General features: G+C 42.6%; 1 protein-coding gene and 1 long non-coding RNA gene across 2 annotated transcripts; one reads left to right on the top strand and one right to left on the bottom strand.

Annotated features, from left to right (window-relative positions):
• Positions 1-4836: 4836 nt before the first annotated feature.
• Positions 4837-74161, bottom strand: CASQ2 (calsequestrin 2). Its single transcript, XM_081307449.1, has 11 exons — positions 73778-74161; positions 52047-52131; positions 48990-49090; positions 46877-46988; positions 42094-42167; positions 35868-35998; positions 34429-34474; positions 21444-21498; positions 10018-10118; positions 7805-7879; positions 4837-6156 (listed from the first exon to the last, which is right to left on the bottom strand). Exons 1-11 carry the CDS (start codon positions 74009-74011, stop codon positions 5923-5925), a joined length of 1248 nt encoding a protein of 415 aa, XP_081163575.1. The 5' UTR covers positions 74012-74161; the 3' UTR covers positions 4837-5922.
• LOC308656405 lies at positions 58321-98773 on the top strand. Its single transcript, XR_014023719.1, has 3 exons — positions 58321-58614; positions 98155-98320; positions 98622-98773. It is a non-coding gene; the product is annotated as an uncharacterized lncRNA (long non-coding RNA).
• Positions 98774-113113: the final 14340 nt, after the last annotated feature.

Here is a 113113-nt window from a genome sequence, read left to right as displayed (position 1 = left end):
TTGACTTTTGGGTATGCACTCTGTGTTCACATCTGCATGTGCTTCTGTGATCCGAGACTTTACAATGTCTTGGGCAAAATGAAAATGCATCTGCAGAGCAGACACAGGTGCCTCAAACATTTTTTTCCCTTTCTAGCTTTCTGATCAATTCTTCCATTCACCCCCACATTTTTGCCTTCAGTCACCTGCACATGGTTAGATTTAAGGATCCAACCTTTTATTTTATTTTTTCTCTTTTTTGAATTTGTTCTTTTTAGATATACACGACAATAGAGAATATTCTGACCTATTATACATACATGGAGTATATCTTATTCTAATATCTGTCGAATTTTTCAATGAGCAAATGTTTATTCAAATGAGAACATAATAGTATGCTCAATGCCAAAACTACCAGCTACAATCTAACTGTATATGATTTGGGGGGAATTATTAGAGTTTTATGAGGTCCCAAGATTATCATTAAGAATTCTAGTCATCATTGCTCCAAAGAGTTCAGATTGTTAAATTGTCATATTAATCCCCAAAGAAACTGTTAATTCACCTTGCAAACATTTGGGTCTGTGGATGCAGTAAGTAGATGGCTGCAGCCAACCCATTCCCGGAGTGTGGGGCTTGGCGCTTCTCTCCCCAGCCACCCCAGTCTACTTTACTTCTCATGATGTCTGTTTTGAAAGACTTTACTCACTTCAGAAAAATAGACTATCCCACACTAGAAATCGTCTCACTAACTAAACCAAGGAGATTCTCTGTTCCCACTTACGTAGCAAAATTTATGTAGCAATTAGCTATCCTAAGAAAATCTAAATAGATGATGGTGTGTGGCCAAAAATCTTTTTCTGATAAGATTTACCTTCAATAATCACTAGATTTGTTTTTTTTTGCATATTCTTATTAGAGATAATCATTATAAAATTCACTTCGAATTGTGATTAGAGAGTATTTAGACAGATAAGATTTGTTAAGTACCTATCAAAACGTAGGCACTGAAGATGTAACCAAATCAGCCTGTCTTTTCCCTAAGGTTAATTTCAAACTAACAAGTGAGAAACTCATGCTGGGGAATGAATGGTCAATCCGTTGTAGATTCCATAAGAGAAGGCTATGTAGGGTGAAGTGAGGATTCAGTGGAGGAAATGGCCATCTTGTCTGAGGCATGACTGAAAAAGGGTCATGGTATTAAGACAGCCAGGAATTTGTTGGGGCAGGACAGGCATTCCAACAGACAAAAGGGCATGAACCACAAGGCTTGGAGGTTTTAAGCAACCAGGCGGCTTCCACCAACTTCAGGTTCTAAGATTAGAGGGTTAGGGAGTGGGAGATGGCATGAGAATGTGATGGGAAGCAGCTCATATTGATCTTAGAAGTCCTACAGAGGAAATTGACTTTTGCCCATGACAAAGCTAGACCTATCCCCCTATCTTTTGCCAGTGGTGCTAACTTGAACTTCTGCTAAACTAACAAGTGGGTGCCATAATCCTGAACTAGGTAGTTGGATGCCATAATCCCAAGATGAACACGCCATGTATGATCCATGTATGTGGTAGAGGTCACCCCAGCTAGTCCAGTGCTTCTCTAACCTGTGAGCCTGGTATCACTAGACTCAGTGCCACTCAGACTTGGCTCTTCTCATAGGGAGGAAAGACACTCGGAGGACTTTGGGTTTTTACAAGACATACTTGTATCTCCTCCCCAACCTCAGACCCCATATCCTAGACTCCACATTTGGCAGTCAAAATGTTTCCATTCAGAGTTTACTGTTTGGCCTCTTAGGCTAAAAAAATAATGTTTAAACATCTATCGGGATGGCCTAGCATATCAGGAATAGAGTGCCATTAAAAAATGTCAAGCATGAGCATGGCGTGATCAATTTTCTGCTGTGGAATGATCACTTGATTTCAGTACCCAGTCTGGACTGGAGCAGAGAGGCCAGTTGGAACCTTGAAGGAATCCAGATGAGAGAAAAAAAGTCCTCTCCATATAGTAATGGTGGTGGAAGAGAGGAGGGCAGAGCTTGCTCTCCATGAGACACAGGAGTGAGAGGCACTGAAGGGCCCTAGGGCTTCTGGCTTGAACACTGTCAGACGGGGATGCCCCTTCCCACCACCCTGCTTTACGAAGATGGACCTTTTCCAAAATGCTGCCGGGCTTTTTTTCTAGTCCTAATTATTGTCCTGGTTAGTAGGTAACTACCTCTTGTCCAAGTTTCTAAGGGTGAAGTTCCCAGGTGGGGGTCTAGCCTTTCGATCCTCCTTAGGCACGCTCACTTGGGGGCAGTAAACTGGGAAGCACATTTTCTTAAACCCTAGTCTCCTAAGTTCTATTTTTCCATAATAATGGTGATATTTCAGAATGTGCTGACTTTTTGACCTAATTTTTTCAATTGGTAAATATCTTAGAAAGAGAGCTACCTTTTAAGGAAATCGCTTTAGAGTCCCAAAGCTGTGTTGATCCCAGATGCCCATGGGACACACAGAAGAAGCTTGCCAGGGGCAGTGGACTCAGGGCTTAAACTCAGAGAGGCCAGGCCACAGAGAGAGGAAGTGGGAAACCCACAGGTGGGATAAGATGATCCAGTCGAGTGGGAAGTCAGGTGGTCTCCAACCTTGGCTTGTGTCAGTCGTGCCCCGTGACTATGCAGATGTTCAGCACCCAGCTTTGGGGATGGCATGGACATAGCTCTGGGCTGGTGAGAGGTGTCCGTGTTTTCTAAGAAAAACAACTTGAGTGTGATCCTGATGCTCACTTCACAGGGCTGCAAAACCCTGGAACTTAACCTGGGAATGTTAAGTTTTCAGACAGAGCCTCAGGAACCGCACTTAAGAGGAATCTGGGTTGTCAGGGTCTGTGGATCAAAAACCATTTGATAATGACTTATAATGAATAATATTAACATGATGGGATTCCCAAGGACCTGAATAGCACACAAGCTTGTTACAGAAGAGACAAGTTCATTTCAAGTTCTGGGATTTTTTTTTAAACAGTAATACATTAAAAATGTTCATTCTGTATAACATAATGAATCTGATCTCTTTTTTTTTTTTTCTTTTTCCAATAGCATGGCCAGTTCTTGTGTTTCTAATTAGTCCACATTTCAAATGTTATTTAAGTTGATTATGGTCTCAGAATGAAAGAAAAAGGGGCATTTGGTTCTAGCAATAAAAAATATTATGGGAAATTCACTGAGTCCATCTTTGCATAGTATCTAAGAAAAATAAGCAATCCTTTGATCTTTAAGGAATCGATTTAATTTAAATCCTTGTAAACAAAAAAAAAATGGGGTTGCATTTACATTCCTTCAAAGTGTTTGTGTAATCCTGGGAAAACTACTTGAGTCCTTTGTCTTAGTTTCCTCATCTATAAAATAAGGACAATAGCAAGATGTGTCTCATAAACCTCTGAGGATGAAATGAGAATGAGATAACACATGTGAAGCACTTAACATAGTACTCTAGGTACATAACAAATGTTCCATGACTGCCAACCTAAAACGTTAAGACTAAGAGGCCCTAGGACTTACAGACAGGACTGGCTTAACCTCTCGTGATTCTAATGTAGGAGCACCATAACAAGATTTTAACTTAATGCACATTTCTCAGGCCTCTGAGAACAAGAAAATTTTCTCTGTGAAATAGAGACCACATTTGTTATGGACCACACTCCTTGGCTGCATGAACGATTAGCATCATGGACTGCTGTGTAAAGTTCCTTCTCTAAGAGCTTATTTAGGGTGACTGGGCCTGGGTGGATAGCAACACAGTACAGCTTAAAGAGCATCTCCCTGATTTTGTGTGAGAGGAGAAATACATACATAATGAGGCCCTGTGTTGTAGACCAAAGTGTGCTCCCCCAATTTATGTTCAAGCCTTAATCCCCAATGTGACTATATTGGGCTTTAAGGAGGAAATCAAAGGTAAATAAAGTCATAGGGATGGGGCCCAATCTGATAGGACAGGTATCCTCATAAGAGGAGAAAGAGACATCAGAACTTGCCTGTGCACCCTCTCTCTGTCTCTGTCTCTGCTGAGGAAAGGCCTTACCAGGACATAGATACCAGGAAGAGAGCTTTTACCAGGAACCAACCCTGTTGGCAACTTCATCTTGGACTTCTGACCTCTGGAACTGTGAGAAAATTTTCTGTTGTTTACGCCACTGGATCTGTGGTCTTCTGTTATAGCATCCCAAGCTGCCTAATACACTCTATAAGCTCCATTATCCAGTAGTGCTGGGGAATTTTAGCTCTACAATTATTAGCTCCATAGAGGAGCACCTGCTTTGTGATGAGCAAAGTACTAAGTACTGGAGAGTCAAAGATAAGTAAATTTCTTGCTTCTAGGGAGCCTGCAATTTAGTGAAAGGACAGATGTTCAAGAATAGGTGATAAATTAAAATGATAAATGCCATGACCGAGAGCATGCACAAAATGCCATGGAAGCAGAAGAGAACAGGGTGCACAGACAATGGTAGAGATGGCCAAACTGGGACTCCATGAGGAGGAGGAGAAGTTGTTTCAAGTGGACGGTAATAACTACATGTTGTGTTGTGTTGAGTTTGAAGTGTGTGAAGTGCATTAGAACCAAGATGACCAGAGGCAGTTGAGCAAGTGGATCTAAAACTAAGGCAAGAAAGAAGTCAAGGTTAGAGAGCTATATTAGAAAGGAGTAGCACATAGGTGGTAGTTGATGTGCAAGGGTGAAATTGCTATGGAAGAGTGGACAGAGTGCAGAGACAGTGAAAAAACACCAACAAAACAGAGAAGAAATAGAAAGGAAGGACTGGACCAAAGGAGAATGAATGGAATCCGAAGAGCCAAGACAGGATTTTCAAGATAGTCTCAACATTTTCAAAATACGAGTTTAATGACCATTAGTTAACTACTATTCCACAAAAAGATTGCCCTAATTTCAAAAAATTTGCATACTATCTTATATTTGTTAACAGATTGAGAAAATAAATTAGAAATTGTACTGCACACTTAATACTAAACCTATCAAGCATAACATAACTTTTAGACAGTTCAGAAGGCACTTTGGGTCTTGTTTTCTTTCCCCTTTCCCCATGGCCTCAGGGCATCATGATGAACTCCAATTATTTTATTGCCCTGGTCAACTGTAGGAGTGCTGATAAACTGACCACTGGATAAATCCACCTTTACATGGGGAGGCTCACTAGTAGCACAGAGAAGGGGTATTCAATGCCCTGCTCAGACTAAGGGGCCAACTGATCCACGCAAAGACATGAGCCCAATCCCAGGAGAAAACTAAAGAGCCTCTGAGCCTTCAGTCTCTTCCCTTCTTCCCCACTGCTGGTGAATACGTGAGACTTGTCACCTGGTAGGAAGTTCAGCAAATCAACCTCCCGCCCCAGCATCAGAATAGCCTAGAAATGACAGTGACACCCACACAGAAGTCCTGAGGCCTCTCAATAGCCATCCAAGGGCTCCAGTCAGAGTCCACTGATGTTCTAGGTCTGAGAGCTGAATTGATAAATGGTGTGCCCTCCCTGGGCTCTGATGACAAGGTCACACCGTGCCTGTGAATTAGCAAACGGTCATCTCTGTTACTGGCACAGTCAAAGGTGACAAGTAAACTTAAGTAGAGGTGTTAGGAGATGGTTCTGCCCAGACTGCCAGATTCAGGCCTGGCTGGGACCCTGGATGGTCTAGGAAAGAAGCAGAACTGTTGTGTGACCGTCAGGACAGGTCAACATGGAACATGCCTCTCCTGTCCCTGCTGAGTTGGACTGCTGGATTTGAAAAGGCATCTGCTGAACTGTACTGCTCCTGATGGTGTGGGAGACACTGTTGGGAAAAGGAACAGAGTCGGCTAGGTGTGAGGCGGGGCTGCTCTCTGCCACCCTGGCCATCGTGTGGTTGGAGGTGGCTGGGATTTTGTCTTCATCCAGAATCACTTGGAGTCGGAGCTATTCATCATCATCATCATCATCACTGTCGTCATTCTCGTCTTCATCAGAATCATCATCGTCATCCTCCTCGTCCTCCTCGTCATTGTTGTTATCATCGTCATCATCTTCGTCTTCGTTGTCATCATCTTCAGTGTTGATCTTTCCAGAAAGCACATCCTCAATCCAGTCTTCCAGCTCCTCCGCTGTGGGCAGGTCATCATCGTCTGGAATCTCCATCCAGACACTGTCCGCCTGCAGCAAGGGACACAATGAACCAGGGAGCAGGTGCATGAGGGCAGGGCCAGACCAGAAGGTTCCAAGCAGCTATGTTGACGTGGCCCCCATATGTCTTACACCTATCAGGAGTATGTACACATTGTTAAATGCCAAGGTGCAGAATGGTATGTGCAGTGCCCTGTTCGTGTAACATAAATTGAAATGTGCATCCCACTGCCCAATGGCTGTACATGTATGTGAAATTTCTGATAGGATACTCATGCAGCAACCAGCAGGCATGGTAGTGCATGCCTATAGTCCTAGCTCCTGGCAGGGTGAAGGTGGGGGCTGAGGCAGAAGGATTGCAAGTTCAAAGCCAGCCTCAGCAACTTAGCTCAGATCTAAGCAACTTAGCAAGACCCTATCTTAAAATTAAAAATCAAAAGGACTGAATATATGGCTCAGTGGTAAAGTGCCCCTGGGTTCAATCCCCCGTACTGCAGAAACAAAACAGAACAGAACAAAATAACAACAAACCCAATGTAACAAGAACCAATGATTTGTCAAGGAATGGGACTAGGGATGAAGTTAAGGCAGTGAGAGGGGAAAAAAACCCCACTTTTCCTTTTCATTTATTATCCTACTATTTCATTTTTTATCATTTATATCACCTATTTCATTTATACCCCCCTATTTTATTTAAATTGTTTTAACTTGAACATATATTCATTTATTTATATTTAGGTACTGGGGATTGAACCACTGAGTTACATCCCCAGCCTTTTTTATTTTTTACGATAAGACAGGGTCTCACTAAGTTGCTGAAGCTGGCATCCAACTTGCAATCTTCCTGCACCAGCCTCTCAAGTCTCTGGGATTACAGACATGCACCACCAAGCCCAGAAAGCATATTTTTCAAATTATTTTTTATTATTACTAATTCTAAAAGTAGTTTACAAAGTAAATGAATGTAGAGCTCCCTGGGTTATTGAACAACTAACAACAGGGCGAGAGGACATTGCTAATGGACCCTGTTCACAAGATTGTCGACTTCAATTACTATGGCTCTAAGGCGGGCTCTGGTGATCATCATTTCTGTCTGCTGTTTGCCTGGTTGAATCTGTCCTCACTTGTTATGGGGGAATTGCATCAGAGTCTGGGCTGAGGTCTGAAATTCCTCACACTCTGCCAGTCCAGCTCACTGGTTCTTCTCACCTTAGTTCACCAGCACCTGAACTGTGAGAAGAATCCCCTTAACTGTGTAGGATTTTCTTCCTTCTCTTCATGGCCTGCTCTCCAGCTGTGGGGTAGTTGCAGGCATGAGCTTCTGCACCACAACTACCCCTCGCTGAGGATACAATGACCTCTCCAGGTGTGGGCTCCCTTATGTGAACAGACCTTGTTGTCTGGCGTTGGGAAGGAGAATTTTCTTGGAAGGGATTGATGAGTTGGACCAGGCTGGTCTCAAGCAAGGGAATGTACCCAGGGAGCAAAGCCATGGAACTGTAGCTTAAGACTAGCTTCAGAGACCAGGTTTGGCCACAGTGGCAAGTTTCCTGAGCTCAGGCAGGGCCAAGGGTTCTGCCCGTCTCTAAAGCAGCTGATGATCTCACAGTCTGGGCCACAGAGCAGCAAACCATGCCTGCTGAGGGTGCCTGAGCAAACCTTCATGAAGGATACTCACGTCTGTCACATTCACCACCCCAATCTGTGGCTTGAATAGATCAATCTTGAAAGTCTTCTCCCAGTAAGCAACAAGCTGCAACAACAACAACAAAAAATCAGATTAGACAGCAAGCAGAGGGTGATCCCTGTTAAAGCCACTCTTTGTGGCTGGACTCACCTGCCATTCTACCATAGTAACTGGGTCACCATGGGTTCAAGGTCTTCTGCACACTTGTGGGTACTTAGGAAATTGAAGACTTGGCCCCAGCCCTCAGGCACTTTAAATAAGCACTTAATAAAAGATGTCATAGCCCAAACTACGAAAACATATAATATAAAAGCTTCTACAGCTGTAAGGAAGAAAATTACAGAGATGGTCCAACATTGATTCCCAAATTACTTGTGGCTCTTTTATAGTTCAAGGGTGATGAAAGAGCTGTTTCGCTCCATCTCTCTCTCAGTGTTCCATTCGAAAAAATCCCTTATCTTGTGCCACTTTGCTATAAGAAATGGCCAAAAAAAAAAAAAAAAGCAGTGATCTACCATAAGTTGGCATAAAAAATAAATAAGAGGAAGATTTCTTCATTCAGCCAGGCTTGGGCTCCAAGTGGACAAATATCTGGAACAGGACTGCAGGAGCCAGAGGCCATCAGGCTGAGAAAATAGAGACACCCATTGGTAAAAAGTGTCCCAGGGAAATATAGGGACTGATGAGCACTGGGATTTTCAGGAATCTGGAAATCACAATAGTGTGAAGCTTACTCCTTTGCAAAAACCAAGGCAAACACACAGAAGTGACCAAGAGCATTGCAGATTAACTACAAGCTTACATAACAAAATAGTAAGACAAACAAGAAATACAACCAGGCAGAAGCAAATTAAAAAAAAAAAAAAAAGCTGTGCTCTGTTCAGTCATATATGGCCAGGACTTTCTAGAGTTACTCAGAATTATAACATTGGCTTCAAGTGTCATAGAAGTCCCTGTCTTTGATTCACAGGATTGGGTATCACGACACTTGAGATCATTATATCCCTCAATTTTCTGTATTTAATCATAGTAATCACGATTTTCTGGATTTAATCATCATTTATAACCTACACAACTAATATTAATTCCTGGGAGATAAAGTTGTCATTTAGTGAGTGATAACTTCTACTCATTACGTGCAGTTAGCTCTACTGGAAATGATCACCATAGACCTAGGTTGGCAGATCTCTTCAGCTGTCATTCTTTTCATCTGTCTGATAGAGATCATGATAGCACCTGTGTCACAGGGTTGTCGAGGGGAGGACTTGTGATGGTGCATGGACAGAACTCCCTGTAGTTGCAGATACCCAGTAGAGGGCATTATCTAAATTCATAATCATTACTACCGGATTCACGTACCATACAAATTCTCTTCATTCTTTTTAAAGCCAAGCATAATGAAAGCTTCCTTGATCATTGACACTGGTTAGAGTTCGGACTCTAAGGTTCTTGCACCTTTAATACATGTTAGATACTCCCCAGCTCCTGGGGGACGCACCGTGGATGAGGTAGGCATGATCTCTGCCCTCAAAGAGGTCTCTCCACCAAGTTCTTAACTCTTCAAAAAAATATTAATCTCTGGATTTTATTATGTAGTCATTCAAGTTGCTTCAAAATGATGGTTCCTGCTGGCCAGAGCAGTGCACGCCTGTAATCCCAGCAGCTCAGGAGGCGGAGGCAAGAGGATCACAAGTTCAAAGCCAGCCTCAGCAATGGTGAGTCGCTAAGTAACTCAGTAAGACCCTGACTCTAAATAAAATACAAAATAGGGCTGGGGATGTGGCTCAGTGATTGAGTGCCCCTCAGTTCAATCCCCGGTACCCCCTTCCCACAAAAATGATGGTCCTCACCCAGAAAATGAAAGGCATTACAGGGAGGGACAGTGGTGGGATGAGTTGCATCGATGGAGAATGGCAGAAGGAATCCACCCTGCTCACTTGGGTGGGTCTCTCTGAGAGTCTCCAACTCCTGTGTCTGGGTTATGAGAACAGTAGTAAGTCTGGCCATTTCAGTGACCGCACCAGGCCCCAAGTTCAATGCTCTCCCATGAGCCAGGATCTCCCACACCACAAGGGGGTGGCCCCTGGGCTTCTTTAAGTACCCTTACTTATTTTATCTCCTCCTTCATGCTTGAGAGCCTCATGCTACACACAAACATGAGACTGAAGGTGACCAGAAATGGGGCCCTGGCCTGAGCCACTTACCAAAGGAAAGTCATCTGGGTCGATCCACACGATGCTCAGGTCAGGGTTGTCAGTGTTGTCCCGGGCAACCTGTTTCAGGATCTCCAGGAACTCATAGCCATCTGAAGTAGGATTCAAGAAGGTTGAGTAACCCCTGCACACACATGGATTCCCACACGGAGAGCGGAGAGCTCATCTTTCCATGAGGGTGTCTTAGGCCATTTGGTGTGGGTACCCTCAATTATAGGATTAGTCTATAAAATGAGTCATATGAGGTTTCCAGCCACAAAGCATCTTATGTGAAGGAAACTATAAAAGTTTTCAATAAAGAAATTAAAAGCTCACACAGAACTGACCAGTTTCTAACCTAAAGCCAAGTCCCATTTTTTTCACTTGCATAGCCTTAGTGAAAAAGCTTAGTGCCCAAGCAGATGACCCTTGCCTGTCCCCAGTGACCCTGAGCCATCTCTTAGAGCATGTGCTATCCGTCAGAGTTTCCCCACATCTGCTCTATGGGGCAAGGGCATCTAAGTCTTCCCTTGGTTCTGTACAACCTGGAATTCCTAAAATCTTCCAACATAGTGTGCTCCTGATCCACAGTCAAATGGGGCTTCCCACTCCCTCCTTCACCAGTTCTGTTTATACTCTGCCCTCCCTCTGTTCAGTCAGCAGTATCCACTGCCCTCAGGGAGGGATGATTCATATAGGAAAAGCAGAGACAAGGCTTCTAACCTTCAAGAAACAAACTTTCAAAAGCCTAAACCTTAAAGAGCTGGTGCATAAAATCTTCACTATAAGCAAAAATCCTAGAAGAACTCTTTGGTAAGAGATGGCATACTATAAACCCTCAGTGCCACTATTCTATCCCTAGCTAGAACAGATAAGAGTTTAGATTCTGGCAGGTCCCTGAGAATAAACAGTGTGTGTGTAAGTGTGTGTGTGTAAATGTGTGTGTGTAAGTGTGTGCAGGAACCCAAGCTGTGTGTGCACATGTGTCCACCTGTAGAATCTCCATAAGGGTCAGGGAATCCAAAAGTAGAGAGGACTCACACTTTGCTTCAGAATAAAACTCAGGCAAATGGAAGTCCCCAGAGTGTTTTAGAGAAGCCCTTAGCACGAGGGCAGAAGGAGTCCGGAGGCGTCACGGAGCTGTCTGGGCATCTGAGGAACATGACTAGAGTCAAGATGGAGACAGACCTGATGATTTACTACAGTTAAGTAGTAAGGGACTGGGCCAGTGGTGACCTGCTTAGAACAAGGGCCGCAGGGCAGACAGAATGACAGACTTCTCTGAAGAAGCCCATGTGGACAGATAATGATGACCCCACCAGCTATGCCTGGGAACCAGCAAGACCCGAGTCCTTAGGATGGTTGGGTGGGGTTGAGGGACAATTAATTCGGTGGTACACAACTCCAAGTAGACATTTAGGTTCAGCTCTAAACGATTCAGTTACTTTCTCGCCTAGCTGAATTTATGGCCTGAAGTTTAGATGTTTGTATATAAACAGCTCACCAACTGCTTGAGAATTCAGTCCAGCAACTTCCCTTTCTTTGAAAAGCATCTTCCTTCCTCCCAACTTCCCACCTATGACCCATGGCCTCAGTTTAACAAAACTCCCTCTCCAGCAACTGGCCTCTGTTTGGCTATTTCAGCCCTTTGGCCAAAGTGTTGCTTACAATTCTTCTTCTCTAATATATTCCAGATATAACGCATACTATTAGCAGCTCTGCTTTGGGTGGGTGTAGTCTCTTTAAATATTACTAACTCATACTGAGGAGTCCCACTGGTGCCCTTAGGCATATATTACCTGGAAATCAAAGTGACAGCTAATGGAGAAGAGGGTCTTTATGGCCTGCAGTCTCTTCCTGCAGAGATGACTATGTTGGCCTAAGTGGTTTGTCAATCTCTGCTCATCCTTATATTGCAAATGAGATTATATGGCAGTCACCTGAGATTGACAGGGCCTGTGCTTTAGAGTTCATGCATCTATCACCTCAGGGATGAGATCAGGGATAGAGGAGGCAGGGGTGGGGTTCTGCTCCTCCTTCCTATAGGTGTGGCTGAGAAGGTCAAGCCCCTCCAGAATGTCACCAGCTGTTCTATGTGGTGATTGTGGCTCTCCTCCAGGCACGTGCCCATGTCATAGGAGAAGGAAATAAGGAAATGCACAGAGCATCTGTGGATTTATGGATCATAATGCACAGACAGCTAGGAGGAAGCCCCCCCCCCCCCAAAAAAAATCTACAGTTACTGCTTTCAGCAGCAGAGAAGAAAAGGAAGAATAATTGAGGTGACATTGCCTATTTTCTGGAAGATGAGATTCTAATGTTAAAGTGACCTTGACGGATCTACAACACAAAGAGGATGAAACCCAACAACACAGACCCAAAGGCAAGTAGAGAGTAAACCCGAGGTGCAACCTGAGACTGATTTACATAAAGAACAGGAGAGAACTGAGGCCACAGAGAGGAGCTCAAGTTCTCCAGAAGCCATGCTTAGAGACGCAGAGGGCACTGTCTGTAGTCAGAACTACAGGCTGCATGGACAACAGAGCACTGGAGTTTTCTGATGGAAAAAATTCACATAATGTTAGGGTTCATAAAAAGGAATGTTCCATGCAAGAACCATCAGCACATTTCTGTTCTACATTTTATAGCAGGTTCAGAGATAAAAACAATAGAAGAATAAAAATTGAGTTGTAGAAGAAAAAATAAAATGGATTAGAATTTTGACATAAATAAAATGATTCAAAAGTGGGGATTTAAAGCCTGTTTTTAAGAATATGAATGGTGTTTGTGAAGAGAACATTCTTCATGTCTACAAAGGAGCAAGGAACGCTCAAAAGCCATTCAAGGAAAAAATAAATAAGATTGGTATTAAAACAGAGAAGTTTCATTGAGATCCAAGGGCAGCCCTTTTTGGGAGGTGGGGGTGGTACCAGGTATTTTACTCAGGAGCCCTCAGCCACTGAGCCACATCCCCAGCCCTATTTTGTATTTTATTTAGAGAAGAGATCTCACTGAGTTGCTTCGAGCCTTGCTTTTGCTGAGGCTGGCTTTGGATTCACGATCCTCCTGCCTTAGCCTCTCAAGCCGCTGGGAATACAGGCGTGCACCAATGCGTCCAGCAAGGGCAGCCCATTCACTCGTGGGGTGAGGGATTCTATAATGGGCAGTCATCCATGGCCCCGGATATTTTCAATAACAGAATAGCCCATTCTTCAAGGAGGTAGCCATCACAACACTGAAACACATGGGTTCTGGGGCCAAATGACCTGGTCTAAATCAGTGTGTGATTCAGGCCACATTATTTAATGTCTTGTTTCCTTGTGAGTAAAATGGGGCAATGATGATACTACCTACTTCATGGGGTGATAGTTTGTTAAATGAGTATCTCTGAGGCACTTAAGACAGTGCCTGGCATGCATTATTTTTCTTCAATGATCCAACATTTTTCTGAATGCAAGGAAGCCGAAGAGCCCCCATAAGCCCAGCCATTCATCTGTGTATTCTATACATATGTATTAAGAGCAATGACCTGGGTGCCAGGAGAAGGTTAGGAACAGTCTTGGACCCATAAGACAGTATGTCCAGGGGTGGTTCTTTGTGGCTCCTGTTGCTGATTCTGTGAATGAAGAGTTTTGGGACATCTGTATCAGCTGGTTGACGGAGAACCTTGCCTTCATAATTGAATTAGAGCCAGTTTAACTGCTTTGTTTGTAAGGCATTAGCTCACTTGAATCTTCCTGATTCAAGGGGTGCAAGCCTCCAAGGCTGTCCCCTCTTCAGTTCCCAGCCTGGAGTAGAGCTGTTTGAATGGCTTCTCACCAGGCTGGGAAACCTAAATTAGGGCATCTCACCTGGTGTCATATGTATTCCATTGCTAAAATCCTAAGTTTTAAGTTCATTTTTCTGCTCTGGAGAGCTTCAGTTTCTTGGTAAAACTTGCAGGTACCCTGGACAAGGAAAATAGTCACTGGGGAGCCCCCTCAGGCCAGGATGTCGGCTGCAGAAAGCCTATTTCGCTTTTGTAATTAGACATTAAGCACAGGAGTAGAGCACAGCTGGAATTGCGAGAGTGGACCAGTGCGTTTGAAGCAAATAAATGTTTCCTTTATCAGTGATGGGCCTGACTTCAAGGTCTTTTACCACCCTAAGATACCATCTCACTCCAGTAAGATTGGCAGCCACTATGAAGTCAAACAACAAATGCTGGTGAGGATGTGGAGAAAAGGGTACACTTGTACATTGCTGGTGGGACTGCAAATTGGTGCGGCCAATTTGGAAAGCAGTTTGGAGATTCCTGGGAAAGCTGGGAATAGAACCACCATTTGACCCTGCTATTGCCCTTCTCAGACTATTCCCTGAAGACCTTAAAAGAGCATGCTACAGGGATACTGCCACATCGATGTTCATAGCAGCACAATTCACAATAGCTAGACTGTGGAACCAACCCAGATGCCCTTCAATAGATGAATGGATAAAAAAATGTGGCATTTATACACCATGGAATATTATGCAGCACTAAAAAATGACAAAATCATGGAATTTGCAGGGAAATGGATGGCACTAGAGCAGATTATGCTTAGTGAAGCTAGCCAATCCCTAAAAAACAAATACCAAATGTCTTTTTTGATATAATGAGAGCAACTATGAACAGAGTAGGGAGGAAGAGCAGGAAGAAAAGATTAACTTTAAACAGAGACAAGTGGTGGGAGGGAAAGGGAGAGAAAAGGGAAATTGCATGGAAATGAAGGGAGACCCTCATTGCTATACAAAATTACATATAAGAGGTTGTGAGGGGAATGGGAAAATAAACAAGGAGAGAAATGAATTACAGTAGATGTGGTAGAGAGAGAAGATGGGAGGGGAGGGGAGGGGGGATAGTAGGGGATAGGAAAGGCAGCAGAATACAACAATTACTAATAGGGCATTATGTAAAATTGTGGATATGTAACCGACGTGATTCTGCAATCTGCATTTGGGGTAAAATTGGGAGTTCATAACCCACTTCAATCTAATGTATGAAATATGATATGTCAAGAGCTTTGTAATGTTGTGAACAACCAATTAAAAAAAAGAATTGTAATGCAAAAAATAATAATAAATAAATAAAACATTTTAAAAAATAAAAAAAAAAAGATTGTGACCAGCTAGCTTGAAGGAATAGCCCATAATTCAAAAACTACGTGTAGAGAAAAGGGGGGAGGGGATGCTATTCAGGCTGAAAGCCCCCTAGATTTGGCAGCTAGAGGACTATTCCCTGAGGCTATTAGAGAAGCACCAATTTCCAGAGCCACAGAAAATCCCCAACATCCTGAACACCAGGCAGGTGCACAGCCCCCTGTCTTTTGCTTTGAATATTTGCAGGGTTAAAATCCTTTGACCCCCCTAAAGGCCAAAAATGAGATTGATAATCCTTAACAGTCAAGAATGTCTTCTTTGCACCCAACTCCTTGTGAAATCTCCTTCTTTACAAGAAGTTAATTTCCACATTTCTTCCTTTATAGACACAGGACTTTGTTCTTTGTATGCAGAAAGTCCATCATCATGCTGCCCCGACATTTACTTATTGAGCACTTACTGAGTACAGAGTACTTTTGCATTTAGTCTTCACGTCTGGTCTTGATGGTCTTATCTTCATTTCACAAAGAAAAGGAAGCAAGATACAGGGAGAGGAAGTGACTTGTTCAGACACATATGAGCAAGTGGAAGATCCAGGAGTCTAACTCAGATCTTTAGTCTGTTTGTCTGGAGCTGTTTCCACCATTCATCTTCCCTCTAAGGTCTCAGCCCTCTTCACAGTAATGCTGCCATCTTCCTTCCTTCCTCAAATTTGTGCCCCCGAGAACCTCAAACCTTGAGTAACAGCTTCAACATCAGGGAGGCAGGGGCCGGGTCACAGAGGGACCAGTCCGTGTTGTAGCCGTGGCACTGGTGGGCTGCGCCTGCCTTTCCCATGTTGCAGGGTAGTCCCTCCCTACCTCTGATCACACTCCTGAGCCCTGTCCTCCCCACAGCCACAGTGAGATGGGTGGGTTAGCCTGGCGATGATGCTGAATACCACGACTAGAATCTCAGATATGGACCAAAGTAAAGAGGAAGGCCCTGCGAACTCCAATTCCTCTCCAGCCTCTTGGGCTTTGGTCCCCAGAGTCCAGGACCCAGGACTGAGGGATGCATGCTGAGCCAGAAGGTTTCCCACGGCAAGCCAGTGGCCTCTGGGAATCATATCTTTGTGGGAAGAGAAACCAACCGGTGATTATCCTTTCCTGATTCCCTGGCAGAGGCTGGTGGGAATGAGCCTGTACCAAGCCCTTGGGGACTAGCTCCAGGCTGGGAGCAGCCATGATGGGAGCCAAGGCCCCATCTGGCAGAGGCACATGTCTTAGTCAAAGCCATGGCCCAGGAGCAGACAGACCTGCCGTGTGCTGCCCCCCCCCCCCGCCCCTACCTCTGTCCTGTAAGCTAATCCTGGGGAACTGGCTGTGCTTAACCTACTAGGCACTGGAAGGATCCCTCCCCCGACGCCACATCCTGGAGAGTTGTGAGCCTGAGGGTCTCTGCCCAGGCATAGAGGCTGAGGGTTGGAACAGCCATGTGACAGGTACACAAATAAGTAGGCCAGGGGCCAGCCCGTCCTGCAGCTTAGAGGTTATGTCTGGAGAGGACATTAGGTCTGAAGTTGGGGGACCTCACACAGGTTCCTTAATCCCTCTGGGTCCTCCGTTTCTCCCTCTGAAAATGGAGCAAATAGTTGCCTTGTTACTCCACAGGCTTGCTGATAATTAGGAGACGCTATTGTCATCATGTAAAGATGGTGTGGTATTCGTCCTGGGCCTTCTTCCTTTCCCTCCTATACCCATATCAACCTTTTATTCATTTGAAGTTTTTTCTCACTACTTTCATTTTTCATTGATGGGAAGGTTGTTTTTTTTTTTTTTTTCTTTTGCCTTAGGAAGGTATATTTTGAGTCTTCACAATGTTCCAGGCCCAGGGCCAGGTGCTGGGACACACAGGCAGATAACCACCCCCGCAGGTCTTCTCTCAGAAAGGCTCAGGGGGTCCTCAGGCCAAAGCCTACTTAGTAGGTATGGAATTCTCCAACAGCAGAATTCTGTGAGCCTGTGCCTTAGAGGGAGCCTCAGAAGGACAGACAAGGCTGGCAGTTCTCCCTGACAAAACACAGTCACCCAGAAGCCACATGTGAGAGCAAGATGTCTACTTAGAACGGGGGACATTGTGTGGGCCTTGTATTTTTGAGATGGTGCCTGAGACATAGGACCCTGCCGTTCCTTACTTAGACTTATTTCTATGTTCTGCCTTCTCCTAATCCTTGAACCCCAGAATTGGAGAGAAGCATAAGGTGGTGGTTACAGAGCCCAGACTTGGGGCTGGATTGCTGGGTTGGAATCCCATTTCTACCTGTTACTTGACATATGACTGTGGGATACTATTTAACTTCTCTGTACCTGTGCATCTTCCTCTGTACCCTGGGGAAGATGAAGTAACAGCCCTTACCCAGAGAATTAGTGTGAAGATTACGTGCACTAATGTTTGGAATGATGTTTAGCACCTAAGCTAGTAAGAATCAAATATCAAACTTGCTAAACCAACTTTAAATTTAAAAAAAAAAAAAACTCAAAGAAGCATTTAGTGTTCCTGTTTGAGACAATTGGTCTCAAAAATCATTTTTACAAGAACCTGAGGCAGTGGAAGCTCAGGTGCAACAGGGCTTGGAGACTTGCTTCTAGGGCCTGTCACTAATCCTGTTCCACTCCTCAAGACAGCAGCCTGTCCTTGCCTTTCCAGCTTGTTAGTGCTAATATTCCTGGTGCCCTTGGAGGATATCCATCCAGCACGCGCTCATGTAGAAACGCTGCTTTGCAAACCTTTCATCAAGTGTTATAAAGAAGATGTCAGCCTGATGCAGACACATCTGGGGGAGGCAGGAAAGAAAGTCCTTCATTTTCAAACCTGTCAAACAAGCAGCTCTGGGCCAGCACTTGAGTGCTGCTGTGGGAGAGAAGGTTTGGGTGGAGGTACTTGGGCTGCTGTGGGTCCCCAGCAAGACAACAGAACCCGGGCAATGTCCTTCCCAGCCAGGGAGCTGCCAGCACTGGGATGGGATCTTACTGCAAGGAGAAACCTGACGGTTACGCTCCAGGGTCAGGACAGAGGGCACTGCCTTCTCCCAGGAGGCCTGCCTATCCTCAGCTTTCTGTGGAGGGCCACCATAGCCCTGCGAAGGTCAGAACTGCAACAAAAGTCCTTGTGGATCCAGGCCACAGGGAAAGATATGAGTGGTGGATGCTGCTTTATAATCTCAGATTCCAAATCCTAGAACATCAGTGAGCAGCAAAGAAAGTGGGATTCGCCTTCATTAACTGGGCGCTCAAGCTCCCAGATGGCTCTGCTCTCTTCTTGCTCTCCTGCCCTCCTCCTGCTCACACAGCCCTTGCCCTTTCTCCCTACACTGCAGCAGCACTGAGCATGCTCAGAGCCCGAGGCCTGCCGGTTGGCAGGGGCACTGTTGGAGAGGTGGTGTGGTAGGGTGGACTTTTTCCCAGAAGAAGCCCTCAGGAAGTCTAAGCTCACATTTCTGTGGTCCCATAGCCCTGTGATCTTGAGCATGCTTCTGAGCTTGTTGGGTTTCCATTTTCTTGTCCTTCAAATACTGGAGGTGGAGGGGGTGGTGAAAGACAGCGGAGAAAGGAGAAGGTGCACTGAATGGTAGGACTCAGAATGGCATATACATAAATGTCTGCAGCATGTCTCCCCATAAGGGTGTGGGTGGGGAGCCAAACAGCCCTCAGCTTAATGCCACTGCTTCCCAGCAAGTTAACCTCTCTCAGCCTCAGCTTCTTCCACTCCTAAAATGGGTATAAAAATAGAACCTCCCTTGTGGGATTATGTCATATAAGCACACAGTGAATGACCATTATCACCACCCTCATCATAATCACGATACCTAATCCTGATGCTCTAGAGAGCCTACTAGAATGTGAACTTTAGTTTAGGTGCTGTGGGTGCTACAGGCAAGTTACTTAATCTCTTAGACTCCCTTTCCTCATATGTCACTGGAATAATAATTAAATCACCATCTACACATCACCGAATGACTTTAGGACTAAATGAAATCATCTACAGAAAACTCCCAGCTCAGTTCTTCAATACTGTTAGCTCTTTAAGAAGAATTGTGCTGCTTTCCTGGATGTATATATACCCTTCCTCCTTTGGCAGGGCAGGTAGCAGCAGTCTGGTTAGGCAATAGGTCCTGCGCGACTTGTTAGCAAGAGCAAAGTTATCCAAGGAACTGTCCTGGGCAGAATTGAAATTCTTAATCCTGTAGCCAGGCTTCTGGGCCCAGGTTACACATGGATGCCCCTGCAGGTAAATCACTGACTAACCACAAAGTCAAAGTCAGGGACCGAGAATGGAAAAGCCCTTCATTTTTCCAGTCTGATTGGCAAGGTCCTCCCTCTGCTGAAAGATGATGCTTCCAGAGCTCCTCCCCCTCCCCTCAGTGCAGTGCTTCAGCTCCTGAGAAACAAGCCCCAGCTTGGTCTCCTTGGGAGAAAGGCAGAGCTTTCAGGCCCAGGGATATTTGTGTAGGGAGGAGGTAGAAGAAGTTTCAGGAGCTTGATTCATTACAGCAGCAATCTCGGTCAAACAGGTTTCTGCAATTCAGGGAGGGCTCTTTGTTCCATTGTTGCAGAGAGCCAGACAGGCCTCCCCACCATGCTGGAAGGGGGCAGTGGGGGGGGGGGGAGGAAGTTCCCTGGAGTCTTGCCAGCAGGCAGCTGCCAGTAGCAACTTCATCTCAGTTCACACAACACCAGGGATCCGATTCTGTTTGATGATTGCTTGTAAACCTTAGGCAACTGGCTTCCTTTGGTATTTTTCTCCCCCAGGGATAGAGGATGGTCAGAAACTGTGAAAAGAAGTTGAAACTATTCTGGCTTTTATTTATTTACTCACTTATTTATGGACAAGGCCACGATCTCCTGGAAGAGGTTTTCCAACTGTGAAAATTTTATAATAAGAAATCTGGCACATTAATAGATATTCAAAAAAAAAATGAACAGGAGAGGTAGAAGAAGCTCTCAGGTGATTTGGAGTATAAATTTGGTTTTGATATAATGGAATATTATTTGATCCCAAAAATGAATGAAATGCTGGTATACACTGTATCACGGGTACACCCTGAAAACATCATGCAGGATGAAAGCGTTATAGAATTAAGCAGTATCACAAAGTTGCGCAACTTGGTGATATCCAAAACCCCACTGAACTGTGCATTTTAAAAGGGTAATGATTATGTGGATGATATTTTCATTTTTTTTTTAATTGTAAAAAAATTCGGGTTGCAGTCAATCTGACCATCTGTCCCACAAATATTTTTTGGGCACCTGCCATGTGTCAAGGCATTTTGAAGAATTAGGTATACTGAAAGACATCTGACTCTCCTTCATGATGTTCCACTAAGTGTGTTTCTTGGATAGCTAGTAAAAGTTCTCTGAGCCTGTTGGAGGTCACCTCTCGATGTCTCCCTCTGAGAGTAGCTAAGGTCCTGACAAACACCTTTCGAGTCTACATTTCCTAGAGCAGTGCTTCCTAAGTCTAATGGTGCATACAACTTGGCTAAGGTCTGTCTCAGGTAGCTCAAGGGATCTTTGGTACTTTGCAGTCTGGACACTGTCAGGTTTTGGAATCCTGCCCAGGCACCTCATGGCCCAAGGCCTGGCAGCTAAGCCATTCATGATGGAGTTCCTTGCATCCTAGGTTGCATTCTGGATGGTTCCAGGTCTCTAAAAGAACACAGAATCTCTATTTTCACTTTCTTCTGGGGACCACTGTATCTCACAGAGCATCGCCCTAGGGAACCAGCATTTCACCTCCTGCAAAATTCAATTTTTCTGCACTTCACCAGGGAAAAGTTGTGAAAGTTGCAATAAAAAGAATTACTTATTCAGTTATAGAGTCAGCCTTGCATTTTGTAAAATAAGCTGCTTGGTTTGCTTAGTTCTCAAAGTTTAGGGAAATATGTTTTATTCTGTTGAAGGATACATGTGTTATTATATTAACATAAGATGTGATTTATGTAGGCTAGATCATGAAATTGGTGACTAAATATTTAAAGTGAACAGAAGTTCATACACACATGTCCTGTCGAGCTTGCATATTCTAGTGCTCTCGCCAGTGCCCAACACTCCTCCAGTTGGGGCCGCTAAGCAGAATGTCTAAAGTTCTAATTTGTCCACACCTTCTCCTCTTCCCTTAGCTGTGTGCACAACTGAAGACAGAGTCACACCTAACAGGTGACCACCAGGGGGTGCCCAGTATCTTGCGGTTGCCTCATAGAAAGGATGCGAGGGAGGAGAAGGTGAGGGCTGACAAGGTCAGACAGTTTCTGCTAACAGCTAAGCAGATGGGGGGTGTCCTACCTGGGTCACTCCTCTCAGCAAAGGCCACGATGTGGATCCCATTCAAGTCATCCTCCTGAAGGAGAAAAGAAACCAAGGTCACACTCTCAGATGGAGGAGTGAGCCAGGGACAGGGACACAGAGGTTTGGACTGGAAATGGGGGGTGGGTGGAGGTTTGCAGGATGTGGAAGGGGAACGGACATGGAGGGACAGAGGAACAGAGCAGGGCATACATTAAGGAAGGGGACAGAGATGAGCAGCTGGCAGGAATGCATAGAATTTTGATCAGGGATTTGGATAAATGGGTTTGCTAGATGGGAGAACACCAGCTACACATACCAAGACATTAGCACTACATGGATCTTACTCCTGGGTTTGGTCAGTCCAGAAGAGCAGCAGGAAGAATGAGGAAGAATGTAAGTCTGGTTTATCAGGAGCTTCCAGGGCAACAAGCATGCAGAGGCCCCTCAGTGACTGTGGCTACCAGTCTGTTTCAAGAATTTGCCACCAGGAGGGGAGACCCAACATGGTGGCCGGTGAGGAGGCAGCACTTTCAGTACCTCCACATTAACGGGATCAGAGAGACGCATTAATGCACTTAGATTCTATCTGCTGAGAAACTTCTAGCAAAATTCCGCTGAAAGGAGACCTGCTGGGAATTAGTAAGTTTATTGGAGGTGACAGTATGCCCCAGACGAGTGAATCTCGGTCACGCGGCGCAGAGGTCCAGCCCCGCCGGCTGCCGCCCGCCCCTTGCGGCAAATGTTCGAACAGCCCCCGCCCGCCCGGCTCAGGAGGCGACGTGAAGGGACTCTAACCAAGCCTTTATGAAATAGTGAGCCGGGAACTAAAACCAGAGATTGAGTCAGACCAGAGACAAGCCAGTCCCACCCCTCCCTTCGGACGCTCCGGCAAGAAGCCAGGGGCCCGCCATAGCAGAGAGGGGAAGTCACCAGAGTTCGGCCAATGAGATTCCTTCCCAGCGGAATCTACTTTAGCAGGTGTGTGACTCCCACCCACACCAGATACAAACAACTGGGAAACTTCAAAATCTCTCCGTGGGCGTGACCGTAAGGGCCAAGGGACTCCCAACCCCCAACTCCCCCTACCGCCAGTGGCGTGGGCCTGACGGTAGGGGCTGAAGGAAGCAGAGGGGATTCTCGACCCCCAACTCCCATTACCACCAGTGGCGACACCCAAGGTCTTAGCCGCCAGCTTCTGAAGGCGTGCCCACCAAAGGGGTCCGGAAAAATTAAACTGTTGACTCCCAGACCACAGCTCCACAACACTGGGGCTTAGATGAATGACAGAGAGAGTGCTCAGTAGTTCGGGAAATAGGGCACTCGGTGGGGCTGAAAATGTAGCCAGATCCTTGGGGAACCGCCTCCGGTGAGCAGGACCTGGCTGGCTGGCAGGAGGAAGGGGAGGAGGGGCCGGAGAAGTGAAACAGCTCTGGACCAACAGGATTGAGAGACTCCCAGGAGCCACCTTACAGGGATTGCTGTCCACACATAGAGGGCAGAAGCTCAGCTCAGAGGGCACAGCTTTGCCTACGGGAAGAGACGAAAATGGATCTCTAAGACCTAATTTTATTTCTTATTTTATTTTATTTTTTCTCTCTCCTTTTCCTTCTTTCTTTCCCTTTTCAAGTTTTATTGTTCTTTCCATTCTCCTCTATTCTATCTATCTCCCTCTCCTTCTTTCTTTTCAAGAGCACCTTCCTTCCCCTTCCCCCCAACTTTCATCCCAAGCATTATGTCCTCCATTACGTGTAATTGTCTAAATGCAAATAGGTGAATGTTTCGAGGCTGTCTATAGGGCTCCTAAATACATAGCTACTACCAACACCTTGATCCAATCGACAGTTAGTATCCCCCTTCAGTAGAGCAATCTTCTAAAGTAGCCAAGACATACTAACCCTTATACCTTCATAGCACCTAACCTAAACATAAAGTCCTAAGAACAAACAACAAATCACTATATGCATATAGAATCCGGAAGCCTTTTATAAATTGAATGAATCAGCTTTAAAGTACAATAAAGCCCAACATCTCTAGGCATAATCTCCTACCACAAAGGAGAGACAACAGACATGTACAAAGCCACAACAAATTTATAGGAGAAAGCTAAAACACAGCAGTCAAACAGAGCTGGAAAGTAATGTGAAAAACATGAAAAAACAAGGGAAAAAAGGATTACAAACAATGCAGGACAACTTAAATCTACAGGAGGACCTAGAGGCATCAGAAAAATGGACAGAGAAAGAACTCAAGGCATACCTAACTCAGATGGAATGGAATATTAGAGAAGACATGACATAGCAAGTCCAAGCATTGAAAGTATATTTTGAAAATGAAATAAATAAACAAATCCAAATGGCAAAGAACGAGCTCTACCAGGAGACAGAGATTTAAAAAGAAAATCAAACAGTAATCCTAGAAATGCAGGAAACCATAAACCAAATTAAAAACTCAAACAAGAATATCACAAATAGACTAGATCAAGTAGAAGTCAGAACATCAGATAATGAAGACAAAGTTTATCAACTTGAAAAGAATATAGTCAACACAGAAAGGATGCTTAAAACTCACGAGCAATCTATCCAAGAGATATGGGATGTCATAAAAAAACCAAACTTGAGAGTCATTGGGATAGAAGAAGGTATAGAGGTCCAAACGAAAGGAATGGACAACCTATTAAATGAAATAATCCTAGAAAACTTCCCAGAGATGAAAGATGGAATGGATTGCCAAATCCTGGAAGCTTACAGGACCGCAAACATACAAAACCATAATAGACCAACTCCAAGACACATAATTATGAAGATATCCAACATATAGAACAAGGAGAGAATATTAAAAGCTACGAGGGAAAGGAGGCAGATTACATTCAGGGGTAAACCAATTAGGTTAATGGCTGATTTTTCATCACAGACTTTGAAAGCGAGAAGATCCTGGAACAACGTATTTCAAACGCTGAAAAATAATGGATTCCAACCAAGAATACTGTATCCACCAAATTGAGCTTCAGATTTGACAATGAAATTAAAATATTTCACGATAAACAAAAGCTAAAAGAATTTGAAGCCAGAAAATCAGCACTGCAAAGCATTTTGAGCAAAACACTACAAGAACAGGAATTGAAAAATAGCACCCAAAACTAACAGTGGGAGGTATCTCAGTAAAGGGGAAGAAAAATAACCAAAGAGGAAAAACTAGCCAAACTAAAATAAATAAATAAATAAACATGACTGGAAATACAAACCATATTTCAATTGTAACCTTAAATGTTAATGGCTTAAATTCACCAATCAAGAGAGATAGGCTAGTAACCTGGATTAAAAAACACAAATACAACAATATGCTGCCTTCAGGAGACCCATATGATAGGAAAAGACATACACAGGCTGAAGGTGAAAGGTTGGGAAAAATCATACCACTGACATGGCCCTCGGAAGCAAGCAGGAGTGGCCATACTCATATCGAATAAAATCAACTTCAAACCTAAGTTAATCAAAAGGGATAAAGATGGACACTATATCCTGTTAAAAGGAACCATCCACCAACAAGACATAACAATTATCAATTTATATGCACCAAACAATGGTGCGGCAACGTTCATAAAACAAACTCTCCTCAAGTTCAAGAGTCAAATAGACCACAACACAATAATATGGGTGACTTCAACACACCGCTCACGCCATTAGACAGATCCTCCAGACAAAAGCTGAATAAAGAAACTATAGAACTCAATGATACAATCAATAACCTAGACTTAACCAACATATATAGAATATATCAACCATCATCGGTGGATACACGTTCTTCTCAGCAGCACATGGATCTTACTCAAAGATAGATCATATATTATGCCATAGGGCAACTCTTAGTAAATATAAAGGTGTGGAGATAATACCATGCACCATATCTGATCATAATGGAATGAAACTGGAAATCAATGATAAAAGAAGGAAGGAAAAATCCTGCATCACCTGGAAAATAAACAATATGTTACTGAATGATCAATGGGTTACAGAAGACATAAAGGAGGAAATAAAAAAATTCTTAGAGATAAACGACATTTCAGACACAACATACAGGAATCTATGGGACACAAATAAAGCAGTTTTAAGAGGGAAATTCATTTCCTGGAGTTCATTCCTCAAAAATAGAAAAAACCAACAAATAAATGAACTCACTCTACATCTCAAAACCCTAGAAAAGGAAAAGCAAAACAACAGCAAATATAGCAGAAGACAAGAAATAATTAAAATCAGAGCGGAAATCAACAAAATTGAAACAAAAAAACCATTGAAAAATTGATAAAACTAAAAGTTGGTTCTTTGAAAAAATAAATAAGATCGACAGACCCTTAGCCATGCTAACGACGAGAAGAAAAGAGAAAACTCGTATTACTAATATACGGGATGAAAAAGGCAATATCACAACAGACACTACAGAAATACAGAAGATAATTAGAAAGTATTTTGAAACCCTTATATTCTAATAAAATAGAAGATAGTGAAGATATCGATAAATTTCTTAAGTCATATGATCTGCCCAGATTGAGTCAGGAAGACACACACAATTTAAACAGACCAATAACAAAGGAAGAAATAAAAGAAGCCATCAAAAGACTACCAACCAAGAAAAGCCCTGGACCAGATGGGTATACAGCGGAGTTTTATAAAATCTTCAAAGAAGAATTAATACCAATACTTTTCAAGCTATTTCAAGAAATAGAAAAAGAAGGAGCTCTTCCAAATTCATTCTATGAGGCCAACATCACCCTGATCCCGAAACCAGACAAAGACACTTCAAAGAAAGAAAACTACAGACCAATATCTCTAATGAACATAGATGCAAAAATTCTCAATAAAATCCCAGTGAATCGAATACAAAAGCATATCAAAAAAATTGTGCACTGGGCTGGGGATGTGGCTCAAGTGGTAGCGCGCTCACCTGACATGCGTGCGGCCCGGGTTCGATCCTCAGCACCACATACCAACAAAGATGTTGTGTCCACCGAGAACTAAAAAATAAATATTAAAAATTCTCTCTCTCTTTCTCTCTCTCTCTCTCTCTCTCTCTCTCTCTCTCTCTCTCTCTCCTCTCTCACTCTTTAAAAAAAAAAATTGTGCACCATGATCAAGTAGGATTCATCCCTGGGATGCAAGGCTGGTTCAATATACGGAAATCAATAAATGTTATTCACCACATCAGTAGACTTAAAGATAAGAACCATATGGTCATCTCGATAGACGCAGAAAAAGCATTCAACAAAGTACAGCATCCCTTTATGTTCAAAACATTAGAAAAACTAGGGATAACAGGAACTTACCTCAACATTGTAAAAGCTATATATGCTAAGCCTCAGGCTAGCATCATTCTAAATGGAGAAAAACTGAAGGCATTCCCTCTAAAATCTGGAACAAGACAGGGATACCCTCTCTCACCACTTCTATTCAATTTAGTTCTTGAAATACTAGCCAGAGCAATTAGACAGACAAAAGAAATTAAAGGCATAAAAAAAGGAAAAGAAGAACTTAAAATATCACTATTTGCAGACGACATGATCCTATACTTAGAAGACCCAAAAGGGTCTACAAAGAAACTACTAGAACTAATAAATGAATTCAGCAAAGTGGCAGGATATAAAATCAACACGCATAAATCAAAGGCATTCCTGTATATCAGTGACACATCTTCTGAACTGGAAATGAGGAAAACCACCCCATTCAAAATATCCTCAAAAAAATAAAATACTTGGGAATCAACCTAACAAAAGAGGTGAAAGATTTATACAATGAAAACTACAGAACCCTAAAGAGAGAGATAGAAGAAGATCTTAGAAGATGGAAAAATGTACCCTGTTCATGGATAGGCAGAACCAACATCATCAAAATGGCAATATTACCCAAAGTTCTCTACAGGTTCAATGCAATGCCAATCAAAATCCCAATGGCATTTCTTGTAGAAATAGATAAAAGTATCATGAAATTCATATGGAAAAACAAGAGACCCAGAGTAGCAAAAGCAATTCTAAGCAGGAAGTGTGAATCGGAAGGTATAGCGATACCAGATTTCAAACTATACTACAGAGCAATAGTAACAAAAACAGCATGGTACTGGTACCAAAACAGGCAGGTGGAACAATGGTACAGAAGAGAGGACACAGAGACCAATCCACAAAATTACAACTTTCTTATATTTGATAAAGGAGCTAAAAGCATATAATGGAGGAAGGATAGAATCTTCAACAAATGGTGCTGGGAAAACTGGAAATCCATATGGAACAAAATGAAGCTGAACCCCTTTCTCTCTCCATGCACAAAAGTTAACTCAAAATGGATCAAAGAGCTTGATATCAAATCAGAGACTCTGCGCCTGATAGAAGAAAAAGTTGGCTCCGATCTACATATTGTGGGGTCGGGCTCCAAATTTCTTAATACGATGCCCATAGCCCAAGAGTTAAATACAAGAATAAACAAATGGGACTTACTTAAACTAAAAAGTTTTTTCTCAGCAAGAGAAACAATAAGAGAGGTAAATAGGGAACCTACATCCTGGGAACAAATTTTTACTCCTCTCACTTCAGATAGAGCCCTAATATCCAGAATATACAAAGAACTCAAAAAATTAAACAATAATATAACAAATAACCCAATCAACAAATGGGCCAAGGACCTGAACAGACACTTCTCAGAGGAGGACGTACAATCAATCAATAAGTACATGGAAAAATGCTCACCATCTCTAGCAGTCAGAGAAATGCAAATCAAAACCACCCTAAGATACCATCTCACTCCAGTAAGATTGGCAGCCATTATGAAGTCAAACAACAATAAGTGCTGGCGAGGATGTGGGGAAAAGGTTACTCTTGTACATTGCTGGTGGGACTGCAAATTGGTGCAGCCAATTTGGAAAGCAGTATGGAGATTCCTGGGAAAGCTGGGAATGGAACCACCATTTGACCCAGCTATCGCCCTTCTCGGACTATTTCCTGAGGACCTTAAAAGAGCATACTATAGGGATACTGCCACATCAATGATCATAGTAGCACAATTCACAATAGCTAGACTGTGGAATCAACCTAGATGCCCTTCAATAGATGAATGGATTAAAAAATGTGGCATTTATACACAATGGAGTATTATGCAGCACTAAAAAACGACAAAATCATGGAATTTTCAGGGAAATGAATGGCATTAGAGAAGATTATGCTAAGTGAAGCTAGCCAATCCCTAAGAAACAAATGCCGAATGTCTTCTTTGATATAAGGAGAGCAACTAAGAACAGAGCAGGGAGGAAGAGCTTGAGGAAAAGACTAACATTAAACAGAGACAAGTGGTGGGAGGGAAAGGGAGAGAGAAGGGAAATTGTATGGAAATGGAGGGAGACCCTCATTGTTACACAAAATTACATATAAGAGTTTGTGAGGGGAAAGGGGGAAAAAACAAGGGAGAGAATTGAATAACAACAGATGGGGTAGAGAGGAAAGATGGGAGGGGAGGGAAGGGGGGATAGTAGGGGATAGGAAAGGTAGCAGAATACAACAGTTACTAGTATGGAATTATGTAAAAACGTGGATGTGTAACCGATGTGATTCTGCAACTTGTATTTGGGGTAAAAATGGGAGTTCATAACCCACTTGAATCAAATGTATGAAAGATGATATGTCATGAGCTTTGTAATGTTCTGAACAACCAATAAAAAAAAAAAAGAATTTGCTACCAAGAGGTATCATCAGCAATGCATCAGATTATGGGAACATCTGCATGCTGCCGATAGATCCTGAAACCATCCCCAAGTGGGCAGCAGATGAGAACCCTCCAGGTCTATTAGGATGTGGGTTGTTGTTGTTTATACAAGTTAGGACTCTGGTTGAAGAAACAGCCCATGAAGTACGTAGGGGGACATCCTGCTGGCTGTGACCTCCAGGGGTTTCCTTGGGGTCCTTTCGGCTCTCAATCCAAAGCTTGCTAAATCAGTATGAGCATTTCTATGAATGTGGGTGGCCTCAAGAAGACTCATGACTGAGGGAATTGTGAGTGTGGCGGTGGGGGCCAGGACAAGGAAAAGAAACCAGAGAGAGTATTTCAAATAATGGGCAAGCAAGGGGCATTTTGTGTTTCCACATCCCGGACACAAAGGGCCTTCTGCCTTGTGTCTCCTTTGCATTGATTGTTGCTGGAGGAAGAAAAGTAGGAGCACTGGAGGGGCCCTGAGAAAAGAAATGTGATGCCTAGGAGACTTGGAGAGGAATATGTGTGAGACAGAGGCACCTAGGGACAAAGCCAAGTGAATACTGATTATGACATGGGAGAGGTATTCACTGGGCACCCTGAATGGCATACCAGAATCATCTTATAGGGGAAAAAAAACCTCCATGCATCTCAACCCTCCCCAGATCTCCGTTTCCATTTCAATTGATTTTAATGCTGGTGCAATCCTATCTAAATGCTAATTTTTTCCCCTATGAGTATAGAATGGACAAAACCTCCAAAAAATTCTGAGAGAGATTAAATAGAAAATATTATTATTAAAAACAAGACAGCGGGCACTGTCTTGGTCAGATTCTTTAGGGAATTGAATTTTACAGATATAGATATGTGTGTGCGTGCCAGTTTATTACACAAATCCGACAGCAACCAGAAGGGGAGTCTGAGGTCTCACTGTTTTACATTTGCTATTCTTGCCAGATGGAATATCCCGGTCAGTTCTCATTAGGCTGCCCTGCATCTCTGTCTCCTGCCATCAGCTGGAAGTGAGTGCTGTTAACTCTCTGAAGCAGGCCTCATTTCTGTGTGCCCTTCTAGAAGGCATTTGGAAATTGGTTTTTGAATTAAGAATCCATATTCGTTTTCTAAGAGGCTGCTCGTAATATGCCTGTCACTCTCCAAGGCCTGACATTGTCCCTGGCTGGAGAGCTGTAACCAAGGGACAGAGCCCCTCTCTGCCTGCATCTTACAGATTCAGCACACAAACCTCCTTTGAATACCCAAGAAGAAGCAGGTGCATGCTAGGGGCCAGGTATTTTCAGTAATAAACTCACAAGAGTCCATGGCAAGCCCATGAGTCAGTAAGAACCCAGTGTGCACAGGCCAGAAAGAGGTGAGCTTCCTGCAGGATTGAGAAAACTAAGGGCTTTCTCTGAACCTGGAAGTCTTTGCTACCTAGAGCAACCATCTGGCCTTTACATCATACTGCCTTGGAAATTCCCTTTTTAATTGCACAAATCTTTTCTTATCAACTAGGTGGTCAGCTCTCTAGGAGAATTATCATGCTTCAAAATAACAATGATGAGGGGCTGGAGTTGTGGCTCAGTGGTAGAGCACTTGCCTGGCATGTGTAAGGCCCTGGGTTCAATCCTCAGGACTGCATATAAATAAATAGGTAAATAAAATTAAAAAAAAAAAAAAAGATCCATTGACAACTTAAGAATATTTTGAAAAAAATGATGATTCAAATGTTGACAGTATCTTCCACTTGCCACTTTTGTATAAGTACTTTGTAAATATATTATCTCTGAATCTCAAATAAAAATCCTATTCCTACTTAATACTTAAAGAATTGGTGACTTACCCAAGGTTGCAGAGCTAGTAATTGACATAGTGGGATTCCAGCCAGTTCTGTCTGGCCCCAAAGCCCACTGTCTTGGTCCATTCTGACTGCCATAACAAAATATCAAAGTGGGGAGCTTATAAACAACAGAAATCAATGAACTTTGTTTCTTACTGTTCTTGAGGCTGGGAAGTCAAAGAGGAATTCCCTGTCAGATTCAGAGTTTAGATCTTCCCTGCACTCTGGCTCATAGATAAAAGGGTTAACTAGTTCTTGCAACTTTCTGCATAAAGGTAATAACCCCAATCATGAGGGTTGACCCAACCACCCTTAAAGGCCCCACCTTCTAATACCATCACCTTGGACACTGAGATTTCAAAATAGAAACCAATGTTATAGGTTCTTTTTTCTTTCTTTCTTTTTAGTTGTAGACAGACACAATACCTTTATTTTATTTATTTATTTTTACATGGCACTGAGGATCGAACTCAGTAACTCACACGTGCCGGACAAGCTCTTTACCACTGAGCCATAACCCCAGCCCTATAGGTTCTTATTAATGTCGATTGATTTAAAAAAGAGTGTGACTATAAAAATCTTAGATTGTCACTAAAGAAAATTAGATACTATTAGAGATACTAAGAAGAAATTAGCCTTATCACTTATCTAATAACCAGATATGTTGCCAGTGTCAATATTTTATTTCCTTCATCTCTTTTGAATGTTCTCCTATTGAATGAAGAGGCACAGAGGGGAAAAAAAAGTAGTTTAGGCTAACAGGCTTCCTAACTGAGGTGCAGTGTAGTGGCCTCAGGCCTTGTCTAGGAGTCTTTGGCCTCATTTTGGAAGTGCCTTACTATTGCAATAGAGAGAGGATTGTTTTAGAAGAAAGCACTGATTCTCATCCCCTCTGGACACTTGCCAAGGACTCTGACTGACCATTTGCCAGGATGGGGGTGGACTGTCCAAGGAGAATGACAGGTCAGCACTGCGTTTGGATTGCCCTGCCTCACCTTGAAATTTTTCTAGTGTTGTAAATAAATAAATGTTCTTGGATTCACACATACCAAATATTACTAGGCACCAATTTCTTTAGTAATAATACGATAGGTTGCAGATGATCTGTGACTTTAGAAACCTGCATAATTGGGGTGGGGGGTAGAAAAAGGTAAATCGTTACTTTATTTCTAGCTAGCTTTCCTATCTTATTTAAAAGTTTTTCAATGTCTGAGAAGGTGGCTGTTGAAGAGAAAGATTCTTAAGTTCACTAACTGGTCACTTTCCACAATATCTGGTTAGGTGGTCTATGAGGATGCCACTCTGGAGCAGTGCTCTCTAGTTGGGCATCCACATTCTGGACCAGTCACAGAAGCCTTAACCAGACCCAGACAGCCCTCATCCAAGTTTCCCAACAGGGAGGAAGGCAAAGCAGGGTGTTACGAAAGAGCAAACCATTCTAGAGTCCTTTCTCTACTTGGTTAAAATAAATACCCTTGCCTAGATCATGGAGAATTGCTTTTTTAGGAATAAGGGAAATAGAAAAACTAAAGATAAAGACACAACAGAACAGACTGGGAGTGATCGTTCTCAATTTAAAATGGTAATTTGTTTTATGAAAGAGAGAAAGATCATGAATCTATTCAGGATTAAAGGCCACTAAAGAAACATAGCAACTGAATGCAAATGTGGGATCTGGCATTGGATCCTAGGCCAGGAAAAAAATAAAAGTTTTTCTTTTGCAATAAAGGACATTAATGAAATAACTGGTCAGTATAAATAACGTCTATGAATTAGATAGCAGAGTTACATCAGTGATGATTTTGACCATTGTTCTATGATTATTAGAGAAAATGCTTATGTTTAGAAATACTTGAAGTATTTAGGATAAAGGGGAATCACATCTGCTACTTACTCTCAAACAGTTCTCTCTCTCTCTCTCTCTCTCTCTCTCTCTCTCTCTATCTCTCTCTCTCTCTCTGTCTCACACACACACACACACACACACACACACACAGATATTTATGAGAGAAGGAGAAAGAGACAGGAAGTCATGATGGCAAAATGTTAACATCTGGGGAATTTGGGTGAAGAAATAATGAAACTCTTTACACTACTTTTGTTAAGTCTAAAATTATTTTAGAGTAAAAGGTTAGATCAATTTTTAAAAGGAATATTACATTTAAAGCAATGTTATACCCTTTTGTTGTTATTATTTTTAAACTTAGGAACAAGACCTTTTAAAGGTTAATTTTTTGAAAGGCTTAAATGTTAGGAAATGTTAGGAAAATAGGTTTCCACTGGGTTTTTCTTAAATAATGCACTCCTCTAGACTCAGTTATTCGCCCTTCAGTGTTCTATGAAATATTTTCTCTCCTTTCAGAAATCCAGCTGAGTTACATGCCGACAAAACAGTAGGTATAAAGTTACTCCATGGTCCTGTTTATCCATCACCGCTAATCATGAACTAGAGTATTTAAAAGAAAAATGCTTCCATGTTAATCCTTTTACCCCTACTCCCACCCCAAATGGCACCTGGTGGGAACAGGGTCGCTCTAGGGAGGCATATTGGAGACATCATGAGAGTTGGCTTCAGATGGCCTTAATTAAAGTCCCCCAAACTAATGAGTTATGTTTCTTTGAGTAATTAACCTAATCTGCATGATCATTGTTTTTTCCATATGTAAAATGGCCTAAAGTGATGCTTGTTCAGGGAGTAACTGGTATAAGTTTCTACAACTGTTGAGAGGCCCAATAAAAAGGACATGTGGAATACCTTGGCAAATGCTCCAGAGACTTTGGTTGTTATTGTTGATGGAATCTGTACAAATCTGAAGCCAGGGTGGGGAGTGTATCTTCAGGGGCCTCTTTCTAATTGCTATCTGAGCCACCTGGCATAGTGTCTATGACACTGACCACGAGGACAATCTGATTCAGTCGCTTCCCAGTGCCTTGAGTGGATATTTTTTTTAAAAGTTACCTTTCACTAATGGAGTACTTACCATATTCTAAACTCTTCATGTCACTTATCCTTACAGAAAGTCCTGATTTTAGATGGGGAAACTAAAGCTCAGCCAGACCACATGGCTTGATGTAGGATACTAAGCTACTAGGTGGCAACTTCTGAACTTGAGTCCAAGTCTCTATGACTTTATAGCCTGAGCTCCTTCCACTGTATTACTCTGGGTCTCTGATGGTCTATCAATGGAAGTCATCAAAACATGTGAGAAATGAGCTCAACCCAGTAATTTTGCCCAATGAAAAAATACCAAAGAGGGTTACATCGGATCCACGGAAAACTGGGTTCAAACTGAGCATGGCACTGTCCACGTTCCAAATAGTCCACCATCTAGACATCCACCCCAGCCAAATAAGACCTAGTTTGAATCCTGGGACTTAACCAAAGGGGTGTCTACAAGGCAGGAAGAGTTGGCCGGTTTCTTACCCATGTTTCAAACATATCTTCTGGGCGCAGGCGACGTAGAGTAGGTCTGAAAAAAAAGGAGGAGCTTCCTTGAGGAGAGATCGCCGTATTGGAGACCAGCCTCTGCCCCACCGGGTATGGATGAGACAGGATGAAGAGCCCTGAACCCCTCTCTGCCTAGAAAAGCACAGCTGCTCTACCCTGCTGCGTGGGACTCGGAGCTGAGTCTCCGTCACTCAGCCTCTTCATAGGCCCATTTGATCCAAGGCATGTAAAGCCTACTACAAACAATGGGTCAGAGGCTTCAGGGGCCATTCATACCCAGGACAAGAAGCATTTCCCTCCTGACTGACAGCTCCACTCCTGAGAGCCCAGAACAGGCCCAGAAGGAGGAAGCTGGAGAGAAAAAACAGGAAGTTTGGGTTGTCCCAGCCCAGAACCTGCCATTGTTTTGTCAGAGTTCATCCATCAAAAGCTCCTTAGGAATCTTTGAGGGGGGAAGGCAGGATCTACATTTGCTCACAGTTTCATTTCTTTCTGAATGTTGGCAAATAGTGCTAGACTTATTAATATTTGTTCCTCCAAGTGCTGCCTCCCTGCAGAGACTAGGACTATCCAGGCACTGGGATCATGATTCTCCAGGTTCAATGGACATATTTTTGCATGTGTGGGGCAGGAAGGATGGGTGAGGCAGTGAACCCTCTGACATGGTCCATGTTCCAGTATTGTCTCTCCACCAAGAGCACAGTCAGCAAACTACAGCTGGTGGGCCCAATCAGCCAGAGACTCTTGTTTTTGTAAACAAACTTTGATTGGGACATGGCCACATCCATGTGTTTATACATGGTCTATGGATGCTTTCATGCTACAGGGGCAGAGTTGAACAGCTTCAAGACAGGCCATCTGGCCCACAGAACCTGGAATATTTACTAGCTGTTCCTTTAGGGAAAAAGTTTGTTGATCTCTGCTAGAGCTACTCTAAGTGGTATCAAATATTCCTCTCCCAGAAGTTGTATGTATAGAATGTTTATCCTTGACTCATTATTTAGATACTCTGAGTCTTATTCCCTGGTCTGCCAAACTGGGATAATAATGATCACCTCGTAATATTGGAGATGAGATCAAGTAGCTCCCATAAAGCACCCAGCACGATGCTTGACACAGAGGAAGTTTTCACTAAAGAGATATGGTTATTAGGGTAGAAGTTTACTTATATTTTACAATGGCTTTGAGGGGGCTTGCTGGTGAGGGGAGGCAGTCTGACCTACGTTCAAGGACAGACCCGTATTCATCAATAGTAATTTATGGGTGTAATGCTGCTGTTTATCAACGACTAACAAAGCCATACTACTGAGTTCTCTTCTGCTAAGGAACTTACTCTAGGTTGCTGCTCTTGTGGGTCTGAGAGGTTCTTCCTAATTCCCCAGCCCCCCACTCTCCCCATCTGCCGTCTTTGGCACCTTTGGTGTTCCTTCACAAACTCCACAAGCTCATCTTCTGTGTGAGGTTTGTTGGGGATGATCACGGGCTCGTCCATAAATGGCTCGTAGAAATCGACCTCATTCATCTTCAAGGACAATTTCTTTGCAACCTGTAACACAGACAAGACAATAGTTTAGTTTGTATGTTTGGATGGGGATCCAGAGTAGCAGTGGGTTGCCCATCCAACAGAAGGGTTCATATTCTCTGATGAAGACGTGAGGGCGTACGTGCAGTTTTAACCCGAAGGTCAGAACAACGGGACCTCATCTCATGTGCCCCGGGCTGGACCAATCTCCTTCTGTGATCAACGAGGCAAATGAAGGTCAAGCAGGGGCAGGGCAGAGTTGGAATGCAAAGTAGGAAAGTTAACTGTATAATCACCATCTCTCTAGTGCATTTGCCAGTGCTTGGAGGAGGAAGGAAATGTCAATGGAGCACGTTTAATACACTGGGTTGTATGGATTTAATTGAACCCATTTTGATGAAACAGGTAATTGATGGAAACTGTTAAAGCATACACGTACACAGAATCAAGAGTCAATCCATTAATCTGTCCTGGACCAGCTCTTGCATCCTAACTTCTGTTTAGGTGGAAGCTCGGGCCCTAGGATTCAGTCTCTCAGTACCAGCCTTGCCTGGTTTGGCAGGCTCTGGGAACTGCCCAGCCTATTAACCAACAGTTGTAAAGTGACCATTCATCCTGCTTTGTTCAAGGCAGAGGGGTTTCCTGGGATGTGGGAATCTCAGTGCTAAAATCTGGACAGTTCCCAGGAACCCAGGATGAGTGGCTCACCCTCTAATAGATAAAAAGCTTGGGGGCCGAGGCCTTAACCTGGAACACATTTTCCCTCTTGATTAAAGTGGCTACATGTCTGTGTTTGCCTGCAAAGCCACTGAACTCAGGCTCTTTCTTTGTGACATGATTTGAGAGGCCTGGAATGTGCAATGTTCAATAGAAAACCCATGCCATTCTTTTCTAGCTCAGAGCTTCGGTCCAAAAAAGTGCTGGGATGAACAGTGGTTCCCTTGAAACTACAGAGGAATTGCCTAAGAACTGACGCCCTGTGGTGGTAACCACAGTGCAGTGACCCAGTGACCCCGGAGCAGGGGGGGGGGAGGGGGGCTGTGACTAATTGGGGAGGGGGAGGAACTGGGTGTTACATAAGCTCTTACACAAGGAGGTCCATTCTGAGGAAACACTTAGTTTCATATGGCTTTTGTCATCAGTTGCTGTTAATTCCAGGTCACTATATCCCAAAAGACATTTCTTATAGTACTGAGGGAAAGAAATCCCAGCAGCCTACCCAGAGTTAAAGAAAACAGGCCACGTGAAGAGTAAGAACATACAGTCTACAGCCTTATTGTCATGCTGATTTTATTTTCAGAGAGAGAGAAATGTGGAGTTTTCCTTACTTTCTTCGATCTCTTTGTTGGGGTGAGTATACAGTGTGGGTGAGGAGGTGATCAGGCAGGAATTCATGGAGGAGAGGAAGAGTAAACATACAACCAGAGTCTGGGTTTACTAACAATTCTTTGTTTTGGAAGGGGTGTATTCTATTTATTAGACATAAGGCATTAGCTCCAGCCCACATTCAAGGAGAAGGGTATGAAAACTAGGAGTTGGGGCCCTGCCAGGGAGGTCCCATGGGGGGCTGAGATGGCTAGGTATTTCTGCCCCTGCACACACACACTTCTCTGCAAAGCTGGATCTAAGCTAGAATGAACTTGAAAAATGACATTGGATTCTGGTTTCTTTGAGATTACTTGATATGTTTTCTAGGAACCAAGAACCTGGGCTTCTCTGAAACAGGAAGCCATTGGGAGAACAAAAGGGGTAATAGCAAACACATGGAGTGCTTACTCTCAGTCAGGCAAAGTGTTTCAGGTGGATTACTTTATTTAGTCCTCATTTTGTATGAGGTAAAGACTGTTTTTAACTGTTTTATTTTACAAATGAGAAACCTGAGGCACAATTTGGGTCACCACTTCATGAGGATCACATATCTGGTGATGTTAGAGTTAGAATTCAGAATTTGAAAACATCAGTGAAGCACTGCAAACCTCTAGCTTGCCTGCCATCCATTTGAAAATAACCTTCTCTTGATGGCATAAGGGAAGGATATAAATGTCTCCCTATACACATTACGTTGGTGCTGCACATGTTTTATTGAGATGTTTCTTTGTCTTCCTTGTAATATGTTCTCATCAATTCACCCCCTTTATGATCTGCTATATTTCTGGCTTCCTGACAGTGGTAGAGAGCTGGTCAGAACCACTGTCAAGGCAAGCAGAATGGGCATTCCTGCATGTGTGTGTGTGTGTGTGTGTGTGTGTGTGTGTGTGTGTGTGTGATGGTGGTGGTGGGGGAGGTGGCCTTTTGCCAAGTGTGTGTGTGGGATGGTGGTGCGGGGGGTGGTGTCTGAGTGTTAAGACTATGAATGTAAAATTGAATTGTCGCATTCTTAGCTGGAATACTGGGAAATCTGAGTAAAAATTTCCAGAAGTTCTGTTATGATTTAGATATAAGGTGTCCCCCCAAAGAGCTCAGCTGTGAAACAATGCAAGAAATCTTAGAAGTGAAATGACTGGGTTATGAGAACCTTAAACTAAATCAGTGCATTAAGCCACTGATAGGGATTCACTTGGCGGTAACTGAAGCAGGGAGGGTGTGGCTGGAGGAGGTGGGTCATTGGGTGGTGTGCCTTTGGAGTATATATTTTGTCCCTGGAGTGGAGGGATCCTTCCCTCTCTCCTTCCTCCTCCCTCTCTTTCTCTCTCTCTCTCGCCTTCCTGGTGCCATGTCCTCAGCTGCTATCCTCTGCCACACATTTCCACCATGATGTTCTGCCTCATATCGGGTCCCAAAGAATGGAGTTGGCCGTCTATGCACTGAGACCTCTGAAACCGTGAGCCCCCAGATAAACTTTTCCTCCTTAAAATTGTTCACGTCGGATCCTTTGGTCATAGCGGTGAGAAATCTGAGTAAAACAAGGTTCTTCACTCTCTTCCCTCCACCCTCAGGGAGTGCCCTCATCTTGTCTCCCAGAAGATCCTTTTCCCTCATTCTTAAAATTGTGCCTTGGGTGACAAGGACTGAAGGAGGTTTGACTGACTGAAGCATTTATTCATTTATTTCATCAATAAATATTTAGTGGAGTCTCCTGTATCCAAGGCATGGATCTAGGAACAGAGCCTGCTACAGTGGCATTGCAATTAAATAAGAATGTTTTCTACTATTAAAAGTCAAGTTGGGTCTACACCACTGAGAAAAACTGATTCCTGCCCCTAAAGAATTTAGATTTTAGTGTGGGAGAGAAGATGGAAAGACAGAAAATAAATAAGTGAATAAACTGAAACCTTTACCATGAGTTGAAGAACTGTAGGAACAGGGACATGTCAAGGTGGTCATGTAGATGTGGAAGTCAGGAGTCCCTAACCATTGTCAATATTGGTATTCGCCCAGTAGCTTTTAAAAGTAAGATCTGTGATAACACTCCTGGAACTGGGTTGTGACAGGGCCCAGGAATCTGCATTATCAGTTACCTTCCTGGGGACTTTAACAAGGTGCACAGGTTTGGGATCTACACTGCCCGTTGGTTCCCCATGACGGATGCAGTAGCCTCTGTGTTCTATGTGGAGAAAACGCGTCTCCTTTTAAATGTTATGGAATCCCACATGAACAGTGGTGCTTATGATTCAGTGTCTGTCGGAGTTTTTTGAGAAGCTTTTTTAAAAGAAGGTTTTGGAGTTTTTAATTATAGCCTGACCTCACCTTCTTTACAGGCCACAGATGTGAAACCATCCAGAAGGACTGGGAAGCACTTCTGAAAACAAATACTACCCTGAGCTCAGAATGGAACCACCCCTCCAAAAAACTAGGGCTTTGTCGCCTGGCCAAGTCCATCTGCCTGACTCTCTTCCCTTCAGATGGGTTCCTAACCAGCAGCCCCTCAGCCACTCCTGGCCTGTCAGAATTGAATGCCAGACATGGACCCAGCCTGGGCTTCTGCGTTCCTTCTTCTCTAAATTCCCATCCCAACCTCTCATCATCATGGGCCTAGATGTCCACTGTCTTATTAATAACATTCTGGCTAACACTGACTACATGCCCAACACCAGTTAGCATTTTACCAATGCTGCTGCTTGCTATAGAGTATGGGAGTAGAGAAACTACGTCAGGCTTCACCATTCTCAACTATGTCACCAAATCGCTTAATCTCTCTTTGCCTCAGCTTCATCCTCTATGGAATACTTATTCTTTTCTTACAGGTCTAATGAGAGACTAGAATAAGAAAATCCACAAGAAGCTCTTAGCACAGAGCTAAGCACATAGCAAGTACTTAATAAGCAATAGTTGTTACTGTTTGGGTGTCGTTGCTTAAGATCTCTTCCAACTCTAAAATATGATCAAGTACTGTACACTTGCTTAGGTTTAGGTAACATTACAATAGATTATAGACTTTTCTCCTGAATTGTAGGCTTAAAGACAGGGGCCACATCCACAGAGGAGGATATAAAACAGAATGTGATCTCTTTATTGTGCCCATTCCCTAATCCAGCATCTACTGGCCCTGGTTTCCCTTATTTTTTGAGAATATTTGAGCCCATCATGACATAAAGGCCCATGAGCACTGCCCACCAACTACCTTATTCCTTAGGAGGCCACTCTGATTAACTTTTATGTGAGTTTGATCTTAAATTTAGTTTGCCTTAGATTTTCTTGTTCTAGTAAATATGTTAGTTTATGGTTTTCAATTGGGATGTGTGTGTGAGTGTTTTCTCTCTGTGTGATGTGTGTGTTATGTATATGTGCATCATGTGTTGTGTGTGTTAGTGCATCCTGAATCTTAAGGGCAGGTATAGGATCTTCTATTTAATGTCATGATATAGGAGAGAAGACATAGGTTTGGGGCACAGATTGTCCTAAATTGGGATCTCAGTACTACCATTAATTCTCTGAAGACTTTAGATGCTACCTAATTTTTTATATATAGATAGATATTTTTAGTTGTAGGTGGACACAATGCCTTTATTTTATTTATTTATTTTTATGTGGTGCTGAGGATCGAACCCAGTGCCTCACACATGCTAGGCAAGCGCTTTTCCACTGAGCTATAGCCCCAGCCCCACTACCTAATCTTTCTAAGTCTCTTTTCTCTGAGAAGTAGGAGTCTTACCTTTCAAGGTTTTTTAAAGGATTAGAGATCATATAGATGAAATACAGCCATCCCTCAGTACCTGATGGGGGATGGTTCTCTGAGACCTTCAAGGACACCAAAATCTCTAGATGCTCTGGTCCCTTTGATTGAATGGCATGTTATTTGCTTATGATCTAGTAACATCTTCTGATAGTTTAACTCATTTCTAGACTACTTATAATACCTAATATGATATAAATGCTATGTAAATAGGTGTCAAACTGTATCATTTAGGAAATAATTACAAGAAAAAAGTTGACACATATTCGGTTCAAACGGGTTCCCCCCCCCAATTATTTTCTGCCTGAAGTTGGTTGAATCCTTGGATGCAGAACCCACAGATACAGAGTTGAATTTATATAAAACTTGCCAAACTCAGGAAAACACTCAATAAGTAGTGGTCATAACAGTAGTTATGAGAACCAGAGGGGAGTACTCTGATTGTAATAGACCCCAAATAAACTACCCATTGATTTAAGGTCTATTGGTCTCTTCTGTTGTTTGGCTTATAAAATTGCATGTAACAACCAGTCAGAAAAAGCAACTGGATTATAGAAAATTACATCAACGACATCTCCTGAAGGTAACTTTCTAAAGCACCAGGGCTTCATGTGGTCAGTGTTCCTCCCCATTTAATTCCCCATTTTAACTCAGCAGAAGAGGTCATGTGCAACCCCAGGAAGGGAGAGGAACAGGAAAAGGATGGCTAGTGCCCTGCACACTCTGGGGTCACCTGCTTCCCATTCTTAGTGCATGGGAAATTAAGGGGTGGCCCTCACCTTTCACTGGCTGGGTTTAGAAATATGCTTACATCCTCTGAATTAATCATCTTTGAATTCATCTCTCAATCAATACCGAAACAAAATTTCTAACTCTTATGGAGAAAGAGGCAAAGGAAGATGGTTCAGGTTGCCAAAAAAAAAAAAAGAAAGAAAAAGTGATAGAAAATTCAGTCTTTAATTCTTCTTGCATTTAACCGGGGGAGGGGGGGTTCATAGGTACTCACCCCTTTGTCAAAGGTGGCAAAAAACTTGATATAAGGCTGAAAGTGTTCAGCTGCCTCTTCAAAAGCCTTGTAATCTAGGAGAGAAAAAAAACAATCAAAAGATACAAATATTTTCAAGAAGAACTGCAACTTCTATTTCTTCTTTTCAGTGCTTTGGTTGGCACCCAGGGCCTTTGTGTGCTAGGCAAGCACTCTACCACTGAGCTGCGGCCCCAACCCCACATTTCTTTTTAAATAATGTAGAGAGAGTACAAAATCATGAATCCTGATTGAATAATTATTTAACAGGTATTATTTAGATAGCTAGTTATTGAGTGCTATCTAAACCCATATTTTCTCCAATATGTTTGAATTGACTGGCACTCAAAGGTCTCTTCACCATACTATAAAGAAGATTTTTGGATGGAAAGCAGGAAACAGGAAAGAGAGGGAAAAGTGAGATAAAAAAAAAAAAAAGAACATGTAAAAGTCAAAAGAAAGTCCACACTTGAAGAGCTGTTAGTTATGCATTGACTAGACAGAGTACAGTTAGCTATATATAAATGAGCCCTGATAAAAAGGAAATTCACCTAAGTGATGTAATCTCAATCAAAAATGTCATCACACAAGGTATTTTAAACTTCTTAAAGCAGGAGTATAGGTTTTGGTGAGTTCTAACTTTCTTTCCTTTTATTTTTATTATTTTTTAAAGTTTTCTTTTTTCTCCCTCCTATCATTTTTGAGAGAATTATTTAAATTTAATCAAGCCTCTGATTGACTCTGGTCCTAAACTTGAGTCCAAACTGGTCAAGGTAGGCATGCATGCCCATGTGATGTAGGGATGCTGTGCCCTGGTACAACGAGGCAGGTACTCGGTAAAGATACCCACACTGGAGTCTTAGATGTGTAGGTGATGGTAACGGCAGTGGCAGAGGTTGTTCCAAATAAACTTAATAATCCTGAGACTCCCTGAGTTTATGATTTATTCTTAACTTTCTTCCATTTCATGGAATTCCATATCCTTTATCCATCAGGAGTGTAGCTTTTGATAGGATATTCTGGGACCGTGCAGGATTTTTTAAGATCCTATCAAAAAATATTTTGAGAATAATGCTGGTTTAAGGGGGGATACGAAGATGAGTTTTTTTTTTTTAAAGACTGATTTTAAAAGCCCCAGGGAGGGCTATGGATGCTTTAAAGAATCATGGTGCAGGGTGACAGCTGCTCTAATGGAGATGACAGCCTCATGCATAGGAGACGGGCCTGAAGATTTACAAGAACACTGGTACTGATGATACGATCAAACCCCATCCCCCACAGTAAAGGGAAGTCAGGAAAGATGCCCTGCAGCCTGATAACTGGATTAGAGGTTTGGGTACAGCGGGAGAGAACAGGTGAGGGCATTTGAAGAATGAGGAGACAGATAGGGAGGGCACCTTAAGAATCCCCTGTTCCCACTTCCCCAGTGTTCCCAGTGAGTCTCTCAAACTCAGACTCTGATGGAAAGGATTTACTGGTCCTGTGTCAGGAGCCTCTTCTCTTGGAGATCCCATGGGCTCTGGGATGAAGGATGGAGCAAGGTGACTTGCCAGGTTGGTGATTCAAAATGTGGTTGAACTTTTAGCACTTGTCTTCCAGAACACATGGTCTTCTTGTGTGCTCTGTCTAGGGTCCAATAATCCTGAACATTCATCCCTCAAGCTCTAGCTTACTGAAGACTTAGGGTTCCCTCATGTCCCCTTTCTCTCAGGGTTTTTTTCACACTGGAATATTAGTATATCAGACTTGAGTAGCTGGGTGTGGCTAATTGCACCAGTTAGAAACCTTGAAGAGAGATCCTTGAGATAACATCTTTTGTCTTATAAAGAAGAATCAAACCTTGTTTTGAGGCATGAAATACTCAGAAGAGTAGATGAATGCCATCTCAACATATTTTGGGAAACTTCTAGTTTGTTCACTAATGATGCAACTACAGCAACGAGAAGGTGTTAAGGCTTATACATAGTTCTTTCTGAGGATCTTGAGAATCTGTGACATTCGTTCACAGAAAAGCTCTGTCATATAAAGCTTTGCCTATGAGTCTGAACTGCACATAAAATGAGAAGGTGCCTCCCTGGGCATGGTGGTGCACCCCTGTAATCCCAGCAACTTGGGAGGTTGATGCAGAAGGATCTCAAGTTCAAAGCCAGCCTCAGAAATTTAACAAGGTCCTAATCAACTTAGTGAGACCCTGTCTCAAAAAAATAAAAGTAAACTAAAAAAAGAAGTTGACTTAACATCCAAACCAATTAAACCCTCCTGTTTTAGCTTTTGGTAAAGAAGCAGGTTCAGAACCCCCCCCCCCCACTTGCTCTGTATCACAGTGATGCAGACTAACTCTCCAAGGAGAATCTTAAGAGTTTATCACCAAAGACATGAATTAAAAACTAAATTGTGAACTGTACTCACTTTGGAAAAATTTTGGAGGATAATCATTGACTTTGAAAAAACTGAATCTTGCAGAGCATTTTACTGAACTTAATTAAAAATATGCCCATGTGAAACATATAATGTACTGAAAATGTTTAGCAATACTGAAGTAATAATTCCACTTAAAAAAGGAAATAAAAATAGCCTACTAATAGTTTTATTATTTAGATTTTAAGAATGAGTATAAAGACCAGGAAAATAGTATCTATAAATTCCTAAGAAAAAGCTTTATTATTATTTCAAAATATACAATATGATGTAAAAGGATTTGATTGGATTTGAAATCCGATCAAATTATCACAAGAAATATGAACATTATATTTGTCAATGAAAAGCAGAGTCATAGCTGTCAAATTGAATGGATGCTCAGAGATTGAATTATTATTATTAATTATTAATTATCTGAACTATGACCAAAGGCAAGAAAGAATTTTCATCAGTTAAAGAAAAAGCAATGAATGCTGTCCAGTCATTGGCCACCATTTATATGTGTGAGCAAATCTCTTATCAGTGGTGACTATCAAGAATTTGAAGAGCTCTTCACTAAAAACCTTGGTCAGGAGTTACATGCTGCTACTTCAAGCATAATGCTTGATATCAAAGGGCTTCATGCTTGGAAACAAGCTCAAGATTCTTATTCAAATTCTAAAAATTACTTTATCTGAAAAATTTTTACAGTGTGATATGGTGATGTGTTTCCTATTTTACCTTCTACCATTATTATATAAAATAAAGAAAGTAAACTCTTTTTTTTTACTAACCCCAATCCCTTCCAGTTTACCCTCATTCTGTGCTTTTAAGCATTATCATATTTTTGGTGTGCCATGACCTGAAGTCTCAAAAGTATAACCCAGTAGTTCTAGTAACTCTAAAGTTCTGGAATTAGAATCATGGTTCCACCATCTACTGGCTGCATGATCCTGGTTGAGTTCATTGACTCTTTATGCTCCACCCCTTCCTCATTATTAAAATGCAGATACAGTGATAACTACCTCACTGACTTATTGTGATGATGAAATTCTCCATATGAAGCTCCTAGCTCAGGCCCTGGACTATGATAGGTGTTAATTAAATGGAGCTATTATGATTATTAGCTCAGAGGAAGAAAGGTAGGAAAGGTGCTCCTCATGCTTAGCTTTACCTTTGACCTTACCAGCCACCTGAGCTCAATGGACAAGGAGAGAAACACAGGGTGGAAACAATGAAGAGGGAAGGACCAAACAGCAAATGGGAAATAGAAGGAAATTATACAAAGAGGAGAAAGTAGAAGGGGACGGGAGAAGCTTCTTGGAGCAGTCAGTGCCCAAAGGACTGGGGTGAAATTCTCTGGCTAGCACTGTCCCTGAATACACCCCTTTTGAGCACTGGGAATGGAGTTTTTAATGAAGCGAGTGAGAAGAGGGTTAAGTTGGGGCATGGAAGAGAGAAAACAGGTGGGTTGTTGTTGATGAGGTGACTGAGGGTGCCAGTGGGCAGACTGAGTAAAGACACAGCTTTGCAAATAATTTCAAAATATATGGAGGTTTCCAGAAATAGTGAGAAGCAGACCATATTTGCGCCTCCTACTTGTACTATGCTACCAAATTCTCTCATCCTTATCCCCATCCGCTCTCATTTTTCCTCTCTCCAAGGCTGAGACACAAGGAGAAGGCTCAGTTCATTGGGTCCAGACTGCCAAAGCAATTTTTATAAAAAAAATGCACTCAATAGTTGCCCTTCCTGCCTTTCTGGTCCCTTCCTCCTGGTGTGCCTGACTCCCACCCACCAACATCTCAACCTTGAATGGGCTGTGATGATGCTCTGCTCAGTTCCTGTGCCCACCCCAAACCTGGCCACAAAGCCTTCATAAGGAATATGCCCAGGGGTGTGGTGGCACTGGATCTGGCAGCCTGGTCATCAGCTGTGGGTTTGACCAGCAATTTCCACAGTCCGTAGCAGCTGCTAAGCCCATCCCCATCCAAATTTTCCTCTAATTCTTTCTCAGTTGACTGAGAAGCTCTCCAACTGGTGACCACAAGAACTACCAGTATCAGGGAGATGACATACTGTGTGTCCCAATTTAGAGGAGAATCCAACTGGAAGGTGGATGGGTAGGAAAGTGGAGGAGAGGGGCTTTCTCCTTGCGGAGAGAAAGGACAGAGATCATGGCCAGAGAACATGGCCCCACCTTAATGTTCTTCCAGCACGTGTTCCCCTGCACAGGGAAGAGGAGGGATTCTCACCACTATCCTGCCCAGAAAAGAGATGCTGAAGATGCATCCTCCATTAAGATAATCTAACATCCTTGCTGGGAAGCTGGCCTTTAGACTCGCAGGCAGGGATGGACGGAACTTACATTCTGAGTCTTCACTCTTGAAAAAGCCAAGGAGTTTGATCTGGTCCTCGAGGCGTTCGAAGGCCTGGACTTCCAGCTTGGTATTGATGATCTCCACCGGGTCTTCGATCACCTGAAATGCCACACACACACACACACACACACACACACACACACACACACACACACAAATATGTTCAAATCAGAGAACTCTGTCCTCCCCAGCAGGGAAACAGAGTGCTTCCTGGAGAAGCTGTAGCAGGCTTTGCGGTTGGGACCTGAAGCAGCACAGCCACAGTACTTTTGAAGAAACTGACCTTAAATAGAGGGATGAGATGATCGTTCTGGGGGCCATTCTTTTCCTATTGCCATTTTAAAAAATATATACATATATATATATTTAACAGTAAATTGACAAATTGTGATTGTATATATGTGTGGGGTATGAAATGATGTTGTGAATGACAGATATGATGCCAAATAATTAAATCAAGCTAATTAAAATAAGCACCACCTCATATATTTGTCTCATCACAAAAAGTGACGAGAACATTTGAAATTTAGTGATTTTTTTAAATGTACAATCTGTTACTATTTACTGTACTTGCCATGCTATGCAACGCATCTCACAGGGAAAAAAAAAAATCTTACTCCTTCTGTCTGAACAAGGATTGGCCCCATTTGATCATCTTCCCATTCCCCGCCCCCACTGGAGTCTCTGGCACCATTATGCGACTCTCTGCTTCTTTTTCGTTCAATTGCTTTCAGTTCCACATATAAGCAAGAACATGCAATATTTGTCTCTGGGGGTCTGGCTTCTTTCACTCAGCATAATGGTCTCCAGTTCCATCCATATTGTTGCAAATAACAAATTCTCTTTTTCTAAAGCTAGATAGTACTTTATTGTGTAGATGCACTACATTTTCTTTATCTATTCATGAATTGATGGACACTTGGGTTCACGCCATCACTTCACTTGCCCCTTATTGATTCATGAATGGACATGTGGCCTATTTCTGGCCCAACGAGGCTCTGGGAAAGTTTGGGATTCTTAAGGGAACAATGAGAAGCCAGAGTTGGGGTTTTTCTCTCATGGATATGAATGAGGAAACATCAGCTCCTGCTTCCGGCCACCTTATAATTAACTTGAGAATAGTCAGCTGGGGACCAAGGCCAGATTCTGAAAGCAGAATTATCTGTGATTTACAGAGCTCGAACCTTGATTGGATGAAGTCTGCCCTAACTCTGACTTTCTACCTATGTTGGTCAATCACATGGCTTATTGTTTGAAGCAGGTAGAGACTCATTTGCAAAGCCCCATCCTCGCTGATAAAGCTGCAGGGGCAAGGGACACCTTAGTGGTCCAGAGTTATTATTATGCTATTTCTCTCAACTTTTTCAGGGCTTATAGGTGTGAGCCAACAAGATGGCAGAGAGAGAACAGGTCAGAATTGAGTCGCAGACTGTAGACAGGAAGCAATAAACCACAGGATGCCATCTAGTAGACAAGGAATGATCAGTATGGACAGAGGTTCAATGGTAGGTCCTTTATCTTGCAGAATTTGTTTTCCAAAGCATTTAGCTCCACAGCTGGAATTGAAAATGTGAGTTTATCTATGAGTAAAATATTTTTATAGCTTTTGCTCCGATTTCTCTGAGCTTATGGATCTGAGGTTGTAGTACCTCTTCTGCTGGGAGTGAGTGTGATTTTGGGGGGCTCTTTAGTGCTCCCTGCCTCTCCTTGATGCTGTTCTGAGGAAACTTGGGACAGCTCAGCCTTTTGGTACCTCCTCTCTCTTCCAGTGACAGGTTTCCCACTCTCTCCCATAATCCCCAGCTCCTCCTCAGCAGCACTGGAGCCCAGCTGAGGGAATTTCAGTGGACGTCAATGTCTACTGGTAAGAAAACCCTTGTGTTACTACTGCATGGTCCCAATCTGTGACCCTTTGATCACTAATATACAATTTCTAGGGTGATTTAGGGGCCAGATCCCGGGAAAAGTAGTTAGCATGGGGATAGAATTGTTCCTTAGTTTTTTCGTGAAGCCTGAGAAACCTGTCTTCTCACCATCTCCTCTGTTCTTCCTTGTGCCTTTACCTCCCTCCATGCAAGACCACTGTGCATAAATGCTCACATCCAAAAGAAACTCCACCAAGACATCAGCTGCAAACTCGCCATCAAACTCAATTGTGCGATCCCCCTTGAGAATGTACAGGCTTCCTTCTTCATTGAAACCTGGAAGATACAAAGAGGTCCAAGAATAAGGTCGTTCTGATGTAGGAAGAGTCACCACATTGGCCCTGAGTGGCAGCAGGATTGGGATTAGTGGAAATAGCCTTAACCTAAGGATGGGTCCTCTCAAAACAACCCATCTAAAGGGCTCTCAAAGTGGGCATAATTTGAAATAGCCAAGAATGAACAATTGCATCTGTATTTTAACTTAAAAGAAAAATCTATTCTCTATCCTACCACTATTTTTTTTAAAACAAAACCAAACAAAAAACCACCGCTGGTCCCACACCATTCTCCTTATCGGAAAAATTTAACACACTACCCACCTCACTCCTTAGCCTAGTGTTCAAGTCCCTCTGCCCCTGTGACAACCCTATGTCTTCCACCCTCCCTTGGCTACACCCTCTCCTTTGAGACCTGCTCTCTGGCCACTCATACGGTTCCCTTTGCTTCCTGCCCACATACTGAAATGACAGGCTGTGGAAAGGAAGAGTCCCAGAGCAGGGTTCTGGACATTTAAGTTCTCCTTGCTCCCCAAGCCTGGGGTGACCTCCACGGGGCCACCCTCCACCCTGTCTTCATTAGCTCCTTCAGGTCTTAGCTTAGGACTCATTTTTTTCCTGAGAACACCACTGCGATCTCACAGGGCTCATGCCATTATTGATCTTCCCTCGGCTCCATTTGCAGGTACTCACTTTAACAGGTTCTCTGAGGATAGGGTCATTGTCTTCTTGGTGTCGTAGCGATTTGTACAGAGCTATACACATTGATCAGTACTCCATAAATGCATGTGGACAGCCTGCATTTCTATTCTAACTGAAAGGCACGTCTTCCTTACTCCACTGATAGATTAAAGCAAAGACGGCTCTACATCTTCTTTGCTACCCTCCAGTGCCCTTGGTGTACTGTTGTGTACTTCAACAAATGCTTGTTGAAAAACTGCATTTCCAGCCCCTCAGTGATGGTAAGTAGGTGAAGCTGGTATTTATTCCAATTGCAGAGCATCCCTAATTCCTTATATTAATTTTTTTCCAAATTCTCTATTAGTTGGAGAATGCTTTCTCCAAATGAGCTCTTCTGCCAAACCTCCAGGGGCAGGAAGACTGGATTGCTGAGGAACCCTTGGCATATCAGAGAGCGTTGTTCATAAATAAAAAGGAGCAATGTGCTAGGTATCCTTGAGACTGGCAATAGCTGATCTTGAAAGGGGCTACAGGGAACATCAGCCAGCGTCCTCCTGATGTTGTGTTTGAAAGAATGTCCAGTAAATTTAGCTAGAAGAAAATGCTAGTGTTCTAGCAATCTACAAATGTAGTTAGAACAAGCTGGGCAAGAGTGCATAAGAATAGAACAGCAAAAGACATGAAGGGGCTTGAAAGCTCTAAGTAAACTTTTTGCCCTGAGCAGAACCAGTTACCAAAGACCAGACTACGGCCAATGGAAGAGTGGTCAAGGATAAAAGGGCTCATTAACAAAGTGTGACCATATCCTGTGGACCCCAAGGATCAAACAATCAGAAGAAACCTCCTGCAATTCCCCCAAGGCGAGCTTGTTTTTAAATTTTGTATTTATTATTTATATAGTTATCACAGTGCTGGGGATTAAAACCAGGGCCTTATGCATGCTAGGCAAGTGTTCTACCTCTCACTACCCCCCAGCCCTTCCTTGCTGAGCCTAGAAAATAGTTTACTTAGACAGACCAAGCCCTATCACAACTTTTGCTGTTTTTTTGTTTTTGTTTTTTTTACTTACTAACTCTTGCCCATCTTGTCCTAACTGAATTTATAGATTGCTAGAATACGAGCAGTTTCTTCTAGCTAAATCTACCAATAATTCTCCCAAACGCAACATACTCATTAAAACAATGGCTGGGAGACAACTAGGACTCAGTCGGCTACCAGGGGAAGAGGCAGAATTCATAAAATTGATTTTGATTCTAGGAAAACAGTTCAATGTATTTTGCTCCTATACTCAAGGAGAAAAAAAACTATTCCTTAATATTTTTCCAGGGAAAGAGATATCCTAGGCATTCTTCATAAGTCATTATCATTTTCTAGGCATGAGTTCTTCCTTGTGTCTGACCTAAGTAGTTTCCCATAATTTAAGTCTTTTCTAGAAAATAAAATAGAAAAAAAATTGTTTTTTGTAATTCTCCAGGATAACGAACTTTCATGTACCTGAACCACCACTAAGCTATTTTTTTTTCTTTCTGTGCTTACTACTCCAAATCCAATTAACCTTTCTTCAAAGGTCCTGTTTTATAACCTCCTGCTATTTTTTTTTAATAGCCATTCTTCACTGGTCATGCAGAAAATGCCAAATGGGCAGTACATGTGTGTGTGGCTGTTTGGAAACTAGAGGAGTTACCTATATCCTCTCTCCTTGGGATTGTAGAGTGAGAATCTTAAAGGGCACTTGCCCTTAAGCATGACATATTGACACGAGAGATTATAGCTCCCACCTTGTAGTCACTTAACCGTACCTCCCCTAAATCCTCTTCCTCATCCTTGGTGATAATGTCCAGCTGGGGCTTGTCCTTAAATTTAGAAACCCCTGGGGCCCTGGAGTCACAGCCATCAATAGTATCTTTTGCTGGCTGCTTTAGCCAAGAGGCAAAAAAATAGTAGTGATGGAATAAGAGAGCTGTAGCTTTCTCCAAGAGAGGGAGGAGAAGCCTTCAGCTGTTTTAGGAGCTAGAAATAAAGGCTGGAGTCTTTAGAGTCAGTTTCTAAACCAGAAACCTTCTGTTAAACTGATAACAAAGATGCATTAAATGATTAATATGATGAGATTTAGTTTAGGCATAAACTAAACTAAATTTACATGAGGTATGCAAGATCATTTTACATGTATTTAAAAATAGTCCAAGTTAGCATGTAAGGATAAATGCAACTATACTTTTTTTTTTAATAGAATACACCTTTGTCTCTTCCTCATATATCTCAAAAATCACACTTACCCAGTTTCTTGGCAAGCTTGGCTTCTTTCTTGGCATCCACCATCACAAAGCCTATATCCTTATGTTCCAGGACCTGGGCCACAAGCTAAGGGACAAATAAGAGGATAAGTGGGCTAAGGGAAGAGAGACGGTAGAAAATACCCCAGGATAATACTTCAACATGTTGACAGGAGGGTTCTCCTCCAGACTTCTGCTATTCGGACCTATTTGAGCAGCGAAGGGACTCGGTACTTGTCCCCGAGGAGGATGAGTCCGCAAAATGTTGAGAATCAAAGGCAGAAAATGAGAGGAACAGACCTATGATATAAGATTTGGGAGACTGTAACCACTGTCAGATACCCTTTTGTGTCATCAAGGTAGATACATTTTGAATTGGAAGAGAGGAGAATTAGAAAGGAAACAGAGTAACTGTACCCCCATGGATATCTGTCAAGGGGCCCTGAGCCCTTCCCCAGCTGCCAAATGAACCCTGGCAGGGGGATCATCAGCCCCAAAGATGAGGAGGTACAGCAATGAACTAGATAGACAGGTGGCTGGAAACTGCTCTGAATGGACACCAGCACAGAAGACGACACCAAGTGCAGGACTGGCATAGAGTTAAGCTTCCTGAAACATAGAAATAAGTATTGTGGGAGACTCAACTGACCAAAATCTAATTCTTGGCATCTAACTAAAATGGGGGTAGAATTGAGGTGAAGTTACCAGAGAGATCATGAAATACCAATACTATTTTTTTGTGTGTGTGTGGTGGTGTTGGGAATTGAACCCAGGATCATGCGCATGACAGGCAAGTGCTGTACTACTGAGCTTCACCCTTCCCCCCCCCGCCCCCCGGTCTTGACACTACTTTTTTAAAGGTAAGCTTAGAAAAAAATCATTGATTAATATGCAATTGTAAGAAATAATGCAAAGAAATCTCTCATTCATTTTATCCAGTTTTCCCCTATAGTAAGATCTCATGAAACTGAGGTACAATCACACAACCTGGATTGAACATGGTTACAGTGAAGATATAGAACATTTCCATCACCATAAGGATCTCTCTGTTGTCCTTCATAGTCATATCCACTGGCCCCTGCCCCATCTCCTGTTTAGCCCCTGGAAACCACTAATTAATCTGTTCTCCTCTTCTATAATTTTGTCATTTTCAAAAATGTTATGTAAATGAAATCGTATAATACCTAAAGGGATTGTCTTCTTTCACTCAGCGTAGTTATCTAGAGGTTTGTATTGCTGCATGTATCAACAAGTTGTTGAGGAAAAATCCATGGTGTATGGGAACATTGTGTTTAACCATTCGCCCACGGAAGCTAGTCTGCATTTTTTCCAGTTATTGACTATTATTATATCGAAGAGAGTTGATATAAATATTTGTGTAAAGGTTTTTGAGTTAAATATTAGTTTTAAGTTCTCTGGGATAAATGACTAGGAGTAGATAGCCTGCGTTACATGGTGGTTTCACGTCTAGTTTTTACTGGAACTCTCAGATCGCTTTCTGGAGTGCTATTCTCATGAGCAATGTGTGAGTGATTCAGCTCCACATCCTTGGTAGCAGTTGGTGGTGTCACTATTTGTTTTATATTAGTCATTCTGATATGTGTGTAGTGATATTTTGTTGTGGTTTTAATTTGCATTTGTCTGATAGCTTATGATTTTGAACATTTTTTTCCAATATGCTTATTCACCTTATGTATGCTGTCTTCTCTGAAATACCTGATCATGTGTTTTGCCCATTTTTAAATTGGGTTGTTTTTTGGCTTGCTTTTAGGGTTCTTAAATATTTGCTCTTTTTTTTCCTGATATGTGGTTTATAAATATCTTCTCCCACTTGTCTTTTTATCTTCTTCACCAGGATCTTTCACAGAAAGTCTTCAATTCTGCTGCATTTTGATCTATCAATTTTTCCACTTACAAGTTGGGCTTTGGGTGTTCTTGTCTTCTGCGAGTATTAACCCTGGGGTGACAACTCACTCTCTATGTCCCTCTACTCTATGACTGCTCTTTCATTTCCCGTTTCATTCCCATGTCTTCTTTCACTGAGCCTGGCACCTCCTCCCTTGAGTTTCCCCTCCTGAGTTTCCTTAGGTCTTTCCTGACCTCTCTGTGCTTCCTTCCCTCACCTTCTCACCTGATCCCCACTCCTTTTCCTTATCTCTGGCTCCTAACCATTCCTTTCTCTCCAAGGTTAAGGTTGCATGACAGGGTGCAGAGAAGCACTCTGAAGGAGTGCCCTCCTGAAGGTGGAGGGAGGGATGGAGGGGCAGACAACAAACGACATCCCTGCCCCTCATGTAGTTTTCTCTTCTGTCTTGGATTTTGGCTGGGATCATAGAAGCTTAGTATGAAAGGGCTCATGTCAGTCTCTTGCAGTGCCTAAACAGGTGCATTCTTTGTAAAGTCCCTGGGCTCTTTAGACTGCTGCATTGAATCTATCAAAGTTATTTTAATGGCTGATTTTCAATGTAAGTCACTCTGTCCTATTTAGTGCTGTAAGAAATCTCAAATATTCCTTTGTCTATCATTCAAAGTCTATAATGATGAGACTTAAAGGCCTTCTGATATGGTAGGTTTCCTGTTTCCAGAGCATGAGCCTCTGACAGTGGTTCTTAAACTTCAGTGTGCATAAGAATCAGCTGGGGAACTGGTTAATAGGGGTTCCTGGGCCTTAGCACCAGAGAGTAAAGAACAGAGCTGGGCTGAGGTTCAGGAATTCACATTTATATCAACCACACTACCACACCCCATGATTCTGATGCATCAGATCTTCAAACCACACTTGGAAAACATTTTTAACTATTGTTGGTTCATCCAAAAGTGATATGACATAGTGCTCTTTTATGTCACAGTATGAGTCCATGTTGGCTCTTTTGGCCTCTCTACTTTTGGTGCAGGAAAAGAGTGGTACTAATAGGAAGAATGACATCCAAGAAGGAAAATAAATTAACTCTAAGAATACAACAAGGAATTGAACTCAGACTTCCCCTAGGTCCATGCCATCCACATTTTGTTTATTTTTAGGTAAATACAAATGTGTCTCTCTTAGGCATGCAGAACATGGTCTTCTAGTTACCATGTTGATACTTCATGTGACTTCTGAGGCTATATGAGTAAGAGGTGCTATCTCAGATTAACTCAGTTCTGTTTTCCTGATTTCCTGTCAAACTAAGCCCAGCCAAACACTGTCCTGTGCTGTATAGATAGACAGAACAGACAATTAGAGATAGCCAGCAGGCCACATCAGCCGAGTCCTGCCCACCTCTTCCTCAGCACCCTGATGCACATACCATCTAGTGCCTCTGGTCACTCTCATTTCCCACCCTGACTAGGCCCAAAGCCTGTTCATTTGAGCTCATCACTGCCATCAGCCCTTGCAGCACCCTTCTTGGGCCTGAATTCAGTGTGGCCAGGGCTGGCAGCAACTGTAAAGTTCCTTGAGACTGGGTATAGAGAGTGGCTGGAAGCCTGGGGCCTTCTGGATCCCTCAGGACCAGGGTCCCCTGTGGGACTGTTTGTCTCTCACACTGGGCTTGACCTTGTCTCCACCCTACTCCAGCCATAAGTCTCCAGCTCACCTCTTCTCTTCTCTCCTGCAATCCAGTCTCACCACACTCAGGTGACTGCCAGCCCTGGCCACCCTTGGCTGCAAAGCTCAACTCTAAGCTCATCTTTCACCTCATTCTCTTTTCTGGAATTTCAATATCCCATCACAGGGACAGCACTTGGGTACCCAGTTTGTAATCATTAGAGTTGGGTGGAAGTCTCTTCCGAATTGTGACTCTTTCCTCCCTAGGAGAGAGACTCTGCTGTGTGCTTCTTTTATATCTTGCACAGTTTTCTGGAGACACTCAGCACACTTGTGGATAAATGGATGAGTTGAGCTGAGTGCTTCACAAGTTCAAAGGGCTTGTCGGCTAAAGGGGCAAGAAGCAATTTTCACCAGAAACCATGACTAAGAGTTACTATTTGAGTATGAGGAGAAGCAAAGGTACAGTCAATGTTTCCTAAATGCCCAGAAACCTGGAATACTCTCCAGTCATGATTGCAGTTTTCTTGGGTTAATTTGCAACTATTCGACTGCTGGTTTTGTTTTTTGGCCTGTTGGTTACTTCTCAGTTTTACCTAATGGATCCAACCTAGAGAATGGGCTTGTCTACTGGTTGATAATGTGAAACACCTGGGCATTGGTACTGTGTTCAGTCCTTCCAAAAACATGAAGATTTGCTTTAACAATCTATAATTTTTTTAAGTACAAAAATAACTTTTTGTAAAATTCTGCATAAATAACATGCATCACAACAGTGAAGAAGGGGATGTTTACAGTATATCCTTACTCCCTTATATTGTATTCTGTAAGTATTTATTGCACCTCTGTAATGATGAGATTCCAAGTAAATGTCATCTTTAAATGAATGCCCCATGGGTCCCAGTGGTTAATAACACAGAACTTGGCATCAGAGACCTGAATTCTTTACTTGGTCAGAAGCCTTTGCTGTGACTCCACTGTCAATTTTGGACAATGGCAATATCTATTTCATAGGACTGTTTTGAAGACAAACGGAGATAATGCATGTGAAGTTCTTGACACTAATCTTGACAATGCAGTAAGTTCTCAATGGATGCTACATTTCCTTCTAAATATTATGGCAACTGGATAAGGTTCTGGATCTTGTGCTAATTCAAAACTACCAAAGTCCAAATTATCAGAATGGAAAGAGAACCACACTCATCAATTGGGGACCCACTATGTTCCAGGGAGTTTACAAAACAAAAAATGTGTAAGGTGTAAGACACATGTCAGTTGTGAGGATCTTGTGATTTAACAAGGGATGAAGGTAAGGCATGAGGTCAGAAAATAAGGGATACGGAGATAAGGAGGTCAAATCACACAGGGTCTAGAGGGCTGTGATAAGTATTGTGGACTTGATTTCCATGCACTCCGGGTGGATCTAAAATCCCCCCAAAGGTCCTGCCTGGTTGGGCTGACCACTGCACCAGCCTCGTTGGGGGCAGGGGGCACTGTCTATCTTACTTAATACACTCTTCTGCAGCTCCTCAAAATTGGAGCTCTTTCCTGCCTCTAGTCTTTGCATGGGATCACCTCATTCAGCTTTGCTCCCAAGCCCTAGGTCTGGTCACAGGCTCAGCTGCCCATATTCATATTAAGTCACAAAAACACACTCTGCTTTAACATACGCCTTTCACTCTTATCTAGAGGACTTCTGCACTACTACCCGGGCCCCACCATTTCTTCAATTCCAGCCATCCTTGAAATCCACAAATAAGCCTCAGTTCCCCAAAAGGCATTCCCTGACTCCCATCTTCAATCGGGTGCTATTTTTAGCCCTAACTGTGTCACCCTGGCCTTTTCCCCTGCAGCTCTTTCTCAGTTTGTAAGTACCCATTTTTCATTGCCATGATTGCCTATCAACTGTCTATGTTGAAGCCTAGTGAGCTGTATATCTGTGTCTGTCTTTCTCTCCATGCTCTCTCTAGCACTTAGGATAGTATTGGAATGGAGCACATTAAAAAAAAATAGTCATGAATGAATGAATGAATGAATGAATGAAAGGGGAAGTTTCATGGAAGGGCTGAGGCCAGTAAGATCTTGAGAGAAGAATGGGTGGCTGGGCAGAGGAGAGCAGGACAGGCATCCCAGGAAGAAGAAAGGACATAAGCAAAGGTTTGGAGATGGGACTGTGCAGGGGGCTGTAAGAGATCAGGCTGATTGACTCAGGTGGAGCAACTCAACTTTAGCAGAATATATTTGGGGGAACTGAAAGGAGTCCTGTGTTTAAGACATATTGGAAAAAGCATGAGGACCTTGAATATTAAGGACTGGGAATTCTGATTTGGGAGTTGTCTGATTGAAAGAACCATATAACTCATTTGAAGGTGAATCTGAGGGCACAGACCAGACAGAGAGAAAGGGGAGAGGGAAGGAAGGTGGTCAGTTGGGAGGAGGATGCTATGATCTGACCAGGAGACGGCCCTGGTCTCAGACGAAGGCAGAGGCATGAGGAGAAGTAACTGGAGCAGGTGACGCTGTCGGTCAGACCTAATGGCTCCTCCTTGGCTTTGGAGAGAGAAAGGGATCTAGAACAAAGGGGAGGAGAAGGCAAGACGATGTCAGGGCCTCTAGCCAGGGAATGGAGTCAAGGACAAACAGTGACAATAGGAGGGCGTGACAGAGCCAGGGGCCAGTTTCTCAGTGTGGATTCAGATGCAGTGAGTTCATGGTCACAGAGGTCCAGCCAAGAGCTGGGGGTGTCAGCTAGGAAGGGAGGCCCCTAACAGATTTGTGGAAGTCAGAGCTGGAGGCATGAGGCTGGCGACATCTTTGGAAGGCAAGTGCATGAGAAAGCCACAGGATTGAGGGCCTGCCATCTTGAAGGCCAACACACGAAGAAGAGCCTGCCCTGGAGCAAGAGAGGAGCTTTGGGGAAGCTGGAGGAGGAGGGGATCACTGTGCCCTCATGACTCCAAAGTCACGAAGGAGCCAGTAGTTGTGTCACGGGTCAGGCCGACAAGGAGGCGTGGGACCCCCGTGAGGTCACTCCTTTCAGGACTGGTAAGTCATGGGTGACCTTGTAGAGAAGAGCTGGGACAGGAGCCAAAGCACTGGGAGCTAAGCAGTCAAGTGGGTGGCAAGGACAGGCTAGAGCAGGTGTGGGTCACTTGCTCAAGAAGTCTGCCCAGGAAGGGAGGGGGGACACACATTGCTCCCTGTGCTGCCCGACTGTCCCCTGGGCCTCAGAGGACAGCACATCCAATATGCCCATGTCTTCCAAGTCCAGTCCCTTCATGGAATTTATCAGCCCTAATCCAGGGAGAGGGAGAAGGAATCCAGGGAGGAAGAAAGTTACATTTGTACCACTTGCCAAGATCTGCCTTTGTAGAAAAGACTAATTTCCCTCCTGATTAGAGGGGAGGTGAGAGAGGGATGGAGCTGCAAAGAAAGAGGAGGATGTCCCTTACTCCAGGGAGGTGGGTGGGGATTACTTTCTATAGAGGCAAGAATCTGAAAATAAAAATAAAAAATCAAGAACTGAGATGCCTGAGGGGAAATATCACAGATCTCTGCTCAAAGTGAATGTCCCTCAGGCCAGTCATTAAAAATACTCTGGCTGCCATCCTGCTCTTTCCACAGAAGCCAAGAGCCAAATGGCTGTTTTTACCCACTGTCCCTGATACCATCTGGCAACATGTCAAACTTTTCAACAACTGTGTGCCCTCCTCTGAAACCAGAGAGCTGACGTTTATCTCCGGTAATCTCCTGTCACTTGCGGCTGCCCTCACATTGGACCTGGGCTATGTATAGCTAGCTGGGCAGTTGGCACGTGATGGGTCCAGAATGAGTCTGGTTGAGGGAAGACAGCAGCTATTTTATGAGAATCAAGACTATAGAGGTTTCTCAGGGATGGAATAAGTGGTCCCTCAAAGAGCTTTTGGGGAGGGGGAGGATGTGGATTGTTTTTATTAGCACTTTTGGGACCATCACCTTGACCGACACCTAGGGAGAGACCCGAGTGCTTATGCTGTGTGCTTATTGCACCTACCAGACTGAGAGGCAGTAAAACGGCAACAATAAAAATAGAATTTGTTAGGTGTTCACTGTGCCAGCAACTGCCCCAACTACCTTCCATGAATTATCTTTTTGAAGTTTCACAAAATTCTCCTGTGGTAGAGGTTTGCAGATGAGGAAATAGAGGCCCAGAGCTTAATCAACATGCCCCAGGCCCACAGAGCCCTCACCCACCCTGGGATTTCAACCTGGACACTAGCCCCAGAGCCCAGGCTTTTGACCGTTACATCTACTCTGTGTGAGGTCCTCAAAGGCACCTGACCCAAACCCTGCCTCTCCTGCGTATCAGCTGTGAGACTGAAAAGGTTACAACTTCTCTGGCCTTCAATTTTCTAAAAAGGAAGGAAGGAAGGAAGGAAGGAAGGAAGGAAGGAAGGAAGGGAGGGAGGGAGGGAGGGAGGGAGGAAGGGAGAAAGAGAAAGAAAAAAGAGAGAAAGAAAGAGAGAAAGAAAGAGAGAAAGAAAGAGAGAAAGAAAGAAAGAAAGAAAGAAAGAAAGAAAGAAAGAAAGAAAGAAAGAAAGAAAGAAAGAAAGAAAGAAAGGAAGAAAGGAAGAAAGAAAGAAATCTAATGCTTGCAGGAGTAACACGTATGCCAGTGTTTAATGAACGGTTATTCCCTATAAATTCATTACAGGGCCGATCCCAATTTTGCTAAGCCTATGGTTCTCAAACACAAGTGAGTGCACATAAGCATTTCCAGGAAGGAAGGCTGATAACAACCCAGAGTGGTCTACCCCGGAGGTCTGATCCAGCAGGTCTTGGACAAAACCCAAGTGAATGCATTTCTGACCAGGTCCCAGGTATTGGATGCACCTGGCCCTGGGGACATATGCGAAGAACCTTGGCTCTACTATCTCAACATGCAATCATAACCTTTTATTGTGTAGCATTTTGTGATGTCCAAATGGACAGACTGTCCCTGGGACCAGGGGTTTTGTTTTGGTTTTTAATTTTATACTAACAATACTGTTGCATGGGATTTAAAAAAAATTAATCTGATCCCCAAGACTATCAAAAATGAAACCACAAAACACCTAAGATAATATTTTATCTTAGGACTGGGGGTATAGCCCGGTGATAGAGCATTTGCCTATCATGAGCAAGGCCCTGGGATCCATCCTCAGTACTGCAAAGACATAAAATAAATAAAATTTAAAGATCGATTTGATGGACATGGGGCTAGTCCATGCCCTTTTCCAATTTTTCTCAGCAGAGGTCTATGCTCAAAAGCTTTTTAAAATGCAGTCCAGCAGCTTGAATCCCAACATGCCCAGGAAATGCCCTCTCCCACGCAGGATTTAGTAACTTTCTGGAGGCAGAGATAACTCATCCCTTTTTAGATTAAGCTTTCATAGTTGGTGTCTTTGTTAAAAGGGAGGTGGGGTGGATTCTTTATGGAGAGATCCCCTAAATGTTAAAATAATGGCCAGATGAAGGAAACCTTGACTTTTCTCTCCCATTGTGCACATTAATAAAGCAGACTAGGGGCCTGTTACTGCTTGGCTGAATTTTACAAAATGTCTGCTGGTGTTCATTTTGATAGCATCTGCTAATGCCAGCAGACATCATGGATAACTAACGTGCACAGAGAGCTGTAGGATTCAGGGGCTCACACATCCATGATGAGTTCAAGATCAGCCCTCCACTGAGCCCCAAGCCTGTGACATCACTTTACACATGCCAAACACCTCTTATCATCATAAGATGTCCTAGGAGGAAGGAACATATTGTGGTTTATATTTTACAAAACAAACCAAACAACAACAAACACAGTCTCGGGGAGTTATGTGACCTGCCTGCAGCCACACAGCCAGCACAAAGACTCAACCAAGGAGGGTCTGAACCTTAAAGCCTGGGCTTCCTACACTGCTTGGTGCTGTCAGTGGTTGTTGATTTATGTGTTGTAATCACTTTTTCCTGAATTCAGGGAATGCTCTCATTTCCTTCGTAGAGAAATTGGGGGGTTTTGGTCATGCTCACCGATGGTTTGATATCCTGAGCCAGAGTGTGTGTGTGTGTGTGTGTGTGTGTGTGTGTGTGTGTGTGTGTGTCAGTGTGAGGCAGAGGCAGGTGAGCGTGTAAGGGCCGACCTGTTGGCTCCCTTGGCCCACCCAGCACACAGCAGATGGGGAGGAGAGGCCTGCCTGGCTTGGGGTACTCGGCAGCAGGAGGGAACTCCTGGAACCAGGCACCTCGGGCACACAGAAGCGGCCCTGGCTTCCCTACCCATAGCACTGCAAGATGGCTCACTGGCCATCTTCCCATGTGGCTGTCCAAACAGAAACTGCTATCTGGGTAATTCTGGCCTACTGCTTTCAATTCATAAACTAGGGAAGTCTCAGAGGCTACTTTAGACATGCTCAATACTTCAGGGGGATGGCTTTCTAGGTAGAACAAGTCATTTTTAGATAAGCACTAAGTCATTTACACTCCTCACTAGCCTATACAGCACAGACAGCAAGAGAGGAGGCCAGTTGATTTAAAGAAAACTCTTGTGATTCTAAAACTGATTTCTACCTTACTTTCTATGGGAGTACTTTATATTATAAAATAAAACTTACCATATCTCCATGATGATGACTTTCTTGATACCTTGTGTCCCCATCTAAAAATGTGTAACTCTGGCAGAGGTCTACCTCAGAAATATGATGACTAGTTACCCTCTTTGGTCTTGAGTAGTAATGGGAGTTTTCCAGGGTGGAGTAATGAGAATGTTCCAGTGGTCTAAACACTTATGCATCAACAGTGTGTCTTCTATTTTGTAGAATCTTTATTCCTTATTAATTCTATACCTAGGAGGAAGAACTTAACTACAGTTAACTCAATCCATGCACTTACAACTGCACTTCTTGTTCGTTCACCATCTCACTCCAAACATTAGTTGCATTACTTAACAGTGTCCAGCAAATGCTCCTCTAATAGCTCCACGGCTCTGGGACTTTACCACGAACTGCAGTTTAAAAGTGAGTCTCTCCTGGGACAGCATGGGCTCCACATGAGGATTCATTCTCAAAGCCAAACCAAAATAAGCCTGACCTCATCTGATTTTTCAGAGTGGAGCAGGTGTGAGTTTCAAGAGTGCCATCTTTGGGGCAGTGAGCATTTGGAAAAAATATTCAAATCCTGTGTGTGTTGCTATTCTCTGCCCAGTATTCCCACATCTCTCCATCTGTAGATCTACTTGACTCCAGCAACTTTGTTTTGCCTTGAGGTTTGGAAAAGCAATCACTGGGACATTTGCCAGTGCTAAATAGGTTCAGAATACAGGTCAGCCCTACAGAGCCTAGAAGTTTCTGCCCATGTGTATTTATGTCTATATATGTATATGTGTGTGTGTGAATGAATATGCATATATCTGTGGTGTGTGTGTGCGTGTGTGTGTATTCCCTAGTTGACAAAAATCTGTTTTACCCACTGTTACAATTTGGTTCTATAATGTCTCCCAAAGTTTCATGAGTTAAAGGGTTTGTTGCAAGCCTGTGATACTATTAGGATGTGGTAGAAACATAGGAAGTGAAGCCTAGTAGAAAGAATTTAGTCATTGTGGTCAAGGTCATTGTGGCATGACCTTGAAGGTGATATTGGTACTCCTGTCCCCTTCTTCTATCTTTTTGCTTTCTGATCACCATGAGACCAACAGCTTTGCTCCACCATGCATGACTAGGATGTTCTTTCTCACCACAGGCTTAAAGTGGTGGGTCCAAGTAGCCATGGACTGAAATCTTTGAAACTATGAGCCAAAATAAACATTTCCTCCTTTTAAGTTAATTTTCTCAGGTATTTTGTCATAGCAACAAAATAATGTCTAACACACCCATATTTCATTAAGCTTAAGCAAGTGTTTCACACAGGTCCCTGGATCTGATAAATTCAAACTCCTCATTATTGTACTCAATACTTTTAAAAAATTATGTAACAATTTTAAAAAGAGATCAGGAGGGCTGGGGATGTGGCTCAAGCGATAGTGCGCTCACCTGGAATGCGCAGGGCACTGGGTTCGATTCTCAGCAACACATAAAAATAAAATAAAGATATTGTGTCCGCTGAAAAAACTAAAAAATATTTTTAAAAAATTCTCTCTCTCTCTCTCTCTCTCTCTCTCTCTCTCTTAAAAAAAAGAGCAGGAAACATATATTTCCAGTTTAGGTGATGTATTTATAATTCCTTGCCTTTTCCTTCTCTCTCCTAGCATTTATCTAAGCAACATTTATTAAATTCCAAGCAAGTGCTAAGTATTTGTCCATTTAATCTCGCTAGTCATTTAGGCTCCACACAGAGTTAATGAAGTTGTACAATTTAACCTTGCTAAGTGTGGGTGAAAATCCAGAGTATAAAGATACTTGCCCTTTCCTAAGTTGTTACTGCTTATGAACATGAAGGTATTCCTATCAGCTTGTGCCTTGCTGTAGCAGAAGGCACATGCTATTTAGAACCAAAGAGGTATATGTTAAAATCCTGATTCATGTTCTGCTATTTTGTAAATTTGCAATTTGGGGCAATTTTTACTCAATTCTCTTGTTCATTTCTCTGTAATATGTTATAAGAAAGAAGTGAAATATGTAAGTACCAGCTTGGGCCTGGTTTATGATAAGTGAATGATAGGTGCTCCCTCCCTTCTCCTTCTTCCCCTTCAGTTCATTCAACATTGGATCAAAAATACTATTCAATACCCACTGAGTCAGACCCTGATCTAGGTGCTTGGGTACAACAACAATTAGAACAAAGTCCTTACCTTTGTGGATTTTTTACATTCTACGGGGCATGTCAGACAATGTGCAATATGTCACCCAAGTACTACGGAGACAGATAAAGCAGGATAGAGGAGGAAAACTGAGTCTTGGAGAGTGTAATTTATATAGGTGGTCAGGGAGATAACCTCTTTGATAAGCTGACATTTAAGTATAGACCTAAAGGAAGTGACTTCTTATCATCAACAAAAGAGGACCATCTTAGATATTGGGCACATGCCATCTGCATCTTTCAAAGTAAAATGAATATTTGATGAATAAAGGCAAACATGAATATTTCCATTTGGGCTTCCACAGGTCTTAGCTTCACATTATAGAACACTCACCAGTTTGCTCTGAGAAACCTTCCTGTAGGTTCCCATTAAACATTTTCATATCCCACATCCATATGCCTCCAAGATTTTCAGTTTCCATCTCTTTCGTGAAAAGGGATAATGGGACTCAGCAATCCAATAGATGTATGTCTTCCCTTTTCTAAGGTAAATCCTGGACTCACTGAGACTTAGAAGGGCACTTTCTGATTTGGTCTTAGAAAAACCAGGAAATTCAATAGGAAAGCTCTCAAAGAGCAAAAGATTTCTCAAGTACCCAGATCATTTCCTTTTAAGGAGGCTCAACATACAAAGTTCTAACTGTGTGACTGTAGAATCAGTGGGAGAATCCTGGGAGGTCTGGCCGAGTCCCAGAATAAAGCTGAATCCCTGTAATCTCAGACCCAATTTATTATCTCAGCCCTCCTTTAAATCAGAGGAATGATGACAGGTCTTAATATCACTCAGGAGAGTCAAAAGACCAAAGGTCCAACAGGTGCAACATGATCCAGTCATCTGAAAAAAGTCTTTCCAACCCTGTAGATCTGTATAGTGCTTTGCAAATTGGAATGGACCTCATCATCTAGGGAACCTATTTAAATGTAATGCTGATTCTGGGATGAGACCTGGGGTTCTTCATTTTTAGCATGTTCTCAGGCAATGTCACTACGATTGGCCTGAGGACTATATTTTCAGCACCGAGGCTCAAGTGGTCCTTAAACTTGGCCATACATTAGAATCACCCAGGGAGTTTTAAAATTATAGTGTCTGGCATCACTCCTTGTGCAGTTAAAGCAGTGTCTAGGGGGAATAAGGTCCAGGAATCAGTATTTTTAAAAACTCTTTAGGTGATCCCAGTATGCAAAGTTGAGAACTTCTGAAATTGGCCAAGAACATGTTTGAAAGTTCAATGACAGATAAAGGAAAACCATATTTGATAAACACCAGCTATATTTCAAGTACTCAGGCATTCTACATAGATGAATTTCCTCAATAGCAATTGACATACAAAAAAAAAATAGGAATACCTAACTCTTGTACAGCTTCTTATAGTTTTAAATGACATTCTTATTCCTTGGATTTCATTGAATTTTCTTAATTCATTGACATAAATGATATGGTTGATTTTATGCAGGAATATGAGGAGGTAAGTCTTTTTGACTTGCTGCATATCAAGTAAATGGGAGATAATTCAGGTCCTCTGACGTCCATTTGTCTGCTTTTCCCAATCACAGCTACCTGAGTTGAGGTTGGACACACAATGACAACCATGTTCAAGTACTCTAGAGAGTCCTGTCAATGATGCTGGGCTCATTGCAGATTGTGAAAAGGCCATAGTCACTCCCAGCTAAAGATTGGTTTGCACAGATATACAGATCAGTTAGGGACTGAGATTTGCACAAAGAAGGGAGCTTAGCTGTTAGGGACCCTCATAGCCTGAGAGCAGAGGTATCAGGAGACTCATCTAATAGCTGCAGAACCCAGAGGTCTACACTGCATGAGATTCTGATTCTGGATTCTGCTGTGGATGATGGAACCAGCTTCATCCTTCCTATAGGGCCTAATGAATCATCTGTGCTAAAAAATTATTAGAAAGTAACCTTCATCCCAGCACGGGGAAATTAGTCCTAATGGTAATTCTTGCTATGGATAAGTTGTTTCCTGCCATTAACACCCAAGAGGCTTTAGTAGAGTGAATCTGTGAACGTTCTGACTGGATGACGGCAGAGTCCCCATAGCTTCTCTATGGTGAGCTAAAGTGGGACCTTCTTAAACAGGAAGAATAGGTGTCCCCACAGAGGGGACACTGAAAGGTAGCTCCAGACCTCAAACTCTAACTGCAGCCTATCGAGAAGCTGGTCAACCTTTTGTCTGACTATCAAGATGATATAGCTCTCTTTGTGCCAAGCCCCAGGCCTGTCAGCCCAATGGACCTTGCTCACCCCAAACAAATAAGCTTTGAATATTCACAATATAGAAAGTGTTGCTGGTTTATCATCCATAGGTTCACTCTTTCATTCATTTTATCATGCTAAGATTGTTGTGTATCTGCTGAGGGCAATGAATATTTGATGAATGAATGAATATTTCTATTCAGGATTCATAGTATGTATTTTCATGTTCCAAAGCACTAACTTGACTGAGGGAAAAAACCCAGGACTTGCCTCAGTCCAATAAACGTTACCAGTTGGTCTATTTAGTTATTCCCCACCTGCCACATCCACTCCAAATACATACACTCAGTTAACAGCATCAACTTTAAATTTAATATATGTGAGTTCAAAACAGAAAGCACCCAAATTGTCTAAAACTGAGCTCTCAGATCTCCTTTCTCCTTTCCTTCTAGAGAAAGTATAAAATGGTCATAAATTTTGTTATCTATATAAGTGTAAAACCTGCCAGAAAAGCTTTTTTTTTTCTTTTTCCTTTCTTTTTTTCCTAGCAGAAGAGTGATGGAGAGAAAAGATATGGGCTTTGGAATCAAGGATAAGATCTATGTGAAGGTAGGGGGAGAAAAAGAAGTAAACAATTCCCCATTGCTGGTTTAGGTCATTGGCAGATGGTGTTCCCATTTCAGGAACTCTTGGAAACTCAGCCTGTGGGCGCCATGTTGCTTAAACACAGCCAGCTGGGACTCCTGACTGTTTCACATAACCAGTTCATTCACTCCATTGTACTTCTGCTTCTCAGGCATTTCCTTGATCCTCCTTGTGAACTTGATTAGGTTTGGGGGGTTGATGCTGTTTTGCTTCCCTTACTATTGAATTGCTTATGAGTTGAGGTTGCTCTCAGGAGGCTGACAATCTGGAGGGAGAAAACTTAACATGTGTCTCCAGGGGGAGAAGGAGTAAGTTAGAAGGACTTAGAAGAGAAGTGAGCAGTCAAGTGGGATTACATCTCAAAGGGAGGGAGATGAAACCATGACTGAAAGTGTAGAAGGGCTAATTTAATAAAGAGTGTTGACAAGGTTGCCACATGCATCTGCCACAGGCTCAGCAAAGCCGTGGAGATCAGAAGGGATACTGAACACGGGGATCTTCAAGAGTCCGTGATCAGGCACAGGGCTTTCCTCCTCTCTGGGGCTTAGCTGGCTGCTGTGTAAGCAAAATGGCGACACGTGACCATCTCAGCTTCATGGAGTTAGGCTGGGTTGTGTTTCAAATCCTGACTGAAATGAGCCAGTATTTCTTAAGTCCCTTCTGTGTGGCAGAAGCTGTGCTCTTGCCATGCAACCTCACTCAGCCCTCACATCAACAGGATTATCTCCACTTTATGGATGATCTGAATGCTGAGGCTTCTTTCTTGGGCACGGAACCCAGGCCTGTCTGATTTAGAAGCCCAGGCTGGAGTGCACCATCTCTTAAGCATTTCAACCTGAGAGAAGACTGGTGATGTTGGGGGACTTTCTCTGGAGGTGTTTATAGGACATGATAGGAGCAGCAGCTTGCACAGCAGTTTCAAGGAGAAAGAAGAAGCAGAAAACAAAGCAAAAAGGAGGAAGCCCGTTCACTGCTCATTTCTGGCTCCTGAGTCTCTGAGCCTCTTAATGCTACCAGGAATTGGTTGCTGTAGTGTGAATAAACTTACTACCCTGGCTAAGGCTGCAGGAGACAGCGTTGAAAACAATTAGAAACTCCCTTTCTGAGTATTATTGATGCCCCAATAGAAAAACAGGGAAAAGGCATAGAAAAATGAATTAAATACAAAAATGGCAAATAATGATCTTACAAAATCAGGCTAGCTAGAAATCAAAGAAATGTTCGTGAAAACAATAATGAAAATCTAAAAAGATAAAGATTTCTGAAACCCTGAAAATTGTGTCAGGATCCAAAAACAGGGAAGTGACATTTAAAGTGTGCATGGTAGCCGGGTAATCCCAGTGACTCTGGTGACTGACGCAAGTTCAGACCAGTCTCAGCAACTCAGTGAGACCCTGTCTCAAAATAAAAAAAATAAAAAATGAAAAAGGGCTGGGGATGCAGCTCAGAGGTAAAGCACCCCTGGGTTCAATCTCCAGTACCAGAAAAAATAAAAATAAAATTTTTTTTTAAAGTATGCATGGTGATATGCTGGCATACTATATTAGCATTAACATTATGTGTACAAAGATTAAAAAACTAATGACATACTCCCAATACAGGGAAATTTTAAATGTGGGAAATAAAACTGATATAATCCTAGTTCAAAAATGTATATTTATTCTTGAAAAATACCAGAAAGAAATCTATCAGAACATTACTTTTAGTTCCCCTATGACTTCCTTTATTCTTTTCTACTATTCTACTTTTCTACTATCTCTACTATTCTTATTTTTCTGAAATTTCTAAAGATCATATGCCATTTTTTCGATGAAGCAGGCCCAACCAGAAATTTGGCTTACCAGCTGTTAAAGTCAAGGCCATATCTAGGAAGTGGGGGGTTCAAAACAATCCAAAAATGATTCCAAAGTTTCTTTTGAGTTCTGACTTTTCATGCACTCACTCAACAAGCAGGTATAACACACCTGTATATAGAACTATATATCATGTACCAAGCCTGGAACCTCAAACACTTGACCCTGGCCAAATCTGAAGGCAAAGTTTGAGTTTGGTGCCTCCTGGTGACATTTAACTTGCCCTTTTCCTGCTAAGCTTTTAATAACGATATAGTCTCTCCCTTCCTCTCTTCTTGTGAGACCTTGTCTTCAGGACAGAATTCAGATTCAGTCCTAGGGAGGTGTACGTGATTGCTAACATCTAAAGGGCCGCCTCTCCCAGAAGGACTTGACAGGTAGGGCTAGAAATCTTATCTCAAAGAAGGAAAAAGCTAGCAGGTGGAAAAATAGTTGAGAGTTGTTGGAATCTTTGCTCTCTCTGTCCTCTCTCCTGCCCGATAAATTCTTATTTCACAAAACCAGTTCTTCCCTATCATGCCTCCTGTACATATCTCTCCCCTAAAAAAGACTGGGGCTCTTCCTCTTTCCTCTGCACTCCTGGAAAACCTTACTCAATAGGTCCCTCTTATCTATGTTTTTCAGTTCCACGATTTCACTTACCCCTGGATTCAGTTACTCCTGGCCCTCAACTGAGAACCCAGAATATTAAATTAAAAAAAAAAAATCCATGAACAAACAGCAGATAAGTTTTAAATTGTGTGCCATTCTGAGTACAGGGATGAAATCTCGTGTCATTCTGCTCCATTCTATCCAGGATGTGAGAATCAATCCTTTGTTCAGTGTATCCATGTTGTATGGCTTACCTGCCCATTAGTTACTTGGTAGCCTTTTTAGTTATCAGGTCGACTGTTGTGGTAGCAATATCACAGTGCTTGTGTTCAAGTAACCCTTATCTCACTTAATAATGCCCCCAAGGTGCAAGATTAGTGATGCTGACAATTTTGATATATCAAACAACTGCCATAAACTGCTTCCTTTAAGTAAAAAGGTGAAAGTTCTTTAGTTAATTAGAAAAGAAAAAAAAAGAGTAAGTACAGTACAATAAGATATTTTGAGAAAGAAAGACAGGCCACATTCACATAACTTTTATTATGGGGTATTGCCATACTGTTCTATTTCATTATTAGTCATTGTTGTTAATTTTTTAATGTGCCTGATCTACAAATTAAACTTTATCATAGGTATCCAGAGAGCTATGGAAAAAACATAGTATATGTAAGTCTAGGTACCATCTGCAATTTTAGGCATCCACTGGGGGTCTTTGGAATATATCCTCACCAGTAAGGGGGGACTGCTCTAAATTGCTCTGTTGTTCTAGTGACCCACAACACTGCGGCCTTTTGTATGCATGTCTTCTTCTGTATTAGACTGTGAGCCAATTGAGCTGTTTTCCCTGTGTCCACAGCATCTACCCCAGGGCCCAGCATAGAGAACCTGCAGATGCACAAATAACGCAGCATTTCAAGGGCCCCTCCCTAGGCAGTGATCCCCTCCTCTGTGGGTGGAACTGTTTCTGGGTCTTTTCCTTGGTGTGATGCTTTAGAGCAGTAGACAAATCATATATGTCTGACCATAGTAGCTTTGGATTTTTAGCAGAACCAGATGGCCTTTCCATGATTAGTTATGAACATCTAATCCCTATATTTCAATCCCTAAACATTACTCAGGTGTTTCAAACTGGAGATGGCAGAATGAACCCAATTTAATAGGTTGGGGTTAATATTTTTTTAAGTAAAATAGAACAGACTAAAAATCTAAAAGAATTTTTTAAAAATTCAAGGGTGCCCCAAGTAAGGATAAGTATTGTCCCATGAAACTCAGGTTTCAGGTGTGTGTGTGTGTGTGTGTGTGTGTGTGTGTGTGTGTGATGTACAAAGTCACACCAGGTTACAATAACATCATGGGACACGACCTTCCTACACCATTGGGAGGAAACGAGTCCCCCTCTGTTCTTTGGTGGCCATGCCACAGCCTACATCACACTGCCTTGTGGTCAGGGAGCTGAGGCCTCCTCTTGGCCCTCCACATGTTGAACAGCCCCCACTCTGGAGCTGGAAGAATATCTTGCATAGTGTAGATCTGGGGTTTAGAGAATTAAGAAGACAAAAGAGTTGCTTTGACCAAGAAGAAAACTTAAAGTCTCATTCATAACCACCCTATCATTTCACCAATGGGATTTCTGGAGCCATTTTTGTCCTAGATTCTGAAAACCAGAACTGAGAACTGACAGGTACCTCCAGGAAGGCATGTCCTCCGCCCACCATTGCAAGGGAGTAGGGCCACCTGCCTGCTTTGGGCTTTTGCATGAACTGGGGATCAGGGCTATGTGCTTCTAAAGGCGATGCGGGCGAGCTGAGCAACTCTGTTTAAGGCAGATGGCTGCAGGGTGTCCAGCAGCTGCTTGCACTTTGTCTCATGGACTCCTGGAGTTGTGCCGTGTAGGGGTTCAGCCTACCTTTATGTGCACTAGCTGGGTGACATTGGGCAATTGGAAAATGGAAGCTGTGCCTCCATTTTCCTATCCGCAGAAGGGGACAGTGACTGTGTTCATTTCATACATTTATTGTAAGGATTAAATCAGTTAATGCATACAAAGTGCTTTGAACATCCCTACACACAGTAAGCAGTCCATAAATGTTAATTATTATTAACCTTCCCAAGGCCTATATAAGAGTTATTCTTTTTTCCATATTTACCCGTAAGAAAATGAGGCTCCAAGAAATTAAGGAACCTTCCCTATGTCATGTGCCTAACAGAGGCAAAGCCAGAACTTAAATCCAGAGCTCTGGCAGCAAGTTCCCCTAATCATGCCCTATTACTGCTCTAGGAGCCTAAGAAATATCAGGCTAGCTCCTGTGCTGAACATCCCTTCATCTGTCTCTCCCAGGCCTGGTACCTATGCAGGAAGATGTAATTTTGGATCAAAGGTGTCTGGAAGGATGGGGAGCCCAGAGGAAGCCCCTTCTCGTGATTTTGGATGGGGGCCCAGAACTTAAATCGCTGGGGAGGTACATACTTGGGGTATACACACACACACACACACACACACACACACACGCACACACGCACACACGCGCGCGCGCACACACACACACACACATACACACACATATACATATGTTTAATTTAACATGATAGGGAATCACACATATAGTCATACACACATGTATATGAACACACAATTTAATACGATAGGGAATCAGAAATGCGTGTCATGGCTTGTGTGGCCACCTACAGGCATTCGTTTCTGGGTCTAGGCTAACTGGAGAGTGATACGCATATACAGTAGAATCCTTATGCCTTCAATTAACTTTTTCATAAAAATGCCTCTCAGTAATTGAGCATGGCAGTTGGAGGTGGAGATGACAGTGTAAGTGCTGATTTCATGGGCTCAGCAGCAGCCACCATCCCTGTCCTGTTCTTTTCCAGCCTGTGATTTTCCCATTTCTACAGTACAAAGGACCTACTCACCAGCCCTGCTTCCTCTTCCCTTGCAAACCAAAGAGAGAACTGAACTTGCACATTCAGCCCTCCCCCCCCCTCCCGGGTTTGGAGCCTGAGGGAAAATGCAATGGTAGTGATGGTAGTGGTGATATTTTTAAAACACCAGCGCTCTCTGATGACCAGGAGACACTTAGAATTCTGAAGGGCTTTATAAATCTTCCAAGGGTAGTTTTAGGGTAGTTTTGCTGAATTTTATTATAGTCAGTAACTTTTTTTTTTTTTTTTGAGAATTTAAGCCCACATGGGTTCTCTGTGCTAATTCTGTTAATCAAGGCATTTGATTAACCTGAGCTCTCTGACTGCACTGGCTAATCAACTGCAGAATTATCAAATAGCTCTTTCAACAGACTGGGGACTGGGGGGACACTTGGTGTCTTCTAGGATGCCTGGAAGCCTGGGTGCTCTTAAAGGGTGAAAGTCTTCACCTCTGCAGGGGGTGCTGCAGGACAGTTGTTAGGGTCCTGGCAAAGGATTGGAAGCGGCCCCAGCGCCAGGTTACCAGCAGGCCACGTAATGCAGATAAAATAAGAAGTGACTTCAGCATCTGCCCTAAGCTCACACCAAGAACTTTCTGAGAAAGAAACAAGTCCCCATTAATGAACATGAAGCTCACACATTCACACTCTGTAGTGCTGCCTAAAAATGAATCAGAGAGTAAAACCATTTAGTGACATTCTCCATCTGACCCGGGAAGACAGGCAAGGTCGAATGAGTCTTCTTTCTGCAGGATCTAGGGGAGACTTGAGGGAGCAAAGAGTGGGGGATTGCCACGCCGAATGAAACCTACAAGCAGCCCCCAAATTTTTCAGCCAACAGTTTTAATAATAGTTTGAACATTCTTTTGGAAGAACAGTGGATGAGATAACAAGAATAAGAGAACCACGATGTAAAAACTTTAGATCAGACCAGTGTTGTGCCACAGGCTCAGTCCCCTCCACTTTGAGAGTTTAGACCCAATCCCTCCTTGTTCACACCCCCGCCCCCGCCCTGCTTTGCAGCAAGAACATCTTCACTTTATAGGATACAAAAAAAAAAAAAAGGCAACAGATTTCAGTATCCGTTCCCTGCACCCTCCTTCCCACATCCCAAGCCCTGGATAGACGCCCCCACCCAATTTACATCAGGGTGTTCCGCCCACCCTGTTGACTCACCTCCAGCACAATTTCCTTCAGTTGGAACTGTTTCTGCGCCACCTTATCTGAAGACACTGGCTCATGGTAGTAGAGGCAGAGCAGGTCGTATTTCTTCAAAATCTGCTTGAAGTTCTTCTCAGAAAGGCTCACCACTCGGTCCTTGCCATCATAGGTGGGGAAGTTAAGCCCCTCTTCTGCCCTGCAGGAGGACAGTAGATAGACCCCCACAACAAGCAGGTGAGTTCTCTTCATTGGGAAGAGTTTTGTTTCTGCTTCCCCAAAATATTGTGTGCTGGAGAAAGGATGGAAAACTCTTGAAGGCTTTGGTGAGCCAAGTAGGGAGCAGAGAGGTGATCTCTCCTGACCTCCTTGGGTCCCAGGAGCTGTGTAATCTTGGGCTCAGGACAAAGAGCCAAGACTCTTGCACACATGCGCATAAAGTAAGAGCCAGGCAGGGAGGCTGGGAGGCCAAGCCCCAGCCAGATACCTTACATAGCTCTGCCCACCCCTTGTCTCATTAGGAGCTCCATTTTTAGGATGCAGTTGTTTCAAGCTAAAAATAAATCATGCAATGAATAAAAAAGTTAGATAGGACACAGTTGAGGGATTCACTGATACAGTGTGTCAGCATAGTGGAGAGGCAGCGGGCAGGAGAGAAGGAAGGAATTGCACGTGTGAAATAAGGAGGCTTGAAAAGTCAAAGAAGAGAGAGAAAATAGAGAGGGAGGAATTTAAGATAATAAGAGAGAGAAATAAGTGATGATGGTGCCAATAAGAAAATGGATATGCAAAATGAAAATGCTACTCACGTCATCGCCTTGCTGAGTTCCCCTGGAGGAGGATGCAACCTGTCCTTTCCTGGCTGCGCTACAACTCTCACTGTAACACGGGAACCAAGCAGAGCCCAGAGGTGGAATCACATTCCATACCTGTTTTTGCAACTCTCCTTGGAAATCCAGCCCTGACTGTGCTCACTTGGCCTTCTCAGGCCCTAGGCCAGGGACATAGGGACACCCTTTCCCACCAGCCCTGCACGCACAGGGCTCCAGAGGCTCCGCACCTGTTTTGGGCCTCAGCTCCTTCCCTACTACCCTCCCCTACTGCTGAGTCCTGCCAATGCCAGGATAACCTTCCTCATTTCAAAATTAAATAAAACAAAGCTTTAGCAGTCTCCCTTAGAAACCCTCTTAATTTTCTGCTATCAACTCCTTTTGTTTTTTATGTTAACTCTTAATGCACCATTTTGCCCCTTTCCTCTTCATTACAGACAGGCTGGTCTAGAGGTTCTCAGAGCTGGACACATCAGAGTTCAAATCTCTGCTTTGCCTTTTAATAGTTGATGGACTTTGGAGGATCTTCTCAGATGCCCCTGTGTAAAGTGGGGAGAATTTTAACTAGAAGGTTTGGAACACATAGATGGAAAAACATGGCACCAAGTACAGGCTCAAAAATAGCAGTTATTATACTGCATTCTCACTGCAGGGGGTAGAACACTCCTTATTATGACTATTTGTCAGTCTCCAATGTTAACTGTTTCTGGACTCTTTCCTGCCCACTCTTTCCTTAAATTCAGCAAGTGGTTGGGGCAGAAGTGACTCATGCTCATCTTACAGATGAACTGATGGAGCTCCAGAGGGATCAGCAGCTTGTCCGAGATTGCAAAACTCCACAACCAGCCAGAGAATTCAACTCTTCCTCAAAGTTTGGGGCTCCTGTTGTTTCACCTCTCTCTCTCTTAGGCAAAACCCCCTGCAGGCACCTCTTTTCTTAAGTGACTTCTCGACAATCTCTTTAGGTCTAATCGTGGTCCAGTCATATCCTCTCACTCCTTGGAGGAGCCTGACCCTTAAAATTCTGGCCAAGTTTTTGTCTTCCTTGGGTTGGAAAATCAGTCACTGTATCCTTTGCAGAGGCTGGAAGGAAAGTAAAAGCCCAGCGGCCTCTCCCCATCGGGCAGGGCCCTCTACTACAGGCAGGAGCCGAATGCTGGGTCCGGCAGAGGAGGGAATGTCTTGACCAGGAAGCCAGGGCCTTGGAAACCCGTCCTTGATTGCCTTGAGAGCATTCAGTGATTGCCAATAGTGTGGCCTCTACACTTTCTAAAGACCGAGCCAAGGCTCATAACCATTCCAAGGCACGCTTAGCTTTCCAGATCATTGGCAAGCATGTGAGATCTCTGCTTTCTTTATAAGGGGGAAAAGACTCATGAGTGAAACACCGTATGTCTTGTCTTTTTGAGGTCAGCTTCCCAAAATGGGTCCCAGTTGTCTCAATCTCATTGGGTTGCCTTTATTTAGAATTTGCTTCACTTTTCTTAGTGTGTGTGTGTGTGTGTGTGTGTGTGTGTGTGTGTGTGTATGTTTCTTCTGTTGCTGAAAAATCGGGATACATTTAAAGTCAGATTCATTGAATTTCCTATTGACTTACAATTGACTAAACTACAAGGCAGAGGGAAAAATTTTTAAATGTGAATTTAGAATTGGAGTCTGGCTTCTGATTGAAAGCCCCCTTGTGGAAAGTTCTCATCCCTAAATCATGGTCTGTTTGGGGCTTGCAGCCCAACCCTGAGACTGCGTAGCCCTGCCATGCTGGAACGGGGGATCAGGTTTCCCTGTGCATCCATCATTGGTAGGTAGAAGGGTCTGTATTCATGTCCCACCCTTAGGAAGAAGCAGATTTTCAGGGTTTACATTTATGTACCAGCCTTCTTTTCTGCCTGCCCTTTATTTTCCGATATTTTTGTTTTTTCTTTGTATTATTGCTCGCCAACTTTGGTAAACAATGAAAGCTTCATTCATTTCTAGGTCAATCTTGCATTTCTGCAAATCAGCTATTTCCTTCCAGTCTTAGTCAGGATGGCACGCACTCCTAGTTTATGTGTGTCTGCTGAGATGTGTATATTTTTATGTGCCGTTAGTACTTAATTGTTGTCACAACATATGACATGGGTCCTGGTTTTTCTAACAGTTTCTACATGGGCACCATCAAGAATCCCTTCATCTAACATAGTCCCTTTCATTTGTTTATTCTTGACAGGTGGCAAAGCCAGTTTGTATCTATTATTTGATTTTCATGATAACTGCATTTTACGAGTGAATGGGGATTTGAAGCCATGGCCTTTGGTTCACTTGTCAATTAAACAAATTTTATGGAGCATCTTCTAAGTAACAGACACTCTTCTGTGTACAGGGGATAGATACATTGTAAACCTGAATTCATGAGTTTATATCCTAGAGGAGAGATAATGGTAAACGAAAACAAAATGTATGTAAGGGCATGCACAATATTGTATCAAGTACAGTTATATGAAGAACAGCTGAGGGAGGCTCAGGTCCAGTTAGTGACTGATGGCCTGGTGCTGGGGGAAAGCATCCCTAAGGAGGGTTGGGAGCAAAAAGCTGACTGAGGGTAAGGAGTGAGGCCAAGGGTAAGCTGCCTAGGACGCTCGCTCCAGGGTGCGGGCAAGGTGCCTCCCCCACTGAGCCCCAAGGCCTCCCACCAGCTCTAGGAGTAAGAGCCTCTGTATACTTCTTCCTTTCCCTAGGCCAACATTAGTTTTCTCATGCAAACTATTTTATTTTGTAATAAAACACATGTGTTCATACCTACATTCCCAGGTCACGCCTAAGTGCAAGATGTCTATCTGAGCAACTAAGAGCCAAGGCCAAGAAGTCAGGAGACCTGGCCCTGGTCCACCCACATGGCCTAGGTCAGCCCTCCTCCCTCCTCAGCTCTCACATTTCTAAGTGTTAAAAACAGGATCAGACTCTTGATGTATGGCCCCTTTCTGGCTCTTTCATGTGGAAGTTTGTTTTGAGATTCCCTTTTAAGCACAGCACGGGGTTGTACTCCAGGAAGTGTGACAAGTTCCCCTGCCAGGAGGGTCCTTATGGGCGTGACTCTGGACAAGTCCTAGCTTGCCTGTCTCCACAGCACAAATGTCCTCACTGAGTGTCTCCTCTGGGCCTTCTCTGGTTAAAATACTCCCCCCAGTGGGTAAATCAGAACACAGCATCTTTCTTTGTTGGATTCTTTCCTTCCTCCTTTTTGCTGGGCCACTGCTGAGGCAGGGCAGCTTTGGGGCTGGTGAGGAGAGCACAGAAATGCTTGTGTCCAGAGCCTAGTGCACCTGGCTGGCCTTGTGCTCCTCTGGTCAGCTCAGCACAGGTGTGGCAGCAACCCCAAAGCCCTCCTTTCTTCCTAACACTGTAGTCCCAAGAGCCTTCCACCTCCCAGCACCAGCAACCAAGCAGAAAGGGTTGACGCCAGGCTAAAGATGAGCCCAAAGTTCTTCCAACAGGATCCCATGTTTTGACCAATGTCAATTCCTCAGGGACGCCCTCCGTGTAGACCATGGACGGCCATTCACTTCCTCTACACACTGTGCTTGTCCTCAGATACATTCCTCCCATGGGGAGTGCTTTTCCTCTCAGCTAGGCCTGAGAAGAAAGATGCTGGACAATAAGGAGGGTACTGGGGAGACAAAAGCCTACAGAGAGAAGAAGTGAGGCTGAGGTTAAGGTGCACTTAACCTATTGGAACAGAGGCAGCATCTATTCATAGCATTCCTCATAACCACCCTGGGGCCAAGGGGAGTATTCAGCAAGTATTTATTAAATAAATGTGTAGCGTTATTTGTGCTGGGCCTTTTTTTTAAAAAAAAATGAACACAATACTTTTATTTATTTTTTTATGTGGTGCTGAGGATCGAACCCCGTGCTTCACACGTGCTAGGCATGCGCTCCACCACTGAGCCACAACCCCAGCCCTGTGCTAGGTCTTTTTAAAAGTACTTACAGATTTAACTCATGTATTCCTCCTGACCACCTGCCGAGGTTGGTGATTTTAGTATTCCCATTTAACAGATGGGCAAACTGATGCACAGAGAAGTTAAGGATGTTATCCAGAGTCATATGGCCAGTATTGGCAGAGCTGGGATTTGGCCACAGCAGATGTGCTACTGTGTCTATTCCCTAGTGATTGTAGTCACCACCAGCCCAAGGGCTCTCAGGGACCTCATGTCATGTAGGTAAGCCAGGAATTACTGTGCAATCATAGGTGGCCACCCACAATGGGGGACTGCTTCATCAGGGAGAGGTCCTGGTTTCTGGTCCTGAACCAAATCACCTTCCTTCCTGTGTCTGCGGAAGGGAGAGAGAAAGAAGCTAATGCTTTCAGTGTTTGCTATGGGTCAGTCACTGGCTCATTACACTTTCCACATCATCTCATTTCATCAAACTGGGTATTATTTCTTCCATTTCACAGATGAGGAAACTGAGGCTGCTTAGCAAGGTCAAAATAGCTGTCCAAGCCACAAAACTGCTAAGCATCAGAGACTGGATTTGGACTGGTGTTGGTTTGGCTTGTTATAATCCTAGACTGCTGTGCTTAAGGAGGGCAGCCTGTGTTGTCCCCTTCAGAGGAAAATATAAATGGAAAATCAGATTACATAGAATTACCAGAACAAGAAAATAAAAGAAACCCAGATTTGCTTGGTTTTTGTTGTTGTTGTTGTTGTTGTTGTTGTTTGTTTGTTTGTTTGTTTTTTGGTACTGGGAATTAAACCCAGGGATCCTTTACCACAGAGCCACATCCCCAGACCTTTTGGAGACAGTGTCTCACTAAGTTGCTGAAGCTGGCCTTGAACTTGTAATCCTCCTACCTCATCCTCCCCAATGCCTGGGATTACAAGTGTGTGACACTGTGCCCTGCTGGAAACCAGATATTTTAATAAGAAGAGCTAGAGGGATGGTGAGAGAGAGGGAGGGAGCAAAAAAAGAAGAGAGGGAAGGAGGAAATGAAGGAACATAGGATTGAGGTTCAGAGGAAAAGATAAACCAGACACAGGGGCCACCTGTAGCTATTCAGGGAGCTGAAACAGAAGACTGGCAGGTTCAAGGCCAACCTAGACAACCCTGTCTCAAAATTTAAAAGGCTAGGGTGTGAGTTGATGGTAGGTAGAGTACTTACTTAGCATGTGCAAAGCCTTCCTTAGAATTCCCAGCACCACAAGGGAAGAGAGAGAGAGAGAGAGAGAGAGAGTCAGACAGACAGACAGACACTAGGACAAATGGAAAGATAAGTGTTAGGTTGTCCTGGACCGAGAGAGCAAATGAAGACTTCTCAGGGGTGGTAGTAAAAGAACAGGGAAAAACTTTAGACAGAGGCCCTATCGAAGTGTCCAAACAGAGGGCGAGGTGGGTAGAACACTGCTCCTCTCCCCCTAAAATGTCCAGGTGCTCATCCTGGGATCCTGAGAATGTGCTATCGTACATGGCAAGAGACTTCACAGATATGATTAAGTCAAAGCTCTTGAGATAGGGAGATTGGTCTGGATTGTCTCCATGACCCAGTCATCTCAAGGGTCCTTGTGAAAGAGCCAGGAGGGTCCAAATGAGAGAAGGAGTTGTAAACATGGAAGCAGAGGTTGGAATGATGCCAAGCCACCAGCCAAAGAACATGGGCAGCCTCCAAGTGGTAGAAAAGGCAAATCAAGAACTCCCCAAGATCCTCCAGAAGGAAGGCAGCTCGGCTGGCCCATTGACTTTGAGCCACCGTAACTGTACCATCACACACGTGTCTTGTTTTCACTACTGTGGCTAGGTTGTTACAGCAGCAGTAGGGAACTGATACAGAGTGTAAGACATGGAAACTGAATCCTAAAGTGAAGGACAGCAGCCTGTCCCACGCCTCAGCTGCTCTACCTGTAATGGCATCCTCACCTCTTCACCTAGCCCTATTGTCAGCACCAAAGAGATGAGAGAACAGATCAGCACAGGGAATCAATCAGGCCCTTTTGCCCTTATGGGGCCTTGGCTCCTCACTTCTGAGGGAGCTGGGACAGTGTCTCTGGGTCACTCACTTCTCACCTCTCTGGCTCCCTAAAGGAGGGGAGATCAACACTCCCCATCTTCTAGGCTGTTTTATAGTAATACACATCTCTCCACTTTTCTTCTAAGGAATTAAAGCAAAAAAAAAAGTTGTCATTTTCACATAATATATTTCAAAAATAATTATTTTCAAACATGTGTAGACTGGTATATTATTCCAGTCTCTAGTATCATATCTGTTATGGGTTAGAGATGAGGTGACCCCCAAAAGCTCATGTGTGTGAGACAATACAAGAAAGTTCAGAGTGAAATAATTGGCTTATGAGAGCCTTAAACCAATCAGTGCATTAACCCCCTGATAGGGTTTAATGGGTGGTAATTGTAGGCAGGGAGGAGGTGAGTCCCTGCAGACGTGCTTTTGGGGTATATATTTTGTACCTGGTGGGAGCTCTCTCTCTCTGCTTCCTGGTTCCATGTCCTGAGCGCTTCCTCTGCCATATTCTTCCACCTGCTTCATCTCGGGCCCTGAGGAATGAAGTTGGCCATCCAGACACTGAGACCTCTGAAACCAAAATAAACAAAGCACCAAAACAAACTTCTCCTCCTATAATTATTCTTTTCAGGTCTTTTGTTCCCAGCAGCAAAAAAGCTGGCTAAAACAATATCATTCCCAACAATAATTATTATATACAGAATAAGGATGAATTTCAATTTGCAAGTTAATAAATTATTCATTCTGCTTAAATTAATTAAAATAATTATGCAAGAGAAAGGTTGCCAATAAATGTTTTAAGTAGCTTATTAGTTTGAGAAACACATATGTATGTAAGAAAGAAAGATTAGAACGTTTTATCCTTTAAATTTACTTTTTAAAATTGACCTACAGTAAATTGCACTTTTAAAATACAAAACCTGATGTCTTGACATAAGCAGACACCTATGAAACCATCACTATAATAAAGATCATGAATATATCTATGCCCACAAATTTCTTGAGTCCTTTTGTAATCCACCTATCTTTTTCTTCTAATCTCTTCCCCTCCCTTCAGTCCCCAGGAAGTCTCTTTTTCTTTTTGTCACTACAGGTTAGTTTTCATTTTATAGAATTGCATAATTATTTTAAGATTCAATAACATGTTCCATATATTACTAGTCCCTCATTTTTATTGCTCCCTAAAATTGTCAGTATACACTATGTGTTTACCCATTCCCCATTGGTGGAAATTTGGGTTGTTTTCACACATAAAGCAGTTAAGAACATTAAGTTTAGGCCTGAGATTTATTTTAGTTTACATGATTTTATATAAAATAAGGGTCCAATTATTATAATTAACATTATTATTTGCATAAGGATATCCAATTGTGTTTTTTTTTAATCATTTCTTGAAATGACCATGTATCTCCAGTGCATTGCCTATGCAACTTCATCAAAATTGGGTTATCCGTATATATGTGTAGATCTATTCCTGGGCTGTCTATTTTGTTCCTTTGATCTGTTTATCTTTTTAAATGTGGATACCACATAGTCTCGAGGACTGTGCCTTTGAAAGTCTTGAAATCAGGCAGTGTCAGTGCTCAAACTTCTTTTTCAAGTTGTTTTGGCTACTGTACGTCCTTTATTTTTCCATGTGAACTTTAGAATTCATCTCATCAAGTTCTAAAGAAATGTCCATTGGGATTTTGATTGGGATTGTGTTGACTCTATAAATCAATTTAGGGAGAAATAATATCTTCACAATATTGGATGTCCTCAAAGAGACACTTGAACAAGGTGTCTCTTTCCATAGATTTAAGTCTTCTTAAAATTTCTTTCAGCAATGTTGTGTCATTTGACTATATAGGTCTTTTCCATCTTTTGCCAGATTTATCTGTATTTTATGTTTTTGATGCTATTAAATATCATGAATTTATAAAATTTTGATTACCATTTGCTTGTTGGTAGTAACCTGTGAACTTGCTAAGCCCCCTAGTTCCAGGAGATTTTTGTAAATTCAGTTAGATTTTCTACATAGTCATGTTGCCCTCAAATAATAACTTTACATTTTTTTTCATGTGAAATTCTGATCCTTTTTGTTTCTTGCTTACCTTATTGCACTAACTAGAATTTCCCATACAATATTGAATAGACACGGTGAGAGTGAGACAGTAGACCTCCTTGCCTTGTCACCCCTCAGGAGAAAAGGGGTGAATCTATTCACTGTTAAGTATAGTGATAGCTGTAGAACTTTTGTAGATGCCCTTTGTTAGGTTGAGGAGGTTCACTTTTTTGCCCAGTTGGCTGAGAGTCAATCAGGAATGACTGTTGAATTTAGTCAAATACTTTTCCTACAATTATTGGGATGACTCATGGTTTTTCTTTATTGATTTGGTAAGTTATCAAATCAATCATTCTTTGAGAGTTAAATCAACTTTAGAGTTCTCAGATAAACTCTGTTTGGTCATGATGTATTATCCTTTTTACAAATTCTGCGATCCCATTTACCAAAGTTTCTCAACTTTGTTCATGAAGGGTACTGGCCTGTCACGCTTTGTGTAGCCATCCATGTTGTGTTTTGTGTAGACGACCCATTGCCACGCAATAGATACCATTTTCTTTTTTTTTTTAATTGATTTTATTTTTTAAAAATACACGACAGTGGAATGCATTACAATTCTTATGACACATATATACCACAACATTTCATATCTCTGATTTTATATAAAGTAGGTTGACACCCAATTTTTGTCTTCATACATGTACTTCGGATAATGATGTCCATCACATTCCACCATCCTTGCTAATCCCCTGCCTCCGGCCTTTCCCTCCCTCCCCTCTTCCCTATCTAGAATTCATCTATTCCTCCCATGTTCCCCCTCCCTACCCCACTATCAGTCAGCCTCCTTATATCAGAGAAAACGTTCGTCATTTGTTTTTTGGGGATTGGCTAACTTCACTTAGCATTATCTTCTCCAACGCCATCAATTTACCTGCAAATGCCATGATTTTATTCTCTTTTATTGCTGAGTGAAATTCCATTGTGTATATATGCCGCCATTTTCTATCTGTCAGAGGATTTCCTTGAACATTCTTCATGTCTGTTATTGTTGATTCCTTGAGTTTTATTTGCTTGAAAATGATTTATTTTGCTTTAGTTTTTGAAATATATCATTCCTGGGTACGCCAGTGAAAGTCTCAGGCGAGCAGTTGTGGTTGTTGTTTTCTTTCAGTCCTTTAAAGCTGTTGCTCCACTATCTTGTTTGCATTTGCTTCATACAAACAATTGTTGTCATCCTTATATTTGTTCCACTCTATGTAACTTTTCTGACTATTTTTAAAATTTTTGTTTTTTAATTTGTGGTTTTAAGCAATTTGTGACCTGCCTTGCTTTAGATGTTCAATTTTCTTCATGCTTGTTGTGCTTGGGAATTGTGAACGCTTTGGGGATGTGGGTTCATATTTTTCATCAGATGTGTTCAATGTTTGGTCACTACTACTCAAATATCTTCCCTGCCCCCAATTAACCACTTCCTCCAGCCACACCCCACCTGCATCTAGCCAATGTTCAGTTAATCCCATCAGGGATTAATTCTCTGATTGGATTAGGACTCTTGCAATCCAATCATTTCTCTTCTGAACCTTCTTGCATTGTCTCCTACATGCGCTTTTGGGGGACACCTCACATTCAAACCATAACACAGCTTTCTCCTCTTTCTGTCCTCCTCATTATCATCATTACTGAGAAAAGAGGAGAGGGGAAATTCTTTCAATACTTAACTTTCATGCCAGAGTCTATTATTAAGAATGAAAAATTAACATAATCCTCTGTTTTAGCCCATTCCTGTTGCTGTAACAAAATACCACAAACTGTTCAATTTATACGTAATAGAGATTTAATTCTCATAGATCTGGAGACTGGGACATCCAAGATCAAGGGGCCAGCAGGTTCAGTGACTGCTGAGGGCTCAATCTCTCCCTCCAAGATGGCTCCTCTGATAGCTGACATGGCAGAAAGGAAAAAGGGTCTAGGGGTTCCTTCAAACTTCCTTGATAAGGTCTCTAATCTGCGATCTCAGATGACATATATCATTTCATAAAAACCCTACCTCTTCATACTATCACACTGATCATTAAGTTTGCATTTACTCAAATTCAAATTAGTGGGCTTGTTGGGAGGACATATGGAACTGGCAATTGTGCACTAGACCTTCCTCCCTCTCCTCTCTCTGCTCCATAGTAACTAAAGATCCTCCCTCCTTCCTTCACTTCCTTCCTTCCTTCATTCCTTCCTTCCTTCCTCCCTTCCTCCTTCTCAAACCCCACAATAATGCGCACACCTTCATTGTGTCTTTATTTTGCTCTATCCTTGTAAATTTCACTCAAGTGACTATTCTACTGAGAAAAACAATTTAAGCCTCCAAGTCCTTCACTCTATATGCTTTTAGAAGCCCTCATCTTTTTTTTTTCTCCTCCAATTATCCACATGTATCAAAAGGATTTGCATTTAAACACAAGATGAAAGTCAAAAGGAAGATTGCTAACTCCACTTGCCTTTCCTCAGTCCTTTTACCCTTTGGTTTCTAAGTAGCAGGCAACTCTCTTAACCACACCATACCTCCTTTGTTTTCCATCAGTGCATCATGGTGGATCACCATCCTGTCATTTGGCTACCTGGGGGAGTATATTCTCTCTCTGCTGTTTGGTAGGAACCTTGCCTGAGTGTGTCTCCTTGATTTTCTATGATTTTTGTCACTGTATACTGATAATTTCTATTAAGAGTTGACTTTATGTGATCAAAAACTCTATCAATGTCTATGCCCAGGAGTGTTGCACGTGTCTGATTTGTACTGAGGTATTCTACTCTTCAATACCATACTTTGCTTTCCAGCCGAAGGGATGCCATTGTTTGTCAACTCCCTCTGTTATGAGTTTTCTTATACATCTTTAGGTCTTCTCTCTCAGTCTCAGCATAGAAACAGTTGTTAAGTACTGTTTATTCGAAGAAAGAATATAATGAGTTATCAAGTCAGTCTTCCTCTAATCCTGTTATTTTCTCTTCTTTGTTTTTCTCTTGCAAAACCACAATCATCTCCTAACTAGTCTGCTGCCTCTCATCTCATTTCCTCAAACAAATGCATGAACTGCTGTATGGAGAAGAGGAGACTTCAGCTTCAGATTATTCAGCATTGTAAACAACTCCAGAATCTCAAATAACAAAGACATATTTCTTATACAAGCAAAAAAAAAAAAAATCCCCGTTTCCCCGCTCTTAAAGACTCTGTGGGTTTGACTAGGTTAGTGTACTTTTCAGTTTCTAAAACTATTTTTTCCTTTATTTAATTTTGGGTAGTTTCTATTGTTATGTCTTTGGGTTCGTTAATCATTTTTCTTCAACGGTGAATCTTTTGTTAATATCACCTAGTGTATTTTTATCTTGGTCATGATAGTTTTCATCTTTAGAAGTCTGATTTGGGTTTTTTTTCTATACTTTCTGGCCTTGAGTTTTTCAGCATATGGAATGTAATTATAATAACTTTTAACATCTTTGTTAATTCTAATTTTCTCTCAGTTCTGGGTCAGTTTCAATTCTTATTCTCATCATTATGAATCATATTTTCCTGAATTTTTAAAATGCCTGATAATATTAGATTGGATGCTAGTCCTCCTTGTGAATTTTACCTCATTGGGTTCAGTATTTTTTTTTTTAACATAAGTCTTGTTGACCATTGTTCTGCAATGTAGTGAAGGTATTTGGAAAAAGTTTGATTCTGTCATTGCTTAATGTGCAGTGTCTTAAAAATGGTTGTTTCCAGGTTTTATGTTAAGATTTTATTTTGTTTTTAAGGATCAGAGCAGCAACTAGCCCAAGAATAATTATTCTCCATTATTGAGGCAAAAAGTTACTTGGTGTCCTGTGAGTCACATGATTTTCCAGCCTAGTTGGAGGAAGCTGGACCTATTACTGCTCTGTGGGAGCAGTGGGTGATATTCCCTCTCTTCTGATCTTTTCAATTGTTCTTTTGTTCAGCCTCACATAATTTCCTTAAAATACCTGTCCTCTGGCATTGATAACTTTGCTCAGTCCTTGAGGATGACCCTGCAAGTTTGTCTCTCTGGATGGTTCTCCTCTCCGATGCTCTGGCCAGTGAACTTTAGCCTCTTTGTATCCTTAGACCCTTCTCTCCACTTCCTCCACACAGGGACCCCACCTTGCTCACACTCCAGCTACCAGAAGCTCTTCAGGCACTCTGCAGGGCCACTTGTATTTAAATCACTCATTTGTACCTCTCAAGGATCACGTTCTTTCATTGCCTAATGTGCAGTGTCTTAAAAATGGTTGTTTCCAGTATTTTACTATTTTGTTACTTATTTCTTATTTTCTGATGGTTTCAGATGGAGAGTAAATGTGTCCCTTTTATTGCAGTTTGGCTAGAAATAGAAATACTAGAAAACAGAAATTTCGTTGCTTTGTCTTTTCTGACTATCATAACAGAATTCCATAGACAAGGTGGCATATAAACAACAGAAATTTATTTTTCACAGTCCTGGAATTCCAAGATGAAAAGTGCCAGTAGATTTAGTGTTTGTTGAGGGCCCACTTCCTATTTCATGGATTGTGCCTTCTGCTGTAACCTCACATGGTGGAGGGGTTGAGGGGCCTTTCTGGGATCCCTTTCATCAGGGCACTAATCCCATTCACGAAGCCTCCACCTTCATGGCTAATCATCTCCCCAAACCCCACCTCCTAATACCATCAAATTGGAGGTTGGGATTTCAGCATATGCATTTAGGGGTGTATGGATATAAATATTCAGTTTGTAACATTGAGCTACGAATTATACAAGAAAAAATAGGCAACAGCTTTTTATGAGCTGATGTAAGTCATTTTTGCATTCTTATCTGAGTTGTTTATCTTTTATAATTTTTTGTCTATTTCTAACTAACCAGAAATTATTCAAATAACTATAAATTATAGATATGTCAGTGAGATTGTGTTAAGATGCAAGTAACCACACCACAGTGCAAGTTAGCTTAGCTTGTGTAACTGGAGGTGGGAGGGCTGTTGGTTGGCATGATTCATCTTCTCAACAAGTTTCCTGCCTTCTCTTTTCTTAAACTCTCATCATATTATTGACTGTGCTTGGTTGTTGAAAGATAGCTGCAGACAATTCTTGGGCTCTATACTTTCTCTTTTGCTTCCAAAAAGAGAGCGTGGAGATTTTTTTTCCCCCAGAAACCAGTAACTATCTTCTCCAATCTCATAAAATAAAATCATCTTGTGTCCACCTCTGAAAAATAAAGTCCAAGCAATATGCTCATATGGAATCATTCAGATTCTGAGGAGAGTCAACTCCCCAGAAAGTCCTTGGGTACCCAAAAATATTAGGACCAAAGAATACTCAGGTCACTGTCAAATGGATGAAACTGGATAACACTGTGAGAAGCAAAATAAGCCAGACTCAGAAAGTCAAAGGCCAAATGTTTTCTCTCATATGTAGAAGCTAGGGAGAGAGAGAGAAAAAAAGAAATAAAAGAGGGGATTTCACAAAAATAAAAGGAGACTAATAGACTATAAGAAGGGAGTCAAGAAGGAGAAAGGAAGGGAGGCACTGAGGAATGAAGTCGACCAAATTATGCTATTGTCCATGTACAAATATACCACAATGAATCACACACACACACACACATACACACACACACACATACATATAACTATCATGCACTAATTTAAAAATAGAAATAGTAATAATATTAACTGAGGGGAAATCAGTAGAGTAGAGCAAGCCAAACGGGGGGAAGGTAGAGGGGAGGGAAAAGGAAGGTACTGGGAATGAGACTGAGCAAATTGTTATGTGCATGTACAAATATAGCTTAATGAACCCCACTATTAAATACAATTATAATGCACCAATAAAAAATTTAAAAAGAAAAGTCAGAGCAATGTGAGGAAGCCATGACAGTGTCCTCTTGGACAGGCATTGTGCTACTTGTAAACACTTTGGGGGGCAAATAGCACAACACTGCAGTGATCTCTTCATTCCTAATAAATGGAAAGCCAGATTTATTATAATTGTGATGGTTCTTTTAGACTCTGACTTTGGATATTTTAGAGACATCTGGATGTGTAAATTGGGATTTGTGTCAGATAAGTTAAACTAACAGGGTTATAAAGATTATCTCCAGATGAATCTGCAAAACAAATAGCATTAGAATGCTTCCACTTAACTGTGTCTGTATATTTCAGCACCAACATTCCTTGTGGTTCTTGTCTGTGTACAGGAGTGTTTTACAATGACAAAGAGTAAAGGTAACTGAAAGTTCTACAGTCATTAAAACCACCATGACAGCTGAGTGCACGTCTCAGTTAGTCTGAGTGAAAGCCTGGGTTAGGAACTGGCCCCTCTACCCTGCAAAGGGCCAAGGGGTTAATAATTGAAAGCTCTCATCAGTTTTATTTTTTTTAAGTGGCAGGATATTTAAGTTCATAGTTTAGGTATTTATTAAAAAATAAAGGAAAAAAAAATAGACCTCAGTGCTATTACCATCATGAACACTTGGAATATAGTCCCAAGTACCCGGCTGAGAAGTGCTGGAAGAGATCATTTTCAGGGATCGCCATGTGCCAAGTGCTGCGCTGAACACTCCACATGCAGCAAATGAATATATATCCTCACAGATGCCCTGTGAGGTGTCACTGCCATTATCTAATTTATAGAGAAAGAAACTGAGATGATGCACAAAACACAGAATTCCCTTGCCCAATGTTGCACATAGTCAGGGGTAAAGCTGGGATCTCCGCAGCTGCGATTCTGGCTGCAAATTATGTATAATTAACCATGTATTTCATACCTCTGTTAAGTGCTGAGGGAAAAAAAATCTTATATAAACAATGACTTGTGGCTTCACAGATATAAATAAATCAATGCAAATGTCAGCATTTTAGCACAGGTGTCTAGATTTCACACCAAGCGCTAGCCTCCGGAAATATTATTGCAAATGCTATCACTTCTGAGGCTAGATCAGTGGTTCTGAATCAGAGGTAATTTTGCCCCTCAGAAGACACTGAGCAATGTCTGGAAATATTTTTGGTGATCAAAACCCAGGGGGAGTTGTTTGGTGTGTTACTGGTCCCTAATGGATAGAGGCCAGTGGTGCACTGAACGTTTTACAGTGTACAAAACGTCCCCATGGAAAGGAATTGTCCAACACCAAAATGTCACTAGAGCTCAGGTTGAAAGATTCTGGGCTGAACTAAGTTAGAACTCATATGTGTTAACTGAGATTCCCTCTCTGTGGACATTACCCAGGGCCTTGGTAAATCCTTGTGACCTGAGTAGCAGTAATCCTGACCCTGAAGAATATGTGGCACATTTCATTCCTTGTTTGGAGCACGAGCTGGTGTCTCAAGCTCCAGCTGTGGGGCTTGTTGCTCTTCATGGCTCGGGCTCCTGGCCCTCATGAGCTATGGGATAAGTTTAGACTGGGAAGAGCACTCTATCCTTAACTGTTCCAAGGCAAGTTATTCAAAGCCTGCCCGGTTCTTTATCTGCCCTCAGTTAGGGTTTCATACAGTTCATTGGTTCTATTTCTGCCTGTCCTCTTGGCTAGATCCTTGTAGTCACAGCCACCCATTATCGAAATTCCCTGATGATTATCTGCAGCACACAAACCTACTTGGTGGAGTTGAGAGGCTCATGCTTCTGGGAGACTCTGTCCTCTGGGCAGGTTTCTCAAGTGCTTAGGAATGCATGGACACATGACCAAAGCAAGGCAGGGGGTGGGTCCTTCTGGTGTTGGTGCAGCGGCCCCCCGACACCTGTGGACTGTGGCAAGCAGAAGCGATAGCCTCGACACCATCATCTCAGCCATGCTCCAGGAATAGCCACGGTGTCTTGCAACTTGTGGTCTGGGCTCTTAACATCCAGAAACGACCCTTTCCCCCTCCTTCCGAGGGCACTGGAACTGCTAATCCTGTCTGTGACTCATAACCCAAGATAGCTTCCAAAGGGGTGAGGCTCCAGAGCCTGAGGGAGGGGCCCCAAATCCTGTTCCACCTGTTTCCTGCTCCAACAAATCCCTACACAGTTAATCTTTTTATCATTCCCTCCAATTCCACACACAAGACTTCTCAAACTCAGAGAAGTTAAATGATTTTCCTGAAGTGACACAACTCACACTGGAGATGGTCCGTGTCTACATATTTTTGAATTCCTTATCCTTTGCCAGGTTATTTCCAAGAAGTTTCTTGACCTTACTAAGTACTAGGGAAGACTAGTCAAATTCTCTAAGTGTCTAAGTAACAAGGATATGTCCCCAATAACAAGCCAAAATGGAGCTTCTAGCCATGAAAACTAAAATATCTGGAATCAAAAGCAGATTAGACACTGCAGAACAACAGACCAGTAAACCAAAAGAAATAGCAATTTAAAACTTTCTAAAATAAAATGCAGACAAAAAAAAGATGATGGGATGAATTGAGAGCTCTAATGAGACAATATCAAGTAGCCTCTGAAAGAGGAGAGTAAGAGGAAGATAAGAAAAAAATTCTGAAGAAATAAACAATGAAACGATTTCCAAATTTGATGAAAACTATAAAACAATTTGATGAAAACTATAAACACACACATCTAAGAAGTTCAACAAACCCCACCAGAGAAAGGTTAAAAAGGAAACATGAAAGACAAATAGTCAAGTATCTGGAAAAGATGATAAAAATACATATTAAAACCAGCCAAAGAAGACACTTAAGTACAAAGGAAAAAATATGAGAATCTTTCTTGCTAGAAACTGTAAGATTTAAAAAAAACTGAAGAAAAATGATAAAAGACAAAATCCCTGTTATCCTAGAATTTCTTGCTAAGAAAAAAATATCTGTCAGAAGGGAAATGGACTAAAAAGAAGTAGGAAGACATTGTGAAGTTGAAATGTTCAGTATCTTGATTTTGTTAGTGGAAATGCACATATGCACAGGCAATCATGCTTTGTTTACTATAATTTAGGTTAATTTTGCATCAGTAATCCTAAAATTAATTCTAAAATTCATTCTAAAATTGCATCAGTAATTCTAAAAATTATCGATAAAAAGGAAAAATTAAAACTTTTTCAGATAAATAAAAAATGACAAATTCATGATCCATAACCTGTGCTACAAGACATGTTAAATGAAATTTTCCAGCCAGAAGGGAAATGATACCAGAAGGAAATTTGAAATTCGACAAAGGTATTGGTAGCTTCAGAAGAATATGGTACTTCAGAAGAATATGGTATGTATGACTGTTTAGAGAAAAATACATATAAATGTATTGTGATGCATGTAGCAAAATAAAAATAAATTGCAATGATAGTAGTAGAACAGAGGACAGACCAGAGAGAGGGAGTTTGCTGTCACAGGGTTCTTACATAAAATGGGAAATAACCATATGTAAAAATGCAATTATCATCATGCATTGTTTAGTGACTAGTTTATGTTCTGAGAAATGCATCCTTAGGAGATTTTATCCTTGTGTTGAACATCATGGAGTACACTTATGCAAACCTGGATGGTGTATGTCAGTCCCTTGACATGTCCTCTTGGTGCAGTCAAGACACACAGTCAACACTAGGTGTGTGAGGCTGCTGCTAGTGTAACAGCATGCTGTGTTACTGTGACCTTTTTGTATATAAGTAGAAGGAATATACTCTAATATAACAATGAAAAGTCTACTGTAGTAAATAGCTAAACCAGTAGCATAGTCACTTATTATCATGCTTGTGTGTGCTATACTTTTATACTACTCACAGGCAGTGCAATAAATTTGATTATACCAGCAACCCCACTAGCACACTAAGTTGCTTGGGCCTTGCTAAGTTGCTGAGGCTAACCCTGAAATTGTGATCCTCCTGCCTGAGCCTCCAGCGTCACCGAGATTATAGATATGCACTGAACTGGCCCTTGAAGATGGAATTGAGACTGGCAGAGAAGAAAGAAGTGGCCAGGCCAGGCAAGGAAAGCAAAAATAAGGGACAGCCTGGCTGGAGTGAGAGCTGTGGGCAGCAGCATGGACAATAATGATGGGAACATATATTGGGCCCAGACCGAGGGGAGCTTTGAATGACAGATGTAATGGTTAGCTGCTTGTTTTTCTTTCCTTTCTCGCTCTTTCTTCTCATAATAGCCTTCCACCTCTGTCCATGTTGCTCCAGGGGACTCTGCCCACCACAGAGCATACACCACCCTCTGTCCATAGTGACAGGTCCATCCACAGCCTAGGATGGCCCAAGCAGAGCCCTCCCTTTCAGGCTTTCAACTAGATATGGTATGACAGAGGACGGTTCCCCCTTTTCTAATTATTAAACTTGAAGGATGACAGTTCAGAGCTGTCTCTAGCCCACTTCATGGAGAGGTGACAGAATTCACACATACTAGATGCAGAGATAAGAGAAGGAAAAGAGAGTCTTTGGTTTTCATTGCTTCAGATCAGCAACACCTGTCTTTCCCCAGGCTGAATGTGTGAGTAAACAAATTACTCTTTTTCCGCTTTCTTGCTTAAGCTTGATCAATCCTCTTCTGCCCCTTTCCACCAAAGATTTGTGAATGGTACTCATTATCCCTGAAAGCCTGACTGTGTGTTAAAGAGCTGAAGGGAAGCAACCCCAGCCTTTTGCATGAGGTTTGTAAGTCTTTAGTTCCAGACTTTCACCTAGATGTAGGGGACACTGTTACTGATGGGGTGATGCCCTTGGTCCTTGAAACAGGAGGGATCTTTGAAGTCATCTGGGCCCAGAGTGTGTTGTGGTTGGCAAACTGAATTCCTGGAGCTGGTGGCTTCCACAGGAGTGCTAAGGGGCCTCCAGGGAACTCCTGATGCCCAGATCTCAGGGCACTGGAATCATCTGGGCAGAGTGTGTTACAACCTGGTGCTTATTTATGCTGTTGTCTGACATTTCATGCACCCTACAAGGAAACTGTTTCCTTATAAAATAAAACCCCCGAAACCATTGTGGAACCAGCAGAGAAGAATGCTAGAAGGAGAGTCCTCCCCAAAGAAGAGGGGCTTCTGAACAAGAATTCAGAGTCCCCTGAGTTTCTTCTCTAACTTGGGATTTTCAGCCCAAGGGTACATCAGCTTCCACTTAAAGCTCAGGCTCAACAGTGGGCAAAACTGTTTCCCTTGGTTCTTCAAAGCACAGCTGAGACAACCTGACATTTTCAAAAAGAATTTAACTAAATACTAAGGAAGAACAAAAAGGAAATAATAGCAGACGGTACAAATAGTGAGTTTCCAGGGCACTGGTTTCTGATCCTAAGGTAACCATACATCCGGTGGTCTTAAGGATGGTGAGATAATTTGGATTATTGTTCGGCAAATATCCATTCCCCACCCCTTCCCACTCACTGCGTGTGGATTGTACATTCTCGTCCCGTTGGTGTGGAGCCAGGCCCTGTGATTTTCTTCGTCTAATGGAATGTTAATGGACATGATATGAAAAGAGGCCTTGAATGCATTTATTTATGTGGCTTGACTTCTGTATTCCAGTGATGTGCCGTGAGAAGAATGTGCCTTGGGTACCACTTCCCTTTCCACCTGGACGCCACAGATGGAAACCCAACCTGAAACCAAGATGGCCACTAGCTGGCCCACAGCCTGCAACTCGGCCTCCCAGGCAGCCAGCCCATCCTAGATTAGCTCAACTACAGAAAACCTGCAGGCCACAAGCATGGCATGAGCATGTGGTAACCCCTGGGTGCTGGGACAACTTGTTCCTCATAGCTGACTAATACAGATGACACTGCTATTGGTCCTGTCTAAAATCCCTTCCTTGTCCTACCCATCTTCCTGCCTGTTGCTCAGGTACTATATCAGAACAACGTGACTTTGTTTCTGCTGGCCAGAGAGCTGAGCGAAGCAGAGGACCTGCCTCCAGCCCCCTGCTGAAGGAGAAAATCCTACTTAGAAACAAAACATTAACCAACCAACCCTGCTTCATCACTCCATCCTAGAGTGGAAAGCAACCTTGCTATCCATAGTTTAATAGGATGGTATATGGTATATGGTATGGTATGGTATGGTATGGCATCATTCAATATAGATCTGAACCAGATAATAATGAACATAGTGAAGAACAAAACCTGATTTACCTCCATCTGCCTGTGCTCTTCCAGCAGCTCAGGGCTTATCCTTTCCTGCTCTGCAGAATCAGCTCCACTTATCTCTCTTACCACTTTCCCACTGGTCTTCCGTAACCGCATCAAGCTTTCCCCAGCCACTCCCCTGTTTATTTCCTTACAGAACTTAGAGGTATGATTTGACACTTACTCTTAGGAATACTTGTTCAAGGTCCATGTGTCCCATCGATGGTGGGCTTCATGTGGGTAAGGAAACACTTCAGGTTGATTGTGCTCAGCGCTGTGTGCTCAGTGTCCAGCACTGTGCCTGGCACACAGAGCTCTTAATAGGTATCTCTTGAATCAAATAGAGTTGTGTCTCTCACCCAGCCTCAGAGCTGCCCTTTCCCTAAATAATCATGTGGGTTTTTTTCTGGGTTTTTCTTCCTCTTTGTAGCACTTTTTATCCCATAAGTCACAAACTAATAAGGTCCTGGCCACCATTGTGAAGTCCCTTTGGGGGACTTCAAGGTCACAAATGTATGAATAGAAACGGAGTCTTCTCTCTAAATAAAGATCTTACTGTCTACACCTTGGATGTGAGGGCACATCTCCCTTCATTAACAAAGGGGGAGACTGAGGCACATTGTCACCCAAGTTTACTCAGCTGGCGGTTGGCAAGTGTTAGAGCTGTTGACAGGAAATTAGTTCTGCCCTCTTCTGTTGTCACTGTGGGCACAAATTGTTTTCCTCCTCTAACGATGACTTTGGCACCAAATGCCATCGATCTGAAACTCCCATTCCTTGTTAAGCAACCTTGGCTTTGGAGGTTCTGTGAGTGAATAGGGACAGCTTGGGAGCCTTCCACTGGCCAGGTGTTCAGTAGCAGCTGCCACTTCCCTTCCTTTGTTTTTTCTACCATCACTGGTTTTAACCCTCATCTAGAAGGCCACTTTGTCTGGGACAGGGAGATAATTTAGTCTTGCGTCTGTTTGGCAGTTCCCTGATTACCAGCTGAGCCTGATTACACAGTCTGCCTGTCCCAGGACAGATGTGGGCTGCTGCGCCGGAGGAGAAGACTGCTCCAAGTGTGCAACTGCGTGTTGGAGTCTATGTCCAGCACCTCTCTGTGGCTGACCCAGATGCAATTCCCGCGGGGAACCAGCTCCCAGCACCACGGCTGGCTTCAAAGCTCCTAGCGCACCCTTTTATTCTCCAGCAGGGGGTCCTAGTGCATAGACCAGGCTCTGTCTCTTTCCAGACCTTAGATCTGCCCCTTTCATAGGCAATCCTTGGATTTCTTGGTGGTTTTACCCCCTTTCTCTAGAAAGACAGCTTCCATTCATAAATTTAATAAGTTTAGCCAAAACAGTTGGCAAAAACTTACTGAAGGTTTCTGTGTCAGAAATTTTGAAGTGAATTGAGTAAGACACAGTTCTGACCCCAGGAGCTCTCAGATTAGGTAGAGAGAGACATGTAGTATGTACAGAGTTGGGAGTTCCAACAGTGAAAACTCAGAAAAGAGACCAGATTTCTCAGAGAAAGGGAGGAGGGGAGTAGTTCTGGAAGGCATCACAGAAGAGGTGCCATCTTGTTTGAGACTTAAAGAGAATAACTGGGATTTACTGTTACATGTAACTGTGTAACACACAGAGGCGTGGAAGTCCAAGGTGGGTAAGGTAAGGGAGTCCTTGGTGGATTGGAGAATCTCGAGTAATCAGATATGCCTGAAAGACAACGTGAAGGCCTCGGGAAGGGGAAGAGTGGAAGATGAGGCTCCAGAGTTGGGTGGAGATCAGAGGGTAAAGGATGTTATATGACAAGCAAATCCATTGTGAGGTTTTCCTTCCTCTCTATAGCACTTTTTATCCCTTAACTCACAAACTAATAAGGTCTTGGCCACAATTGCAAAGTTGAGTTACAAACTAGGTACAAATAGCAGCACCTATTTGATCATGGATCAGGTCATGGAGTTTCCATGGGAAAAATCCCATTTTTATGTGCTAGATTAAATATTTTTCTTATAAGATAAGACATATATCATAAGTAAGCCCAGGGAGATTACTTTTAAAAGATCCTTTTGTAAGATGATTGTAAGATGATCTCACCCATTGAATGATTGCTGTGTGCCAGACACTGAGGAAGCACTTGATGTACATTTGCCTCACTTAGCCCCTAGAACAATACTAGAGGCAGATATTGCTTTTATTACTCACATTTGGTAACTGAAGAAAGTATCTAAAGTCCTGGGCATTTGGTGTGTGGTTTATTTGAAGCTGATCAGTCTGATTCCAGGGACTGTGAAGTAACCTCTATGCAATTTGGAAGACAGAATTCTAAATTAAGGAATGCCAATTTCTTTGCAGGTACTGAGGAACTACGGAAGATTCTGAGCAGACATGAGATCTGATCTGTTGATGGACAATTTCTTTTCTGAGCAAATAAGGAAAATAGAAGAAATACTTGCAGAAATTTCAAGGGCAGCACTTGGAACAATGTCAGACATGGGGCACTGGGAAATGAGACCCAGGGAGGCCAGGATGGCAGGTTATGTCTCCCAAAGAAAAGCTTGATGCTAACTGTACATTGAAGCTGGCTCGCTGCATAGAGTGGCAGGCCCTGAGGACAGAGTCCTGACTGTGTATCTCAACAAACAGCCTTCTGTGGGTCCCCACTTCACAGGCCCTGGCTGCGAAGTGGCTTTTGCAGTCTTCTCTGTTATTTACCCTTAGCCGAAACACATGCCACTATGAAGCAGAGATTCTAACTTAAATCCCCTTTGTCACCATGTCACTGAAGCCAGCATTCTAAAGACAATCTCATGATGGTAGGTGGAAAATGCCTTTATCGTTTTTTTGGTCCAGTCCCTTAGAAGGATGGATGTGCATGTTTCTCAACAAGGATAGGTAAAACTTCATGTGTTTCAGAATTCCTGCCACTCAAGATGTGGCACTGGAGACCCCTGAAGGCATTGAGCTCGGATTCCCCATCTCAAGGCTTTCGAGTCTGTATTTTCTTTGTTCTTTCCTGACTACCTTTCCAAACGAACCTCAGATTTTCATTCCTGCTCTTCCTGGGGTCTGCAAATCCTCTGTAATGAATAGCCATCTGCAGATTCATTTTTATGCGGCTTCCCCTCCCCCTTCAGATTGGTAATAAAAATTTGAAACAGGACTAAACCCAGTACTGACCCCTGCTGCACCCTGCTAGACAGCCCCCCTTGGGATAGGCTGCCTTTTATCACGGGCCTTTTTTCTTGCAGTTGTTTGTCCAATTTATAGTCATCTACCCCTGTCCTCAATGAGGCAGCCTGAACATATTGTGAAAGTAAAAATGTGGAGAGCCATCCCTAGCTTTCCAGTGGAAGTCCAGATCTAGGTCTTTTTTTTCTATTCAGCAGGAGGAAATCTGGTTAAAAAACCGAATTGCACCACATGAAGTATGTATGAATGTAACTTGAGGTGATGGGGATAGTTTGACTGAATGTTCCATTTTTCGACAGGTTCTTTGGCATCGTGTGTTCACAACTTAACAAACGCTGCTAAGGAGAAAATATGTTGCTCAGTCTCTTTTGAAGCCCATCAGTCTGATTTCAGGGACTGGAACACATAACAACACATAATCACAAACTCAGATCCGGGGCATTCTGTGGCTCAATGTCTTCTGATGTAAGTAAAGTGATCCAAGGCATTTTTTTAATAGGACCACAAAGAATTATTTATTCCCTAGAACTGCTTTGTCCTTTGACACAAACACTCCCTCTATTTGGGACCCCACACTTTCTAGTCCATATCCCACACAAAAGAGAGAGCAATCCCAGAATGAGCTCACCCCCATCTCATTTGTAAGACCTTTCTCACGCTCTCAAAATATCCAAAGGGTTACCCCCTTTCAGAAGGATTGTAAAGAAAGAGATTTCAATATTTAGTCTATGTGTTTTAAAATATTTGTGACATTTTTCCCACTCAGGAACACTGGAACACACCAGATCGCCCACACGGGAAACTTCAATCCCAATTTCTACATCACGACTAAAACAAGAACTTGAAATAAGAACCCTACCCTCCTCGATATTTTTTTTTTTATTCCATCGTATACAGAAAAGAGTTCATACAAGAGAAAAGGATCGGCTCGCTGAAGAATATCTTCAGTGACAAATACACTATTTGCACTCTTTAAGATATAATGATGAAGAATTTCTAAAAACAAGATCTTTTAAATAGAGTCCACATCACGGATTTATTTGACACACATATGATTTACTGTTGCTGCATGTTATATAGGCATGTGTTTTTGTGAATGTATCTCTAAAATTCTTTATAAATGTAATTGTACTGGTGAGCAGTCTCATTGATGTGGCGACGTGGGCGCTCAGCCTGGCTTCCTTTATGTCTCGCACACGGGTCTCAATGGCAATGAAGTGGGAGCTGTCCAGTTTCCGAGTCCCTGAAGCCCAGGTTGTGTTTGTGTATGGGGAGAGTTAATGAGAACAGAATGGCTTTCTTCCCCCAGCTTCCCCAGTCCCATCTGTTCAAACAAAAGGCTGAAAGGGAAGCAGAACCGAGACCCTGCTGGTCAAGGGGGGAGGAATAATAACACATATCCTTGGGCGACATTTCAGCACATGCAACCCTTTTATACTGTGCTTAAGCTTTTATTCAGACAAAAGGAAGTCAGGCCAATGCAGTTTCCATTTATTTTTAAAATTATTAAAAAAAAAAATACATTAGGCCCAAGGGCTTCGTTGTTTTTTTTTTTCCCCAATGACTACATTTGTCAGCCTAGATTGAAAAATGAAAAATATAAAAGGAAAAGAAAAAAGCAATTTGATTATAGCGAAATATGCTGAGTAACCCACCTGCGTGGGCAGCTGTGGAAACCTAATTTCACTTATTTTGTATGAAATTCAAAAATGCAAGTAATCAGTGTTAGAATAAAAGGAGTAAAAGAAGGTACTTCCCTCACTTCCTAAAGACAGTCCATGAAACTATTGTAATTTCCAGGAGTGGACAAGAAACCAGTTGCCTTCTGACCTTTAGGTCATTGGCTTATGCGTAGAAGCTTGGCCAGCTACTCGGGAGAGTCAGAATAACTCTCCAGAGCAGTTAGTTCATTGATGTCCACTGGCTCCTAGAGATGGCTCTGGAGTCCCAGTGGACAGCCTCAGGGTTGTTTTCTTTCCCCCACCCCCACAAGGCTGGCCAGTGCTCTGATAGATGCTGCTATTCATCGAGACAGGAGAGGGAAGGTTTCCTGGTTATGGCTCCACTAAATTTAAGTTGGAGCTATCAGATATTCTTATCATAGCCGGGAAATCGAATTTGCCATCAAGCCATCAATTTTCTTTTATCTGCATTACAAAACTTCTATTTTCAGTCAGTCCTCACAGTCACTGTGTTGCCTTCCTTTTACAAAAAGCCTTATCATTTTGGGGGGAAAGTGTCTGAAATGAATTCTACTCTCTCCTCTTAATTCCGATGCTATCACCACTATGATAAAATAGATAGAAAGGGAAGATGAGGTTCACCAATGCAGCTGAGGAGCTAAGATGTTTAGGTCATTATATGTTGATAAACAAACAGCCATGTCTTTAAAATATTTTCCAAAGAATGGAAAAAAAGAGGGCTGAGGAGAGAGAAGTGTCATCTTAGGATCTCTTGGGAATTGGGAAAATCCAAGGAATTCCAAAGGAAATACTGAAGGAATGAATACCCAAGACTCATTGAGGTAGGAAGTATGGCTCCTTGACAGGGGGGTCCCTCAGCTGCCCACCGAAGGCAAACCAACGCTTATGCCTAGGAGGTATGGCTTTCAAAATAGGGAGAAAATATTCTCTATTAGGGGATGAGACTTTGAAGTTCAGTAAGGCACAGTCCAGTGCCTCTCGACCATCTTGATAGAATATATTGTCATAAATGCTCATTTTCTTTGTATTGTGAGCATTCAGTTGTCCATGGGAAAAGCAGAGAGAGGATAGCCCAAAGTGGTGATTAGCAAAGCTGCATTATCTGGTTTTCATCTGTGTTATATTCTTCCTCTTTCTCTCCTTCTCCTCCTTTTCCTCCTCCTCCTCCTCCTCCTCCTTATTCTCTTTGTTCACAAAGCATTTTCTTTCCTCATTATTTACTTTTACTTGGGCTAATTTTAAAATGAGTTTTATTCCCCTGGTACACCGGTCAGTGTTGACCCAGAATGAAACACACACTCCTGACAATCCACAGGGAGTAGAATCCACGACATTAATAACTGGTACCCTGCATGCATTTGCCTCCTGTGTTTCCCTCCTTGATCTATGAAGGAAAATAGGAATGTAAATGCACCATCTTTACAGAAAATATGGGTTCTTAAAGGGTTGGCTCCAAAAAATTTTTTGGTGAGCAGAACTAGGTTTTGCTGTGAATGCTCAGCATAAAACTCAAGCTGCATACCATGTGAAAAGTCTTGCTCTGAGGGGTAACCTCACTTAAAGAATAGCAAAGCTCTAAAGATCATAATGAAGAGGCAGAAAGGTTCGATACCTTGTCATCATAAGGGTCATGAATAATACACCTATAACAAAAGACAGGTTAACAAGAGAAAAGCACAGCAAATGTATTTGATCATAGTTTTTCTGTGATTCTAGAATCTTCAGATTGAAGACCTGAAGAGTCTGGAGAAACTTCTTATGATTAGATTATAAAAAAAAAAGAACAGTGGAGTAGAAATGTGATTTGCAATAGCTCTTTATTGCTGTGACCCACTTACCTGACACAAACAATTTAGAGGATGAGGAAAACTTTGTTTGGCTTGTGGTTTTAAAGGTCTCAGACCATGGTCAGCTGGCTCCAATGCTCTTGGCTTGAGACAAGACAGTACATCCTGGTGGAAGGGTGTGGTGGCGGAAAGCAGCTCAGCTCATGGTAGCTGGGAAGCACAGCGGGGTGGAGGCAGGGACAAGACATGGTCCCCAGTGGTATGCTCCCATTGACCTACTTCCTTCAACCATGCCCCACTACCTATAGTTCTACCTCCTCCCAGTAGTCCATTCAAACTACTAATCTATCAAGTGGTTTAATCCACTAATAAGGCAAGAGACTTTATGACCTAAACACTTCCCCAAAGTCTTACTGTGGATGTTGCTATACTGGGGACCAAGTCTTCTTCAACACATGAGCTTTTGAAGAGAACATTCCAGATCCAAAACATAGCAGGATGAAAGGAGTTCACCTTAGTGGGAACAGAGTCGTGGGAAAACCCAACAAGGCTGGTCTGTGTAGCATTTCTTCCTCCTATCTGTAGGACAAGGATCCCCTCAGGGATGATGATCTTTAGAGGATTTAAGGAAAACTATTGAAAATATATTCTTCTGTTTAGCATAGTACTTGGCTTAGGATGAGTACTTAGAATATAGTTGGTCTTTGCCCCTGGTTTTGGTGCAGAGTTCAAAATCACATGGAATTTCCTAAGTGATAGGAGTGCCTTTATTTTCATAAGACTCTCTTTTGATCATACCTGAGTTTATGCTGATGAGAAACTCATGGTGGGGCCTTAGATTAATTCATGGGGGGGACCAGGGACACCAGAAGCACCAAGTATGTGATTAGAGGCTGGAATTTCCTGGTCCCCTCCAGACCTCCAAGGAGAAAGGGACAGCTGGAGATTGAGTTCAATCATGTGGCCATTGGTTGAATTGATCTTGCCTCTGTAATGGGAGCCTGGATAAAAATGCTGGACACCAAGGTTGAGGGGAGGCTGCTGGTTGGTAAAGAGATGGACGTGCTTTCTCATCCTGATACCTCCCAGAGGCCAGATAAACAGGATGGTTTCAGCCTGGTGACGAGGTGGAACTTCAGCATGGATGACTTCGTTTTGACCTAGTACAGAAGCTCAGCCTAAGACAATGGCTTCCTGAAATTTTTGTTTGATATAATAGAACGTTAGTTGTAAGCAAAGTTCTTTCAGTGAATTCTATGTCATTCTAGAGAATAATGGACTCTGAATATGATCGTGTGGATCCCGCAAAGGTACAGCCATATCAGGCAGAAGCACAGGTTTCCTGGGGGTACCACGTGTGGCTGGCGTTTGAAGTAAGGGCAGCCTTATTGAGGACATTGCCCTCTGTCTTGTGGGATGCTAACTTCAGGTGCTGTCAGAATTGAAGGACTTTGCCCTTATATTGTAGGGAGTGTCTGAACGGCATTACAAGACACCTTGTTGGGGCTGGGGATGTGGCTCAAGCGGTAGCGCGCTCGCCTGGCATGCGTGCGGCCCGGGTTCGATCCTCAGCATCACATACAAACAAAGATGTTGTGTCCGCCAAGAACTAAAAAAAAAAAAAATATATTAAAAAAAAAAATTCTCTCTCTCTCTCTCTCTCTCTCTCTCTCTCTCTCACTCTTTCTTTAAAAAAAAAAAAAAACAAGACACCTTGTTGACTTGGAGACTAGCTGTTCAGAACACAGGAAGTATTTTCACAGGTCATAATAAATAATATTAATAAGCACCCACTCTGTACCTGGCACTCTTTGTCTTAACATGTATTGCCTGATCCTCACAACAAAACTATTAGATGTCATTATTATCCCCATTTTACATACCAAAAACTGAGGCAAGGAGGAGTTATTTCAATGTTACACAGCTGGTAAAATTGGGATTTGAACCCTACCAATTTGGCTTTATAGCCCATATCCTAAACCACTACCCAACCTAGTCCCAATACTTCACCCTTTCTAATTGATCCTAAAAGTCAGTTTGGGCATGCCTGGTGGCAAATACTCTTTAAACATCAAAAATGTTTCTTCTGAGACACTTCATAAAAGGCTGTAATGTGGTTGTGAGTTCCCTGAGAATTGAAATGATGCCACCTGCCTCATCTCAACTCAGATATTAAGTGTGAAATTCCTCAGACCCTATTAATCAAAGCAATCACTGGAATCAATATTCATTAAACAGCCACATGCATGAACAAAAGTTAATCACAAAGAAGACATAGATGCTGCTCCCAAATTGGTTCTGTGCAAAAGAAAGGATAATACTCACAGAGAGAGAGACCTTCCTTCTTGTCTTGGGAAGAGAGAGGGAGTAAGAAAAGTCACTTACCAAATGGATTTGAAGTACTTTACAGCTGTCCCTATTCTCTCCTCATATCTCTTCATATGTAAAGTATTTTCTATTTGGAGGACAGAGCAAGACTAGATTAATGGCAGGTCTGGTGACCCCTATCTGTAAAGGGTGTTGGCCTCTCATAAAAATACTTAATAGAGTTCTTTCCCTTTAATTGCATGCCACAATCTTTGGGGGCCCATCCATCTCTATGGATGCTCCATGCACTAGCCTCCCTTTGTAATGTGGCTCTGCCTGAGTGTGGAATCAGCTGATGAGGCCAGGGGTCCCAAGGCAGTACACCATCTGGCCAAGGTCATGGGTGGCAGATTACCAATTAGGAAGCATGGCAGGGAGGATGTTGTGTGGCTGGGGGCCAGGAATAGATGGCGGATCAGGCATTAGTAAAGAAACTGGTATAGGTGTTGCAACAGATTAATACACAAATCTTTACTCTCAGGGGACCTGCATAAAACCTGAGATTTGGTCTCTGGAAGCTTTCAGAAGTGGAAAACGAAGCAAATTTATTAAAAAATGTGCATGCATCTGAGAGTGATGTTTCTCAAACTTTCATGTGTATATAAATCACCCAGGGATCATACACAGTTTTGGATTTAGTGGATCTGGGGTGGACCTGAAATCCTGCATTTACAATAATTTAAGAGATGCCAATGCTGCTGGTCCATGGACAACTCTTTGATGCAAGGTCATAGAATACATCCCACCTGGTTCTGTGTCTCCTCCAGAAGACCTTACCTATAGTAATCTATAGCATTGGAGCCTGGCTTCTTTAGACCTGACTTCTACTCCAGCTTCTTAGATTAAATTCAATGATAATTTGTGCTGTAAATAGGAAAGATCTTCTCCTTACACTTTATTTTTTCTTTCTCTTTTCACTTAACTTTTAAGTATACAAGTAGTATTTTTAGTAGTAGTGTACAAATAGAATATTTTAGCCAACTGCAAAAATCATATAATTTACTCTTCCTCATCCATCTCTAAAATACTCATTATTTTTCCCCACAAAGTTAATAAGAATTCATATAATATCATAATCCATGTTCAATTTCTGTAATTGCACCCCAAAACTCTTTTTGTGCCTGATTTGTTTGAAATCTAAACCATATCTACACAATGCGTCCAATTGGTTAGACTCTTTAATATTCTCTTTTAATCTCTAATAGTTTCTTCTCCCACCTCTTTTCTGTTTCATTCAATTTATTTGCTGAAGAAACTATGTTACTTGCCCTATGGGGTGTCCCTTATTCTGAGTTTGCCTAATTGCCTCCTCATTGTGTCATTTAACATGTTCCTTTATCCCTTGTATTTTCTATAATTGGGTATTTGAATCCAGAGACTTCATTAGACTCAGTCCTTTTTGCTTTTGCTTTTTGCAAGAATACTTTGTAAATGGTACTGTGTACTTCCTACCCCATCACATTGGGAGGAACATAATGACTGTTAGTTTTATTTTTAGAGATGCCAGGATTCATCGCTGGGTCCAGATGATTTGAACTGAATCAACTATTATAAAGTGTCCCATCACCCTTCCATCCAACAGTTTAGATGTCATTGATAATCCTTGCTTGCACCCTTGAAAGTGCTCCTGTAGCACCTGTCCTTCCCTATTTCAACCCTTTATTCCTCAAACTTTCTCTGCTTGATGGTGTATCCCCTCAAGGCAGGATCATGTCTCTCTCTGTCCTGTGCACTTAGCCCAGTACCTGGCATACAGTTGGTACTCAAAAGTTATAGAATGAATGAATTTTGTACCCAACATCTCCTGAACTCAGTAGATGCCTGCTGTAGGAATCCTAGATTGCATTCTATCTAGGTATAGTAGGGACTTTGAAGCCTTTTGGATATTTTTAAAAAATATTTACTCTTAAGTGTTAGGTAGACACAATATCTTTATTTCACATTTATGTGGTGCTGAGGATCAAACCCAGTGCCTCATGCATGCTAGATGAGTACTCTACCACTGAGCCACCACCCTAGCCCCCTTTTTGATATTAAGGGCATTTCTCTTAGGAATTCTTCCCTGGCTGGACTCAGTGCAGGCTTCAGGGACAGTTATTTCAGCCATGGCTGGAGTTGGCAAGTCCCATGGTACCACAGAGAAAATAACAGAGATATTTTTATAGAAACTTTTCTAATCTTTTACTGAAGAGACATATCCTGGTCAGACAGAGTCTCAAGTGAGCATAGATATGTGCTTGCTTTGGGACCAATGAAGAGGCACTCCAGCCAAACAGGTTTTGAACAGTCATTGACTGAGGAGACCCTGAAATCCCATTTCAGAGTAGGAGGGTCACTGAAACTCACTCACAGGATGCTAGAGGACCTTTGAACTTCTTCAGTACATTAAGGACAGGGTAGAAAGAGGGTAGAACAGCTGAGTTTAAGCAGCAAGATGGAAGCTTTTGAGAAATGAAGGGTTGAGAACGGCATGCCCACTAGGGGGAGCCCTTTTCAGTGATGATGTCTGGGGTGTGCTGGACCAAAGAGGAAATGCTAGGAGGAGGTATTTGCTCAGGTCCTGAAGACATCCTTAAAAAATATGTAAGATGAAAAGCGATTGGCTGACTTTCCAGATTCCAGATGTTTGCAACCTCATTCTCTTCCCGACTTGCACTGCCAACATGAGTCTGCACAACTGAGGCCAAAGCCTATAGCTTAAGAACGGTTCTCAATTAGGGAAGATTTTGCTTGTCTGCACCACTGCCCTCCACCCCTTCAAGTCCTGCCATTCCCCATGCTTGTATTTTGAATAGTCACCAAAGAGGTGCCCTGCATGTGCTCAAAAACCAAACTGCCCACTGTGATCACTCTGTGACATCTGTCATCGCTTTTCTCTTGTACTCCCCCTCTAATTGATGTCTACTAATTAGGAAGACTCTAGAAGGAGAGGCAACATTGCTACTTTAAATGGCATCCTCCTCCCTTCCTCTAAGGAGCCAAGATCCACTCCATATATTCTCCGTCATCACCAGTCCTTAAAGTTTTAATCTGAGCCGAGGTTCATGGTAAATAGAGAAATATCCTTTCCTCACCTCTGTATGCCGCTGCCCTCAAAGTTTTGCCTTCATGAAAGCAATGCCTGCTTCTGATGCAGCTAATTGACCAACACACACACACACACACACACACACACACACACACACACAGGCTCATTTAAATAAGTAAACAGCAAAGTCCAAATCTCTTTTTAGAAAATAAGCATTTTTTTAAATAAGCAGGATCTGCAGAGAAGTAACTCTGCCCCAAATTTAGAAAACATTTTTCTATTTTTCACATCTCTCCTTTTAGTTAAGGTGTCTCAAGTATCTCACTGCCTCATTATAGGACCCGATTCTCATTTATATTTTTAAATGTTTATTCTAGGACATTTCCAAGACTAAAATTGATGTGTGTGCTCCATCTCTATTCCTTGTAAGAATTGAAACTCCTTACAACTTTGAAATCATAGTTTCAGAAGATATTGTATCCTTTCCGTGAAGGCCTCTGGACTACTAGGATAAAGCTTTAGTCAGAATCCAGGTTCAAGTTTCTTGAGTTTCTACTCACCCCAGCACATAACCTGGATATCATCTCCTCCTAAGGCAATGGTTGCTGAAGGTATGCTACCTTCCTCTGCATTCTTCTCTTGAAATTGCTGCATTTTCCTATTCAGGATCCTCGTCATGCCTGGGATGTCAGATCTAGAAGGGACGTTAATGACCTACATTAGATGCAGCAAATCACCTGACTCAAATTCTATCCTCACCTCCTAGTGTGTTTCTGGTACTGCAGCTGCTGGGAAGTTCAATGTTTCATTTCCCAAGCTTTGCTTATAACCAGGGTCTTGCATGGGATTTAAGTTCTGTCATTTATATGCATGAATGAGATTTGAATATTGGAAGTCAGGGAGGGGCCATTTTCTTGTTCTATGGGCTGTTGTCTTTGATGAAAAGGACAAGGACACAGCATGTCCTGCAATAATGTCAGTCCTTAACTTCTTGGTGTCAAAAGGTAGTCAAGGTGAAGGCAACCAAGGGTGCAGATGCTGGGTCAGCAGGCCAGTATGAACCTGAGCTCAACATTTTTGGTGGCAGCTTTCTGGAGACCGAGCCTAGAATCCATTCCTCCACCTCTTCCAGTACTTTGCACTACCTCATTTCCTGCATTAAATCCCATTCTGTTTAAAATGAACAGATTCCTATTTCCTGCATTGAACCCTGCTTCATATAAGTTAATCAAACAATGAAGAATCCCCTGTCTTACTCACCATTAATGTAGGTGCAGAATTGGGAGCTCCAAAGCTAGCAGAGAGTGGGAGATGATGGAGAGGAAACTAAGCCAGGCTGCGGCAGGACCAGGGGAGGGGTGTCTGTTGTTAGTTAGCCTTGGTTGATGGAGACCCCAAAAAGGCTTTACAAGTATGTTCAAGGATGTACCCATAAAAGTCTTCGGCTTAACTGAAATACTGCAAAAGGTTCCTCGTGCCTAGACTTGGGGTTGAAAACAAGAATGGGCTTAGATTGCATAATCCACAGAAATATCTGTTAACCTAAGTCTTTTTAGATAAACCTGAGAGGAGGAAGGTACCGCTTATTAAGTATACCTCGTGTGCTATAAATAAGGTGGTGAAGTGATAAAAATAAGCAGTGGGGCTGTGCACAGAAAGCCTGTGTTGACATCAAACCAAACCTTAGGCTTTCTGGCTGTGGATTATACCCATTGCTGAGAAGTTTAATTGCCCTGTTGTATCACAGCATGTTATTTGAATAACCTATAAATTTCTAGCACAGTGATGTATGACATTCCTGGGGCATACTGTAGATTGGCACATCTGTTGTTCAGGGTAAATTCTGCTTTACCATATTGGAAATTCCCTACAGTTACAGGTCCAGTTTTGACACAATTATCTGGCATAAGAAACAAACTGGAGGGGTAGAAGGAGGGCAATTAAAATTTTTGTAAAAATGAAAATGTAAAGGTGAAATGCTCTTTTGGATAATAAGATAAGGACCAAAATAAAACTCCCAGGACCACTGAGAGAGAAACAGAGTGGCCTTGGACCCTGGATAAGCAGATGTCCTCCCGTGTTCTCCAGAAGGTTCAGCACAGCCCACCAGAGTACTCCACTTATGTCACTTGTGCAAGACCTACTCCAGGGACAAAATGCTGGGTTCTGGTTTGCATGCTTTCCCAGTGGTCCTCTCCTCTGTCACCCCAGGGTGAAGTGTGTGTCAAATTGCCCAAGACCACATGCAGAAAAGCTTCTGCACTCATGGTTACAGCAAAAGGAGACTGATTCAAATAAGGGGCAGGAAAAGGCACTGAGGCAAAGTCCAGGAGAATCGGGGGCAAGCTTCCAGATGTCCCCTTCCAACAAAGTTGCTTGGGATGCGTTTAATTCTCCCAGCAGCTGTGTGTGAGAGGAACTCATGTAAATTGCTGCCTCAGTGTCCAGGGTTTTTGTTGGACTCTGTCCTGTAGACATCCTGTGTTTGTGTGACTTCAGCTACTCAGACTCTGCCCCCCACCCCCGCAACACCCCCTCCCACCCAGAGCGAAAGCCAGGGCTCACCACAAATCACACTGTTAACATAAACTACCTGGTAGAACTGGTACCATGTGGCCCAGGGCTTCAGGCATAGAAAAGGCCTTTTGTCAGGCAGAACATTCCAGAGGCTCAGAGCTCCTTCTCCCAGGAACTGGCCAAGGGCTATTCCTAAAGTCTAGCATTCCTTAGGAATGTGCAGGTTTGAGAAACTCAGACCCCTGAGCTAACCCTTTTCTTCCCTTACAAGGAGGGAAGGGTTGGGAGCACTCTTCCTGGTCAGTGGCCCCAGGACTAAAGTCTCACCCCATAGAACTCAGCGCCCCACGAGAGCTGCGTCTTATAACCACAGGCATTCAGTCAGGCCTCTGTACCAGGCCCACTGATTGGTCCATGTCCAAAGTGTCTGTGCAGAGCTGCTGAGAGTGAAGAACCTGCCGGAGGCAGCCAAGATCAGGAGTTCCTCAGGGGGACCTCAGCCCTTTGCCTCTTTCCAGGATCACTCACTAAGGGCTAACTAAGATCTGGGACACATTTTCCAAATCTGCTCCTCTGCATTGAGTCAGCACGGTCCCTCACCTGTACCTCTGCAGCAGCCTCCTGGGCGGCTGTCTCTTCCCCTCTTCAGGGCTCCTCAGTGGCTCTCCACGGCCTACTGGAAGAAACCCAAATTCCATGACTTAGAATGGAACATTCTGTCACCCCCACTTCAGCCTCGGTGTCTTCTGCTTCTCATCCTTATCCTTGGCAACCCGAGTCGCTTGCAGTTCTCTGTACAGAGGTCATTATTTCTTGTCTGTCCTGTGCCTTGGCATCAGCCCTCCATCCTGAACATTATCTCTTCTCACTTCCTAGTCACCCTCAACTCTTTCCTAACCAAGCCCACATGTTACCCCAGAGAGTCTCCAACTCCCTCCTCACCTCCACAAGCCAGGTCAGCTGTCCTCCTCTAAGCATGATAATGATCTGTTGACTTGTCTATCTCCACTTCTAGAATATTCTCACTGAGGACAGATGATGACATTAACTTTTTTTTTTGTCCTAAATGCTTACCACAGTTTCCACTACATCATAGGTGCTCAGTAATTTCTTGGTGCAGGTATGTATCAATGCATGAAAATTTCATGACTAGATATGAGAGTGAACCCACCTTGAGCCAGACTTGACTTGTCTGCATTTTGAGAATTCTCTCCTCTTCTTGGGGTAGTCTCTGGCCCCCGTCAGAAAAGCAGAGAGTCTGGGTGTGGGCCTCCGTTCTGCTGCTAAGTAGCTGTGCAAGCTCAGGCTAGTCACCAAATCCCTCTGAATGTGAGTTTTCTCTGAGTAACACAGGGAGCACAGCATAGGATCATTGTTAATATTAAGATAAGGTCTAAGAAGTGCCCTGCTCAGTATATGCCACATTGTGGGTGCCTCACATAGGAGAATGCTTTATTGGTCTTTGTTAATTTCCTTCAACATCCTCTCTGGTCTCCAACCTGGGTCACGTGGAATAAAACCCTCATTGCTCTAGCTCTCCTGAGTATGCAAAACTCACATTTACTTGGTAGCAAAATGACCTCTTCTCCTAAGACTAGAATTTTGGTGGGAGCAGAGGAACTAAGTTCCCAAGACTGAGGTCTGCTGGCATGGTTTACTTGGAGTCTTTCTTTCTAGATCTCCTGTCACTTGCCTCCATTGGCTTTCAGGAGCTAATTGGCCACCATGTCCCCATGTCCTCTAATTCTACCTCCTCAGAATTCTAACTCCAGTTCTCATTACTGTTTCTAGTAGACTCTAAACCTTTGAAGTCATGGCCTGTGGTCCAGTCTCACACTACTGTCCAAGTTCACCCTGCTCATGGGGTCAGCGTGAAGGCTAAGTAAGAGAATGACTGTGAAGGGTTTAGCTTGATGGCCCACATTGTAGTGAGTACTCAATAAGTGGCCATCATTGTCAGATCCAATATCATTCCTCAGCTTAGACATTTTCCCAGGTCTGCCACTATTACAGCAAAGTTCAAATTCCTGAGTGCAGCTTTCAAGGACCCAGATGATCAGAATTCTACCTGCCCTGAACTCCCCCAGCTCTGTCTTGGTCTGACATCACGCTTCCATTTGGAATGCCTCTTCCCCACTCTGCCTGTTGAAACCTGCCCACGGAGGCCAAGTGCAAATACAATTTCCATGAAGCATTTTCTGATTCACTTAGTTATAATTAATCACCTTTTCTCTGGGATTCCCATAGGGTTTAATTTATATTTCCATTCTTCCTGCTTTTTGGCCTATGTTTGTATGAGTTAATTCTGTTATCTCCCTCCAAATAGAGAATAACCCCACAGGGCAAACAAACATTGGCTGAATTGCTGGTACAGAGATGTTGGCAATCAGCAATTGAAAATATGTGGGTGGGATAGGCCAAGTCTACAAGTTCAGAGTTTCAAGAAAGGCTATCGGAGTACAATTAGAGAGTGCATGTGGCACTATGGCAAAGAGAAGCTTATCAGCATCAGGGGGACCAAGCTCAAGTTTCTAAGGGCCAGAGAGTTCTGTTAGTAGTTCAGAGAGGTTGTCTGCCCTTCAGAGAGGATGTGGACTTCATTTGAGTAGAGACTGGTGTAAGATTTGCTGGCTCCACTTTATGAGCCATGCTGCCTCAGGGACACAGAGAATGGAAGCCTCCAGGTATGGTGGTGCACGCCTGTAATCCCAGCAGCTCAGGAGGCCGAGGCAGGAGGGTCTCAAGTTCAAAGCCAGCCTCAGCAATTTAGGGAGGCTCTAAGTAATTTAGTGAGACCCTGTCTGTAAATAAAATATTAAAAAGGACTGGGGATATGGTTTGATGGTAAAGTCCCCACGGGTTCAATCTCCCCAGTACCCAAAGAAAAAGGAAGTGGAAGCTGTTTATATTTGTGCTTCCTCCTCCTTCACCTGTAGTTCACAGAGCTGAGCACAGGCTCCAGAATTCTGCACTGATCTGAGGAGAAAAAAAGGCTTAGGGGTCAGCCCTCTAACCAGTCACCTAGTGTGGAAGGGATGAGATTCCACCTGCAGGTGGCTCTGAGGGTAGTCTGGTACTTTGGCCAATGAACAGCAGGAGCAGGTAGACCTTGGGGGTAGGCAAACTTGTCCCTCAACTCACATTTTGTCATAGTTCCATCTCAGACACAAAACTCCCCAGCCTTTCCTTCATCTCTGCAGGACTCTCCCCATGTTATTCTTATTAATTTCCATCCTTTTCTTCTTTCCCTCCCCCACCTGGGTCACCTTGGGTCATCTTTATAACTGTTTCAAAGCTGAGACCAATAGCTTCCTTATTCCAGTCTCATGTTTACAAACATAATTTATTTTCCTGGAATAAGTATGTGGGTCTTTCCCAGTGACAAATATCTGGCAAGTCAAGTTGGGGGAGGTGATTCCCAGCACATAGGACTTGGGAATGAAGGTTTTAGGAAAGGCTTTGTTGAGAGGTCCTGGACAGATTTAGGGACGGGTGGTGTGATGAGTCTTGGACCTTTTCTAGATACCAACTGAAGAAGCCTCACCTTCTGCTTTCCCAAATCACTGCCTATGATTATAGATTGAATTCAGTAAATTCATCTCAGTAATTTATAACCTACTTACTTTTCCCTAATGAGTATAAATGATCAAATTAATTCCTGCAATTTAGTTAAAAGGAAAGAAGCCCCCTTTGGGGTACAGGAAAAAGATAGTGTTATGTCTGAGGTATGAGGTGTCCCCCTAAAGCACCTGTATTAATGTGGGAGTATTCAGGAGTAAAATGATCATATAATGAAAACCGTCACCTAATCAGTCCATCCTAGTCTGAATGGACTGACTGGGTGGTAACTATAGGC

Source organism: Spermophilus citellus (genome assembly GCF_964194105.1).
Source record: "Spermophilus citellus genome assembly, chromosome: 9".
Taxonomy (NCBI): domain Eukaryota; kingdom Metazoa; phylum Chordata; class Mammalia; order Rodentia; family Sciuridae; genus Spermophilus; species Spermophilus citellus.
The sequence above is the reverse complement of the archived record's forward strand: the minus strand, read 5'-3'. Positions and strand labels throughout refer to the sequence as shown.

What these genes read in the sequence shown, in the direction of transcription:
- CASQ2 (XM_081307449.1), bottom strand. Translation starts at nt 74,011, where the DNA reads ATGAAGAGAACTCACCTGCTTGTTGTGGGGGTCTATCTACTGTCCTCC. An exon ending in TGCTGAGAGGAGTGACCCAG is followed by an intron (nt 10,119 to 21,443) that starts GTAGGACACCCC and finishes ATCCTACTTCAG; the next exon opens with ATGGCTATGAGTTCCTGGAG. An exon ending in GGGTGGTGAATGTGACAGAC is followed by an intron (nt 6,157 to 7,804) that starts GTGAGTATCCTT and finishes CCCTTGCTGCAG; the next exon opens with GCGGACAGTGTCTGGATGGA.